The following is a 144,179-nucleotide window of genomic DNA, read 5'->3' as shown; positions in this document are numbered from 1 at the left end:
TTATCACCATTATTATTCAGTATTGTGCTATAAATTCCGGTTTTAGCAATACAAAAAGAAAAGAAAATTAAAGGAATTACAATAGGCAATGAGAGAAGAAAATTATTGCTCTTTGCAATCTTTGCAGAAGACAGGATGATATATTTAGATAATCTAGAGAATCAACTTTAAAAATTAGTTGAAGTAATTAACAATTTCAGCTAAGTTGCAGGATGTTTAAAAAACACATAAATCATTACCATTTCTATATGCTACCAGCAAAACTCAACAGCAAGAGATAAAAAGAGAAATTCCATTTAATAGAATTGCAGATAGTATTAAATATTTGGGAGTCTACTGGCCAAGATGAATCTAGGAAGTATATGAACAAAACACTTTTCACACAAATAACATCAGTTCTAAACAAATGGGAAAATAGCAATTGTCATGGATAGGCCAAGCAAATATAGTAAAACTGACAATTTTTCCTAAATCCATTGCCATATTAATCAAAATGAAAAGATACACTTTATAGCGCTAGAAAAAAATAATAAAATGACAAAAATATCAAAATAATTGATTTAAAAAATAGATGGATTAGCAGAAGCAACTCTCAAACTGTATTACAAAGTGGTAATTATCAAAACAATTGGATGCTGGCTAAGAAATAGAGTGGTGGATCTAATAGAATGGATTAGGTATACAATGAATACATAATAGTAAATGATCATAGCAATCTGCTGCTTGATTAATCTAAAAATCCAAAATTTAGAGATAATAAATCACAAATATCTTTGGGAAAACTGGAAGACAATTTGGGAGAAATTAGTTATAGACCAACATTCCCACTATCTATCAAGACATGGTCAAAATGGGCACATGATTTAGACATAAAGAATGATACAACCAAATTAGGGGAGAATGGAGCATTTTGCCATTTGGATTTATAAATAAAGGAAGAGTTTATAATCAAACAAGGGGATATTATGGGATATGAAATAGATAATTTTGATTGAATCAAATTGAAAAGTGTTTGGCAAACAAAACCAAGGCAGCCAATATTAGAAAGTAAGCAAGAAACTGAGGGGAAACATTTTTAGTAGCATCTCTGATAAAGATCTTATTTCTCATAATATAGAGAGAACTGAATCAAATTTATATTAATATAAATGAAAACTTTCCTAAACTTCTACTACCTCTATGAATCTGTGACCTCATTGTTGTGGGCATTCCTTCTATCAACTCAGACCACTACCCATTCACATTTTCTCATACTGCATAATTCTTCTCAATGCTCTCCTATAAAAGAGTATGTGCTCAATAAAATGGAGATTTTATCTAGCTTACTTTTGGCCAAGACTGTTCATCTGTCACTCAACCCTCCCACTGTGTGAATGGTTCCCTTCCTTTTCTTAATCGTATATTTCTTCAAGGAAAGTCTTACACTACTAATCATCCCCAGAAATACTTTGCAGTCTATTTCTGACCACCAAACTTTTCTATGTTGCCTTCCAGGAGCACAGTGGACAGGAAAAGGCATTGGATTTCAAAAGAGAGGTTCTGAGTTGAAATCCCAACTTTGCTGTTTCCTATGTGAGTTTGGGCAAATAAATCTCTTAACTTTTCTAGCTTTTAATTCTCACTTCTGTAAAGTGAAGGTACTGAACTAAAAGATCGCTGAGGTCTTTTTTATCTCTAGAAGTCGACGGATAGCCAGAGGCCTTTGAGTTCAATTTCTTCACTTTGTAGATGAATCTACTAAGGTCCAAAAATATTAAGCCACCTTCCCAAGATTACATGAGATTTGAACCCAGAATCTCTGACATTATAGCCATTGCTCTTTCACTGCATAAATATGATAAAGCTCCCAGATAGCATTTGTTCATTTCTATTCAATACAAATGCAATCAGCTATTAATATATGTGTCTTCTTTGGAATATGCTCATTTCTTGGGATATATTGAACCCTCTCTTCCACTTCTCCACTTCACTGAACCCACACAGTGGACCTAACTCCTTTTATCTTGGGGGGGGGGGTTGCTCCAGTTAGTATTTAGTCAAATCCAATAGCACTTTTAAGGTTTTATTCATTCAAAAAAATAAGATCATCCATTTAGAGACCATTTCTCTTCTCTGAGGTATGCTTCTGGACACTCTCAGTAGAGACATATCGGAGAATACATGTTATCTATGTATTATCTTTGCTCAGTATACTCTCTACTGATAATTCCTCTTTATTTATTTTCTTTCATAGACCTTAAAACATTTAATTTTAAATATGTTCTAATATTGAAGTCTCTAATATGTCAAAGAAGTACATATGTATATATATATATATATATATATATATATATATATATATATATATATATATATATATATATATATATATATATATATATATATACATATATACATATATATCACATTCTACCTGTATAAAATTCAGATATAACTTGCTTCAATATGTCTACTCATTTTGGGTATGCATAGACCAAGTTCGATCTTAGAGGCTAAGCAAAAAGTTCACTTTTTCTTTGGTTCATTATATTCCACTCAGAGTTTACTCTGGTATAGCTTAGAATAGAGCTCATGTGTAAATCTATACAGATATGGGCAAAAAAACTCATCTCCTGTTCTGAAGATAAATTCATTTTCTTTTAGGGAGCAATATTTGTTTCTCCCAAAAGAAAATATAGAAGAAAAAATGACTGACCAGAAAGCTTAAAGAATACCAAAAAATACATATAGAACTCTCTTCCTTTCTTCTCCCTATCTTGTCTTCCTTTCCCTTTCTCTCTTCTTGTCCCTCTCCCTCTCTTTCACCTTAATTTTCCACAGGACCCTAGAGTCTGTAGATGAGGTATTATCTCATAGTTTCAGATCCCCTCAAAAAGGAACTGAGTTTGGAGCTGCCAGAGAAGCAAATCTAATATTTGGAGTAATCCTAATTTAGCCTTGCCTAATTTAACTTAATTTAGGATTTGCCATATACTCTAAGGGTTTAGATTCTTTCCAGAAATGAAATTCATCTGGGACTGCTAGACAAATCTACCATGTATGAAAAACTCATTATAATAGCAGACTGCAAAATCCAGGTCCTTTGCTTCTCCACTTCACTTCTTTAGTCCCTTATTACTACTTCTTTAAGCAATGGAGATATGTATATGGTCTTCTCTCTTCTGGAGGCAGATTCCCATTTTCTTGACAGAAGACTGAAATCCTGCTATAAGTCTACCCTGAAGCAAATGCTGAGCCTGGCTTTATACCAGGATTTCCTAGGAAATTTCCCCTTTCTAAATAGTTTTTTAATAGAATATTGTTCAGGAACTGAACAGTCAGGCCATGTAAACAATTGTAAGCTGAACTTTCCATGTGTTTATGACAAAAATGATCAATCATTAAAAATTCTTAGCTGGGAAGAAATACTTCTTACAATCCCATCCCACATACACATATATTGATCCTGATTGATCATTTTCAGGATATCTCTGGGGAAAAAGTGGTAAAGGGAATAGGAAAATGATGAAAGCAGTCTATCAGCCACCTATTTTACCAGCCAAAGGGATGGGTCCTCTCACCAAAGTATGAGCTAATAAGTTCATCTTGGAGGCAGCCAGCACCAGTAATTCTTTATCAGAATCCTATGGGTATCCAAACCACTGAGTCTGAGACATCACTTTGGTCAACCCCCTCTACAAAGTTCTCTCTAGTAGTCCCAGTTCACTCCCAAGGATTCTAGAATCCCTCTCATCCCCATGATTCTCTTCCAGAATCTTCCAGAACCTTGTTTCAGGAACAATCGCAGCTTCCTTATTATTAAAATCTATATGGGGCTTGGCAGTTGTCACTGTCTCTCCCTGGCTTCTGATGCTCTCTGACTTCTATAGCACACAATAAATTGGAGACACATATAAGGGTGCTTTTTTTCCCATTAGTCCTAGCTCTTCTAATGTTGTCACATTCTAAATGATCTCATCTTTCTCCTTAATGAGTAAGATAATGCATCATAGAATTAAGAGCCATGAGGAAGATTAGATACCATTTAACCCAAGACCTAATTTTCCAGAAAAGAAAACTGAAAGTAGAGGAAAATAAATGACTTGCTCACAGTCCCTAATTAAAGTAGCAGAGCCAGGATTTGCCTCTAAACTTTCTCCCTCCCATTCACATTCTTCCCCCAATATTTGTATTCTAGGTATCCTAAGTCTTCTGTGGCCTGAGCTTTAAACATGGTGTGACATCTGATTTGGGATCTCCTTTTTTTATGCATAAGTTGTCCATAAAAAGTAACAATTTTGTTCTCAGTTTTTATAATATCATCTGTGGCCCAAAAAAGTCTTTAAAATTTTATCCTTAGAACAAAAAATTTGGCAATTGTCAATGCTGTAAAATTACCCATGCACATATCTAGTAAATAAAAACTATAATTTAAAAAAATGTTTATCCTTAGGTGAGGTAGCTAAGTGGTTCCATATATAGAACACCAGCCTTGGAGTCAGGATGACCAGAGTTCAAATCTGACCACTGAATACTTACTAGTTGTATGACCCTGGGCAAGTCACTTAACTCCAATATCCTTGCCAAAAAAAAAAAAAAAAAGATTTTATCTTCAGCAAAAAATGTGAATACATGCAGACAACAGAACAGCAAGCTACACATGGGAATAAAAGAAAGAAAATAACCTTAATAAGCAGCACCTTCCTTTCCCCACCATTGAAAATGTTTTAAAGGTTTATAGAAAGTAGTCCTCACAGTCATTCTACTAAAACTGGGAGGATAAGGCATCATATGCTTTCAAAGGATAATTTTCCAGCAGTGATACAAGTAAAAATGGTAAAGCTGAGCAAGCTTCCTACCCAATGACTGATGACTCAACATTTGCCTTCTGATAACAGGCTTACAAAAACCACCTTCTCTTCCAGATTCTTTCAGGACTAAAATTACATGGAATGAAAGAATAGTTTTCAGATTCACGTATTTCCTAAGTTCCTTCACAGTAGAAGAAAACCAAGTTTGGAAGCACTATTTCAAAAGATAAATTATTGCTATAGTGTATACATTTCTACACTAAACCATTATAATAGCTATAATCCTAACTCAAAGTAAACATGGACACATTAGATGGAGTGACATACTCCAAAATAGCTTCTACACAAAAGATAACAATTGAAGGAAAATAAGATGAAGGGTATATGCCATTGGAAGGATAGGAATTAAAATGTTTTCTTTTAAAACTGGTAGTCCCCAAATAAACATTAGGCTCTCCTCAGAGAGCTCTTTCTCTCTCCTTTTCCCTTGTCTCCAAAGGGAAGCTTCCCTGAGTAGGCTTAATAAAGGAGAATACCCCAGTAATTTATTTGGAAAGCCAATAAGAATTTGTCATGCATAGTTGGAAGTGGCTTTGTTACTTCAGCGAGTCTGTGATCTCACTGACATCAGAGTTCCCCCTGATGATAAAAATATATTATGATATATATTATAACATATATTATGATTAATAACATTATGTTAAGGGGTCCAGTTGTTAAGAGGTCCAAATTCAGTACCTCAAGACAAACACTTACATGCATTCCAGATTCATTTTCTCCACTTTGCTGAGTGAAAGAACTTTAACCCTTCAATTCTTTTGGAGAGAGAGATGATCCACAAGTGTATAAAAGTCATTCCTATCATGAACAAGCTCTTTGGTTTTTTTGTTTTTGTTTTTTTCTTCTCTATTATTTTTTAATTAATTTTATAATTATAACATTTTTTGACAGTACATATGCATAGGTAATTTTTTACAACATTATCCCTTGTACTTCTTCTGTTCCGAATTTTTCCCCTACTTCCCTCCACCACCTCCCCTAGATGGCAGGCATTCTCATACATGTTAAATATGTTATAGTATATCCTAAATACAATATAAATGTGCAGAACCAAATTTTGTTGTTGTTGTTCTTGTTGCAAGGGAAGAATTGAATTCGGAAGGTAAAAATAACCTGGGGAGAAAAAAAAAATGCTAACAGTTTACACTCATTTTCCAGTGTTCCTTCTCTGGGTGTAGTTGATTCTGTCCATCATTGATCGCTCTTCTCTATGTTGAAGATATCCACTTCCATCAGAATACATCCTCATACAGTATCATTGTTGATCTCCTGGTTCTGCTAATTTCACTCAGCATCAATTGATGTAAGTCTCTCCAAACCTCTCTGTATTCCTCCTGGTCATTTCTTACAGAACAATAATATTCCATAACATTCATATACCATAATTTACCCAACCATTCTCCAACTGATGGGCATCCATTCATTTTCCAGTTTGTAGCTACTACAAAAAGGGCTGCCACAAACATTTTGGACAAACAAGCTCTTTTGTAAGAATGTCATCCACTTGCGGGGGGGGGGGGGGGGGCGCGGAGGGAGGGAGGGAAGTACCACTGTGAGAGAATGTGAAGCATCCTGTAAAATGTGTTGAAAACCATGATGTTATTTATTTACAGGGCATGGAAATGGCAGCATTTGAATGTTGGATTTAACAATTATAGATGTAGTTAATAAAAGTGAAGATAAAATGATAGGCGGTCCAACTGAAGAACTACTTAAATTAATGATCATTGTGATATGAACACATCTCAACGTGCTACTCCGAATATTAACCCAGCAGCTTCTTTAGTTCAGCATAGCCATCAGTGTGAGTCAAATTCTAGCCTCCAACTTCAGCATGAAACCATTCATGAAGTAGCTACTTAAGGTTCAGTGATGTCTTCAGAGAAAGTCATTTGTAAACAAAGGCAAGGAGAACTAAAAGTTTTCACAGTCATAAAAATTTTCAAACCTTTAATTTGAACAGAAATTCAGTGGGAAAAGCTATCTCTGCATACTCTTTGATCCAGCAATATCTCTAGTGTCTGCGTCCCAAAGAGATGATAAAAAGGTAAAAGGACCCAGATGTGCAAAAATGTTTGTAGCTGCCTTTTTGGTAGTGGCAAGGAATAGGAAACTAAGTGGATGCCCATCAGTTGGGGAATGGCTGAATAAGTTATGGTGTATGAATGTTATGGAATATTATTGTTCTATCAGAAACCATCAGCAGGATGATTTTAGAGAGGCTAGAGAAACTTAGATGAACTGATGCTAAGTGAAGTAAGTAGAATCAAGGGAACTTTGTACACAGTTTCAGCAAGGTTATACAACAATCAATTCTGACAGACATGATTCTTTTCAACAGTAAAATTCATTAGGGCCAGTTTCAATGGTCTTGTGATGAAGAAAGCCAACTGCACCCAAAGAGAGGACTATAGGTCCTGAGTGTGGATCACAACATGGTGTTTTCACTTTTTTGTTATTGTTTGTTTGCATTTTATTTTCTTTCTAATTTTTTTTGGTCTGATTTTTCTTGTGCATCATGATAATTGTGAAATAAGTATAGAAAAATTGCACATGTTTAACATATATTGGATTATTTGCCATCAAAGATAGGAGGTCGGGGAAAGGGAGGGAAAATTTTGAAACACAAGGTTTTGCAAGGATGAATATTTAAAATTATCTATGTAGCATGTTTTGAAAGTTAAAAGTTTTAATTTTTAAAAAAAGTAAAAAAGAGAAAAGCTGTCCCTGAAAATAGTGCCCATATTCAGTTTGGAAATGAAGTGAGTAGCAGGAGAGTACACTATCTTGGAGGGAGGGAAAGCATGGGAAATCTCTTGGAACATAAATAAAAGGCTCAAGAATATTAGATGATGAAATCAAAATTCAGAAAATAGTTGAAGGCTTGTCAGAATCCAAGAAAAGAAACTTCAAAGTTGAAATCAAAAACAGATGAAGAAGAAAGGTATATTTGAAGAAGGGGTTCCCTTAGAAGACAATTCTCCAACTGGTATCATCACCAAGTATTTCAAATAGAGAGACTGACTCACCTCATACATCATTACCATCATCTATAAAGACCATCCCATCTCCAAAGCGTAAGAAAAATGATTCTTATGGTCATAGCTATAGCTTATGAGAAAACACCAACCAGTATGTCCTTGAATATTGAAGAAAGTTAATTTAACTGGATTTCAATCCTGTTAATTTTCACACTAAACCTTCATAATTTATGATGGATTGCATTTCAATATTTTTTAGAAGGGATTAACTGGGGGAAGGTGGTTATTAACACTCTTGTTTTTTATATTGCTTAGTAACTCTTTGGATTTAACAATACAATAAACAGGAACATTTTAAAAGCTAGAATCCAATTTTATGTTTGCATGTCATTTTGTGAAAACAAAGTCATTATTTAAGAGAGCAGTGGTGCCAGACCTAAAATTATATTACAAAGTAGCAATCATCAAAACCATTTAGTACTGGTTAAGAAACTGTAGTTGATAAGTGGAATAGATTAGGTTCACTGGACAAAATAGTCAACAACTATAGTAACTTCATCCTTGACAAACTCAAAGACCCCATTTTTGAAATAAAAACTCACTATTTAACAAAAACTGCTAAGAAAATTGGAAACTAGTATGATAGAAACTAGGCTTTGACCTATACCTAACACTGTATACCAACATAAGGTCAAAATGGGTTCGTAATTTAGACATATTATAAGCAAATATCTGTGGAGAAGAAAAGACTTTGTGGCCAAAGAAGAACTAGAATTCATTATTGGACAAAAAATAGATATTTTTGATTATATTAAGTTTAAAAGTTTTTCTACAAACAAAAATAATGCAGACAAGATTATAAGGGAAGCAATAAACTGGGAAAACATTTTTTACATTCAAAAGTTCTGATAAAGACCTCATTTCTAAAATATATAGAGAATTATAAGAATTCAAGCCATTTTCCAGTTTATAAATGGCCAAAGAATATGAACAGGCAATTTTCAGATGAAGAAATTAAAACTATTTCTAGTCATATGAAAAGTCTAAATTGTTATTGATCAGAGAAATGCAAATTAAGACAACTCTGATACATACCTCTCAGACTGGCTAAGATAATTGGTTAAGATAAAAAAAAAAAAAAAAAAAAAAAAAAAAAAAAAAGATAATGACAAATGTTGGAGGAGATGTAAGAAAACTGGGAAAAATAATACTTTGTTGGTGGAATTGTGAATGGATCTAGCCATTGTGGAGAGCAATTTAGAACTATGTCCAAAGGGCTATCAAATTGTGCTTACTTTTGATCCAGCAGTGTTTCTACTGGGCTTACAGCCCAAAGAGATCTTAAAGGAGGGAAAGGGATGCACATATGCAAAAATGTTTGTAGAGGCAAGAAATTGAAAACTGAGTGGATGCCCATCAGTTGGAGAGTGGCTGAATAAGCTATGGTATATGAATGTTATGGAATTTATTGTTCTATAATAACCAGCTGGATTATTTAAGAGAGGCCTGGAGAGACATACACGAACTTATGCTAAGTGAAATGAGCAGAATCAGGAAATCATTGTACATGGCAACAAAAAAATTATATGATGATCAATTATAATGGACATGGCTCTCTTCAACCATGAGATGATTCAGGTCAGTTCCAATGATCTTGTGATGAAGAGAGACATCTGCACCCAGAGAGAGGACTATGGGAACTAAATGTGCATCACAACATAGCATTTTCACTCTTTTTATTGTTTGCCTGCATTTTGTTTTCTTTCCCCTTTTTTTCTTTTTAATTTGATTTCTCTTCTGCAGCAAGATAATTGTACAAATATGCATGCACATATTGGATTTAAAACATATTTTTACCATGTTTAGTATATAGGATTACTTGCCATCTAAAGGAGGGGATTAGGAAAGATGGGGGGAAATTGGATACAGGGTTTTGCAAGGGTTAATGTTGAACAATTATCCATGTGTATGTTTTGAAAATTAAAAAACTTTAATTTAAAAAAAAAGAGTTCCTTAATTGTAAAGTGCTATTGTCTCCAGAAACTTAGTAAGAACCTAACACTTAATGAAAAAAATAAATAAATAAAAAAGAGAGATCAGTGGTATGTTAAAATAGCATGAGTGCTCCCATAAGGAATAGAAATTGGCAAACTTTGATCTTCCCGTCATTTTACCTAATTTATATTGAGACTTTGGGCATATCAGGGGTTTTTGGTAATCTTTGTTTCCTAATCTGTCTGATATTTGAAAAGTGCTTTGAGACCTTTACTTGAAAGGTATTATCAACATGGAAAATATTGCAGTAATATTCTAATTACAAAACACTTGTGATGTCAAGTAACACAATCCAATATTCTTTTAAAGGGATAAAGTGATGGTTCTTGTGAGACTTTTATTTTTACTACAAATAATGAATACTTGCAACCCACCTAAAGGCTCTTTAGAAATGTGTTTATGATTTACAGTGATTTGGAGTTAGTTTTAGTCAATATTTCTCCTCAGGTTTTATGAAACATGAAAACTAAATCAAGGGAAGCTTTTTGTATCTCTGTGGGAAAGCTCTCTTATTTTTCTGTTGTGTTTATAAACTCATCTACAAATCTAATAAAGCTAAGAGACTTTTTTAATGTATAACTGTTCTCCTTGTCCTCCCCACAGGTCTACCAAGTGTACAAAGTATTTGACAATCTCCCTGTTTGATAATGATATAGAAAAAATGAAAAGCAATTTAGAAGGGGGGGGAGTCTTAGAGTAGCATTTTACACCATATACCATATAGGCTCCTTATAAATGATTAATACATAAAGATCACCTCATTTTTAAAAATAGAGAAAAATAAGTAGATACCTTTAATAACTATAGGTAAGAGAGAGATCTTTTTCTAATTATATATATTTTCTAATTATATATAAAGACAATTTTTAACTTTTTTTGAGTTAAAATTTCTTTCCTCTGGTCCCTCCCCTTCTCTCTTCCTAAAATAGTAAGTAATTTTGTAAAGGTTATATATATGCAATCAAATAATACATTTCCATACAACATTTAGTCATGTTATAAAAGAAAAAACAAACCAAAGGGGGGGAAGTGAAAATAGTATATTTTGATTTGCATTCAGACTCTAGCAATTCTTTCTCTTGCTGTTTTCCATCAGAAGTCCTTTGTAATTCTTAGATTATTGCATTACTAAGGAAAGTTAAGTCATTCACAGTTGATCCTCACACAATGTTGCTGTTACTGTGTACAGTGTTCTTCTGGTTCTGGTCATTTCATTTAGCATCAATCCATAAAAGTCTTTCAAGTTTTTTCTGAAATCTGCCTGCTCATCACTTCTTATTGCACAATAGTATTCCATTACATTCATATACCACAGTTTATACAATTATTCCCCAATTTGGGGGTATCAATAAAGGAAATTATTAACTAAATAGGGGAGAAAGCAAATTTAAAAATTGTGATTTTGATGAAATTCTGAAGACAAGAAATTGAAAAATGCAAAACAATCAGTATAGTTAGGATAATAAAGGAAATGGCTAATTGGGAGAAAAGTCTGCATCAAATATCTCTGAAAAGGGTCCTATAATTAATACCGATAAGAAATTAATACAAGAATTATTCATTGTTATTTATTTTTATTTTTATTCTTTATTATATTATTATTAAATTTTATTTATTATTAAATTGTTATTATAATTTATTATTAATTATTAATAAGATCCATTCTCTCAGTGAAAATGGATAATCAGTTTAATTCAATTTAATTCAAGTCAGTTACATATGCTTTTTTTATTATCAAGAGTTTTCAAAAGAAATTTTCCAAATCACTAATAGTAAGAGAAATTAGGTTAACTGGAAAAGATGAGCAAAGATGGAAATAGCTCATGTTGAGGGAATTGTAGAAAAAGAAGCATACTAATATAATGTTAATGGATCAACTTAACCCCACTAATCTGGAAAGCAATTTGGAACCAGATGAAGAAAGTAATTAAGACAGAAGAATCCACAGCTAGGCATATCTTCCCAAAGAGGTCAAAATTAAAATATAAGGCCTCATGAAAACCAAAATGATTACAGGAGCACTTTTTGTGGTAGGAATAAACTTAGAGGAAAAGTAGTTGGAGGGAATGTCTAAACAAAATATAGTATGTGAATGTAATTTTAATCTTACTTCATTGCATGAAACAATGAAGTCAAAGAATTCAGAAGTGTGAGGGATGATTTGTATGAATTGATACAAATGAAATAAACAGAATCAAAAACATATGTAAATAGAAAAAACTATAAAACAAAAAATGAATGCTCTGAAGTTATAATAACTAATATTGTCCTAGAGAAGAATTCAAAAAAATATATCTCTTCTTCATTGTAGAGATGGGGAATAAAGTGTGTGAAATATAATGTAAACTCTCAAGCATGATCAATGTGATAATTTTGGAAACCTATTTTTTCTTTTTCCCTTTAAATCTTTATTTAAAAGGAAATTTCAGTAGGTTGGAGAGGAGTATACTTTGAAATTAACATATCCATAAAGTTGTATATTTATGTGTATGTATATGTAGATATACATCTTTGCTTCACTTATATTCATTCACATTACATTCCTCTTTCATAGAAATGAAAAACTCATTAAAATTACCCTCCTAAAATTATCCCCAGATTGGTCTAGAAAATCCAAGAATGACTCAAAGAAAATTAGTGCTAAAAATGAGAGAGGGGGAAAAAATAACATCATTTCTTATTATTTCATTTGAAGGTCAAAGAAAGCAAGATGATTATTTTCCACAATTTGTACTCATCTACTAAAAGGAAATCGTGTATTTTCAGGTTTTTATAAAAAAAAAATTTTGAAGATGATAATCTACTTTATCGTAAGTTTCTTGTAGCACTATGAGCCATGACATACTGTCTCTGTGATTCATTAATCATGGTCTCAGACTTTCAACTTGAGGTCCTAGACATGACTCTCCACCCCTTCAAACTCTCCCAAACTGAAGTCTTGAGCTATTTTATTGGAGTGCCTCACCATGTGTCATTCTCCCTCCTTTTTTCAGGAATTGCATATCTGATTCACTATCACTCTTTCCATCCCAACATCTATCCTTAATCTAGGAGGACTTCAATAAACATTGATATTCCTTTTCACTTCTTCAACCTCTCTTTATGATATCCTCCATCATTCCATATTACCACACATGTAAACAGGTACAACCCTGTGACAACACACAGCATTGTTCCACTTCCACAAATGAGAATTCTGAAGTTCCTTTATCCAATCATAATGTTCTGTTATTCCATATCACCTTATGTTTCACTCCTAGACATATTCTTTATTCTCTGCATGAACCTACCTACAATTCTCAGGACTCTCCCAAGTCAACACTCCATGATTTGATTTTACTTTCCCTCTTTCATTGTCTACAGTTAAATTTATCAGTGGTGTGTTGTCCTTTACCCTCAAATTCCTTTTCACTTGTCCTATCATCCTTCCCACCTTATCAAACTACACAAGATTATTTCCAACCTCTATCTTGAACCTATTCATATATTGGTACACAAATATGAAGAAAGAAGCATACCTAAGCTGACATTCACTACAAAATTTGGTTGTCTAATTCCAGCAGGCTTTCACTGCAGCAAGTAATTCTTTGTCCCCCCCCCCAATTGACTCCCAATAGTGATTGTTCTAAATCTTTTCTTTATTCAAGCCCCTACAATTCTTCTCCCACCATCTCAGCAAAAGATTGTATCTCATACTTTTCTGAGAAAATATAGGACACTTCCTATGAGCTCCTTCTTGATATCAACCCCTATTTTTTCCTCCTTATTACTCTCTGGTAAAGAGGCAAAATTTTCTCTTAACCAAGGTACTCTTCTCCATTTGTACCCTATATATTTTCTCTGGCAGATGGTCCCCAAAATAATTTCTCCTCTCCAATCTTCCAACTTACCCTCTTTACTGTCTCCTTCACTGCTGCCTGAAAATATACCCACAACTCCCACAGTCTTTAAAAAACTCATTAGATTCTACTATTCCTACTATCATATCTATCTCTTTCATTCTCAATAAAATTTCTTTTCAAAAAAATCATCAACACTTGCTAGAACTGCTTCCTTTGTGACATAAGTCATGACAAGTCACATAACGCTATTTGATTCAGTTTCCTCCTATAAAATGAGCTGGAAAAGGAATGACAAAACTACTGCAGTATCTTTACCAACAAAACTCCAAATGGGATAATGAAGAGTTAGATATGACTGGACTACAATTACCACCATTCATTCTTTTATGCTCTTAAAAGAAAAAGAAAAAACAAGATTTCTTAAATTTACCATGTTACAGAACCATTTTCCATAAACAAAATTCTTATAATAAAGTGACAAATTATTACAACAAAAAGAGGGAAGTAGCTACAGAAATAAATGTGATTACAAGAATAAAATTCACTAGAAGGAAGTGGGATCCTAAGGAATAAAAAAAATGTGCTCTGATAAAAGTTTGATACTCAAGATCTACTGAAAATATATAAAAACAATAAATCAATAAATCAAAATCAGTTCCCAACTGATCAAAGGATATGAACAGGAAGTTCTCAAATTAAGAAAATTAACTATCAACAACCAAATGAAAAATGTTTAATATCACTAATAATAAAGGCAATACAAATTTAAAACATCCCTGGAATTCCACCGCAGTCAACAAGCACTTACTGAAGAGTGAATATGTTCTAGGCACTGTTAAAAAAATATGATTTGAGATCTGGGAGGAGAGGGAAGAATATTTAGGAATACTATAATAATGTAAGAAGACACATCAATACAAACATTTTAAGGAGGAAAAAGGGTGGAAATGAGTCAGGTTGTGAAAGGATTTAAATTCTAAGCAGAGAACTTTATATTTTATCCTGAATAAGAAAAAATGTGGGAGTGAGGGATGGGTAGGGGATTACCAGGCTGCATCTGTGCTTCAGAAAAACCAATTTGGTTACAGATTAGAAGATGGATGGGCATGGGGAAATGCTTGAGACTAGGAACAAAATTGGAAGGCTATTGGAAAACAATTCAAGATTCCACTGAAAAATTCACTAAACTATACATCCCCTTAGCCTAACAGTATAACTATTAGGTTTATACCCTAAAGAGGCAAAACATAAAAGGAAATGACACATATGTATAAGAATATTTATAAAAATAGTATTTTATCATAGCAAAGAACTAAAAACTAAGAGTATGATGATTCCTTGTGAAATGGTTGAACAAAAAATGGTATACTTAAGAAATGATTAAAGTAGTGGAAACAGAGAAAACTAGAGAGAATTATCTGAATTAATACAAAGTAAAAGAGCAGAGCCCAGAGAACAAAAATCTATAACCTCAGTATTGTAATAAACAACTGTGAAAGATTTAAGAACAGTGATCATCATAATGAGCAATCATAAATCCAGAAGACTGATGGTAAATCAAATTTTCTACTTCTTGACTAAGATGTGATGGAACAAAAGTTCAATGTAAGATAGCCTTTGCAGACCAGCCAACAGTTAGATTTGCTTTACTTGGTTATACTGACTTGTTACAGTTTAAATCCATATTTCATCAATTGGGGAATGGCTGAATAACTTGTGGTATATGAATGTTATGGAATATTATTGTTCTATAAGAAATGAGGAACAAGTTGATTTCAGAAAAGTCTGGGAAGAATCACATAGATTGATGCTGAGCAAAGTGAGCAGAATCATGAAGATGTTGTACATGGTAAAAACAAGATTATGTAATGATTAACTGTGATCAACTTGGCTCTTTTCAACCATGAGAGGATTCAAGGAAATTCCAAAAGACTTGTGATGGAGAGATCATTCCGCATCCACAAAGAGAACATGGAGATTGAATGTGGATCAAAGGATAGTATTTCCACCTTTTCATTGTTGTGATGGTGATGGTTTGTTTGCTTTGTTTTGTTTTTCTCTCATAGTTTTTTTTTTCCCTTTTGATCTGATTTTTCTTGCACAACATGAAAAATATGGAAATATGTTTAAAAGGATTATACATATTTACTCTATATCAGATTGCTTGCTGCCTTGGGGAGCAGGAAGGGAAGTGAGTGAGAGAGAAAAATTTGGAACATGAAGATTTACAAAAATGGATGTTGAAAACTATTTTACATGTATTTGGAAAAATAAAATACTATTGGGGAAAACACAAGGAAAGTTCATTCAGTTTTCTTTTGGGGAAAACTTGAATCTAGTCAAAGTCACACTACATAAAAAGTGGAGGAAGAAAAAATAATAAATCATTAAAATACACAAAAGAGAGAAAAAAAAAGTTCAGAAGGGAACAAAGATATGTAGGGAAATGGCATCATCATGCTAATGTTGAATTATACAAAAGAAAAACAAAACAATAGTATGTACTAACAACTTCTGGTTATCTTAGTTTCCTCATATGTAAAATAAAAGAATTGGATTTGAAGACTTCTGATTTCCCATCCAGCTCTAAATCTGTGATCCCAAAGGATGAGTTTTGAAAGAATAGGATTTTCCCTTAAAATAATGCAGTAATGTTAACAGATTATAGAAAGAACTCAGGAAGACTAGACCCAAATTTTATTTCCCCCTTCTCTGGGAAAATGAATAAACTGTGAGAAAAAAAGTTAAAAGTTAAAAGTGAGAAAAGCAATACAATACAGTTAATGTGAAATTGAAGTCCAGGATATATGAGGAGATAATAAGAGAGCATTAAGATGCTTTCAAATGGACTTAGGTCCACAGGTCAAGAGAAATTTTACATGACTATTGTCAAAAGTATCTGATAAATTATTTCCATGGGAAATGTGTTCAGAGGGGCAAATGTCACAAGAGTGAAAAAACACCAGTTTAGTCTGAAGTCAATACCCAGGAAAAAATTTGAGTAGGTTAATTACAAGTAGTTATGCAAGGTGCAAGTACTATCAAAATGCAGCCAAGCACAATGAAGGTATGAACAATTCATGATAAATTAACTGCTTCAATTTTTGAAGATAATATCAGGATAATCTTGTGCTGTTTCATTAATGACAAAATAAGTCATGTCAAAATACAATTAAGTTTGAAATAAATGTTCTAAATTTTAGTTTTCTAAGGGTGTCTGAGAGATCCAAAACAGGAAACTTGTTCTGATCAAATAAAATAACTATAACTATCCCTTCAACTAGACAGCTAAGTCTGCAGAGCCCCTCTCCCTTGACAATGAATTAGTCAGCCAACAAGCATTTATAATAATAATAGTAATAATAATAATAACTAGCATTTATAAGCACTTTTTAAGATTTGCAAAGCATTTTGCATATGTTAACTCATTTGATCCTTATAACAATCCTGTGAGGTAAGGGCTAGGATTATCCCCATTTTACAGATGAGGAAACTGAGGCACAGAAGAATGAAGTGTCTTGCCCAGGATCATATCACTGATAAGTGTCCAAGACAAGATTCTAATTCTGATTCCAAATTTTGATTCCAGATCCTGTCCTTGATATAAGTAAATATACTACTTAATATAAGTATTAAATACTTTCTGTCAGGTTCTATATCAAGCATTGGGAGGAGACATCATGCAAACTATATTTTTACAAGTTATATATAGTACAGTGAAAATGGAAAGCAATTTCAGAGTCTCTTATAGAACCTTGTAGGAAGCTAAGGAAACCAAGAGGCAGAAGGAAAAAGGGAGATCATTATAGGAAAGAAGGAAAGACAGTGGGAAGATACACTGTGGTATTTGAGAAATGAAAAGTAGGCAAATGGAGTGCATGAATGAAAAGAGGTCTATCCAATGAAAGATGACCAAAAGGTAGGAAGGGGACAGGTTCTAAAGGGCATAAGAAAGGCTTACATTTTGATCCAAATAGCAAAAAGGAGCCATTGGAGCTTACTATATTTGTACTAAGAGGAATTTGTGACATGATCAGAACCATTCTCGTTACTCTCCTCATCTGTTAAATTCTCTAATTCTATCCATTTTCTAAATCTTAGTTCAAATGCTACCCCCTCAAGCCAATCTTCCCTGATCACTCCAGTTAATAACAACCCAACCCTCCTGTTCAGACCTCCATCAGGACTCGTTTTGTTACTCTCTGATACACTTCCATAAAAGGGAGAGTAGTAGGGATTGGAAACCTGTGATTTCATTGGTATACTATGCCTCCAAATGAGGAAATTCCTGCTTCCATAGAGATCAGCATCTTCTCTGTAATATATAGTTTTAAAAATCAATATGTGTATGCCAAAGGTAAGATTTGAACTCATTCTTTATAAGCCTTCCAATGCCAGTTCTATCCATCACACCATTCTGCATCATGAACCATGTAATTTTTATTTTATTTTATTTTTAATTTAAATTAATATTAAGTTAATTTAATTTATTTTTAAATTTAATTTATTTTCTTTTTAGTTTAAATTAATATTAATTATTTTTTCATTTTTTTTAATTTAATTTTATTATTTTTAAATTTTATTTTACTTATTTATTTTTAATTTTGCTGTAATTTAATTTTAATTTAATTAAATAAATAACAAAAATTTCCATAACAGAGTACTAAAAAAGATGATTGTACATGAAAACTGCAAACCTGCCATGGACAACTGGTTATTCTTTTCAAATATACAACAAAATTATCATGTAAATTTTTTTTCTTCCTTCCCCTTGTCCACAGAAGGCTACCGTTAGACACAAATAAATGTATGTATGTATGTATGTGAAATTATTCTAGACATACTTCTATTAACTAGTTCATTTTCTGGATACAGATAATGATTTTTTTCACATGTCTTTATCGTTAATTTGGGTATTTATAATATGAAATGATTTATTTTCTCAAAGTCATTGTTAAAATAATATGCCAAACTATGTAATTTTGTATATAATTGACTAAACTTTAGTTTTTGTATATACCTACAAGAGTATAAGTCTCCTGAGGGCATAAATCATGTCTTATCTAAACTTTGTATATCCTTCCCTTCAATGTTTAGCACATTGGTTGGCACACAATGAATTCTTTAAATATTTATCATTTCCTTCAGATTCGGGATCTGAAGAAAAATTCATCTCTCTATTCAAAATGACAATTATATGAATGAAATTAAATTTAACATATCATTTAGGTCAATGTTAGGAATTAGACACAAAGCAAATCCAGCTTCCTTTGTGTTTTTGTTTTGTTTTGTTTTTTCCTTTCATTAAATGCTAAATCTACATTCCCAACTTCCTTCAGAACATTCTCTTCCCCCAACCTTACTCTCCATGATGTCTGACAGTCATGGCAAACTCATCATGTTTGTTGTTACCTTGTTCTTCTAACAGTCTGAAAGTCATCATCTATATTTTACATCTCTCTCAGAATCCAAAACAGTGCTCTGCTCACAACCGGTGCTTAGTATGTCTGTTATTGAGTAATTCAGTATTTAGTGGACTAAATTTTGAAAAAGGAAAGAATAAAATGTGCCCTGCTTATGTAAATAAAACTTTTATTCTGAAGGTTTGAGTAAATTCTGCAAACCGCTTTTTAAAAGGATTATAGAATACTACTTGCCCTGGGATTCACCTTGCACTGCCCTTCCCCCAAAGAAATAATAAGATCTCCATTTTTAAAAATCTGGAAAAACTAGAGAGGTTATTCTGTGTCAAACTGGTTTAAAGACAAGTAATTGAATCACAGAATGTCAGAGCTAAAACACACATTAGAGATCTAGTTCAATGTCTTCATTCAAACAGAAGCAAAAACTGAAGAGCAGAGAAAAGGGATTTTTCCAAGGTCAGAGACTTAGACTAGAATATGAAAAAATTCAATAAAACAAAGGCCTAAAGGAATGTAGAGAAATAACACAATTTCATCAACAAAAGTGTTGAGGTGACTGAGAGGACATTAGATTTCATATAGGATCCTAAGCCTTGGAAGTGGAAGAGAAATTAGACATCATCAAAGAAAAATAGCAAGAAGAAAAAAAATAATTATAATAGAAACATGGAGGATTAAAGATCTGAAGACAAAGATTAAAGAAGAAAAAGTGAGGCAACCAGTTGGTATAGTGGGTAGAGCGTGAGCCTTGAAGTCAGGAGGATCTGAGTTCAAATTTGACCTCAGACATTTAACACTTCCTATCTGTGTGACCCTAGGCAAGTTACTTAACTCCATCCAGTTGCCACAACACAAAAAAAAAAGAAGAAGAAAAAGTAGGATAATTGACAAGACAAGGACCAGAAGTAATGACACCACCTTCTACAATTTCTAAAAATATGGACTCTTTGAAGAAGCTGTGGTTTATACATGTCTAGTTCTTAATGTCAAAGTAAGTAAAAGAAGCTAAATTATGTTTGCAATTATGAAATTTGATTTAAAAACTTGACTGTATCTCTATTTCTAATGACATTTTGTCTATTAAATTATTTCAGTTTTTATATTATTTACAGATAAAAGAACTGAGCCAGAAAGATGAAAAGACTGGCCTAAAGTCACACAAGTATATGGAAAAGAATTGTATTTGGATACAAAGTCTTCTAAATTTAAAGTCTATATATCTCAAAGCTTTAAGAACAGTTATCTAATCTGAATTTTCTTGTGCAATATGACAATTGTGGAAATATATATAAAAGAAGTACGTATGTTTAACATATATTGCTGTCTTAAGGGAAGGGGTGAAGAAAAGGGAGGGAGAAAAAAATTTGGAACACAAGGAAATACAAGGGTGAATGTTGAAAACTGTCTATGCAAATGTTTTGAAAATAAAAAAGCTTTTTAAAAAAGCCTAAGAATGGATTGTCTCAGTGCTACTTTCTCTGTGTTCTACCTTCAGTCTTTGCCCTACTATTCACATGACCTATAATATGCCTTGCCAATCTTCTCCTTGAAGATTTATCTTTTTGATGATACTTTTCTTTTTTTCTTTTCTTTTAATTTGTGAAATAAGCATTTCTACAACATATTTTTAAATAATTGCACATGGACTGCAAATCTATTATGTATAACTCACTATTCCTTTTAAATATATTATGAAGTTATCATGTAAATTTCTTTTTTTTTTTTTTTACCTCCCCACCCTGTGTCAACTGTGTCAACTGTGTCAACTCAAATCTCTCGGACAGATCCTTCTTCATGTAGAGAACCGTTGTTTCCTTGACAGTTGCCATTAACTGTCTTCCAGAGAAGTGACTTCCCTTCCTCCAGAGAGCCGCATCAAGCCTGGTCTAAAGCAGAGAGGTGGTCATCATTAGGCACAAATTCATATGTGTGTGTGTGTAACATATATCCATATATATGTAAAATAAAATCATTCTATATATGCTTCTATTTATCATTTCTTCCACTTGGGTGCATGACACTTTTCCAGACTAATTCCATCTGACTCCAGCTCTTTAGTCTCTACTGTCTCCATCTCCAACCTGCCATACCCAATTAATTGCTAAGTTCAATTAATTCTACCTTCACAATACAATTCATATTTATCCCATTCTCTCATTTATACAACTACTATTCTAGTTCAGATCTTCATTATATCTATCTTTGTGTAACCTTGAATGTGACTCGGCACAAACCTTGCCTCACGTGACACCTTCTACTTATATTTGGAATACTATAAGAGCTGTCTCTGCTTTCAGTTTTTCCCTGTACCAATCCATTCACTATAAACTCCACCCCCAAGAAAAAAGCTTTCTAAATTCTAGCTAGCACATCCTAGTTGAAAAATGTTCAGTGAACACCTCTCAGATTGTCTAAGATGACAGGAAAAGATAATGATGAATGTTGGAAAGGATGTGGGAAAACTGGGACACTGATGCATTGTTGGTGCCATTCTGAAAAGCAAATTGGAACTAGGCTCAAAAAGTTATCAAACTCCACATACTCTTTGATCCAGCAGTGCTACTACTGGGTTTATATCCCAAAGAGATATTAAAGGAGGGAAAGGGACCCGTATGTGCAAAAATGTTTGTGGCAGCCTCTTTGTAGTAGCTAGAAACTGGAAACTTGGGTGGATGCCCATCAGTTGGAGAATGGCTGAATAAGTTATGATATATGAATGTTATGGAATATTATTGTTTTTAAGAAATGACCAGCAGGATGATTTCAGAGAGGTCTGGAGAGATTTACATGAACTGATGCTAAGTGAAATGAGCAAAACCAGGAGATGATTATACATGGCACCAACAATACTATATAATGATCAATTCTGATGGACCGTGGCTCTCTTCAACAATGAGATGAAACAAATCAGTTCCAATTGTCCAGTGATGAAGAGAGCCATCTACACTCAGAGAGAAGCTTGTAGGAACTGAGGGTGGACAATATAGCATTTTCACTATTTTTGGTTGTTTGCTTGCATTTTGTTTCTTCTCAGGTTTTTTTTCTTCTTGATCAGCTTTTTCTTGTGCAGCAAGATAACTGTATAACTACATATACATATATGGATTTAACATATATTTTAACATATTTAACATGTATTAGACTACCTGCCATCTAGGGGAGAGGGGGGAAGAAGGGGAAAATTTGAAACAGAAGGTTTTGCAAGGGTCAGTGTTGAAAAATTACCCATGCATATGTTTTGTAAATGAAAAGCTTTAATCAAAAAAAAAAAAAGAAAGAAAGAAAGAAAGAATAACTTTCAGTGACTCTAGTATAAAATTGAAATTTGTTCTTTAAAATGTTGATTCTCAATCCAACCTAGTTTTTAAGACATTTCTCCCCATTCCCAGTCATATATTTTGTGTTCTAATCACTGTAGCTTCCATGCCTTTACACAGTCCTTCATATCTGAAATTTACTCCTCCTTTCATTCTTCCTCATTCTTCTTATTATTCTTTCAAGACTTATGTCCAAATCCTATGGGAAATCTTTTCTGATCCCCTTAGTTGTATTTGTTTCCTTCTCAAATTATTGTATATATACTTATCCTTTTATATAGTTTCCCCTCAATAGAATATTAAAAATTCCTTTATTACCATGTGGAAGATACTCCAAATCACTAATAGTGAGAGTAATGAAGCTTAAAACAACTCTAAAATTGATAAAGCAAAAATAAAAAATAGATAGATAAATGGATGAATGAATGAAAAATAGAATTCTCAATTCTGTTGGCTTTTGTTTGTTTTTCAGTCATATCTGATTCTTCATGATCCTATTTGGGATTTTCTTGACAAAGATACCAAAGTAGTTTACCATTTCCTTCTCCAGCTCATTTTACAGATGAGAAACTGAGGCAACCAGGGATAAATGAGCTATTCAGATCTGGCATTCTATCCACCTAACTGCCTCAGTTCTGTAGAGGCTGTTAAAAGACAATATTTTAATATGCATAATGGTGGAATTATGACTTGGTCCAGCCAATCTGGGAAGCAACTTCAAATTATGTTCAGAAAGTTATTAAAATATCCATGTCCTTTGCCCCAGATATCCCACTTCTGAGCTTCTATTCCAAGGGGATAAGGACAGAAAATTTACACCAAAATCTTCATAGCAGCATTTTTAGTGGTAGCATAAAAAGGGAAATTAAAGCAATATCCATCAATTTGGTGATCTATTAGATTTAGAAGATTGAGAGAAATATGGGAAGATAATATATATGGGGAGGAGAACCAAGAAAACTCAGATACAATGACTACCAAAATGGAAATGGAAAGCATAGATCATAATGAACAGACATATCTATAAAGAAAAGGAAAAAAATTCAACTTCCTCCCTTCTTTTCATAGATAGGAGATTATTGAATATTCTCTCAGACTTGATTCTATGTTGTTTCATTTTTAACCTATTTTTAGTCTTTGTTATAAGGGATTTTTTTCCTGGGGAAGAGAGGAGGAAATGTTATATTTAGAAATAAAGATGATATAAAAATAAAAGATAGAAATAAAAAATACCAAGAAAGAATGTAAGCTTCTTGAAGGCAAGAACTTTATCTTCATTTCTTATTTGCATCCAATCCCTAATACAATGCATTGCACTTAGTAGATGCTTAATAGATATTCATTGAATTTGGTTCTGATTGGTCTCCTCAGAAACCTTCCAACTTCTCTTATATAATTGGCAGTATGGCATAGTGGAAATTTTACTGGATTCAAATAAGTCCAGTTCTCAGTTCTATCCGTACTAGCTATTTGATGCTATACAAATTTAAACTTCTCAAGGACTCAAGGACTCACCTTTCAAAAAGAAAAATATTTAGCCTATCTTACTCAATTGCTATAAAGATCCAATAAAATAATGTATGTGAGTGATGTCCAACCCACTGACATTCATGAGTCAATTAGTGAGTGTATATAGAAGTTTCTTTATAGGCATAGTTGAATTTCATCCAAAGAGGAATTCTATTCAAATCTTTTCCAACTCTATGATCCAATAACACAAACACACAGCTTTCAGTCTAAGAAGTTTTGATCATCAGATTTTGTTGAGACATTTCTGTGGATGTAACAAAGGCTGATATTTAAAAGTCATCACAAGGGAGATGAAAAACAAGTTGTCTTTAATCATTTCAGTTGACTATAGAGGAGATATAGGATTTGTTTCTAAAAATGTGGTGACTCAATGCTGAAAAGACTCGGCTTTTTAGTATAATATGATAAATCCTGAGTAATCCTTTGGTCATACCCCAGTTCAGGAAAAGCATTGGGAGGTTGAGTTGCTATGCCAGTTAAAAGAAGGAAATTTCAGGTTTAATCACTTTGCCTGAACTCTCTCTTGGGTCAAGTAGAGAACCCCATTTCTTAACTCCTTGTGAGGAAGTGAAGGGATGAGCTGAATTCGTCCCCTCCTACCCCTAATTGCCATTCCCATGTAGAAGATGAACTCAACTAGGACAGATTATAGTACTTGGATTCAGAACTGGACACCTGTTTCTTCAGTAGATAATTAAACCTACATAATAGGTAGATTGTGTAGTCTTGGAAGCTACCCTTAAAATTATAAAAATGCAGAAGTCCTGGATCCCATTGTGTCAAAACTGATCAGTGGCCTTCAAATGTGTCCCTAATAAACTACACCAGCCCCATTTGGAGAAAACAATCATCAACCAGAGAATTGACCCAAATTCAGCCATTTTACCCACAGATTTCCTGGAACTTGTACACACAGTGAGTATTAAGTTAAAATGCAAAATGTTTAATTAACAATATTGAAAAATGCTTTATGTTCTAATGAGATTAAAGTATCAGCCTCCCAGTATATTATAACTGTAGTTATAAGCTATTAGTGAAATCCTATTTAAAGTTTGTTCTGATCAAGTAGTCACTTGTGAGTGTTCTGTGTTTAGTATTCCTATTGTATATAGGAATAGATTACCTTGCCCATGCCTGATTTGTACTGTACACTGCATAGAATATATTCCTTTTAACGTCTTTTTGGAAAAATTCGTAAGCGTGAGCTATAGTCTAAGCTATAAATAAATTTATCCCCTGGTTGCTAGGGCATGAATTTAATCATCTGAAAAATATGAGGGAAGGACGCTTAACTCTTCTCATTACAATCCAGACTGTAGCCAGTCCACATAAGATGCCTGGGTACAGAACAAAGTGTGCTGTAGTATTGTAGAGTTGGAGAGCAGTAGGGTGACTGATAGCAGTTCTTCAGGGTTTGATAATTACTTTTTAAAAGGAAGGAGGGAGAATTTATAGCCTTCTGACTTCTACTGATTTTTGTCATTTAAGCTTTCATCACATTGTACTCAGACTATAATAAATGTATTTATGATTGATGCTATAAAGCTGAAGGTTTCTGATTCAAATAAATCTGTCCTTTCAATTCATCAGCAACAAACTGACAGAACTCCTACTCAGAGAGCTGAGTCTGAGACTGAGACACTATAGTTAGCCTCGTCTGTACACCCACAAAGAACACCTCAAGCTTTTGGTAGGAGTGCTAGTTTAGGGAGGAAGCAGAGATGGGAAACAATGGTGCAGAACTCAGCACAATAGCCACTGAGGGAATGGCTTAGCTGGATTGGGTGTTTCAAAGGAAATATTAAAGTTAACACATCATAAGAGGAGAACTATATACAAGGAAGATAGGACATATGAAAATAATTGAGCCCTTATGACGTAATCAGTAGTTTAGAAGGTATCTACCTATTATGTTACCAAATCTAGTTTGCAGCTCTCCTACTTATTACTTGTATGACCTTGTAGATGCTATCTTGGGGTTCAGTTTGTTGTGCTGAACAAATAACCAGAAACTTAGGGCCCAATGATATGTACAATAGGATTCTGGTAAATATTTAATTAATAGGCTCTCCTCCCCATAATATACCCAGGACATATTTTCCAGTTGATATGAATTCAAATATTTTCTCTACCACTTTCTTAAATCTCAACAATCAATAATCAAACTCTGATTTGTGATATTTGATTATATAAATATTATATAAAAGATTATATAAGTGCTCTTACTGAAAATTTATCAAAAAAGGGGAGGGCAGTGAGATGGATAGAGCATCAACCCTACAGTCAGGAGGACCTGAGTTCAGATCCAGACTCAGACACTTGACACTTAGTGCTGGGTGGCCCTGGGCAAATCATTTAATCTCAATTGCCTGGTGAAATGAAACAACAGAAAAAAAAAGAAAAAAAAAAGCTGCCTCTACTGAGCCATTTAGAGCTGGCTCTAGCACACTCCTACATAGTTTATTTTTACCAATCCCCTTATTTTACCATTTCTATTCTGACCCAGAACCCCAAGCTGCTGTTTGCCAGCCCTTCAAGTCATATTCTTTCAGACATAATATAAACTTTGACCCCATCCCCACTTTTCCCCTCTAATTCTGGGAACAATAATTATAGTGATATTACAATTCCTGCAAAGGATATGTCAATCAGTCGAATTATGACTCTATTCACCATTACTGCAACTCCTATAAATTAAAGATCTTCCCTTGGCCATGTATTCCATGTGTAGAATGTCTTCCCCTTTTTGAAGATATGATTTTTGAAATCAGAGACTGCTTCAACTTTTCTATTTGTATCCTCTCACGTAACATGGTTCTTATACATAGTAATGGCTTCATGAGCGTCTTTTGATTCATTTATAAGGAAACAAAGGCCCAGAGTAGCTAAGCAATTTTTTTCAAATCACAAAGTGAAGTAGAACTCATATATTAACTCAGGTCCTCTAACACTGAATCCAGTCCTCTTTGGACTAGATTATCCTTAACCCTATAAAATATCATTACACCCCTTTTACAGATGAGCATACTGAGCCTCAGCAAAGTTAAGGGACTTGCCCAGAGTCACATGGCTAGTAAATGCCAGAGGCTAGGTATTCAGATCTATCAGGTTTCCTAAATCCAGATCTGTCACTATTTCTATTATTTTTCTTAAATCAATAATTGCTTCAGCTCTTTTCCAGTTAAGTTAAAGAAGAAATGTGTGGGCAGTGTATTCCTGAATAGCATGAGATAAGAGAGAAAAATTGTTTTGATTTTTTAAAAAAAATTAATCTCTGTTTTTGGAGAAGATTAGAATTTAAATTACTTTGGAGTAGAAGAAGCAGGAGAAAAGAGTAAAGCTGAGGGATAGGGAGAGGAAGAAAAAAGGGGGAAAAAGTACTTGCCTGGAGAACAAAAACCTGAGTTTGGATGCCAATCTCTTGGGCAATTCACAAACTCTGCATCTCTGATTGCTAAATGAATATAAAGATGAAGAGTTGGACTCTATAATCCCACATTGCCCCAGGCCAAACCTATGATCCTGTAACCAGATTAAAGCTGAAAAAGATCCTGAAACATCTCAAAGCTAGGTAAGAATTAATTGTTGTTTTTAAAACTAGGCTTGACGTGATGAATATGGAAATATGTTTAGAAGAATTGCACATGCTTAACCTATATCAGATTGCTTGCTGTCTAAGGAATGGGGGAGAGGGGCAGGGAAGGAGAAAAATTTGGACACAAGGTTTTGTAAAGGTGAATTTTGAAAATTATCTTTACATATATTTGGAAAAATAAAAGACTATATTTTTAAAAAATAAATAAATAAAAAATAAGTCAGTTTGAATGATGACTGAGACCACTTTTAGCCAAGAGCACCATCCTCTGGATAAAAGAAAGAATACAGCCTAGGAGTTTCAGTCAGATTTTTCTTTTTACCTAGGCTTTTGAAAATTAAGAGCTCCTTAGAGATCACCTAGTTCAAGTTTTATGAGACAGAGTAGGACATTGAAGTTTAGAATAGTGAAGCAAATTACCATAGTAAGCGACACAACAACTATGAGAGTGGAGGTAGAGTCCAGATTAGTGGTCCTGCTTCCAGCCTAGTCCTCACAACCAGGCTGCTGTGAAGAAACCAGTTATCCCCACCAAATGCCAACTAATTGCCATTTATAGGACAGGCAAGTCAATCTAGCTGAAGCAGCCTGTCAACCTGGGCAAGAACAGGAAGCAACTTATGATAGACAAGTCAAACTACCCCCTCACCAACATATCTCTCTCTAGACCTTGATGGAGACAGTCCAGGAACCTGAACCCAACAACCTTGAGAACAGCCATGCTTCCAGCCCAGAGCCCTCTGCCATCCTCCTGAGAAGCAATCCCCTGTGGAGAGGCTACCTAGCCACTGCTTCTTCAGCAGTCACAGTTACTAAAGACCCAGAAAAGAAAGTTCTTGCCAACAAAGTCCTTGGCCCTGTCAAATGGTTTAGTAACTGGTATGATTTTTATCAGTGGAAATGACACAAAAAAAAGATGTATTATCATCTGCTGGGTTGCTGCCCTAAGGACCAGGAAACTTCCTTATGATTTGCAGTTGAAAATATTGTTTTTTGCTTTATCTGAATATGAGCTCCATGGGAGCAGGGATTATCTGACTTTTCTATTTGTATCATCAGGGATTAATGCAGTGCTTTGCACATAGCAAATGCATTTATTAGGCATTCATTAATTCCTATTTCACAAGCCCAGGTCCTGAATGGCAGCTAAATGCCATGACAGCTAAAAAAGGTACTATCAACAAATGCTCACTTTGACTGATTTATATAGGCTTTAGTCATGAAAATGTAAGTACATAATCAAGAGTTTTCTTTCATATCAAAATATGATTTCCTTTTAAATTAGGGGGAAAATATTTATATGATGCTGTAAGTTTTATGAGCAGCTAGGTGGATCTATAGTGAATAAAGCACTGGGACTGATATTAGGAAGACTCATCCACCAGAATTCAAAACTAGCCTCAGACACTAGCTATGTGACACCGGGCAAGTCATTTTACCCTATTTGCCTCAGTTCTCTCATTTGTAAAACTATCTGGAGAAACAAATGACTAACCATTCTAGTATCCCTGCCAAGTAAACCTTAAATAATGTCACAAAGAATCGGACAAACTGAAACCACTGAATAATAACAACCATATAGACAAAGTATTTATGAAATGTTTACTTACTTTGTGCTAGATATTGTGCTAATAGTAGGAATTCTTGTTTAAGAACAAGATCTTTCATAAAAAGTGATACTATAAGCAAATTAGAAGAACAAAGGATAGTCTACCTCTCAGATCTGTTGGAGAAGGAAGGAATTTGTGGCCAAAGAAGAACTAGGATACATTATGGAATACAAAATGGATAATTTTGATATATTAAGTTAAAAGGTTTTTGTATAAACAAAACCAATGCAGACAAGATTAGAATGAAAGTAGTAAAATGGGGGGACATTTTTATATCCAAGGATTCTGGTAAAGGCCTTATTTCTAAAATATATATAGAATTGACTCAAATTTATAAGAATACAAGCCATTTTCCAATTGATAAATGGTCATAGAATATGAACAGATAATTTTCAAATGAAGAAATTAAAACCATTTCTATCCCATATAAAAATGCTCTAAATTATGATTGATTAGAAAAATACAAATTAAGACAACTCTTAGGTACCACTATACATGTTTCAGATTGACCGGAAAAGATAATAATGAATAATGGAGAGGGTGGGGGAAAACTGGGACATTAATACATTGTTGGTAGAATTGTGAGCTGATCCAACCATTCTGGAGACCAATTTGGAATTATGCCCAAAGGGCTATCAAACTCTGCATACTCTTTGATCCAGCAGTCTCAACAGGGCTTGTATCCCAAAGAGATCATTAAAAAGGGAAATGGACCCATATGTACAAAAATGTTTGTGGCAGCTCTTTTTGTAATAGAAAGAAATTGGAAATTGAATGGATGCCCATCAGTTGGAGAATGGCTGAAGAAATTATGGTATCTGAATGTTATAGAATATTATTGTTCTAAAAGAAACAATTGGTAGGATGATTTCAGAGAGGCCTTGGAGAGACTTACATGAACTGATGTTGAGTGAAGTGAGTAGAACCAAGAGAACATTGTACATAGCAACAAGATTACACAATGATCAATTCTGATGAACAAAGCTATTTTCAACAACAAGGTGATTCAGATGGAGAGGGCCATCTGCAGCCAGAACAAAGTCTGTGGGGACTGAGTGAAAATCACAACATAGTATTTACACTTTTTGTTGTTATTTACTTGCATTTTTGTTTTCTTTCTCATTTTTTTCCTTTTTTATCTGATTTTTCTTGTGCAGCATGATAATTGTGGAAATATATATAGAAGAAATGCACATATTGAACATATATTGGATTTCTTGCCATCTAGGGGAGAGCTGGAAGGAAGGAAAGGAGAAAAAAATTGGAACACAAAATTTTACAAGGGTGAATGTTGAAGACTATCTATGAATATGTTTTGAAAATAAATAAAAAAAACTTTATTAAAAAAAAAAGTAAAAGAACAACCAAAAATAAAAGAACAAGGTCCTTACCAAATCTGAAATTATGAATTAAGGACAATAAGGAATTAATGGTTTAAGTAACTTGATCAAATTCACACAACTAATAAGAATCTAAAATAGGATTTGAACCACAAAGCTAGCCCTCTATTTTCTTCTTCAATCAACACAGCTTACAATTCATTTATGATTTCTCATTCTATACATCAGGCTTTTCCATAAATTATACAAAATATGCACTCAACATGCCAGAAAATTTCCTTTGGGTCTCAAGCCTGGTTATATTATCTATAGTTAATTTCTAGAACCGCGGCAATGAGAGGATCCAATTAAGTTCCATTTGATCAGTGATGAAAAGAACCAGCTATACCCAGAGAAAGAACACTGGGAAATGAGTGTGGACCACAACATAGCATTTCCACTCTTTCTGTTACTGTTTGCTTGCATTTTTGTTTTTCTTCCCAGGTTATTTTTACCTTTCTAAATCACATTTTTCTTGTGCAATAAGAATATATGTATAAATATGTACACATATATTGTATTTAAAATATACTTCAACATGTTTAACACGTGTGAGATTGCCTGACATCTAGGGGAGAGGGTGGAGGGAAGGAAGGGAAAAGTTGGAACAGAAGTGATTTTAAAGGTCAGTATTGAAAAATTACATGCATATGTTCTGTCAATAAAAAGCTATAATAATAAAAATTAATAATATTTTCTAGAACTGAAATCTCCTTAACATTTGCCTATGACCAAACTGTTTTTGTATGACCACCAGGAGGAGCTTGCGAGCACATTTTGGGCTCTCCAGTCATGATCCACAGCTTTAGGACCTTGGTGGCCTTGTTGTGTTGCTATGTAATGTCTCTATGGTAACCACACATTTGTGGATGTTCTCCTCAGCCCTCCCTTCTAGGAGCTAAATTTTTCCTTCAGGTCACAACCACACAGGAAGTGGCAAGGCGGTGTGGGATTCCCCAACCCTCAGCCTGTAGTCTCTCTTGTTCTTGGCACTTCTGTCAGGGAATAGCACTGGCCCCCTCCTCCCCTTTGCATCCTTCAGCCTATGTGGCTCCAGCTTTGATCCCATCCCCAACCCTGCTAAGCCCTTTTTTATTAAAAAAAAGTGAAAATTCCTCCTCCCTTTCCTTCTCTCTGTGTGCTTCCAAAAAGACATCAAACTTCATGAAACAGCTGGCAAGAGAATTTTGTCACTCTATAAGAAGCTTAGAAATAAAAAAGTGCTTAGATAAGAAAACAGTTACCAACCAGAATGATAGTCCAGTTCCCTAGAAGGGACCACAGCAGCAGTTTCCCCACCTCATCCACTTCCCCTCCTCCACATCTATACATTATTTGAAGATGGGGAAGGAGATGAAGGTGCTGTCACTTAGGTTTTGTGACTCCCACTGGGCCTGAGTCCATCACATTTACCTGCTTATGATCTTGCTAAAACTCTATTAATAATTGATTTCTGTCAATCCATTATAGTTCCTTGGTCCCAATCGATCAACAAGTATTTTTAAGCATCTACTTTATGTAGAGTTGTTTTTAGGGGTTGGGAGGGTGGTATCCTGAATTTTCAAAATCACAAAATATCTCTGGAGGTATGCTTCCCCATACTCATCAACAAATAAAGTCTTTCCAAGTGATGCTTATTAAATTTTAAAATTAAATTAAAATTTAAAAAATCATCATTGTGATGCTCAATAAAATTTGAATGATAATTGCCTCTTTCCTATACCTTAGAAATTTTTCTGACATGACCATTCCAGCTTTCTCCCAATGTGGAATCTTGAGCATCTTTTGGGTGTTTTTCCTATAAAATTTTGTCCATAATAATGTACCTCTTTGGAATGGGTTCCTTTATTTTAGATCTGGTTTCTCTATATGGATAGAGCCTTCTTGTTCCGATATCCATGGTATTTTCCTTTGCTCCAAGTGAAAAATCATATTTTGTTTAGAAGATGGAAGCCCCAAAGAGTTACTAGAATCCTTCTGAGAAGGATCCAGGTGCTTCCCTTCCTATGAGTGAAATCCACAGTGAAAACATCACCGAATAGTGCTGATTCCTGAAGGGGCTTGGTTATGAAGAACACAATGCCATTTCTTTCTCTTTCTATGAAATAGCAGAACTCTCCAGAAAGCAGATCTATCAATCTCCTAGTCAAGGCTGAGGTTTAACAATGCTCCCAGAGGAAGCATCTCAGTTCAAAAATCACAAACCAGCTATCTGTAATGTGAACTCCATATCCCCTCCCTGCCCCAAGATCCTGGAATTGTCATGTTACTTTATACCCAACTGTACTCCAAAGATTCATTAGTACAGAACACTGGAAAGGCATTCAAACAGTATAATGAAGAATCTTCCCAAGTCACTAAAGATGATTTGGGATTTAATGCCATAACCTTATCCAAACGCACTCCAGTAGCTCTGTTAAGGACAACAAAAATTAAAACTAGAGGGAAAGCATAAGGAGGGGACTTCATGGGTTGCTCCATCCCATTGTAAAGTACAGTAGTATCTCTACACTCACCTATTTTGAAACTCATCAAATTCATTAATTTGGCATATTTCAACAAGAAAAAATAATGTTTCATAGTATTTTCACCTTTTTGTTTGCTTGCTTGTTCTTTCTCTTTTTCAGATTTTTTATCTAATTTTTCTTACACAACATGACAAATATAAAAATACATTTAAAAGGATTGGACATGTTTAACCAAAAAAAGAAAAGAAAATGCTTCAGCATTTGATGCTTGTTTTCATCCCATTTGGTTGTTGCCTTGGTTGAGCATATTGCCCAGCCCCTGCTGCCACGATTGCTATTGCTATATGGACAGCTCCTCCCCAGCAATAGCTGCAGTCCTCCAAACTGTCAAGTTGGAGCCCGGGGTCCTGAGAGTGTGTAGCTTAGCAGGTAAGTTGTGGAGCAGTTCCTGCAAGATGATGTGGTTGCAGCATATGGTTACCCAACTCCCAAAACAGCTAATGGGCTCAACAAGAGGAGAAGCAGCAGGAGCAGCAGTGGTGGTGAGAGCAGCTGCTGCAGGACCCGGGTAGAAGCAGAGGCAGCAGCAGCAGTATTAGCAGCAAGAAGACCTGGGACTTCTAGCCCAAGATCCCTGGGCAGCAGAGTATGAGATCATAGCTTTCTCCTCCACATCCAGGTCCTTCACATATACTCCAAGACGAAGCTTGAAGAAGGGTAGGGAGGAAAGAGTAATAAAATTTGTGGTTCCTCTCAGAAAGTAAGTTGGGTCAAGAAGGGAGGAGCCCAGATGGACTGGGCTATGCTGGTTGGTTTCTCTACTGCTGGAAACCTCACTCACCCTTTTGGGGAACTGGGTGGGGAGGATGGTCTAGGTTACAGACTGGAGAAGTATTCCTTATGGGAAAAATTTATTTGTACTCATCATTTTTGCCTCTCCTCATGCCTTCTGGAACCAATTAATGATAAGACTAAGGTACCACTATAATTACCTGTGGTAAGTATAAACATTTCTTGATTGACTCATTCAGTCAGAACTTAGTTTGAACAAGGTCTGTATATCTCTTAGAATAAATTCAAGCCATTCACTCAATGGCTTGTGTAGAAAGGAAGAGCTATCTCAGAACTAGAGAGAGATTCTCTGCCTGGAAGTAGAGAGGAAAGAATAGTCATTCAGAGCTGAGCTGAATCAGTAGCAATGCAAGGGTAACAGAGGAGAGAACTACATGGTCCAGGATACTGGCCTTGAATTAAAATGAATTAATTTTTGCAACAGGGTGTTATATAATGCAAAGCATATAGGAGTCATTGATATTTATTGAATCAGGTCAAAAGGTTTGCAGATTAATAATTTAGTGACTTCTGGGGATATAATTCCAAAGTATTTTCCATAACAATTGGGTTACTTCACAGTTCCACCAGCAGTTTTTAACTGTACCTGTTTTTCCCATAGCCCTTTCAACAATGTTTTTTGGTCATCTTGTCAATTTGATGAGAGTTTATAATGAATTTCAGAATTGCCTTAATTTGCTGTACTCTATGTTTACTAATTTTGGGTATCTTTTAACTTCTTATAACTTAGATTCTTTCTTTGAGAACTGCTTCTTCATATTCTTTAACTTTATCTATTAGAGAATGGTTCATATCTTTATATATTTGAATAAGTTTTTTTGCTATATATCTTGCTAGGAGACCTTTGTCACAGAAATTTACTACAAAGATTTTCCCCCTCAATTGATAGTTTTTCTTCTAATTTTATCTGAATTAATTTTGTTTATGCAAAGCCTCGTCAATTTTATGTGATTAAAATTGGGGTTTTTACTCTTCTGTGATTCTATCTGCTGTTTAGTCATGAATTCTTTCTCTTTTTACAGTTGTGGCTTTTATTAGGATGAAACATTTTATATGGAAGTTACACATTTATTTGGAATGTATCCATGTATATAATATGAGATTTTAGTCTAAAGATAATTTCTGCCAGACTGTTTTCCATGTGAGTTCATATCCACATAGTTGAGGTTTCTCAAGTGTATAGTCAATAAAGGCTTGAGCTTGGAGTCAAGAAGACTTGAGTTCAAATCCAGTCTCTGACATTTACTGTGGAATCCTGGGCAAGTCATTTACCCTCCATTGTCTTAGTTTTCCCAATTGTAAAATGAGGATATTAATACCAACTATCTCATAGTAATTTGGTGAGAACCAAATGAGATAGTATATGTACTACTTAATACAGTACCTGACACATAATAGGTATTTAATATATGTTTGTTCTTTTCCCTATAGTTAAAGTCTTTGGGTTTACTGAATCCCAAATTACAGTGTTTTTGCATAATACATACTTAGTATTTTCTGCTGATAGAATTCTTTACTCTTCTGTCTGTACAGTCATTTGGATGATGTATTCTTTACAGTACAGCATGAGATCTGGCATATATTGGTCCCCTTCCATCTCCAATCCACCCCCTTTTTCATTATTCACCCTGAAATTTTTAATATTTTTGTTCCTCCAGATAAATCATGTCATCATTTTTCTAGTTCCATAAAGTGATTGGTATGGCACTGAATATGTAAATCAACTTGGGCAATAGTGTGTCATGGACCAATCATAACAATTTGCATCTCTCCAGTTACTCGGGTCCATTTTTATTTTGAGTGTTTTGTAGTTACATGTGTACAATTCCCACATGTTCTTTCCTGGATAGACTCTAAAATTTTGTATATGCTATTTAGTTATTTTGAATAGCTTTTCAATTTCTATCTCTACGTGTTGGTACTATATCAAAAGACTAACAATTTACTAGATTTATTTTATATCTTGCTATTTTGTTGAAGTTATTGTTTTAATTATTTTTAGTTGACAATCTTGGCTTCTCTAAGTAGGAAAAAAAGATAAGGGAAAGAATGAAAAGTGTCCTAGCAGAGCCTCAAATCTCAAACTACATGACAAAGCACTCATCATCAAAATAATTTAGTACTGGTTAAAGAGTAAGATCAAATCATTTACAAACAACCATATTATCCCTTGGATTTTAAAAATGTCATAGTATTAGAAGCCACCAGAATGTCTTGATGGCTTGAGGATAGAGCTTGAACAGAGCTTTCTCCAAAAAGTCCAGTGGATCAATTGATTATAAAGGGGGAAAGTTTGGTAACTTCTACAGCCTTTTGCCCTAAGAAACTTTCCCTTTCAAAATTTTCTCCACCCTGACAAACATTACTGATTCTCAAGAAAGGATTTAGTTTTTAACTACAGGCTAACAATATACTTTAGACTTCAAATCTGACAATAATCCCTAAATTGCTTTTAAAACTTACTTGATTTGGATATTAGTCAAGCTTCCAAGGGTTATTTTAATTTTTATTGTTTATTTGTGTCTAACTCTTCATGACCCTATAGACTATATTGTCCATATACTTTTCTTGGTAAAGATACTAGAATGGTTTGCCATTTCCTCCTTCAGGACATTTTATAGAGTTAGACAAAGATAATCAAAACTAATATTTGGAAGGAAACAATTGAGAATATCCTGAGAACTAATGAAAGAAAAGTAGATACAGTGAGAGAATAGCACTTCCAGAGTTTGAATTATATTATAAAGCAGAACTCTTTTGTACTGGTTAAAAAGTAGAAAAACAGATCAATGTAAAGACCAAGAAGGATCAAAAAGAATTTACCTCAAAAACAGTGTTCAATAAATCTGAAAATATACCTAGGAAAGAACTCAAATTATCTGACAAGAATTTCTGGGGGAAACAGAAAAGCAATCTGGAAGAAATTAGAGTTAGGAAAAAAGCTCACATCATATATAGCAATGAACTCAAAATTAATTGCGACCTGAATAGGAAAAATCAAATCATTCAAAAATGAGAAGAGAACCAGATCAGGTACCTTTCATCTTTCTACACAAAGCTTTTCCTGATCTTTCAATTCCAGAGTCTTCTATCTTGACTTCTCTATATATATTTGTATTTATTTATTTAGAATTTATGCTAGATACATTTTATACATATGTGTAGTCTTCAGCTGTTACATACGTGCATACGTACATACATACTTAGACACATAGATATGTAGATATATAGACACAGATACATACATATAGCAAGCATTTGTTAAGCACTTGTTATGTTCTGGGCCCTATATTAAGTTCTGAAAATAAAGATACAATAACAAAAAATTAATAATCTAATACCCTTAAGGAGTATAAATTCTCATGTAAGCTAGCATAAAAAGGTAACACATAAAAGAGAGCTAGAAAGCTGGGAGAGAATGGAAACGATTGTCCACATGGGTGGCAAACCTGCTGGGGAGGAAGAGAAGAAATTTCAAGAGTGAGAAATAGGAAAACAACAGTTTAGTGAACATCACCTAGACATTTCATGAAATGATGGCCGGGGACTCAGCAATGAGAAAAAAAGGCAAAAGAGCAGTTATCTACAGGACACAGTGACTTCTGGGAAGGGATGACAAAGTCAAGAAAGTTAAGAGTAAAATTGACATTAAAGTAAACATGGCTTAAGCATCTCATAAAATGGCAGTAAAAGACAGGAAAATAAAGAATACTTCAACAACTCAGTGCAAGACTCTTGAGTTAATGTTGCAATTTTATGTTAATGTTTGGGTAAATGCTGCGATTTTTAATTTTGAAAATTAGAATGAGACCCTTTGATTATCTTAGAAACTAGGTTTATTCATAGTGCCTTCTCCAAAGTCATCATCAATTTCTCAATTGCTAAATCTGATGATTTTCTATCATTCTATGTCTTCTCAACTCCCTGTTGTACTTGATACTGTTAATCATCCTCTCCACTTTAAGATACCGTCTGTTCTCTAAGTTTCATGAAATTAGTCTCTCCTGATTCCCTCCTACCTGTCTAACAGTTCATTCTCAGTTTCCTTTGCTGGTTCATCAAACCACAGCATGCATCTAACTTTAGGTGTTCCCCATGGTTCTGTCCTCTATTCTCTTCTCTTCCCTTCATGCTTTCTCTCTTAGAAACTTAACTAGGTCCCCTGGATTTAGTTTATCACTTTTCTGCAGGTTAGTTCCACATCTATGTATCTGATTCCATTCTCTGCCCCAAAGTTCAGTCAGATATCACCAATTAATTACTTATGGTACATTTCAAATATATTGAAGACATCTTAAAATTCAGCATGTCTAAAACTGAATCTTTACCCCTAAATTCTCCCTTTCCCCAAACTTACCTGTTTCTGTGGAAGTCATTACGTCCTTCTAGTGTCTTGAGTTCATAATATCAGTACTAATCCAAGTTCTTCACTTATCCTCATTCCATGTATCTAGACAATTATTACCTCTCCCCATTTCTACCCCACAATATCTCTTGTATCCAAACCCTTCTAACTATTCACACATTACTTCCCACATAGATAACAGCTTCCAAATTCCAAATTCTTTGTCTCCAAGGATGTTGTTGTTATTATTCAGTCATTTCAATCATGTCCAATTCTTCATGACCCCATCATGAAGTACTATCTACCTGACCTCATATCTGGGGAGAACAAATACAAATGGACATGTTAGGTCCAGATTAGAAGAGGAGGGAAACATAAGGCTGGATTATCTTCAGGACCTTGTCAAATTCCTTTGAAAACTCATATCTTCCTCTAGAAAGAAAAGCATTTGTGTTTAATAACCAATGTTCTACCATTATTGCTATATGAATGAGGCATAGAATACCATAGTCACTGAAGAAATAAAAAATAATTATCACACAGAGTGAAAAGAAGCATGGTGAGTGTAAACAGGCTGCAGCATGTTAGGCACTTCAGAAAATAACAGATTAAAGGATGCTATCTTCCAAAGCCAGCGTTTTCCCCCCACTCTGCAAACTGTTTCTGGCTTGGTAATTAGGTTATTTTTTGAGAAACATACAGATAAAATGACTTAGCTAGATTAATTGTCAGGAGATCTGAATCTAGTCCTAGACAAATCTTCTTTCTTGGATGCCAAACAAATCACTGGAACCGGTGAGTTAAAAGAATAAATAAAAAATTTAAATTCCTCAATTCTTCAAAAATTAAAAAAATAAACAATCATCAAGCAATTGCATGATAGAAAGAGGAGATGAGTTGGTCTTGTGGCCAGGATGAGGCATGAACAACATCCTCCATTGGTACTCTCAAAATATTATGAGAAAGTGAGGAAGACTTCCAGGACGTTAGGTGGGCTTCTTATAGGAAACTTAATCAAAGAATGTGGTCTAGAATGTACAAGTGTAGGGAGCACAAATAGGCTGCTATCTACATTATTGGAAGGATCTTCCAAAACAATGAAATCACAGATTACTTTGACAATTTTGGTATTATGTTTCCTATTGTAAGGGATGACACACTGAGATTTCTTTATATCTTGATTCGGTTATATAGTATATTAATTTGCTCTTATCTGCAAAGGTGATAATCCTGCTTTAGGACTTCTCATATTATTGTTAAAGAACTGTACCAGGAATAAATAAATTTTAATTGTTCTGCATTCTATTTCTGACCTTCCTCCACACTTCAAGATTTCTCATGTTATTGTTAAAGAATTGTGCCAGATTTTTGTATTCATTCTTTACTCCCTATCAGAAGGGTTTACTGGGATTCATTCAGAGTGTCTGGTTGTGTTTGCAATGATCCATCTTCTGATGTGTAGAAAAGCATATTTGCTTTCGTATCTCCAAGTGTTATCATTCCTCTGGAGGATGCAGATGAATTTGGCTCATAGAGTCCCAGCTCTAGACATGGAAAGGAAACTCAGAGTCATCCCTTTATTTTGAAGATGAGGCAACTGAGGCTTAACTGATTTGGCCCAAGATCACACAAAGTAGTATTAGAATTGAGATTTGTACCCAAGGTTCTCCTGTATCATGTCATTGCTTATTAAAAATATATATATATGTATATGCCCACACCTTTGTCTACATAAATTATGCATATGCAATTCACACACATCTATACAGCATCCATAATTGAAGTCTTTCCCTTCATGTTAGGATCTTTGTGTATCAAAAGTTTATTCCCCATTTCCTCCCCTAAAGAATCTAAATCAGCATTCATAACTAGAATCCCAAAGAGGAAAGCCATAAGTATTTCCATCAGAAGGCCTTTGGCTCTCGTCTGAAAGAAGATATTAAATTATCCTCTTGACAATGATCAGGCAAGTTAGAGGCAGAACTCAACTCTCCCAAAAGACTCATGTCCGTATTATTAACTGTTATCTTCTATACCTCTGGACAACTGGTTGCACAGTGATTACAGTGCAAAGTCTGAAGCCAGGAAAACTCATCTTTGTGAGTTCAAATCTGGCCCCAGACTAATGTACTAGCTGTGTGACCTGGGGCAAGTTATGTCACTCTGTTTGCCTCTGTTTCCTCACCCCTAAAGTAAGCTGGAGAAGGAAAGGGCAGACTATTCCAGGATCTTGGCCAAGAAAACAGCAAGTGGAATCGCAAGAAGTCAGATACAACTGAACAAGAACAATAAATCTTATATACCTGTGTGATTTTAATCATTTCTCACTTTTTCACTCCTAAAATGTGACAGTAAGATTTTTTTCAATTTCACTTCCATAGATAAATGTCAAGTTATTACTAAATGGCCCCATGTGACACTGAGACCTTTCATGTTCCCTCTTATAAATCACCCTCCTGAAATAGATTGAGAAACATTTGAATCCAATATTCTTATCTCTCTCAAACAATTTCACGCTTACAGCTCCCAAAATATCAGGGAGCAGAGGAAGCAAGTAATCTCTTACTCCCCATCCATTCTCATACTGAAACCCCTGGAAAAGAAATAGCATCCCTAAGCTATGTCAGAAATGAGACTTTGCCTACACAAAGCAAAACACATGAGGAACCATCACATCCCCACTCTAATTTTGTCACAGAGGTAAATGCCAACAGTATCCCATCTCCATCTTTCCTGGTTGGCTATACAGAATATTCTTTAATAAATCTCTCTTGGATGCATGTTTTCTATATGGGATTTTTCACTATTCTAAATGCTTGCCTGTAACATGATCACTCATTTGCAGAAGACTTTGTCACCAAATATAAGAGCTGAAATAAAGAGATGATCTGATCTAGTCACCTTATTTCAAAACTCTTCATGATTTTCCAGGGATCTCATAGCAATGAGTAGCCCCAGTTTATTGACCTAGATTTCATTTGTTTTTAAAATCTCAGTTGTGCCTGTCCCTATTTGTCTCAGAACAGTTTCCCTTAACCCTGGGTTTTCATAGCCAAGCATTGAACAGCATTTTTTATTAGGTTTTCCTTTCCACCATTAACAAAAACATTTTATTATTGCTAGTTGGTTGAATGGAACAGTTGAAATAAAGTGCTAGTTCTGAAGAGGAATTGGGTTCAAATCCAGCTTCAGACATTTATAATTTTGTGAGGTTGGGCAAGATTTAACATTGATCTGCCTCAGTTTCTTCAATTATAACATTGGATTGACAATAGCATTTACCTTCCAGGGCTGCTGTTAAAATCGATGAGACAATATTCACAAAGTATCTATACCTGAAACATAAAAGGTGCTTAATAAATACTTCTATCCTTTTGTCTCATTTTCCCATATAACTTAAAAACCTGTAGCAAAAAAAAATCTTTATTATAAAGGAAGTTATCAAATCATGGAAGAAAATGAGATAAGATATGGTTCTGGGGAAGTCTTGTGTTTTCAGAGGCCTCGCAGCCTGTGGAGAATTCTAGGACATACCATTCACCTTGGCTTCTGCCTCTGACTTCCTTTGTGTTAAACACTGAGCAAAATTCTCTTAGTTCTTCCTGCTACCCAAGCACAGCCCCAGCTCTTAAGGAAAAATGAACTTGTTTGGAACAACCTCAGGTTTTGGAACCAATGGGACAAGCAATCCAATGAAGGACATTGAACTTACATCTTCTGATAACAGTTTTGGATGTCTTTCTTTTAGTCCACCTATAGTGCCAGGGAACTTTTATTGCAGAAACCTGGGTCAATGATATTCGATTGTTAGGAAGTTCATGCTAATGGCCAAACTATTCCAAAAGCTCAGCAGATGCACAGAGCTCATATTTGATGTCTTGTGGCAGTTTTGATGAGAATAAAATATTTACATCATCTTGTGATAAAACTGACAAAATGTGGGTCTTCAACAGCAACCAGGCTATACAGATTGCCCAGTGTGATGCCACTGTGAAAACTATGCATTGGATCAAAGCACCAGACTATAGTTGTGCAATGCCAGGAAGCTGGGATAAAATGTCAAAGTTTTGGGACACATGGTTGTCAAGTCCTGTGATATCACTGCAGCTACCTGAAAGATATTACTGTGTTGACATGGTCTATCCTATGGCAGCTGTAGTTACTGCTGAGAGAGGACCGATAGTTTGCCAATTAGAAAATCAGCCTTCTGAATTCAGGAGAATACAATCTCCTCTTAAACATCAACATCACTGTGTTGCCATTTTTAAAGACAAACAATAGAAGCCTACTGGTTTTGCTCTGGGAAGTATTAAAAGAAGAGTTACTATTCATTACATTAATCCACCAAATCCTTCCAAAGATAACTTCACCTTTAAATGTCATTGTTATAAAAAAACTAATACTTCAGCTTCTCAAGATATCTATGCTGTGAATGGGCTAGCATTTCATCCTGTTCATAGAACCCTTGCAATCACAGAATCTGATGGTAGATCCCAACAGACTTTGGACAGAAAATGCCATCTGCATCCAGAAAAAGAATTCTGGAAATTGAATGTAAATTGAATGTTCACTTCTTTTTTTCTGTTGTGTTTTTTTTCCTCTCCCATGGTTTTTCCCTTTTGCTCTGATTTTTCTCCCCCAACTTGGTTCATAAAGTCATATATATTAAAAAAAAATAAATAAACTAAGTGGAAGAAAAAAATAAGTTTTGTGTACCTAATGAACTTCAAATCCTTGAAATTTCTTATCATTTGGGACTAGTATATGATCTAAAAACCTGCTAAGTATAAAAACCTGTTACCTTTATATTGTAAGATATATTTGCCTATACAAAGCTAAACATTAAGTAAAATTCTTCTTATCATTCACTAACTCAATTTTGTTTGAGAATTGTTTTTCATTTTTGGAGATAAAAGTGGAGGGAAGCCTGTTGAAAAATTGTTTCAACACTGATACTAAGCGAAGTAAGTAGAACCAAAAGTTGATTGTACACAGCAACAAGAAGATTATATGATGATCAGTGGTGATGGATTTGGTTCTTTTCAACAATGAGGTGATTCAGGCCATTTCCAATAGACTTGGGATGGAGAGAGCCATCTGCATCAAGAAAGAGGATTATGGGGACTGAACGTGGATCACAACATAGTATTTTCACCTTTGCTATTGTTGTTATTGTGTACTTGCTTATTTTTTTCCTTTTTGATCTGATTTTTCTTGTGCAGAATGATAAATGGGGAAATATGTTTAGAAGAATTGCACATGTTTAACCTATACTGAATTACTTGCTGTTCTATGGAAGAGGGAGATGGGAAGAGGGAGTGAAAAATTTGGAACACAGGGTTTTACAAGGATGAATGTTGAAAACTATCTTTACATGTATTTTGAAAAATAAAAAGTTGTTTTAAAAAAACATTCATTATGAATTATCCCTATGCTTGGGAATTCAATCGATCTGTTGATCTGAATAATCAGTTAATAAAGCATTCCATAGCAAGGGTTTTTTTTTTAAGGAAATAGTACTAGTCTCAATTAATGTTCATTGTCATTTCAAGTAAATAAATTGTCATCAGCTTTAAAAAAAGAAAATGAGACAAGATGTAGATTTTAAGGGGACACTGAAATCTGAACGAGGTGAAGGAAGAAAGGTAGCCCACTGTGTTATAATTTTTACATATTCTTTCACTGCCTCCTGCTTCCATAAGGAAGTACAGGAGAGGAGTAAGAAGGAAGAAATGCCATCAAGTAAATAGGGAAGCATGAAAGACAGAAAACAGGAAGTTAACAAGTAATGGAAAAGAGCAGCTTAATGAATAGAGGGATTCATGGATTTGGGATTAGGGAAGATCTAAGTAACAATCCCAATTCTGACATTTGATGTATGACCACTAGAAAATTATGTTACCTTATTGAGACTTTATTTCCTTTTCTATAAATTGAAGATAATGGTCTTAATACTTCCCTCACAGGGTTATTGTAAGGCTCAATATATAAATATATAAAGTGCTTTGCAAACTATCCAGTGTGTCCTTGGGGAAGCCACTTTAATTTTCTCAGCCTCAGTTTCTGCATTTGTTAAAATGAGTAGACTGGAATTTCCAGCTCTAGAACTATAGTTTTATGAAGTGCTATATAGCCTTGTTTAAGCTACTCCCATTGGAGAGTGAAAAAAACATACAGACATACACATTCTGCTAAGCAGTAATGGGGGTTTTGAGACAGGAAATGTTTGTTTTCCTTTGTACTTCTGAATGGATCCTCCATCATGCTGCAGATTCCATTCAGAACCAAAAGAACTTGATTACTCAACTATCCAGGAGTTTCTAAGATTAAGGTGAAATTTTCATTAAGGTAACATGATTATTGATAGGATATAAATGAAGTGGTTTTTTTTTCATTTAAGGAAAAAAAAGCAGAAGCCAGTACAATTTATTTTAACACAAATTTTCTTTTTAATCATACCATAATATGATAATAATATCCCGGCGCCAGGCTCTAAACTTAGTCCCTAAGGAAGAGTTAGAGGTGTTTTTTGCCCCTGAATAGTGCTCTGTGAATTCACAGCTCATGAAGTAGGGAAACTTCCATGTGATGATCAGAAGGAAGCCCAGTAATCACTTCTGCAATATTCTTCCACTTAGGAGTTATTCATTAGCATGCTAGTATGAATAAGGCAATACAGAAAGCAATAACATACTAAAACGAGGCTAAATGGGAGGCTAGCTGGAAGGCACCGGGAGGCAGGCACAGAGAAAGCTTTCTGCTGAGAGGCCAGATCAGTCATCTTCTCCACCACAGAGGAGTAAGAGGGCTCTCTTATAGTCCCCAGAAGTGTCATCCTGCAACCCAAAACCACATCATGAGACATATGAGTCACAAGAAGAAAGGAACCACACACCCCCAAAAAAAGTGGTGGAAGAAAGGTCAGTGGTCTGTTTTTTTTTCCCCTGGACAATCATGACTATCATGTTAGGAAAATTATTTTGGGGGTTTCCTCACCAAATGAGTTATTTTTAACTTTCTGACTTTACCCCTATGTGACTAAGACAGGATTCAAACACAGATCTCTTGATCGCAGGTCCAGGATTCTATCCCACTTTGTCACACAGTCTTTCAGCTTCTTAGACAAATATTTAAATACTCTAGAATTCTAAACTTTATATAAGCTTGAGGCTGAGGGCAAAAGAATGCCTTCTTCAACTAAGTTTATGCACACAACTTTGGGTGTTTGTGATGAACTTTCTATTATTTTGAAAACAAAATTTGAAGGAAAAAATCATAGGAATGTAGCAAGTGAGTTAGACAGGACCTTAAAGGTCATCAACTCTAATCCATTAACATTTATAAATCAGGAAAGCAGGAGCCCAGAGAGAAGGGACTTGAAAGTCACGAGATTCCATTACCTTAATCATGGAATAAAGGGAAGTTGAAAAATTCTTTCTAAATTCTTTTCTGATGTTGTATAGGTCTTTTTCACTCCTGGATACTATGACTCTTATGAGAGTGTGATCATCAGTGCCAGCCCCCTTAAAAAAAAAAAAAAAAAAGACATTACATACAGATTAAAAGATGGATAGGTTTTACATATTCGAGATATAGAAGGGAGGGGAAGAAAACACTGGAAAGAATCCTTAAAGTCCTAGCTTTCAAAACTTAATGATATTATACAAATCATAAAGAAAAATACAGCTAAAATAATTTTTTTTTCTTGGTAACATTTTTATGTGATGGGAAAAGACAAATTCAATCACAAAGCATTTTATATCTAGAAAGGTCAGGTTGTGACCTGATACTGGGAAAAGTGGAACAATGATCACCTGTTCTTTCAGTCTTCTCCACCCAGCTCATTCCTGGTGATGAATAAATCAAAGGAATAGGATGGAGAGAATCTGAAAACTGTTTCCTAACCATAGTCTCAGGCAGATCATTTAAGAAGAAGAGTACTGAGAATACTGAATACAGCCAAGGTAAAGGTGCTAAGAACTAAGAATTAAAATAGGTTTATGACTATAAGTGAGTTGAGAGTTATAATTGTATATGGCATAGGATAAAATAGTTCAAAGAATAAATGTGATTTTAGTCTAGTCATCTGCTACCTTAGAGCTAGTTCACAACTGCTGATGACAGAACTACAGCACTCCTCTGTAGAAGAGAGGCTTACTAACCACAACATACTCCAGGGAATGCTGGATTAATATCTCAGTAGCTGAAGAAGAGCTATTATGAAGTGCCAGGTGGAGAGCAACAGAAAAGAGAAGTCCAAGGAGGAAAAGGTCCAATAGACAGCAATGTGATATCAGCAGTTCTGGAGCATCAAAGATAAAAGTTGCCTCTCCACACATATTATTAAGTTACACATGTTTTCCTGTATGTTTGTTTCTCAATGAAGATGCCTTGACCATTTGTGTTGCCCACAAAAGTATGATCCACATGTGATCCTATGCATTTTTATTCTTCCCACTAAAGGTATTCTTATCGGAGTTCTTATGGTAGCCTGAGCTCCAGGTTCTAGTTGGGGACAGGAGGGATTGAGATGGCAGGGAGAGAGAGGAGTTTGTCATTGGAGGGGAGAGGGAGGAAGAGAACATTTCTTAGTATGCTATTTCATTAAATGTTTTTGCTTTCAACTGTCTCCTCTGGATAATTTTAGAGGTCATCAAATCAAACACCCTCACTTTACAAATAAGGAAACTAAAGTAGAGTGAGGTTAAAGACTTCTTGCCTATGGCCACACTGCTAGTATATGTCTATAGCAGTATTTGAACTCAGGTATTCTAAATCCAGCACCCTATCCCCTACACCATGCTAGTAAGAACTTATGAACTGTGATTTGAAGAGATGCTTACCTATAAAATACTAAGACCCCAGGGTTGCTTTCTGGGAATCTACAAGTAACATGGAACGTGGGAGAAGGATAGGCACTGCATAGAATTAAACTAATATATATATATATTACATAATACATAATTATATGATATGTAATATAATACATATATATAGTAACTAAAACTATGTAGAACCTTTTCAAAATAGGAAATGGCATTTTAAAAAAACTACCCCCCCAAATTAGTAATCTATGTCTAATCACTGAAAAGCATTGATATCTACTTTGCTTCCAAATTATTATTCTATCTTGCTTTGAGATTTTAAATCTCAAAGAAAATGAAGTTAAGGGAATCCTCATCATATACAAGAATTGTGGGTTTCAGGTCAGAAGATCTGGATTTTATGTCCATGCTTTCCCACTTAAAAGTTCTATCATCTTAAGTAAATCACTCCCTAATAAGTTGAATAGAAATGGAGACTGATATTGTAACTAGAAAGAAAAATAAATCTTGGAAGATTCACCTACCTTCATGGCATAGTAGAGCGTCTCAGCAAGATAGGCAGGTACGCTTCGGACTGACTTTACTAACAAAATAAATAAAATGAGTGAGGTGCTATTAAGTCTAATTTTATTCATTCAATTAAATAATTACTAGCTTATTAATTCAATTAATTAATAAATTAATTCTTAAGTTGTTACAAAACAAAGGTCTGTGTCCACAGGTTCCCTATTACCTCCAGGATCAAATATAGAATCCTCTATTTGCCATTCAGAGTCTTTCCCACCTCATACCATCTTCCTTTTCTAGTCATCTTCCATATTATTCCCCTATAGGGGAATAGCATAGCAACACTAACCAACTGGTTATCCCTTGAATACACTTTAACTGGCATCTCCATGTTTATGTACTGCCTGACCCTCAGACTTTTCCTCCTCAATTCATTTGTTATTTTTTCAATCATATAAAACTCTCCATGACCTCATTTGGGTTTTCTTGGCAAAGATAATGGAGTAGTTTGCCATATTCTTCTCCAACTGATTTGTCAGATTAGGAAACTAAAGCCAATAGGATTATGTGACTTGCTGTCCGAGGCCAGATTGGAACTCCAAAAGATGAATCTTCCTGATTTCAGACCCATCCCTATCCACTGCACTCCCTAGCTGCCCCTCCTTATTTCTGCCACCTCTTAGTTTCCCTGGTTTTCTTCCTTCAAGCTCAAATACCACCTTCTTTTCAGAGGCCTTTCTTGGTCATCCCAGCTGCTGGAGCATTCACCCTTGAAAGCTCTTTCTAAATCTTACACATACTTAGATATTTACTTGTCTCTCCCTCTTGTGGCAAGGAGTATTGTTCCCCTTCCTCCATATCCTCAGTGCCTTTCATATAGTAAGTGCTTAATAAGTGCTTGTTGATGGTTCAATTGATTGATTCTCCTAAAGTTCCCTGAAACTTTGGGTCTTGGCAGTGAACTTATAAAATTCCTGGGAATCCTCTCTTAGAAATCTTGGCTTGGTCTTGGCTCATGACTAAGTGGAGTCAGGATCTCTCACTGGCACTTACTATGAATTCTGGCACCTAATAAAAGAGCTTGCAGAGTAGGAAAGCCAGGGAGACACTTCAGATCTCCTCAGCATTTCCTTTAGACCACCTTCAATGGAAAGGCTGCCTGGAGATTCCATAATTTTGAATAATAGGAGTCTCAGATTGAAAGGAAGAAGGAGAATACTGAAAACCAAAGGTAATCAAGAAAGGGCTCTTATGGGAGGAGTGATTGAACAGAGCCTTAAAGGATGATCACATAGCTGATCTATTTGGAGCTTAGACATTAAGTCCAACCTATCGTTTCACAGCTGAGGAAATTGAGGCTGAAAATACAGTGACTTGCCCTTTAATAAATGCCTGAGATGGAATTTAAACAATATCTTCCTGATTCCAAATCCAGAGCTCTATCTACTATGTCCCACTGAAAAGATGGAGATGAAGGTAGAGCCCGTTCCTGGAATTTTGTACTGTGGAGAGTGATGAGGCAGAGATATGCTGGAGCTGTTAAGAACCAATTGTTAAATTTTTCGGATTGAGCGTTTACACCTCAGAAATCAGAAATGAGCATATGATTTGTTGTTTTATTGATTTCTAGCTTTCTAGTGACAGAGACAAGGTTAATAATGCAAATTAAACTTTAAAATGCTGTGCATTTTTTCTCTAAAGAGTCAATTAATAAAATTTACCAGCACAGTGCTGGGCAGCTAGAGCACAGTATATAGGGCAATGGGTTTGGAATCAGGAAGATTCATCTCCATGAATTTAAATCCAGCCTCAGACACTTACTAGCTATGTGACCCTAGGCAAGTTCATTCATCCATGCTTGTCTCAGTTTCCTCATTTACAAAATTAACTAGAGAAGGAAATGGCAAACTACTCCAATATCTTTGCCAAGAAAACCCCAAATGGGGTTACAAAGGGAAAGGTGTGACTGAAATGACTAAACAACATCATATCCCTGGTTATGAAGCATATGAAAAGGTCACTAAATGAAGGAAGAAAGAAAATTTCCAGGTGATCCAAAAAGGGACCAACACAGCCTTTGAACTAAATCTTGAAGGAGAGTTCAAGTGTTAACTAAATTCCTGATCATGTTACCCGCAGCTATTCATTTCTCTGAATAAAATAACAAATGATTTTCTTCCATGATACCCTTGTTATCAGTGCCTGGCACAGAGCAAGTACTTAATAAAACTTGTTGATTGATATAAAAATATTGCATGTCAACCAACAGAAATACTGTAAGATTACCTACCAATAGCAAGGAGCAGCTGTTCCAGGTGACCCGATGTTTCCCGGTCAATGGTTTCTTCAATTTGAAATCCTGATATCGTCATGTATTTATCAAATACTGAAAAACAATGGAAATTTTTGTTTTACTGAGGTAAATATTAGAGGCTGCATTTATATAGTGCTTTGAGATTTGCAAAGTGATTTCCATAAGTTATCTCAAAAAAATGGGATGGGAAATTGTCCAGATTCCCTGCAGGAACTTTTAGTTCCAAGTAACTCCTGGATCTTCTCTCTTTTTCCAGGGGAATTTTCCATAAAGACTATGAGAGGCACAAAGTGATCCATACCAGTCAATATATTTTTAATGCTCCTCACAGCCACAACTTCAAAAGAAACTCTTAACAATACCTCTACAGTAGGGCAGCTAGGTGGTACAATGGATAGAGTACCAGCCCTGAAGTCAGGAGGACCTGAGTTCAAATCTAGCCTCAGTCACTTATACAGATATAGATAAATTATGGATTGATGAATGACATATAAAGAGATAGTTATAAAAGATAGATGGATTGATAGATGATATAGAGATAGATTAAAAAGATGATAGGTGACAGATATTAGATGATAGATTGATATATAACAGCAAGAGACAGATAAATATATAGACAAGACAGATAAATGGAAGGATGTATGAATTGAAAGACAGAGGTAGGTAGATGATACAGAGAAATAAATATGATAGATAAGATAATAAATGGCATATTGATAGATGATAGATAGTAGAATAATACATAACATACTGATGGATGAATAGATAGGTAGACACAGATAGATGATAGGTTGATAAATTATTAAGAGACAGACAGAGAGATGGAAGATTTGACAGACAGACAGAAAATAGATAAGGAATCTCAAATCAATGCATCTTATTTTTGTCAAATATGTTGAGTAAAGAATACTTAAGTACCTTATTCAACATCATATTTGCTGTGAATAATCCTGCAATGTTACACTCAAAACTGTTCTGATGCAACACAGAATAGACATAGAACTCATAGGAAACCCAAAAGCTTTCTATCCATCCATTTCTTCATTTTTCAGATGAGAAAACAGAAGCTCAAAGAAAGAGACAAAATGACTTAAAATTATAGTCATCAAACATTTAGATTTGGAAAGGACCTTAGAGACATGCAGTCCAATATACTAATTTTACAAATAAGTAAACTAAGGTACACAAGGTTAAGTGAATAGTCACACAGCTAAGTATCTAAGGCAGGATTTGAAGCTAGATTCTCTTGATTCCAAGTCTAGCATTTTATCCACCATACCATTTTGTTGTTAACATGGTGAGAATCCTTTAATCTCTGGATGCCAATTTTCTCACCTGTAAAATGGGAATACCCACCCTTCGGTGCTCATAAAGGAGTTGTGAAAATCTTTGAAAGTTATAAATTATTACCAGTATTATCAAGACTCTTTTATAGATGAAGCAGATGCTCAAAGACAGGTTAAATGATTTTTGCCTACATCACAGGGCTAATAAATGTCAGGCGTGGCAACTCAACCTAGAGAAGATGAGTTATATCATGAAAAAAGGGATGAATGTGGGATCAGAGGTGCCAGATTCAAATTTCAGCTGTGCTATTCACAAACTTGGATGCCTTAAGCAAAGTTGCTTCCCATCTGTGGGACTCAATTTCCTCATCCATGAAACAAAAGGGGGTTGGACTCCATGCACTCTGAAGTCATTTCCATCTCTAAATCCATGAGCCTGAGACCCCACAAATCTTTGTGGACATGTAACCTTCAGATTCCAAGTCCAGGACCATGTCTGTTGCCCACCTTCACCCTAATCCACCCCAACCAATCTCCATTTTCCCCACCCTGTGCATTTCCATCATATAAGAGACTCAATAAAAAGGAATAATTTGAAAATCTAAAAAGAAATTTTTATTTTAGGTTACTTTAGCAAACTCAGAAATACAGTGATATTGAGTCAATTCTTTAAAATATTTCACCTATACATTGGGTCAATACCTTTGGAAATTGTGAAAAGTCTTTAGCCTTCAACCTTTCTTGACTTACCCTTTCTTAAGTGAGGCACACTACGTGTTCCCAGAATGGTGATGAATTTTTCTTCATCTGTCCCCCATTTCAATTCCCCAGCTTGGAACAGGTCCTGTGATAATTTCAACAAACAAAAGCCCATTATTTCAGTCCTCATATTTAGGGGTCTTTTAGAACTTGGTTGCTTTAAAGATTTACAAATTATGTTTATATCAATTCATCTTTATTTCATTATGCCATAAGAAATTACAAAAAAGATTATTTCAGAGAAACCTGGGAAGAGCTGTAATGAATAATGCAAAGTGAAATGAGAAGAAATCAAATACAATAAGAACAACATCCTAAAGACAAGCACCTTGAAAAGAATTAAAAATTCTGCTCAATGAAATAACTAACCACGAGTCTAAAGAAATAATAATAATAATCAAGCAGGCTACCTACCTCCTAACAAAGGGGTGAAGGACTTCAGATAAAAACATAAAGTTTTTGGACATTGCTACTCTGGGATTTAGTTTTGCTTATTATGTATATTTATGAGGCAGCTAGGTGTCACAGTGAATAGGATGGTCTGGAGCCAGGAAGACCTGAGTTCAAATCTGGCCTCAGCCACTTACCATGTGACCCTAGGCAAGTCACTTCACCTCAGGTTGCCTCCATTTCCTCATCTGCAAAATGGGGATAATAATAGCACCTACCTCCCAAGGGTTGCTGTGAGAATCAAATAAAACAATAATTATAAAGAGCTCAGCAAGGTGGCGCATAGTAGGCATCACTTATTACTTATTATAAGAGTTTACTTTTATTGGTGGGGAGGAGAGTAGATGCAAGAGGCTTCAAAAAAGAAAAGGTCTACAACAGTCCTAATGGAGAATGGGATAGTAAATTGATTTGAGAGGAACAGAAAGATTGCCTGGCTGCAGTGAGGACCTAGTAGAGATTATACACTATAAAATTGCAGGAGCTCTAGTTAGAATAACTGCATGTCTTCCTTCACTTCTATTCAGATACTCAACAATTAGAGGCAAATGGTGGGAGTAGTCCAATACTGAGGTCTTACAAGGAATTAGCAAGGACAGAGGTAAAAGAAGACCACAAAGGGATAAAAGATATGGGAGCAGGCAACCATGAAGAGTTGAACAGTTAACTAGATAGCAGAAATTAGGGAGGAAGGAAAGTCAAACAAGTCATCAAGTCACTAAACATTTATTAAGTGACTACTGTGCTAAGTGAGGGGATACAATGGTAAATGATGGTTCTTTTCTCTGGGACCTCACAGTCTAATGAGAGAGACAGCATGCAAGCAACTGAGTAAAATAGGCTAGAGCTGGGATAAGTTAGAGATGATCAACATGGAAAAAGGCACTAGAATGGGGAAAGGCTTCCAGGAAGGAAGCGAGAAGCGGGAAGGAATATCACATATGGGGGAGGGGGGGGAAGAGAGCCAGAGAACACATCTGGAGGTGGGAAACAAGGTATCTCAATCACTAAATGACCCAGAGGTGAAAGTACTGAAGTTACAGAGGATGATTTGGCTTAGAAGGTATAAGGTACGGAGAAAGAAGGAATGATAACAAGATCAGATAAGGGAATTTGAGAGGTTTTTGTTTTGTTTGGGAGTTTTGGTTTTTTTGTTTTGTTTTATTTTAACACGAAAGTAGTTTCTATTGGATCCTAAGTGTAATAGGAGACACTGAAACTTTTTTGAGCAGAACAGTGAGTGACAAGATTGGACTGGCATTTCAGGAAAATCATTTTGGCAGCTGTGTGGTAAATGAGGGGGGGAAGGAAAAGATTTGAGGTAGACAAACCAAGAAGTAGGTTTTTGTAATCATTCATGTGAGAGGTTATTAGGTTCTGAGATGGGAAAAATCAGAAGCAGCTACATGGTGTGGTGGATAGAGCACCTGGCATGAAGTCAAGAAAATCTGAATTCAAATCCATTCTCAGATACTTATTGGGGGTGATCCTAGGCAAGTCACTCCAATTCTGTTTGCCTCAGTTTCCTCATCTGTAAAATGAGGGGTGTGGGCTTGATAGGCTTTGAGGTCCCTTCCAGTTACAAATCTATGATGCTAGGGCAACTAAGTCATACAGAGAAGAGAGTACTTGTTTTGGAGTCATAAGGACCTGATTTCTAATCTGGCCTCAGGCACTTAATCCTGATTGGTTATATGATGATATAACCAAACTGAACTATGAATACTAGGACATGTGTCTACTTAGCATCTGTGGCTAAAAAAGTCCTTGAGATCTAGACCTCTCTCACTTGCAAAGAGTGGTCTTCTGAAATCCCAGACTCTCCTTGTATCATTCTCAGTTCCCTAAAGACCCTTGAAAGGGAGTAAAGTCATTTCCTGAAATTCCATGTAAAGACTAGCTCCAGCCCTGGAGGAAGGAGGACCTGAGTTCAAATTTCACCTCACACACTTGATATTTAATAGTTATATGATCCTAAGCAAGTCACACACCAAAAAAAAAAAAAAAAAAAAAAAAAAAAAAAAAGCTCCAATACCAACTATGGCATCTTGATTTCCTGATTTCCTTCTGCTTCCCCTCAACCAATAGCAGCCTTAAAGATATTTCATATGTAATTGTATTATTATATGTTGTGTACAATTATATTATAATTTGTGTTCCATGTGTCTATGCCCTTCCACCCACCACCATCACTAAGCCCAAATAGAATGGAAGCCCTGTGAGGACAGGGATATTATGCTTTCTATCTTTATATCTTTGTCTTGGTATGTAGCAAATGCTTACAAAATATTTGTTGGTTAGAATTAAAATGAATTCCCAATAAGAGTTGACCAATCTCTTCATTTTCTAAGCTCAGGGCAATAATTGCATTCCAGCGCAGGGGAGGCAACTTATTCCCCTGGTGGATAGTGAGAGTTTCCACCCTGCTCAGCTAAGTCCTCTTTAAAAGTCAGGACTTTATAATAACACCACAGAATTGTGGTAACTGTGTAAAATAAGCTAGAAATGGGATAAGTTAGAGATGATCAACATAGAAAAAGCACCAGAACTGGGAAAGGGTTCCTACTCTGGTAGTTTAACAGGGACTTGAAGGAAGCCAAGGGAATCAGGAGAGAGTGAATATCATGTAAGAGGGAGAACTGGAAGAAACATCCAGAAGTGGGAAATGAATTGTCTCAATCACAGAATGACTGCAGGGTGACAGTACTGGAATTAGTGAGGATGATTTAGTTTGGAAGGTACAGAGAAAGAAGGAATGATATATAAGATCAGATAAATCGCTAGAGTACAGGCCTAGAGTCAGGAAGAGATGAGTTCAAAGACAGCCTTAAACTTTTAGTAACTTCAGACACTTACTAGTTGGATGACTCTCAGTATCCCTCATTGACCCTCAGTCACTTAACTCCTGCCTTAGTTTCCTCAAGTATAAAATGAGGATCATAATAAGCACCTGAGTCCCAGGATTGCCGTGAAGGTCAAATAAAATATTTGCAAAGCACTCAGTGCAGTGCCTGGGACTTGGGGGTGCTTAATAAATTCTTGTTTCCTTTCTTCCTTCCTCTGTTCAATCTCACTCCATGAATGGCCAGGATTCTAGTAAATGAAATAGGAGCACTTAAGAACAAGGGGATAGTGAATTTTTCAACCTCTGATTCCCATTGCCATCTCTCCCAAGGGCAGCTAGGTGGTGCCATAATGCTAGAATACTGGATAGAATACTGGAGTTAGGAAGACTCATCTCCCTGAATTCCAATGTGGCCTCAGCCAATTACTAGCTAAGGCAAGTCACTTAACTCCATTTGCCTCAATTTCCTCATCTGTAAAATGAGCTGGAGAAGAAAATGGCAAATCATTCTAGTATATTTGCCAAGAAAATCTCAAATAGGGTCAACCAAGAGTTGGACACAATTAAAATGACTAAACAACCCCTCTCTCCTAATTGATATAATTACAAAAACCAAGTAACAGAAATATGTAAATAGAATGTTGGACTAAATATAAAGACTCTATGCTCTGGGTACCCCTACAGCTATCCAAAACCAGAATGGTTGTATCATGGAATGACAGTTTTCAAACAGGACAAGATGGATAAGGATTGAGCTAGATACCTGAGGTCTTTTCCAACTCTAAGTTTGACTTTAGTTTTATTATAAAAATGAACTTTCTGAATATTATTCAGCTATTTTCAGTCATGTCTGAATCCTTCATTTTATGGATGAGGAAACTGAGTCTTAATGGGGAAAGGTGCCCTTGATCACACCATTAATGTCAGGTACTTTGATTCCAAAGCTATTATTGATCTTTTCCTCATATTGTACTACTCCCTAAGTAAACATGAGTAATTGGAAGAAAGTGGAAGGATGACTGAAATAATGAATGTGAAGGAAAGTACACTGAAAAAGGGAAAGCCCTAGAATAAAGTATATCCTGTAGCCAGCAAGCTAAGCTTACTCAGACCAGATTCAGTCTTGGGTGTGTTCTCCAAATAGCTCTTTGGCTCAGGCCCCATGGTTAAAATTCTCCAGGGGGAGTCTGGAAGGCAAATTTCAGATCTGCTCCTCCACCCCAGCACTGGATTCTTGTTCAGCCTTGGCCCCAACTCCTGCAGGGCCCAGGAATTCTAGGAATGCTTTTCCCTTCAGGAGGCTGGGTTCAGGAATTCCTCTGCTGGGTGGTTCTGGCTAAATGATCCTTTTCTTCCTCACTTTGTCCCAGCCACTGCCTCAAGATGGTGGCTATTTCTGGAGCCAAGTGCCTGCCTGCTGGGGTCAGGGAGATAAGCAAGGTCCTCTTCTTCCCTAACCTCTGGCCAAATATCTAAGTCCTCCCTGAGGAGAGCCCTTCTCATAGCTGCCAGCTCAGATCTGCAACACTTCTTGCTTATCTGTAAGTGTTCTGGCCAGTTGTCCCGGGCCCAGCCCAGCTGGATCGGTGTGCTCTATTGTTTAGCAACAACAATAAAACCCGGGTTGTCTTTTTTAAAACCATGTCAACCCATAGCATTAACCTATTAGTGCAGCCCTGTGTCTCCTCTGGAGGCAGCAAATCTAAATCTTTAACCTACCTGGGATTCTTACTGCCCCTGTGACTTCCTCTGTAAACAAATAAAGTCCTCTGTGTGTGGAAGTGTTCCCTCTCCCCCACTAGCCCCTGGAATTCCCAGCTTCCTCCAAAACTCAGCTTAGATGTGCTATGGCCTCTGAGAGCTCCTCCCCATCCCTCATTAGACTCACTGTCTCATAGACAAATGTCTCATTCTCTTTCATTTGCATATTTTGCTTTGTATCATACCTTAGTTTTGTCTTGGTATGTATTTTATACTTTTTAATCTATTTACATGTTGTATTCTCCCACAAGGCTATAAGCAAACTAAGGCAGCCCTTCCTCTGATTTTGTTTTTGTATCCTCGGTCCCTAAAACATTATAGACACATTATAAATGTCTGTTGAGTTAAGCTAATATAAGGTCCTTTCTGGCTCCCTTTTGACCTCTTGAGGAAAAAAAAAACTATACAAGTCCATGTTTCTAAATCAAGGACTCTTCATCTGGGCTCTATGAACTTTAAAAAAAAATTTATAATTATATTCATATCTAATTATTTTCCTTTGAAATCCTATTTTATGAATTTAAAAACATTATTCTGAAAAGTTTCTCCAGATTGTAGAAGGGGTCCATAGTACAAAAACTCTGATCTCTGAGGATTTGATTATAGAGACCTCAAACCTAGTGGGTTACCTAGGAGCTTGCTGGCTCCTTTCTTCCCTGGTTAGCTCTCACCCTCCTTAGCTGAAGAAGCTCTGGCAAGGTCTCAAAAGTAACTTGCCAAAGAAAGCGGTTGTAGACATGTCCTTGCCAGGTGACTAAGGCACACATTACCCCCATTGGGGCCCACGATAGAAAAGGCAGACTGGATTTTCAAGTGTAATTTGAGAAGAAAATTGCCCATTACTGCAACATGAGATTCCTGGGTATAGAATATGGCATTTTCAGTCTGTCTTCATCGCTTTGACTCTAGGTGAGCATCTGATAGGTCTCATTTAAAGCAGTGATGGAATTTCTGAGTCCTGAAAACTCCCTAACCTCATCCTGACTTTGCCCAGGCTCTCACTGATGGACAGATTGTATAGAACAGATGCTGTACCTTTGAACACCTTCAATGGCTCATTCAGACACTCTCAGGAAACTTCAACCAATGAAGTGTTTGCTTTTCAAGCCAAAGGGAGTGATTAGTAGCTTAAAACAAGGAATGCATTTATTTAGGAGGTGCCAACAAGGCAACTGGAATGTTCTCACTGATAGGAGTCCCAAGATTCTTTCAGTGAACATAAATTTCAGAGGCATAAAAGGATCTTTCATGAATTTGAAAAAAAAAAAAAAAAAAACTTTCCCTGTATCTGCTAAAAAGGAGTCACATTTTACTCATCTGGCAATTTGACAGAATTGATAGGATTGGAGCTTTAGCATTAGGGGGAGGGAGTAAACTGAGGCCTAGGGAGAAAGAATTTAAGACTAGATCTAGAGCTGAAAAAGACCTCAGAGACTTACCCTCCTTGTCTTACAAATGAGGGAATTTTCCAGAGAAAAGTGATTTAGCATCACTTAAGTTTTGCTGAAAGGGACCACAGAGACTATCTTTCTTCCTTCCTTCTTTCCTAATTTTTATCCTTCCATGACTCAGTTTGCTTATTTGTAAAATGACCCAGTGACTCCAAGCAGCCCTAAATCCATGATCCTATAAATCCTAAATCTATATGCCAACAATCCATAAATTGATCTGTTGCCTTCTCAATAGGCAAGTTGTACATGTTGACAAAGTCTCAAAGCTTCTCTCCATGACACTGCTATTTTATTTAATTTTCCCTATGGAGTAAATTAGATGTTTTGTTGTCACAGGTCTATGGTCTAACTTCTAAGTGGCCTGTTATTAAAACTATTTTTGTAGTCTGATATTTTACACATTGGGTCCCTTATTAACTTCTGCTTCAAACAGTAAACAAGTGGCCAGCCAACCAGTGCAGGGGAGAGAGCAGCAGGTCTGGAGTCAAGAAGATCTGAGTTCAAATCCAGTTGCAGATCCTTGTGTTACCCTGGACAAGTCATTTAACCTATCTATCTCAGTTCTTCATCTATAAAACAGGGATAGATTGGAGAAATAAATGGCAAGTCATTCCAATATTCTTACCAAGAAAAGAGTCAGACATGACTAAACAACAACAAAGTGACCAGTCTTCAAAGAGCCAGTCTTCACTTACCTTAGCATCCTGTTCCACTAGATCTTCATTGAATCCATTATCAGCATCTCGATTAGCCTACAACAGATCCAAGAACCACAAAGTTACATCTCAGGACCAGTTAGAATACTGAGATATCCCTGGAAGTAAAACAAAATACATGTTGGGGAAAGAAGAAAAAGATAATCAGTTAGAAAAAGTTAATCACTAATTTAGCCAGTGAAACACCCAGATTCATCCAAACCCAATTTGGGAGAAGGAAAAATGTATGGTTTGTAAAGATGACCGTAGAAGTCATATGAAGGTCAGAATTCAGGTCCATATGAAGACAATTAGAACTCACATACCATCTCACAGCCCTGTATAAAAGCAGACTGATAAGAGAGCTTCAGGGGAAAGAAAGATCCTAGTTTCATGGGACCTGAATTTGAAAGTCTGCTTTTGCCCTCTGCCAACAGTGGGCTGATGTCTAAACTTCTCTGGGCCTTTATTTGTTCAGTGCAATGACTAGATGGCCTGAGGTCCTTTTCATCTTTATGTCTACAACACTTTATACGTTATAGATAAAGAGACTGGGAACTTCCCTATGAGTCTTTGTGGATTGGCCATTTGAACATCCCCATGGATCCCAGGTATAAACACATGTCACCGGTACTTCTGCTGAAGGCTGTTCATGGTTTTGTAGGTAGGGATATTCCTCCTCAGAACCACATCATCCCCTCACTCTATCCCATGGTAGGTCTACATGAGGTGCCATGGCCCAGTACATCCCTAACTAACTTGAGCAATGCTCAAGCTACCCTTAGCTAGTCCCCAAAAGAGAAAGACACAGAGTTTGTCCCTGGACCAACAAGACTCTTTCTACCATGGTAACACCTTCCAAGCCTTGGTCTTCCATGACCTTCCTTAAACACTTAAGTACTCCTTCATGTCATGATAAGGCATCAGGGGAAAGTATTCAATACAAAAGATGGCCACAACTGAATATCTGATCAAATAGCTAGCCACTGGTTAAACTGATGATAATCCCAAGTACAGAAAATGAGTAGCAAGATTTCAAAGAGACATATTTTTAAATTACTCTCCATAATAGATTCAAATCAGCTTTGCTATTTGTCCAGCGCTTCTTACCTCTCCCCCCTCCATCTCTTGCCAAAACATTACCTGCAGAAGAACCACCAGCATTCTCTGGTAGTATCCAGAAGTATCCCCAATGACATCATCCTCCAGACTGGAGCCATACTCTGCAAGAAAACAAAACCACGTGATTTATCAATGTCAAACAGCTAGAGCATCTCCACTCTGGAGGAGACCAAGGTGGCATGGGGACCACAGAACCAGTGTTCATACACTGGACAGTCCATACAAGGACTGGCTGAAGACCTGGGGGCATTGAGACTGAGGAAAAGAAGACTTAAGCAAGATGGAAGTGTCTTCAAATATTTAAAGAGTTAGAAATACACTTAGGAACACACAACTAGAGACGGAAAAGACCATGGTGGACATCAAGTCATACCTCTCATTTTTCAATGGTGAAAACTAAAGCTCAAAGAAATAATTTGCCCATACTCACAGAGCTAGGAAATGTCTGAGTGAAGATCTGAATTCAGAGCTTTCCAACTACAATTCCTATATTCTAGTCACTACTACTTGGACCCCAGAGAGTAGAAATAAGATCAGTGGACAGAAACTGGACAGAGTGATGACTTAAGGCTGGTTCTGAGGCTGTGAAACTAAAAGACTATAATGATAGTGGTATCCTGGATAGAAAAAGGGGAAATCAAAAAGAGGGGAGGATTTAGGAAGAGAGAAAATGAATTCTGTCTAAGACATGTTGAATCTGAGAAGCCTAAGGGATATCCAGTTCAAGATGTCCTATAAGTAGTTGGGGAGCAGTTAGAGACAGAACTGGACCTCAGGAGACAAACTAGAACTAGATAGATATGATACAGAAATGGAACTATAACAGATAGAACACTGGGTTTGGAACAAGGAAGATTCATCGTCATGAGCTCACATCTAGTCTCAGACAACTATTAGTTGTATGATCCTGGGAATGTCACTAAATCCTTTTGCCTTAATTTCCTCATCTGTAAAATGACCAGGAGAAGAAAATAGCAAACAATTCCAGTATCTGCCAAGAAAATTCCAAGTGAGGTCAAAACTTCAGACACAACTGAAACAAAAAGCATATAGATATATATTTATACGCACACATATCTCTGTGTGTGATGTATATATACAAAAACATACATAAATATATGCATATATGTGGGCATGCATATATATACATATATATATATGGATGTGTATATATACATGTGTGACTAGAAATCTATGTATATCTCTCGATCTCTATTTTTAACTTAACTTTTCTGGAAGGTTTTTATTTTCATTAGGGTGAAAGATCTACGTTTTCTTTCACAATTTAACTTTTATGGAAATGTTTTGTATAATTTCATATGTGGTTTCTTAATTGTGTGTAGGGATAAAGGAAAGAACCTAGAACTCAAAAATCTTAAAAACAAATGTAAAAAATTGTTTTGAATGTAACTGGAGAAAAATACTATGTCAGCAGCAGAGATATCAGTTAGGAAGAGATTTAATACTAATTGAGAGATCCTTGTAACAGCTTTGAAAGGTTAAAATCTCTGTTCAATACAATGAACCATCATGATTCTAAAAGATGGAAGATAAAGAATTCTATTCATCTCCTGATAAAGTAATGATGCACCAAAGGTGTAGAAGAAGAGAGATTTCTGGACATAGCCAATTGAAGAATTCATTTTACTTGGAGGCATATTTGTTCTAATACAGAGGAAGAGTAAAGTAAGAAGATGATAAAATAAATACTTGTTAATTTAAAAAAAAAAAAAGATACCCTTGGTAACTTTGGAGAGAGTGTTTTCAACTAAGTGATAAAGTCTGCAAAAGGTTGAGGAACAACAGAAGAGGAGGCCAGAAGTATTCAGGCCCTCTGGGGTCAATGAATCTAATGTTTCTTCCACAAGATTGACCTATAACAGGATTGTCCCATAGTAGAAAACACTGATGGACTTCAGCAGGGTTCTCTAGAATTGAGTTCTCTAGAACCAGGGCTCTTAACTTAAGGTCCATGAACATATTTGTTTAAAAAAAAATAGCTTGGCTATATTATTTCAAGATACTTGGTTTCTTTTGCTAATGGTATGTATTTTATTTTATACATCTGAGAACATTATTATGAAAAGGGGTCCATAGGCTGATCAAGGAGTCCAAGACACTCACAAGAAAAGGTTAGGACCTCTAAGTCTAAAACCTGGCTAATCTTAGAACCCAAAGCAGTGTCTCCAGAACAGACTCCTAAAAACCTCCAAAGAGAATGAGTCCCTCAGTCCTTGAAAGCCCACTCTGATGGGGGAACTCACTACTTAATTACTGTCCTCCCTAATATGAAGAACCAAAAACAGAACACAATGAGATCTAACCAGGGCTTTTCCCACCCTAGACCTTAATTTAACAGTTCTTAATCATATTAAGCTTTTTTTAAGCCTACAAATAGGTATCAAAAATGGATAGAGCACTACACCTGGAGTCAGGAAAATCTGAGTTCAAATCCAGCCTCAGACACTCCTGGGCAGGCCATTTATACTCCATCTGCTTCAATTTCCTTAATTGGAAAATGTGGATAATACTTTGGAAAATGTGAATAATACTAGCACCTCTGTCCCCAGGATTGTTGTGAAGCTCCAGTGAAATAAGATTTTTAAAGGGCTTAATGCAGTGCTTTGGGATACTGACTTTATCATCTAATATGTTAGCTATTGTTCCCAGATGTAACTCTGATGAACATGCCCATCTATACTGTACTATTTTCCAAATCATTTCACTATTGAAGATAGAAAATGAAATCCCTTGATTTGGTGTAAATGGGATGGACAATAGTGACCATCAGGAAAAACTGATTTCAATAATTACCTTCTTCATAAGCTTGTTTTATGCTCATTAATTCTTCAGGGGTTCTGGACGCCAGAATTTCAGTCAACACTTTTTCATTTGTCCCAGCTCCCTGAATGGAAAAAAAATGGAAATCAAATTGCAAATCAACCCAAAGTCAACAAAAGAAAATAACAATTAGTCACATCTTAAAACAGATCAAGTCAAATATTTTATGGAATCTGGGGAAAGGGGGCATTTAATGAGGAAAAGGACAGAGAAAAGAACAAGTACTTGTTGAGTCAAGCATTATGCTAAATACTTTATATTATTGTCTCATTTAATACTCACAAAACCTCTGGTAGATAGGGGCTATTGTTATCCCTATTTTTAAAGTTGAAAACAGAAGACAAAGGGCAAGTGACTTTTTCAAAATCTTGTAGATAGCATCTGAGACAACATTTGAAATTACTAGCTGTGTGACCCTTAATCCTGTTTGCCCCAATTTTCTAACCCATAAAAGGAGCTGGGGAAGGAAATGACAAACCATTCCAGTATCTTTGACAAGAAAATCCCAAAAGGGAACACAACTAAAAAAAAACACGCAACTTCTTAACCTTAGCATTTTATTCAGTGTTCCAGCCATCTGCTTATTTACAGAAACAAAACTGGACAGGATATTATTTAAACCCCTTCATTTTATAAATAAGAAACTGAATCTCGGAAAAGGGTACATCCTGGATCAAAGTCACACTTCCTAATCTAAAGCAAAATCGCATGAGATCCCAAGCCTCCAGAATCCTAGGCCAAAGTTCTGTCCTTCACAGCCACAATGTCTCCTTTTCTTTTGCACAAATGCCTCCATTTAGATTTCCTGATTTTGTAGTTAGGATACAAAATTAGCTACTTAATAGATTAAGTTTTAACTAGACATCAATATGCTTACAGATTATACACAGCCATGACTGTGTTTCCCATTTTGATTCAGCTTAATCCACAAGCTCTTATTTTGTGCAAAGTGTCATATGTGACACTAAGAATCTCCATTCTACTTTAATAGAGGAGAGAGTAAGGACCTGGAATCAGCAAGACCTGAATTCAAATTTGAGGGAAGTCACTTAACCTCTCTGCCTCAGTTTCCTCAACTGCAAAGTAGGAATGATAATAGCAACTACCTCCCAGAATTGTTGTGAGAGTAAAATGAGATAATAATTGTAAAGTCCTTTTCAAATCTTAAAGCACTATATAAATGCTAATTATTATTATTACTGATCATAATTTATCACATAGATAAAACACTTTAGAGCAATAACTGATATTCACAAATGAATAAAGTAAATCAAATAAATGTTAAAAAACTATCTTACCTGTAACTGAAACATAAAACACTATTAAGAAAATAAAATAAAAGGTCTTGCTGTACTTTTCTTTAAATAAATAAAAAGCACCACACAACTAGCTTCCTTCAATTAAGCTTCTCATACTTCAGGCTAAAAGCCACTAATCCTCCTGTTACTTATAGCTCTGACCCACTCTGAGATGGGGTTTAGATGGATAACATCTGAGTGAAAAAGAGAGACAGCACTTTAGGGAAACTGATAATCTACTAGACCAGGAGGATTCTGAAGACTAAAATACAAGAATTCCTGTTGGAAAAATCCTTCAGAGTAATATTTAGTTGAGGAGAAGAATGATTCCTTGTGGGGGAATAAAAGCCTCAGATGAAGACAATGGATAAAGATAGTCTGCTTCAAAGCAGTTAAATGTTAAAAGTTTAAAAGTTAAATATGGATTAGATCTTTGCCCTTAAGAAGACAAAATCCTATCATTAGGAACAAATGTAAAAAGTTGTTCAGATAAACACTGAAACCAAGAGATAAGGAAAGAAAATTTGCTTTGAAGAATTGTCAACAGATATTAGGAAAGAAGAGACAGGTGAGAAAATAAAAGAAGTTCAATGAGTTACAGAATAGTAAAAAAAATAAAAAAATAAAACAAATGAACAGGCATTAAAATGACTGGGCAGAGGTTAAAGAATGATTACAAAGGGACTAAGAATTCCTTCAAAAACTATGGGCAAAGATTGTCCCATAGCAGGAACCACTGATGTACTTCAGCGGAATGAACAAGCTCTTCTTTATCATGAGAAACTTCTGAATTTGGATCATAGATGGCTTGAGAGCTGAGTTCTCTAGAACCAGGGTTCTTAACTTAGGGTCCATGAATATATTTGTTTAAAAAAAATTTAGCTTGGCTATATTATTTCAAGATATTTGGTTTCTTTTGCTAATGATATGTATTTTATTTTATACACCTGAGAACATTATTATGAAAAGGGGTCCATAGGCTGATCAAGGGGTCCAGGACACTCACAAGAAAAGACCCCTAAGCTAAAACCTGGCTGATCTTAGAACCCAAAGCAGTGTCTCCGGAACAGACTCCTAAAAGTCTCCAAGGAGAATGAGTCCCTCAGTCCTTGAAGGGCCACACTGGTGGAGGAGTTCCTGGGCACTGTCCTCTGATGGCTCCTGACAGTGGGCACAAGGAGAGAGTTAAGAAGAACCCGAGTGTGTCAAAGTTGACTTAAGTAAACAAGTCAAGGACTTGAGATGATGCCATGGACTGGGAAATATCTGAACTGTCCATTTAGAAATGTGGGCGCCAGAGAAGGAGCACTGGGAAGTGAATGTAAATTGTTAGCACTACTGTCTATCTACCCAGGTTACTTATACCTTCAGAATCCAATACTTAACGTGCAACAAGAAAATTGGATTTACACATATATATTGTATTTAGGTTATACTGTAACACATGTAAAATGTATGGGATTGCCTGTCATCAAGGGGAGGGAGTAGAGGGAGGGAGGGGAAAATTTGGAAAAATGAATACAAGGGATAATGTTATATAAAAAAATTACTCATGCATATATACTATCAAAAAAATTTATAATTATAAAATTAAAAAATAATAATAATAATAAAAAAAGAAAAAAGAAATGTGGGCGCCCCACTCACAAGGAGGAAAAAAGGGTTGATCACCAGCCCAAATCCACAGGATATTCAGGATTTAGGAGGCAAGCTAAGTTTGCCAGAAATCTAGGCAAGAATGGACAGGAAAGTCCTAGGAGACAGAGGTGATCCATATCAATGATTGGAAACTGGTTGAACCCAGATTAGGTGGTTTAAAATTTGGTCAGCCAACTATGACTAATATGAAAATAATGTTTAACATGATAGTACGTGTATAAAATATATCAAACTGCCTACCATCTTCAGAAGAGGGAAAGAAAAAAATTTGAAACTCAAAATCTTTTTTTTTAAAAATGCTAAAAATTTTCTTAATTTAGCCAGGGGAGGAAATAAAATACTATTTAAAATATGATTTACATATCATATTATAAACTATATCAAATTGCCTATCATCTTCAGAAGAGGGGAGGGGAAGGAAAAAAATTGAAACTCAAAACCTTACAAAAACTAATATTCAAAATGTTCTTGAGGGGCAGTTAGATGGCACAGTAGATAGAGCCCCAGCCCTGAAGTCAGGAGCTCATGAGTTCAAATCTAGCCTCAGACACTTAACACTTCCTGGTTGTGTGACCCTGAGCAAGTCATTTAACCCCAATTGCCTCCCCCCAAAAAAAAAAATTTCTTGAATCTAGCCGGGGAAAAAAATTAAATACTATTTTAAATAAATAAATAAAATTTGATCAGCCAGCATAAGTGTTCCAGGTGTACCTATCCGAAAAAGGACCCTTCTACAAGGTAGTGAGCCTCCCAGAATGGAAAAGGGACATTTACACAGTACTTTTCTCATCTGATTTTCAGGATAGCACAGTAAAGTAGGCAATATAATCATTCCTATTTTTTATCTTTCATTATTTATTTAAAACTTAAATGAAAAATAAGAAAAAATAGAAAAAGAAAGAACTTTATTCCCATTTTACAATGAGGTTGTGACTTGCCCTAGTAGCAAAGGCATAATTTAAAACCAGATATGATTCCAACAAAGTCTAGCCCTCTAGCCACTATGATATATTGTCTCTGTAAATGCCATTTGTTGTGCTGGCAACTGTCATCTAGGATGCTTTAGCCAGAATTATAATCAGTCACCATCTTCTACATTGTGAGCTACAACATGCTATCTTGTTCTCAGAAGGAGCCGGGGAAGAGAGGAAAAAATTCCCCATCCTGGTAATTCTATCTCATTTCCCTTCTTGAACTAAAAATGGGAAGTGTTTCCTCCTAGGACTTACCCCAGGGTCATACATATAATAGCTGTCTAATAAATGTTTGTTGATTTAAACTGCATTATCAAAGTTGTCATAGCTTTATTCATCAATAATTATTATATTTTTTATTATCCTATTAATGAATAAGATTATAGAGATAGAGTTTATGATTTTATTGGCAGAGGAAATTCCCAGATGAGGAAACTCCTTTAAAAAAAGAACTTCCAATATAGACTGGCACCTTTGGTGCCCTTTATAATAGTCTTTGAGAGTAGCCTGGAAAATTAAGCAATCAGTGAAGTAACTGGCCCAGAGTCCCACAGCCAGTACAACTAAGACATGTTTCCTTGGTTCTCTATCCACTAAACTACCCTGACTTTCTCCTACAATGATAACTTCTCAAGCTAACATCCAAATGCAGCAAATAATTAAAAGCTCTGATAGGATGATAGATTCAAGAAGAACCTAAAGGATATTATTAAATTAGGCAGAAATCAAGACTTAAATATTTTGTCTAAAAATGACATGTCGATTTCCTTCCTTCTCTTCTCTCTTCCCCTTGCTTTATCTTACTATGAGCTTCCAAGCAGCCTCACTAAAACAATTCAGAGCTATTTGTAAAAGCAGAACTAAAGAATGTGGTAAGGCATTTTTACTTTTATTGCAGAACAAAGACTGGTTCTTCAAGAAAATCTACTATTGATTGCTTTTAAGAATGGATTCTTTTTCTTCTTTTTCTTCCTCCCTTACCTTCAGAGCATGCTTCAGTTCATAGGCATCATAAAGCCTGGCAGGCTTCATAAGAGCCACAATAAGCTTCTCAAATTTCCCCGTCAGTTCTGATTTCAAGTCATCCAGAAGATCCTGCCAAAAGGAAAACACAGATGGATTGACCGGAAAAGAGTGTTAAATGAGTCCCCTCTTCCATACACAAGCTATCTCTTCACAAATAATAGATGTTCAAAAAAAATCAAAGATTTAGCAGTAGAAGAATACTTTTAAGGTCACTCCATCCAATCCCCTCATCTTACAGATTTGGAAAATGAGAATAGGTTTGGTGATTTGCCTAGGGTCACATAGCTAATAAGTGTCAGGGGGCATAATTTGAACTCGGGTCCAAGTCCAAGTCTTTTAATCACTATACCATTCACTTCTAAATGAAGTTAAGTGAATATAATTTTTAAAAGCTCTAAAGAAAAGGGATATGTGGCAATCAATTTTCAACATTCAGCATTTACTAAGTGGTAACTATATGCTAAATTAGGATTTAAAGGAAAAATGAAAATAATCCCTACTCTCAAGAAGTTTACATTCTAAAGGGGAAGACAGCATATATAAGTTACATATGGAGTAGACAGAATGGAACATTAAATGGAAAAGGCTCTTACAACAGACATCAGGAAGTTAAGGAATGCTCAGAGGTGAAAAGGAAGGCATCCCAGGGATTCGAGACAGTTAATGCAATGACGGCAAGATTGGAGATGGAGAGTGTGTGTGTGTGTGTGTGTGTGTGTATGCACACATACATACACAAAGAATGACTCAGTGACCATTATGACTGGATTACAGAGTGTGTAGAAGAGAAAAATATGTACTAAGTGAAATTGAAAGAGTAGGTAGGATCCAACTGTGAAGTAATTTATATTTAACCTTACAGATAATAATAAGAAGCTCAAAGGGAGTTTATGAAATAGGGGAGTAGAATTGTCACTCCTGCGTTATAAGAATAATATATATTTATATGTTACTTATAAAATAACATATTTACAAAGAACTTTAAGGCTTGCAAAATAATACTGAGAGGCAGGTGCTATTATGATCTCCATTTTATAAATGAAGAAACTGGCACCGATAGAGATTAAGTGGCCTGCCCAGGTCACCCACCTACTAAGCGTCTGAAGGCAGATTTGAACTCAGGAAGATGAGTCTCCCCACCACCAAGCCCACCTTTCTATGCACTAGAATATCACCTAGATGCCCAAAATTAATTTAGATGGGCCTGTTTCCAACATGCGTCATATAGCCTGGTCCTGTCATATTCTAATTCTGTCATTTAACAATGGACACTTACCCTTCCAAATAAAGTTTTAAATGCCTCTGCGATTTCTTGGCGCTGGGCGTTGCTTCGGGCTGTGAGGAGAGTCAGGATGCTTTCTTCATCAGTACCTGCAATTAATTCATAAACAATCTCAGTTCTTTTCCTAAATATCCCCACTCTTCTAGGCCCCACTATGACCCAAGAGTTCCCTAAAAAAGCCACAACACTCTAAAGGATTACCTTTCCCTCATTTTCCCATTCTCCACTCTCTCCAGTTAGCAGTTACAGCTTCTGTTCTTACTACATTTCTTGGTGAGTTCAAAAAGATCATTGACATTTTTTAAACAATACTTTTTGGGGGGATTTGGGTCCCATGGTGTCCCATTATAGAGTGTGACTGTAGTTACAGTCTGAGTTTTCTAAATCAGTGGTTGGCAAGCTCTGGCAGGTTTGAGAATTCTGGGAAGCCTTCAAGGCTTAGTAATATCCTATGTTCCTGCCAAGGCTGGCTGAAGGGATTTGGAGGGCCAGGGCTGGAAGGGCCTTGAGAGGTTAACTAATCCCACTTCCTCATTTCATAGATGAGGAAAGGGAGATCCAGGAACATTAGTTAACTTTCCAAAGGTCATATAGGCCTAAATGACAGACCTAGTATTAGAATTCAGGTCCTTTGACACCCGAGTTGAGGATTTTTCTACTATACCATGATGTTTAAGGTAGCTTTAGAGGGAAGGCAGGAGGAAAATTTTTTAAACTAATCTCTCTGTGAAGTCAAAATGTTTTAGTGACAAAAACCATCTTTTCTAAGACATTATTGCCAAGAACATTATTGTGTAAAGAAAATTGTACAAAATGCTAAAGATTTTCTTACCAAGTCCCTTCATTGCTTTTCGAAGGATTTCAGCATCAGCCCGGTCATCAAAGCCAGGGAAGGCAGTAACTGTGCCTCTGGTTGCCTAAGGAGCCAAAGGATAGACTGTCAATATAGATTCTTGATGGGATTTGTATAAACAGCAACATGGAACATATCAGTGCTTCAAACAGCAAGTATTTATTAATCATCTGCTATGTATCAGACATGACATAGCAGACAGAAGCAACCTTAAAAGCAACAAGATCTATATTCACATTTTAACTCTGAAACATATAGGCTTTATTGTCTCTCCTCAATCTGTCCTCCAGATCAGTAACAAAGGCTGAGAAAGAAAATAGTGAGTAAAAATTAGACAAAAGGAAATTCACAAATAGTAATTATAACTGAATGTGAATAGGATGTTTATAGCAGCTCTCTTTGTGGTGGCAAAGAACTAGAAATTGCAGGGGTCCCCATCAATTGGGTAATATCTGAACAAGTTTTGGTATAAGATTGTGATGGAATACTACTGTGCTATAAGAAAAATATGGAAAGACTTGCATGAAATAACAGAGAGCAAAGTGAGCAAAACCAAGAGAACAATGCATGTAGGAATAGCAATATTTTAAGCATAACTTTGAGTGACTGAGTCATTTTGACTATTATAAATACCCAAATTAAAAATAAAGGACATATGAAGAAAGAAACTATCTGCATGTATAGAAAGAACTGATAGAAGTATGGAATAATTTTATATAAATATATATATATATAAATGTATGTATGTATGTAGATATATGGGTATATCTATGAGTATATATAGATGGTATAAAGACAGAAAAAGAGAGAGAGTCACATATATATACATATATATGTATATATATATATACACACACATATACATATATATGTGTATATATATATATATATATATATATATATACACACATACACACCTATTTGTGTCTAATGGTAGCCATTTCTAGGGCAAGGGGGAGAAAAAAAAGAATTTTACATGATAACTTTGTTTATTTGGAGGGAAGAGCAAGTTGTAATGGCAGATTTGTAGTTTCATGCAATCATCTTTTTATTATACTGTGTAATGGAAATGCTTATTTTGTTTCATGAATTGAAAATAAAATATTTTTTAAAAAGAAAATAAATCAGCTACCGGCACAGTGGATAAAGCACTGACCTAGAGTCAGGAGGATATGAGTAAAAATCCAGCTTCAGACATTTAACACTTACTAGCTAAATAATCTGAGCAAGTCACTTAACCCCAACTTGCCTTGCAAAAATAATAATAAAGTAATCAAACCTAGAACATGGAGTTCAAGGTAAATATCTAAAGCTATAAATTACAGGAAAGATGCCTATTTGCACTGAGAGAGGGAGTTTCCTTATTTTGATGTTCCCTATCCTAATGAAATCACAGGATCTATCCCTATCCCTCTATCTAACCCAGAGCTGTGCTAAAACTTCTGAAAGCCAATTACTAATTTTTTTTTTTTTTAGTGTGAGCATTTATAGCTCAGAAACAAAGCTACAAATTAGGATTTTAAAAAAGCTCTACTCAAAATGAACCTACATTGTAATAAAAAATAAAAAAAACCAAGTCATATCGGTATCTGCAAAATAAATAAAAAGGAGTTTGGGTGGGAGTATTAGCAGTTGAGGGGAATGAAAAACTGGCTTTGTGAAGAAGGTAGTATCTAAACTGAAATTTTCTAACTGTGTGAGAGAATCAGATAGACCAGTTTGGCTAAATTACAGAATGAATGAGGGTATTTGGCTAAATTACAGAATGAATGAGGGTAAAGAAGTACATAAACTGAAAAAACATGGGTTGGGGACATATCATAAATAGCTTTAAAAGCTAAACAAAGGAGTTTGTGTTTATATCATATTTTTATAGAAAAAATTTCTGTGGGCTTTGTGGTTTAACATGATTCCACCAGGAGGTAAGAGGGATGTCTACCTCCCATTACTATAAGCTAAGTTAGTCAGGATGAATGGGTAGGTGGGTAGGTGGGTAGGTGGAAATGCCTAAATGCATTAGGCTCACAATTGTTCAAGCACTCCAGATTAAGTCTTCATTCTTGGGCATCCTATTCACTAGCAGAGCTCAGTTGGCGGTTTGGAAGACAGAGATATCTTCTTTGATATGATGAATTATCCTTGTGGTCATGTCCTAAATCTGTCTTTTCTTCCACTGACTGAAACTCTTCCTATTTGGTTTTGGTCAACGCATTACACTTAAGGAAAAGAAAACCAGCAACAAAGAATCATTACTTTCATTTCTAAATAAGCTTTCACTGTGACGCCACTATTCTAAAAATGGACATACTCCTGTTTACTTTTTTTTTTAATCAATTTCCTATTTCCTTTGGCAATGCTTAACTGACCCAATATAATCTAAAACAACACACAAGTCCTCAAAAACTTATATTTGTAAAGTGCCTTAGGGTTTTGCAATGCCCCATTAAACTGTCATTGCTTCTAAAGACATGTTATTGTTAGGCAGTTGTGTCCCCCTCTTTCTGACTTCATTTAGGGTTTTCTTGGCAAAGATGCTGGAATGATTGACCATTTTCTTCTCCAACTCATTTTACAGATAAGAAACTGAGGCAAACAGGATCAAATGACACACAACCAGTAAGTGTCCGAGGCCAGATCTGAACTTATGAAGATAAATCTTTCTGTTTCCAAGTGAAGTGCTCCACTTTGCCACCCTAGCTTTCTACAGGGATGGTCAATACCAAACTACCACAAAGGTAACCAGGTGTGTTACTTTGTGTCTATATTGATTCTGTTTCATATTCTGTGATTCAATACAATCTGTGCTCTCTCCAGCATCTCTCAACTCTCTTGCTGAATAAAGTATTCATGATTTTTAGGTGTGAGGCTTTTATGTAGGTTAACAGCTTTTGTTTCTTGATTCTGAGCCATATTTCCAACATACCTCCCTCCATCTTCCTCTGTGCCCAGATATGCATAAAATTCAGAGTATTCTAGTCTGTGTTCATTTAATTGGAATGATCTCATAGGTTTTCCTACCTCCTCATTGAGATCAAGAAATAACACAGTAAGGGTTTATTTAATGTTTTTTCTTTGCAATAGATGGTAGTGTACAGGCTGTATGTAATTATCTTCATGATGGTCTTTCTGGAAACGCTGAGCATAAATTCTTTGTTACAAAATGGCTCAGTAGCTTATGTCATCATATATCCTGATATTCTTGGAGGGATTTTGGAAAAGACTCTGATCTAACACAGTGAGAATTTATAAGTCCAAAAGAATAAAGATGAAATATATAATTCATCTCTCAACCGAGAAGTGATAACTTTCAAATGCAGAAAGAGGCATAAATTTTCAAACACAATTAATGGGGAAATGTATTTTGTCCTACTATCTGAACATGTATTGAAGATTTTTTTGGAGGGTTTGAAGTTTTGGGTTATTTTTTGGGGGGAGGGAGGGAGGTCATCAACTGGGGAGAATATAAAAAATAGGAGAGACTGATTTTTTAAAATACTATACTAGAAAAATAAATTTTAAAAAAACTAGAAAAATGTATTTTAAAGCAAGAATGATTAAAAGCTATATAGTTCCAGAAAAAAAGAACAGAGAAATTAAACAAAGAAAGCAGAGAGAACTCAGAAATAGAATCAAATATATATATATGACTATTCTTTGATAAGTTCATATTTGATTCATCATTAAAGACTATCAAATAGATAATTTATCAATACATTAATTTAATAAGTTCTTAAAATAAGCTAGACACTGTGCTGAGAAAACAGGTAGAAAAAATACTTAAGAAACTGATAAGTGAGATGGTCTTTTAAGAGGGATTCCTTCAGAACGAGAGTGAAAATGAATCATCTCTCCAACTGCCAAGTTTTCTCTGCTTCATAAGGCAACTTCCTGTCAACTCTGAAGTCACCATAGAAACAAACTCCATGAAACAAAGTGAAAATCACCCGGCCAGTGAATCAGCACCACAAGTTACCCTCCAAAGGGACTCTCTACTCTAGCCAAATCAGAGTGGGGCGTGCTCTACCCCATAGCCGAAGAGAAACAAGGAAATTATAACTACCATGCTTACTTTCAAGAGCTGAAGAAATATTTTCCTTACAAGCTATATTAGCAGAATCACATTCAAAATCAACTCAGGGCCATAGTAACATCTGGACACCAGATGTGACTCACAAATATGAGTCAGAGGGTGGAAGAACTCTATAGATGTGATTCTCCTCCAAAGCCCTTTTCTTTCCAGCAAAAAGCAGTTCTCTTATTTTTTCAAGAAACTCGATTTTTCTCAACTCAAGACAGCTTCTTCTGAGATTTAAATTTTATTTCATTTATACTCATACCATTCCACTTGGTTATCTCTACTTTTTATCCCCCAACTCAAAAATTTTCAATGACTCCCCATAGTCTCTAGGACAACTCAAAAGCTGGTTATTTAAGATCCTTCATAATGTATACTCTTCCCTATCTTTCTAATCTTATTTGATCTTATTGTCCTCTCACTTGTCCTATATTCCAGTTAAAGTAACTTGTTATATTTAACATGTAGTGGTCAAGCATAAGATTGGGGTGAATTTTTTTTCCAAGTAATTTATTAGTTTTCTGTACACAACTACCCCCTCCAGTAACCATGTACAAATGGTCCTCTCTGTCTGAAATGCACCTTTCTCATCTGACTTTTATGCAGCTCAGACACCAACTCCTGTAAGAGTTATTTCTCCATCCCTGGTTATTAAAACACCCTCTCTCTCCAGAAATAACTTTGGAGATTCGATAAGATGTAATTTCCCTGAGTGCAAAGAGTGTCTAATGTTTATCTTTTATGGCCAGTGCCTACTCCAAAGATGGCTTCCAGTAAGTAGTTGCTGAATTTAATTCAGCTAATATTCAATAACTCTCTTTTCCTTCAGCATTAATATTTTCTAAAGAGTTCCATTTGCTTCCTTGGGGGGGAAAAAAACTTTTGCAGAGATACACAATTCCTTGTTTAATTATCACCTTGGAAAAAGAATTCACCCCAGTCCTATTCTTTTCTGGAAGGGAAGAAAGTTCTTCTACAAAAGTACACAGTAGAAATCAGAATTTTTAAAACCACAAATTCACAGTGGAAAAAGAAAGCATATACTGATGAAATCATACCCCCATTAATGGGGTAGCCCTAGGCAGGCTGGTCAGTTCCACTTAGATGAAAGCAATCCCAGCTGGCAAACCATACCAGGAATTACTGGAAAGGAGAGTATTTCCTTCTCAAACTCCTAGGGACTTTATTTTCATAATCGATGACCTTTCTAAAAGAAGTAGAAAGCCATTTGTCTTGGACAAAAGTTCAGGTCAGTTTTCTCTAGTCTATTCACCCAAAGTACAAAGCAAAGGGTGTGTGTTAGGGATAAAGTTCACTGAAGAGTGAGGGATTGCGGGGGGAGAGGGAAACATTTAAGAAAAAGACAGAAGAGAAATACAAAAGGATAGTATCCCCATTTTGCAAAGCAGGAAACCAGAGCTCAGAGAACTACTAGATTGCACAGGATTATATAATACTATTCCATAAGCATTTATTGTACAGCTTTGTCTATTGAGTCTAAAATATTTATTGTAAAGTATCCCATTTCCAATTCAATTCAACAAACATTTGTTAAGCCTTCGCTATACTATGTACAGACAGCCAGGTGGCCTAATGAATAGAATCCTGGGTTTGGAATCACAAGTCTCATCTTCTAGACATCAAATCCAGCATTGGACATTCACTATCTGCATGACTCTGGGCAAGTCACTTAACCCTGTTTGCCTTAGTTTTCTCATCTATAAAATAAGCTGGAGAAGGAAATGTCAAACCACTCTAGTATCTTTGTCAAGAAAATCCCAAATGGAGTCATAAAGAATTGAATGCAAATGAAAGTGACCAACCAACAAAGCTTCCTCATACAAAGATGAAATCATCCCTATCCTGCAGGATCTCCCATTGTTCTCACATAGATAAGTTAATGCAAAGTATTTGGAAAGAAATAGGATGATGTAAGTTATAAAGTACTAGGCCTGGAGTCAGGAAGACTGAAGTTTGAATCTTGTCTGATACTTCCAACTGTGTGATCATTACAAGTCAATCAACCTATCTACCTTAGTTTCTTCATCTATAAAATGGAGATCATCATCCTAGTCTTATTGTAAGAATAATATGCTTTACAATTTCTGAAGCACTTCACAGACCTCAAGGTGTTATATATATGCTAGTTATTATTCCTAATGGTTACTGTAATTATAAATTATTATAATTATAAACATTCTATCATAATTATATGCTATATAATAATTATAAATATATTTTATCATAATTATATTCTATAGAACTAATTATAAGTAAATTTTATAATTATTATTATAAATAAACTATATGATAATTCTAATTATAGATATACTTTATAAAAATAGAGCAATCTCAAGAGGGAGGAATAAGATAAGCAGGACCTTAACAAGACTGAGATGGTAGCCAAGGATTCTGTGCTACAGAAACAAAAAATAAGAATATTCTAGGAGAGGAAAGTCAAGCACAAGACAACTTAACTAGAAGAGAGATTGTGGAAAGGGGAATAATAACAAACAAGATTGAAAAGCTTAAAGGTGTTAAATTAGAGAGCTCTTTAAAAAACAGACTAATGATTTTCTATTTTAGCCTAAAAACAATAAAGAGCCACTAAAGATTCTGATTAAGGGAATAACATGGACAGATATGTGTTTTATAAATCAATCTAGCAGAGGATGGATTTGAAAAGAGAGGTGCTAGAAATAGGGTGACAAATTAAGGGGTCATTGCTGTTGCTATTCTATGACCCCATTTGGGATTTTCTTAGTAAAGATACTGGAATGATTTGCCATTTCCTTCTCTAGTGAAGAGATCATTGCAATCATCCAAACATGAGGTTATGTGGGCCTTAATAAGGGCAGAGATGTAAAAGTAGAGAGAAGGGGACAAATGAGAAAGAAGGGAAGATGTTATATATTCAGTATTAATTGTTATGTTCCAAGAAGGCAAGGTATATCTAACAAGTGGTTAATAAATGTCTACTCTAGGAATCTTCTAACTCTGCTGTCAGTTCTAGGAGGATTATTTCTGCTTTCCTTCTAACTGGAAAATCTACAAACTTGTATAGTCAAAGCCCACTATCTTTTGCCTTCCTTGATATCATTTAGCAACCATGCCTAACATACACTAAGTTCTTAATAAACGTTTGTTGCCTGACTATTTGAGTGGTTGTATACAATCTTCCTCTTGTTAAGAGGAAGCACTTCTGGACATAGGCTTTAAATAAGAGTTCCTTTGGCCATAAAGAATTAGCCATCTTGAGGTCAAACTAAGAATGAACTCCTCTGGATTTATTGAAGCTAATCCTTCAGGACCACAAAGCCTTTACAAGCACAAGTCAACAACATTAATTAGGTACCTATTACAAATCCAAGCAGTATGCTAAATAATTGGATACAAAAAAAAAAAAAAGTGAAAAACAGTCCCTAACCTCAAAGAGCTCACAGTCTAATAGAAGCAAAACTTCTAGCCTATAGCAATAGCCTTCAAGAGGCAATACGGAGTAAGGGGTGGGGCATTGAGGTTTAGAGTCAGGAAGATTGGGTTTCAAATTCTGGCTCAGTTTACCCACTAGCCCTACAACATCAGTGTGCTAAGTGCAACCTCAGATTTACATAAAGACTATGAATGCATCCTTTCCCCTTTTTCCCCACAGAACAATCTAAATGAAAGCTTTCTAGAAGCAGAGAATTGGATTTGCTGGCCTTTGGAAATCCTATAACCACAAGTTTTTGAGATGCAAGTGAGGGGGGGGGGGGGTTGTTGAACTATAGGTGGGACTAAAAGGCTTCTAAGGTCCTTTTTACATTCTAAAGTTTTGTGGTAATTATATAATAGTGTACTACATAGAATGCTACACTTCAATTCTGAAGAGCTGAATTCAAATTCAACCTTAGATACTTCCTAGCTATGTGACTCAAGCAAGGCATGAACTTTGTTTGCTTCATTTCATCCATAAAACAGGATTTTTAAAAAGCACCCACCTCCCAAATTATGCTCCAAATTTCTCTCCCTCTCTCTCTCTTACTCCCCCATCCCAAGGCAGCAAGCACTGTCAGATTATTTATGTGCAATTCTTTTAAATGTTTCCATATTTGTCGTGTTATGCAAGAAAAATGAGACCAAAAAGGAGAAAAACAATGAGAAAGAAAAAAAAACAACAACCCTCCCCCAAAAAAAAAGCGAAAATACTATGCTTTGATCCACATTCAGGCTCCATAGTTCTCTCTCTGGATACAGATGGTGTTTTCCATCCCAAATCTATTTAATCAACTCTCAATGGCTAGAACTTCATCGAAGATGTCACCCACACTAGTGTCTTCATCTGGGAATGCCCTTTTAACAATGAAATCCCATATCTAGTCCTGATCTTGATTTCTCAATCCACCATGAAGTAGAAAGCATATATTCATCATTGGAATCCCCAAATGGAATCCTCTAGCATGGGAGAGAGCAGGGAAAGGTCACTGAGCATTCCAGATGGTTGCTTTTTTTATTTTTTAGAAAAAAAGCAGCTAGGAACAGGTGAGGCCCTAATACTCAAGTCAGCACATGATTCAATTTTGTTTTGCAAACCTCTAATACACTTACTATGTAGCACGGTGTACTACAGCTATCCCTGTGTGGTGCAATAATTTCATGGAGGGCAGAAACTATTTCTTATTTACATTTTGTATCTTCCCCAGTCTTGAGCTCAATGTCACTTAAGTAGTGTCCAATTCTTTGTAACTCCTTTTGGAGTTTTCTTGGCAAAAATACTGGGTGGTTTTCTATTTATTTCTCTAGGTTCATTTTACATATGAGGAAAATGAGGTAAACAAGGTTAAAAGACTTGTCCTAGGTCACAGAGATAATATGTGAATTTGAACTCAAGTTCTCCTGACTCTTCTCATTTTACTTTTTTTCTTTTGTTTTGTTTTCTTTTTGTCTATGGCTCCCAGAATCCTTGACCTTAATCTTATTAATAATAAGGTAACGAAGACAACTATTATTACATGCCATTTAAAGGTTTTCCAAAAGTCTTACATATATCTCACTTTATCTTCACAACAATACTGGTAAGTAGACATTATTATTATTATCATTATTACTCCCATTTTATAGATGAGAAAATTGAGGCAGAGGTTAGGCAACCTAAGGAGCCAGTGTCAGAATTTGAAAGCTGGCCTTGACTCCAGGACCAGCATTCGACCTCTATAGTCCCAACAAGGGGAAAGGATCACATTAAAAACACATTATTCTTTCTAAGAGTGGCTAACAGTGACTTAGTATGAAATATTTTAAACCATCATTAATGTCCAAGAAAACCCATTGAAGTTGCATCTTGCTACCATCAAGAATAAGGTAACTCCAGTCAGATATAGGAAAAAAAAACAGAAAATGAAATTATATATGCTTTTAGTAATTTCATCAGCATTCTGTAGTGAAGCCTGGCACATGACATCAGCACACTCCTCTGGCCCCTTCTCTCTCACACCAATTGCTAAACTGGGCCAAGGATGAATGTCAGTTGCTCAAGAAGTCCCAATAAGGCAGCATGGTACTATGAAAAGCACACTGACTCTGGACTCAGAGAACCTGAATTAAACTGCCTGTTGTGAGTGTCTTTGAACAAGTCACTAGACTCACTGGGCCTCAGTTTCCCCATCTGTAAAACAAAGGAGTTGGACCAGATGGTCTATGAGGTCTCTTTCAGCTCTAGGTCAATGAACCTAAGGTAGTAGATCATAATTGTTCTAGGTCAGTGACACCAGTCTTTCCACACCAGGGTGTCAACAAACTCCCAAATGTATTGATTTCCTTTATTAGCAGTGAACAGATATCAAGCAAGTCTTGTTTTCTTTTGAATCTAAATACATATTTGTGAGGTAAGTAATTCTCTCTTCTAAGAAATCAGACAAATAGATATGGCTCAGGGTCAAGAGTCCTCACACTGCCTTACTTGCTCCAGATTCATTCTTTATTTATTATTCAGTCTTAGCTTGGACCATCTCCCTGACTCAGAAGCTTCCTTCCCCCCTCTTCTCTGCCCCAGCCAAATATACTTTTTCTTTTATCTCCTTCTTTCCAGACTCTGCTCTAGAATAGTAACTAACGAATCAACATGACTAGAGCCCTCCATTTGGAATCAGGAAAACCTGATTCAAAGCCTGTCTAGGATGCTAGTTGTATGAATATGGACAAGTCATTGTATCTCTCTGTTTCCTCATCTAATGTCCTTTCCACAAAGAGTTTCTGTGTGGCTCAAAAGAAAACTTACTTATTGGCTTTGCAAATTTTAACATTAGAAGGACCAGTAGCATCAATTTATGCAAAAATATTATAATTTTACTTTGAAATGAAAATTTTCATCCTAATATACTACTCTATATTCTTTGCCTAGTGGTCAAAATAAAATGTATTGTCTCAATTGGCACATCTTGGACCTTCCAGGTACTCTTTAAGGCCATGTAAACAGTAGCAATTATTATAGTACTTAGAACAATAGCCTTCATTCATTCTGGTACCAATAAAAAGTCTCTTACAAGCATGAATGAGAAGAGCTGCCATTTACATAAACCTCTGACATTTACAAGCTTTATAAATATGACTTCATATGATCTCATAATCCAGTGAGGACTATGAGTATTCTTATTCCCATTTTACAGATGAGAAGGTTGAGGCAGAGAACCTCAGAACTTGACCATAGGCAATGTCAATGCTACTAGTAAAGAACTGTTTGGAGTTTGTACCTCCCTGATTTACACCTCCCTTGAAGCTGACAACTCAGTGAATTTTTTTTCTATGGTTAGGAATGACATTGAAGCTTGCATGACCTTAGTATACTCATGTGAGCCACCTCTCTGGGAAAAAAGCCTTTAAGAGTGAATATTCTACTGAGTCAAATGACTTTTCTGTAATCCACTAAGACCAGCTTTTGCAGGATCTTATAATTACACTATAAGTGTAGAGCTTTTAGCCAGCAGTGTGAGAGTGGAACTGAGACTTGCTATAGAAAAGTGCCTGTTACAAAGTTGGCTTGTTTCCTTCTCAAATTTCATTAAGGAGGCTCTCAGAACTGGCAGACAGGGACCATTTTCATAAAGATTTTTTTGGGATAGGGATTAAATGTATAACTTCACTGGCATCAGAAAAAAAAGGGAAAAGAAGAAACAGCAAGGGAAAGAAGAAGGGAAGGGGATAGGATAAAAGGAAAAGGAATAAGAATAAGGGGAGGGAAGAATATAGAAGGGAAGAGAAAAGGGGAAGGGAAACAGAAAAGAAAGGAGAAAAAGAAAAAGAAAGGGAAAAAGGAGAAAAGGGGAGAGAAGAGGCCAGCTATCTTCTATGTCACATTGGCTCTCAAAGATTTTATAAAGAATAATAAGTGGGCATTTGGGTTTATAATTGTGTATATCTTGTCTTCTGCCTTTCTGTCCTATAATATTATCTGTGATTCTTTAATCATCTTTAAAACCTAGTTTATTCTGTGGCTAGGAAATGTGATTAAGAAAAACTCTGTTTTTGAGGTTGTGTCCCCTTTAATAATTGCCATCCCATAATGAGAAGCAAATTATAATTGTGCAATTTTTGTTTGCATAGCACCTAAAGACTGAGTCATTTCCACAGATATCCTCCATGATCCATCAGCTTCTCAAAATCCACATATACAAATAAGGTATCAAATTTGCCTCCAAATGCTTCTCTCATATTTCCTGCCCTCCCTTTTTTCTTTGGCTGGGGCACTTGGAGTTAAGTGACTCACCCAAGGTCACACCGCTAGGAAGTGTTAAGGGTCTGAGGTCAAATTTGAACTCAGGTCCTCCTGACTTCAGGGCTGGTGCTCTATCCACTTCATCACTTAGCTGCCCATCTATTTTTACTTAAAAGCACTCCCAACCTCTCTGTCATCCAGGGAGAAAAGTTCAGGGTTAGCTCTGACTCTCCCATACCTCCCCTATACCCAATCAATTGCCTGGTCTCTTTGAGTCCATTTCCACAATCTCTCACATCTGCCCCCCTCTCCCTACCCATATTACCATCATATCCATTCTTACCCTCATCTTTCACCCAAATTACTACTGGACCTCCATATTGCCAGCATCTCCATTCCCTTATGGAACACATATTATTATAAATAATCTTCCTAAGTAAGGCACAGGTCAACCATTCTACTCTCCCAATTCAATACCATTCTTTGGGCTCTCTATTGCCACTAAAAATTAATTAATTAATTGCCACACCTTAGTCTCATCCTCTATCATCTGGTTCCAGTCTACTTTTGCAATCTTATTTTACTTTCATATCCTTCAAACTCTAGTTATTTCAACTAGATTAGCACTCAGGAACAATTCACCTGTGGCAATTTCTCTCCTTCCATTATTAAAGGATTCTAGGATCTGTTCTGAGCCATGGTGTTTCTAAAAGAAACTAATGCCCTTTGCCCTGGCTAAAGCAGGCTTAGGAAAAACTGGTACCATCTACATTTGGCAAGTAGGGGACAACTGACTGAATGAGAGAGGGGCCAGTGATAATGGCTGCCTCCAACTGAACAAGTCTGTCTGTATAGAAGGGAAATGACCAGATAAACACCCCATATAGACTACACCCCAAGTCCCTTTTTAAAATGTTCAGAAGCACTTTCAAAGTATCCTAGCCTGAAGACTGACTAATCTGAAATAGAAACCTCTTATCAGTGTTTTATTAACTATTGATTCTGAAACTAGATAGTTTTCCTCAATCAAAATCAGTCCCTAAAGAACTTGTCTCCATGCAAATAAAAAGAGACCAGTGACAGAAAAAGAGGTCCTTGACCAAATTAACTCTAATTTGGATAATGATCTACCTAAAAAAGAAAGAAGTTCTTTTAATTGCTTCTTTGGGTTATCTTTGGTCAGTTACATTCCTAGAAGCAAGTGGTCAAAGAAGGATTAACATGGTTTTAATGACAATGGGCTGAAAGTAACTACTATTCTGTTTGATAAAACTAAATGGTTAACTGAACTGTCACATAAACTGAGACTCTCGAAATACTGATTGTAAAATATTCCTCATTCAAGAACCAGGTCACTTGGGATTTCAAAATTACTTATATGGTTTTTAAACATGGCCAATACAGTCGTTACAAAGTTGTCATTTTTCTTTCTCCCTGAAGAGGGAAGTGGAAGAAGGAGAGAAATGAAGTGGGGGGGGGGGGTTAAAAAAACACATAAGGAAATTTAATTTTTTTAAAGAAGTCATTTGCATAGAGAGATGTCCAAAAGTATAATAAGAGGGACAGCTAGGTGGTGTTATTAAAGGAATTAAGAAGAACTGAGTTCAAACCCAGCTTCAGACACTTAACATTTACTAGATATGTGACCCTAGGTAAGTCACTTAACCCCAATTGCCTTTCAAAAAAAAAAAAAAAAGTAGGATAAGACTGTGAGTTTTGGACATTACTTCCTAAAGCATAAAAATGCTTAAATTCGGAATAATAAATTAATAAAAAAAATTATTTCTGGTGTGGTTACAACACAGTATAGAATTTTTTCCCTTTGAAACAACTGATATCCTCAAAGCAAAGGAAGAAACAGCAAAACCAGTTCAATTAGACATTAAGAATTCATTCCTTCTTTCATCTAACAAACATTTTTTTCAGTTACTTACTATATTTCAAATATTATGCTCAAACTTCTTGTGGGATATAGAGCTGTACAAACAGCAATCTTTGATCTCAATAATAAAGTAGTGAAAGATTAACTGGCATTACCTTGAATTGTAGGTATTGGGGTCTGTTTCTTTACTTTTAAAGACACATGGCATAGACAAAGGAGGGGAACGTGGAGATATCACTGGATTTATAGTCAGGAGCCAAAGGTTCAAAACTCACCTCAGGATGCTTACTAGCTATTTGCCTTCTCTGTGCCTCAGGTTCTCCACTTCTACAATGGAACTTTATTGCTCTGCTTACTTCAGAGGACCATCATGAAGTAAGCATCATGAAAACATGAAAGTTTTAAAATTTGATTCTTATATCTTTTTGTGTTCTGGACCTTGAGGCAATATGGAAGAGCCTATGACACTCTTCCCATTATCACATTGTCAAATGCATAAAACAAAATACACAGTTGTATTATATATATATATACATACATATATATATGTATGTATATATATATATATATATAAAATGTTGAAATCCAGTTATCAAAATATGAAAAGCTCCAACTGCATAAGACACAGGTTAAGAAGCTCTCCAGAGGTATAAGAAAGATATATACAAATGAGGCAGAGATATGTGCAATTGAGATTTCATATGATTTAGAGAGGAATCTTGGAAGTCATCCAGTTATTTCATTTTACAAGTGAAAAAAGAAGCTAAATTCAAGGGATGGGACCAACTTTCTGAGGTCTTGCAGAAAGTAAAGAATACAAGTGGAATTTATAATCAGGTCTCTATGGATCACAAGCCAACCCTTTCTCTTCCAGGCTCAATAATTAGTAAAGGAAAAGAATAGCATCAGATGTTCAGAGAAAGAAGGGACCAGCTATTCATTGAACAGATGAGAAATCTGAAACTTAAAGGACATCTAATGATTTCCCCATGAGAACCCAGCAGAATTTGAACACAGTCTTCTAACTCAAGTCAACAGCTTTCTTCTGCACACGCCAGAAAACTGTACAACACCCTAGCTAAAGGAATTTTCATGGACAGTAAGGAAGGAACTCTAGCTACAAACTCTGCTTAATTCCCAGTTAAAAAAAAAAAAAAAAAAAAAAAAACTTGGCTCAGCTTCAAGTCTAGTTTTGGGTGGAGCAGTAGTGAATTAGCGGAAAAGGTTTATTGGAAAAGATAGCAGACAATTTGGATGCAAAAGAGCCTGGGAACTATTGAGTGTAAGCATAAATAGCCCCACATACTCAAGGCAGGCTCACCTCTAAAAGCAAGAATTTACAAAATAAAAGGTGAAAAAATAAGCCTGATAATCTTAAAAGTTGTTTTAATTATATCAAAAGATCCAAAAGTAAAAAGTGTCATATCCCATGGCCCATTCATCAACCCAGCAGTCCCACTATCTATTCAGGTGAGCTGGCTTTTTTAAGGAAAACTGCTATCACCAGTGGGACCTCTCCCATCTCCCACCTCCATCCTTCCTTGCTTTCATCTGCTCAAAGGTTGGATGAGTTGGGAACAAACAATGCATGTCTGTGACATGGAAGATCACTAAGCCCCCTAAGGTCTTCAGGACCTGACCATCTTCCCAACCTCTATACCAAGAAGACTCTCATCACAGTCATCAGACTTTCTCTTACAATGCAATCACCCCAGGGCAATGCCTGATTCAGGGGACAGCTACATAAAGGTTCCCCATCTTTCTTACAGATGAACTTTCTTGAAATGTTTTCTTCCCCAATTAGGTGTATGAGGTCTTTGAGAGCAGGGCAATTTCAATTTTTTGTATGCATCTATACTGCTTATTTAGCACAGTGACTGACAAAAAAAATAAGGATAAATAAGCACAAATTCTTATTCACTCAACAGCATCTTCTAGTCAAAAGAAGATATCTCTCTCTGGCCATTAACCTTAAAGATAACAAAGTATCTTTATTTTAAAAGTCTCTTGGTACATGTCATAATTGCTATTCAATGAATATTAATTAAGCACCTATTATGTGCTTGATGTGGCTGCATGATGTGGTAGAGAGAGAATCAGCCTAATAGTCAAAAAGACAAGGGTTCAAATTTCACCTCTGACACACTATCTGGAAAAAGTCACTTAACCAAAACTGTTTCAGGTAACTCTAGGACTGAAAGTTGCAAAGAAAATGCCTATTTGCATTGGTAAAAAGAGTTTCTCTTCTGGGAGTTTCCAGTTACCAATTTAAAAAAACTCAAGTTCAATCCCTACCCCTAACCCTAAGGACCTCTGAAATTACTTGCTCTATCTCTCTTCCCTTGGCAGATGAAAAAATTGAGACAGAATTAGTCGAGTTGTCAAGGATCACAGAATCAGTTAATAAGTTAGCCAGGGTAGCATAATGTCCCAGCTTGGTAGTATGTTCAATAGGATGTTGAAACTTCATCTAGTATTTAATATGTATGGGAATGCCTGCCATCCAGGGGAGGGGGTGGAGGGAAGGAGGGGAAAAACTCGGAACAGAAGGAGTATAAGGGATAATGTTGTAAATAAAATAAAAAAAAAAATTTACCTAAAAAAAAAAAAAAAGAAAGAAAGAAACTTCATCTAGGCCCTAAAAGATAGGTTCAATTTTTAGCAGGCAGAGGGAAGGATAGAGGCAAGAAAAAATGAATGGACAAAAAAAGTAAGATTTGTGTGAGGTGTGCAGCCATAAGGCAGCCTGATTCAGTTAAAGTGTTATGGAGAAACAGTAAGATAAAGTGACTAAATAGGGTATTCCTTTGCCACAAAGGGCTTTGGACATTGGCTAGAAGAGTTTGACCTTGATTTGGTGATCTGCACGTTATGTTACTGAGCTGAACAGTTAAGTGAGAATCTGGCAGAAGGTCATAGAAGGGGTTCAAGATGGGACAACTGAAAGCTGGAAAGGATCTCTGAGATTATCAAGTTCATCCCCATCACTTTGTAAACCAGGAAACAGAGATTAAATGACTTGCTCAGAGTCACATTAGTAAACTACTATGATAATTCAAATATGAGGGGATGAAAGAGCCTGGCCTAGAGTGGTAAGGAAGAGACAGAAATGATCTAGGTCAAAAGAAGAAATAGTAGGCAACCATGATTCCTGAGGATTAATGAGGAAGAAAGATAGCATCTCCTATAAAAAAAAAAGAGACTAATTGGGGGCAGCTAGGTGGCTAAGTGGATAGAGCACCAGCCTTGAATTCAGGAGGACCCGAGTTCAAGTCTAATCTCAAGACACTTAACACTTCCTAGCTGTGTGACCCGGGGCAAGTCACTTAACTCCAGCCTCAAAAAAAAAAAAAAAAAAAAAAAAAAGAGAGAGAGAGAGAGAGACTAATTAATGATGACAAATGAGACCCAAATCTGGGGCATGATCAGTGTGGACATTTGTTTTGCTCAACTATGTTTATCTTTTTTCCCCCAGTAGGGGTGGGAGGGAAAGGAAATAAATGTATGTTACCTGAATATATTAATAGACATATATATGTATATATACAAATATTTTTAAATGAAAAAAATGATAGGACTCGCTCGGTAACATTCTACAGGGATGAAATGACAGAAAGGGCAGCACCGAACATGACTCCAGTGTTTTAAGCCTATGAATAAGCTCATGAAACTGAAAGTAAACTGGGCAAAGGAGTTAGTTTGGAAGATGGAGCAAACAGAATGAAATCAGTCTGAGATTGGAATGGTTTGAGGTAACAATGAGGTAATCAAGTAGAAATGTCCCATGGACAGTTGGAAATGTGTGTGTGTGTGTGTGTGTGTGTGTGTGTGTGTGTGTGTGTGTGTAGTGGAGGGAGAACATACAGAGCAAAACTGATAACAGAAACTCAGAAGTCTAGTCAAAAGTCCAAGTATTCTAGAAAGCAATTTGGAATTATGCTAAGAATTTAAATGTCCATGCCTTTATCCAGATATCTCATGTCTAGGCATGTGTCCCAAGGATGTTAGAGATAGGGGGGGGAGGGGGGAAAGGTCCCATAGGTAATAAAATATTTATATTGGCACTTTTTGTGGAAGCAAAGGACTAGAAATAATATGGATAGCTATCAAATGGAGAATGTCTAACAAAGTATGATATATGTATGTAACAAAAAGTTATTGGGCAGTAAGAGCTGATGTGAAGAATTCAGAAAAGCATGGGAAGACATATGAAATGATACAAAGTGAAATAAGAACCAGGAACATAGTATTTACAATAACTAATATAAATGTAAACTGTTAGGATCTTATTAAGTGCTAATGAGATAATGAGATGTTAGGTTTTTACTAAGTGCTAAGTCAGTACTTAACAATTCTCTAGTCCACACCTTTTGGTTCTGGCCTTTAAGGGGAGTTCTCCCCCTCTGAACTTCTGAGGAGGAGCTTACATGTTTAAGAGGAGCAAGTTCATTGGTTGAAGTATTTTTCCCACAAGCCCCTGAGTTATTCCACACCCATTCTCTGGGAGGATAAAAGAAGCAACATTGGGCCTGGATGGGGAGTCTACTCTAAGTCAGAGTTGGGATGGCTGGCCGGAAGATTGAGTTAAGACAGCAGATCTCCTCCCAGAGAGTGATCAGCAGTTTTGGAGACAACAGAGCATTACAGTAAACAATAACAAAATTAAAAGTAATTGCATATTTTAATGACCCCAGAGCTTATTCCAACGAAGAGATTCGAGATTATATATTCTTCCCTTTTTTTCGCCAGGATATGAAATACTTCTGATATTTTATCAGATTTAATTAGCAGATTGGTTAGTTTTTCCAATTTGTTTTTCTTTTTTTAAAGTCTTTTATTATAAAGGATGTCTATGTTAGAAATAGAGAAAAATGAAAAAAAAATCTATAACCAAAAGATATTTTGAAAATGCAAGAATTCAAATCATAGTAAATTCAATCACAGTAGAAAAGTGCCTTATTGATCATCTAAACCAAAATGGCCTCATTCCCCAGAGCAATTAATAGAAGTTCAATGACTTAATAAATGACTTAGGTAAGGTGTCACAGTTAACTAGTCAGGATCAAAGCTAGAATTAAAGCTACCTCACTCCCAGTTAATAAAGGAAAATCTCTTTCTCCATTATCCCCTTGTCATTTTCCCTTCATCCAATCTTAATTTTGTCTGTTTTAGAATTATAGAGTGAACTGATATTTAAAAGAATTGATAGTAAAACCTTAAGCATGAATCTTCCACAAGAGAAACATAAAAATGCAAAAATATCTATATACAAGTACACTGTGAAATGTTAAGATTTTTTTTTAACTTTTTGTCTTTTTTTAAAGTAATCCTCATTTTTTTCAATCTAATTTCTATTTGCTATTTGAATTAATGTATTATCTTATTAATATGGGTACTCCTTACTGAGATATTTATTGCAACCTATGCACTCCCCAACATTCTGTGCTGCTACCATCTCTGTCTTTCCTCTAAAGTTATGTCTCCACACTGCAATTAAATTCTGAAGAAAAGACTACAGATACAATTTGTATCAATACAAGGATCACTCTTAATTCAGAAAGAGTAACAATGAAACCCTCTTTCCTATTCTTTGTGGGAAAATGAGATACACTGTTAGGACATGGTCAATATGCTGGTTTCTTATGCATCATTCTGCTTCTTCCTTGTATTTCCAAGGAAAGATTCCATGAGGAAAGGTATTATTATTCAGAATTGACAATGATTTTTTTTTAAAGCTGTAATAAAACTGAGAGGAGGGAAGTAGTAACTTTTTTTAAATTTATGGACAACACTTGCACATAGGATATTTGATTCATTCATTTTTTTATGGACCATGAGCCAAAAACTAATATGAACAATTTCATTTCATAAATATAAAGCTACTTACCAATTTAAGCAACACAAGATTAGCTGTTAATTTAACCATTTTTATGGAATTCTTAGAATTCTAGAATTTCTGAATTGGAAGGACATCTCTGGATTACACATTCTTCTTCTTCTTAAACAGAGGCTACTCTGTTCATTAACTCTAATTTATTTTGGATAGACAAGTTGTTTAAATAATGCCTCCCACCATTAGACTGGGAGATCTTTAAGAAAGAAGAGGGGCTAGTTTGGAGTTTGGGTTTTTTGTTTGGTTGGTTGGTGGGTTTTGGTTTTTAGGTTATTTTACCCTTTTTTTTTCCAATCTCAGTACTTACCATAGTGTCTAACATAGAGTAGGTATTGGATCAATGTTTGTTTACTTGACTTAAATATTTTCTAAACATCAGTAGGAAATATTCTAATTTTAGAGTCTTAATAAGGCAAAATAATCGGAATATTTAAACATAATCTTAAAGTGAGTGACAAATCTGCCTTAGACTCTGACTTGTGATATTTGCTAGCTGTGTGATCCTAAGCAAGCCACAACCCGTTACTTAACAAAAATAAATCTATAAATGTGCAAGCAAACATATAAATAAATAAATAAATAAATAAATAAACAAACAAACAAATAAATAAATAAATAAATAAATAAATGAGCAAATAGATAAATAAATAAATAAGGTGAATGACACAAGTCCTTAACCATAGATTGGTGATGAGATCATAGATTTTTTCCAAAATAACAATCTTTAAAGCTATTTGGTCTACCTCTCACATTTTATAGATGAGGAAAGAAAGATATAGGTACATATTACACATGTGCACATATGTGTACATATTTCATATGTATGTGCATGTGTATAGTATTGCTGTTATGCATGTGTGTTGAAAATCTATATCACATGTATATTGTTTATATATCATTCATATTTATTGTACATGTATATATATACTGTGTGAGTATATGTAGTATTGTTAAAAGAGGATTTTTTTAAGAGCTCAAAATGGATCAATTAACAATAACAATTGATATACCTCTATTTTCTTTTATATTTGGCACTTGTTTGATAGTTTTTGCAGAACCTACAAGGCGCACAGCTTAAAGCAAAAAATCTCAATATCTCCCTTCTTCCTTATCACTTCAAGAAAACTCAAGACTTAATAGCTAAATCTTTAACTTAGCTAATAAAATACTTAGAAGCTTAATATATGCTTTGATTGCTAAGTTACTTACTGGCACTAATAAACAAGGACCCTGGAAATTCTTAAAACAAAGTACATTATAAAAATGTGTATATATATATGTGTGTGTGTGTGTTTGTGTGTGTGTCTATATATTGAGTGTGTGCATATAGGTAACATGTGTACATGTGAATATTTTCTGTGTATATAATATGTATATAATGAATGTGCATGAATTAAGTTGTGTGTTTATGTATGGTGTTTATAATATATAGTGTGTACACAATGTGAGAATGTCTATATGTATGTATATAATAAGAATTATATAGATATATTATAGATATAGTGTGAGGATATATGTAGTATATATATAATAGGAATTATATACATATTGTGCTTATATAGCTCATATATACTATATACAGTGTAAGAATATCTATATATATACATAAATGTGTTACATATCTGAGTGGTACAGAGGATAGAGCATTAGACTTGGAGTCAAGAGGTCCTGAGTTCAAATCTAATCTCAGATGCTTACTAGCTGTGTGATCTAGGACAAATCATTTAACCCTGTTCCACTCAGTTTCCTCATCTGTAAGAATGAATAAAAGAAAATAGCAAATCACTCTAGTATTCCTGCCAAGAAAATCCCATATGGGGTCATAAAGAGTCAGACAAAAATGAACACCAAAAATATATTTGTGTGGGTGTATAGTATGTAGATATGTATCTAGTGGGTATATATTTTATATATATATATATATATATATATATACATATATATGTATATATATATACACACACACGTGTGTGTACCTATTATGTGTATGTAGCATGTATGAATGTGCATATATATCGTCTTTACATTTGTGAGTATATGGCTATAGAACCCTACATGAACAAAGAGGCTGCCAAAGAAACCAGCTGCTGCAACACTGTTGCTCCCATGGGCCTGCAGTAGGAAAGGTTCCTGAGGGATGCAGAGACAATATTATCACATGAGGTGGCTACAGAAACTACTGTGAAGTTAGGAAAAAACAATGTAATGAAATGATTCTCTTTGACAGAGTCTAAAGGTGAATGAGAAAAGCTTTCCTAAGAGGGCTTTGCCTTGAGCAGCTGGAGAGCAGTTAGATCCATCACATCCATCAAACTGATGATCTTCCAGGTGTGGTCTTTTCAAGTGTATTTTCTAATACTGTTCTCTCTCCTCAGACAAGAGACTGAGAAGCACAAGTTTTCTGATGAGCCCTAAGGGTCCTTCCAAATCTAACAGCCTCATTTTGCAGATAAGGAAACTTAGGCCAAAGAAGCAGTGACTTGAAGCCTAGTAGTTATTACAATGCTATTACCATCCTTTTTCAAGAACAGGTAAAGCTCCTAAAGAACAGGAATTATTTCATTTTATCTTTGTTCTTCCAGCATCTACTCATAACTTAATCTATCCTAAGCATCAATAAATGTTTTTGGCAATAATTGCATTAAGATACTCAGAGCTATTTTCCATGAAACTGGACAATCTGTCCATTTTAAAAGTTATGCAGGATCAGTTGCCAGGTTGGGAATAAAGAACCAAAAATTAAAGGCAATTGATTGAAAAAACTTTGAACTATCCCACAAAAAAGAAGATGTAGCTGTGTGACCCAGGCTAAATCACTTAACCCTGCTCAACTCAGTTCCTCAACTGTAAGAATGAATAAAAGAAAATAGCAAATCACTCTAGTATATATATGCTACATATATCCTCACACTATATCTATAATATATCTACATAATTCTTATTACATACATACATACATATACTGTATATGGAGACATAGTGGGGAATTATTCTTCATGAGCAGTCAGCCAACTATCATGCATATTACCACCCCAGCAAATATCTCCAGAAAAAGTAGCTTATCTCCCTCAGGGAGGATTGCCAAGGTAATTTCACAGAGATCCTTCAGTGGAAAAGACAAAGAAAAACCCAAAGTTTCCACTCAGTAATAAAAGAACTGATTCACCTTTTGTGTGCATCTGAAGTGGGAATACATAAACAAGAATAATAAAAGCATTATAAATACTCTGTGGGACATCTTCATGTAGATCTTTTATCTGGCCATACAACATCAAAGAATTATCATGAAACTGATGTACACTGAACCTTTTTTTTTCTCAGTTAACCCAAAATTAATTTCGTTTTAAAATTACAACACACTGAAATAAACTTTCACGAGATGGGATATGGTTGGAACCATTACAAATCCCATTTTACAAATTTTAAAAAATCCTCCCTCCTGCACGTGAACATTTTTTTAATGGGGAATGTGCTATACTGGGAAAAGCATTAGCTCCAGAATCAGAATAGCAACTGGACTTAAGATTTCAATGGCATAAAGAACTCCCAGATAAAAAAAATCCCTCTACAATGTAGGTCAGCCTTTTTCAATAATTTATAGTCTTAAGAAGATACTTAGAACACTGAAAGGTTATGTGATTCACCAAGACATTGTGTGTCTGAGGGAAGACCTCAATCTTTTTGGCTTCAAGGACAGTTTTCTATCCACTTCTCTCTATCATAATGCTACCAAATCAAAGGAAATGAGTTCAAATCTTAGTTTAGTCATTTAGTACATATGTAACTTGGAGCAAGTGACTACTCCTGGATAGCCCCCAATTTCCTCATCAGTAAAATAAGAAGGCTGAATTTAGGAAGGAAGATAACATGTATAAGCATGTATATAAATGTAATGCTAACAGGATGAGATTTTTAAATAGTAACTCAACAATATTCTAAGACAATTCTAAAATTCTGTTGTCAATTTTGGTTATCACCCTCAGGCTGATAAAGAAAAAGTCAGAACTCGTCTCACCAGTTTCCACTAAGTGAAGCAATCCAAAAAATATAAAAAATACACAACTTGGAAGCAAACGGGAATTGTTTCTTCCCCTCCAGAGAGGATGAGACAGAAACCCTTCCTCCAGTGGAAAAAAATCAGTCCCCACCCACTATATTGAAATAGAAGAAATTTTTGTGTAAAAATTAAAGGAAGCTGAGAGGAAAATATCAGGTCACATGACCACAATGAGCTGTACTGACTCTGGTTCCAAAGTCAGTTGTTTGTGGGATGGCTCATTTTTACACACAGAAAAGGAAAAGGAAGGGAGTGTTGGGGGAGCAGGGGAACCACCCAAATCACTGCCTAAGGGCCCTAACTGTACTTCCACTCAACCAAAGTAAGGAAATTTTAAAAAAAGAAAAAAGGGGAGTAAAGAAAGGTCACCATGCCAAAAGAATCCAAAAAAAAAAGGGATTGTACTAAACTAGTTTAAAGTTCCATTCACCCTTTTTTAAAACAATTCACAGCTTATAGAAGAAAGACATAGATAGTCAGAAGACATGTGTTTAAATTCCAGCTCCATGGGAGCCCAGGTAGGGCAGTTAATATCTCCAGTTTCTTTCTCTTTCAAATGAGGGAGTGGGACAAAATTATTATTAAAACCCCTTCTTGCTTTAAATCCAAGATTATTAAAGAGATGGGCAGAGCCTGGGATTTAATAAATACAGGGAACTCCCTGGATGAGGAAACTCCTTCTGTCAATGAAAGTTGGCACCTTCTCTGCAATTTAAGAGTCTCAGTGAAAGCTGCCCAGGGACTGAGAGGTTGTGACCTGTCTAGGTGGTCTTTCTGGCTCCAAGACCCACTCTCTAAAAACAAAGCCAGACTGTCTGTTCTTAAAACGATAATACAATAATAAACATTTACTCATATTCAATAACATTCAACAGAAGACTGGGAAAGTAAAGGACATTACCATGATGGTTTCTGAGATGTAAAGAAAAGATGAACAGGACCTACAATAGAAGAGAATAATGAGACAGATTAGTAGTATCTTTCTTAATGACCCAATCACCCAACTTTCCCACTCCCATGGAGAGGTGACCCTGAAGAGTTCAAAAGCACCGGGATTAATACACATCAAAAGAAATAAGATAGCGCTGCCTTCCTCCCTACATCTCCCCCATAGGACAGGTCGGGTTGGGGAGTGGTACCTGTAACTAAAGACTCGACCCAGGCACAGGATGGGACCTTAGTCTGGAGAGAAGACAAAGTAGTGCCCCACCCCTGCTCCCAGCCCAAAGGATGCAAGCATGGGGAGAAATCTGGGGATCACCTAGTCATAGGCTTCAGAGGGAAGGCTGCGTAAAGGGCACCTAGACCGCCTGCGCCCCCCGATTTTCCAAGGAAGAAACTGAGGTGCATGGAAGTGAACGGATTTGTTCAGTTACACTGGTGTGGCAAAGGTGAGATTTGAACCCGGTCCATTGTTCTTCCCACCGGTCATTACGACGCCCTTTTTTGGGTGGACGCGAAACTCCAGGTTCAGGAGCGAATCCTCAAAGTTAGCAGGTGGCAAAGTTGGGACGTGAACCCCAAGACTCCTGGGCGCCCAGTTAGTGTTCTCTGCGTCTCTCAATCCCCGGGGAGAGCCTGGCCCGACTCGGGGCTCACTCTCTCTCCTAGAAGATTTACCTTTAGTGTCTGGTTCTCAGACGTGCCCGGAGGCTGACGGAGCGGCGCCGGCTAGCGCTGGGGTGAGTTGGGCTGCGCTGAGCTACTCTGGGCTACGCTGGACCTGGACGGGCGGCGGGCCGGGATGCAGCAGCGGAGGAAGGACGCGAGAGGAGAGACGTGGCGCAGCAAAGGCGGACCCACACTTCACTCCGCAGCCCCAACCCCGAGGCCAGCCCCACCCAGGCCTTCGGCCCCGCCCCGATCTCTGCTCCGGCCCCCCCGCCCGGCCCGCCCCGGCCCGCCCAGGCGCCTGCGCCTGCTCTGGGGCTGAGCTACTGTGTACTCTGTACACTGTGCCCTCCTCTCTGTCTAGACACTTTCCCCCATCCCCCATCCTCCATCCCACCCACCTCCGCCGCCGAAAATCCCAATCTGGCCCCTGACCCAGCTTCAAGGTCATGGCAGGAGGACAGGGACGCCCTTGACCGCCACGGTGTGGAGAGAGGGAAATTTCCCGGAAGCCTTTCTTAGCGGGAAAAAAAAAAAAAAAAAAAGTCATTGAAAAGAGCTCGCACAGGACCCTAGAGTTATATGGAGTTTGCAAACATACTCGTAGGGAACGTGGTGTACTGTGCTGGCTGGAACACTGAGCCCGAATGAAAAAGCTGTTATTTCCCAGCTAGGGGACTGCCCTTCTGAGCCTCAGTTTCCAGGTCTATGGAATGAGAGGGACAGCTGGCTGAGATGTTGTCTTGGGTTCGTTGTAGCTCCCAATCTGAGATTCTACACCTAAATTTAGACTCTAAAGCCGTTTAATACTAGCTTTTAACACTTCCACCCAGCCATTTATAACCCTATGGTTAAGGCCGGAGGGACCTAACTAAAAGGGGGCAGGGATGGGAATGCCTAGCTGTAAACCAGCCTGGGGCTGTCCAAAAGTGCAATTTGCTGGCGAGGTGGTGGCTTTCTCCCCGGAGGCTTCTTAGCAGAAGCTGGGGAATACTTGGGAAAGTGAGAATGCTCCGAACTTAGTTTGGTCTAGGTGGCTTCTGAGGACTCGTGACACAACAAGGATCTGTTTCCCTCTGTGATTCTCCTACAGTGAGCTTGCTGACTATCTGCTTCAAAACTTTATTTGGTTGATATCAATTCTTGATATTTGATGAGGAAAAAGGACAGCTAGGTGGCGCAGTGGATAGAGCACCAGCCTTGAATTCAGGAGAACGCGAGTTCAAATTTGGTCTTAGACACTTAACACTTCCTAGCTGTGTGACCCTGGGCAAGTCACTTAACCCCAGCCTCAAGAAAAAAAAAAAAGAAAAAGAAAGAAAAAAAAGATATTTGATGAGGAAAGCCCAGGGATATGAAATTACTCTTGCTCAACCAAAACACTATTAAGCGCTTACTCTATGCCAGGTGTTATACTATTCAAACAGGAATTAAATGGCATAGACTTTCCCTGGCTAGCCTGAAAAATCTTTTTGCCATCCATGATTACAGGAATATTCAAAGTTCTAATCAACTGTTTAAATCGCTCAGGAATTTCTATTTCACTCATGAATGACAGAATCCTAACTTTAAAGATCACTTTTTGCATTTTTTTTCTGATTTTAAAACTTGTTTTTAGTATGATACAATCTATGTCAAGCCAGAAATGTTTGCACAAACGACTCAAATAAAAGTTCAAAATAAAAAGAGCTCAAGGGCCATTTAATACCTTGGGATTTTTCACAGAGATCCTTCTCCCCCATTTGTCAGCACAGTCTATTGGTCACTCCAATCATGGTACTTAGTGGGGTTCCATAAGAGAAAAGTGAGAGCTGTGGAAGCAGTTATCCGAGACATTTTTATTGGGAATCCTCAACTTTTACAAGAATTCCCTTAGCACCCCACAAATGGTGAGAAGAGGAGGAGGAAGAGCAAGTGCTATTCCTCTCTTATTAAATCATTTCCTTCCCTACCACAGTAGGGTCTAGGCTAGAGGGAGGCCTAAGGCAGAGATATTACAGGACAGCTATACAAGGTCCTATCAGGTGGTAGAAGTACCAGGATACCAGTAAATTGTGCCTCCTCACTGTCCCCAGCCCTGTAATCCTACCACGGGTATTCTGACCTCTGTCATAGTAGCCCAACAATTAGAAGGGGATTCTTTCTAGTTATTGTAAAATATACCTGGATAATAAACCATGTATACTGGTTACAAGGTAGTTACAATGAAACGAGCTCTATTAATATGTGCTTTCTTGAGCATTGTTGATTTGGATCCAAGATTGGAACAGAGTGTCCTAGAGCCACAGGGGCATATAGCATATCCTCCAAGCAGTGACACTATGGGCAGTTCCTATTTTCTTATGCAAGCTACTTTTCTTCCTTCTTTTTGGACTTCTTTTGGAAGGCAGCCAAATAGTTAGAAATAAGAGGAAACTCTTGTTTCTTGGTAGGATACTTCAGGATGTGGGCTCTGAGAGGGGGGTATTTTTCATGAGTGTAGTCATACATCTAATTACAGAAGTGATTCCTGATGTCAAAGCCTCTATAATTTTAACTTCTATATTCAAAGTCAATGAGTATCAGCTTGTTTTTCCCAATTCTCCCTGCCTTTCAGCAAGAGATATCCCATTCTTGAGTCATTATGTCAAAATATCAGTAGAAATGTAGTTAATTTCATCAAAGCCCTTAGATTTTCCATTTCCAAAAGCAGATTATAACTGAGTTTGTTTGATTTTTTTAATCTGGATTCTCTGGTAAATTTAATTGGTTTAAATATTTCTTCATAGTTTCAAAAAGCTATTTGGATTCTTTATTGAAGGGCATCTTTATACCATGAAATCATTTTCTCAGTTATTTCTGCAAATACCTGGCAAACTTAACTTCTTAGAGTCCAATAGGCAGCTGAGCTAACTGCTCCAGGTTTAAAGCTTTGGGCCATGGGGACCTCTCATTAAGAATGCCCAATATCAAGAAACTGGAAACAGTGTAATCCCATCAATTGGAGAATGGCTGAATAAATTATGGTATATGAATTTTATGGAATATTATTGTACTATAAGAAATGATCAAGAGGATGAATTTAGAGAGGTTTGGAGAGAGTCACATGAATTGATTCGAAGTGAAATGAGCAGAATCAGGAGGTCATTGTACACAGCAACATCAATATTATACATGATCAATTCTGATGAATGTGACTTTCTCACAATGAGATGATTGATGCCAGTTCCAATGATCTTATGATGAAGAAAGCCATCTACACCCAGAGAGAGAACTGAGGGAACTGAGGGTGGACCATAACATAACATTCTCGCTCTTTTTGAAGTTGTTCGCTTGCATTTTGTTTTCTTACTTATTTTCTTTCTTTTTTGATTTGATTTTTTTGTGCAACAAGAAAATTGTATAAATATGTTTATGGATTTAACATATATTTTCACACCTATAATATATATTGGATTGCTTGCCATCTAGGGGAGGGGGTGGGGAGAAGGAGGAGGAAATCTGAAACACAAAGCTAAACAAGGGTCAATATTGAAAAATTATCCATGCATGTGTTTTGAAAATAAAAAGCTTAAAAAAAAAAAAAGAAAAGAAATGATGTACAAAGTATTAATAATTCTGACTAAAATTAAAAGTGTTATGTATTTATGGAAAGCCAATTATTAAACATTTATCAGTATATTATTTTTAAAAGAGAGAGAGAGAGAGAATGGCCAATATAACACTTTCTAGCATCAGGGACTGATATTTTGGCCCATATTTTCTTCCTGTTCTTATCGGGCTCCTTGGTTACAGGCCCCTACCTGTAGAATGGTGCCATCCAAGCCCAGAAGCACTTTCAGGGACTCGTGTAAGACAGACTGGACATTGTCAAGTACTGAGCATAGGAAAAGTATCTTGCTGGGGGTGGGGCTCAGACTACGCAATTGTGGATGTGCTCGGACAGCGCCCTCCAGGCTCCGGACAGGAGTTCCTAGCCCCGGAGATAGGCCTAGCCATGGCTGAGGACCTCGGAGTTCTCCTCCGGCTCCGGGGCGGCATGGGGAGCTGCGATTAACAGCAGACTCCCCTTCCCTCGCCTCTATCGCGCTCCGCGGCCTCCCATCGCTCTGCTAAGTGAGGCCCCCTGCGGCGAGTGGGCGTCCCCTCCACCTCCCATCTTCTTCCCCTGCAACTCAGCAGCTGCCCTAACAGGACTTGATCTTCATGCTGCCGGAGCCGAGGGGGCGCGCTAGCTTAGCTTGGACTGGGTCGGGGGCGCGGACTGGGGGCATAAATGGGCCATGGTGCAGGCTGGCAGGCCTGCTGGGATGGGATGGCGGCTCCTCAGCCGCAGCCTCGGGCTCCAGCTGGGAGGTCCATTGAGTGAGGGGGGAGGGTAAGGAAGGAGGGAAAAGAAGGGAGAGGAAGAGAGGGGTGGAAGGGGGGGGGGGATACTGGGGGCAGAATCGGCAGCTGAGGCTGGAGCCCGGTCCGAGACTGAAAGCTCGACTGAGAGACTTGCATAAATAAGGTCATACAGGGAGTAACACAACTAGGATTCCAGCTCTCAAAGTTCTCTCCAGTTGGTGGGATACATGGGATGATTTTGAACCACTGATTTTCCCAGTGTCCCTTCGCCCATAAGCAGAATACAGATCAACAAATCAGCACCCTACTTCCTATTCCACTGTGGTGCTGAGTTTATAAATAAAATGAATGGGAGACCTTAAGACAGAAGAGTGAATGGGTCAGATCTAATTCCCTAATCTCAGAATTTTAAAATGAGTAGTATTTGTGAGGAATTCATTTCGTTGAAGAAAAATAAAGAGAAATGTTTGTCTGTTACTAACTTATCAGAAAGATTTGTTGAATATCTAAATCCAAGGATCTCTGCTTAAAAATCCAAAGAAACAGAGATCTTGCTTTTGGAAATCTAGTAATAATAAAACAGATAAAATAGTCTAGAGAGGAAAAAGATTGAAGTTTAATAGAGCTTTTTACCAAATGTCACTACAGAAATAACGTTTTTCAGAGACGCTTTCTTCCTAGAAAACCAAGATCTAAATCAGGACATAAGCAAAATCTGGAAAGGCTTCATTTGCTTAACAAAGGAACAAGCCTTTTTAAATTTCAGAATTCCTCTTTCAATATGGTTCTCTGAGATTGAATTAAAGACATTTTTTACTTCTAGTTTAGTTATCATAAGCAATTTTCTGTTACATAAACTGTCAGGGGTCCTCAAACTTTTTAAATAGGGAACCAGTTCACTGTCCCTCAGACTGTTAGAGGCCAGACTAAAGTAAAAACAAAAACTCACACTCTGTCTCCTCCCCTCAGCCCATTTGCCATAACCTGGCCGAGCATCTGGCCCTCGGGCAGTAGTTTGACATACCCTGGATCAGATCTTTGAAAGTTATTTAACTCCCAAGACAATTCCAAAGGCATGATGGAACAAGCCATCCATATCCAGAGAAAGAACTGATGGATTCTGCAAATCAAAGCATACTATTTCCATTTTTTTCTCATTTTTCCCCTTTTGGATTGCTTTTTCTTTCACATGACTAATATGGAAATATGATTCATATTTTAAGCAATATTAATTGCTTGCCATTTTAGCAAAGGGGGATTGGAGGGAGAAAAATTAGGATCTTATAAAAATGAATGCTAAAAATCATCTTTATGTATAATTGGGAAATATAAAATACTTATTAAAAATTTTAAAAGAGAGAGAGAGAGAAGAATATAACATTTTTAGACCAGGACACTGTCCTTTTTGGAATTTGATTAAGTACAGATAAGGTTTGAAGCCAAAGATTTCAGACAAGGACATTGTACTAATATTTTCCAAAGTGGAGAAGAGTAGAGATTTAGTATGCTTCCACTGCTATGTTCAAAAACACTTGGCTAATTGAAGGGGAAAGAAAAAGAAAAGAAAAGGGAGACAGCTCCAGTCCATTAAGAGTTTATGTGCTTTTTATCTGTTTTAGATATTTTTAATAATAAAACTTATTAAACTATTGAGATCTTTTGTTTTTACATCATCACCTACAGTTTCTGCTGTTACCCTCTCTCACTACCACTATCCCAAGAGCCATCTCTTTTCATAAGGAATTTTCTAAAAAGGAAGACATAAATGTTCAGAAAATCAAAAAAATTTACATCAAAAAAGTTTGACATTATTGGCAGTGTTTCATTCTAATTGGTTCTTGCCTCTGCAAAGAAGAGAGAAGTTTCTTCTCATACTTCTTTCAGGCCTCCTTTGCTATAATTCATTTGACATGGTTCTGTTGTTGCTCTGCATGTTTACATCATTGTAATAATGTTTCTGTATATTATTTTCTTGGTTCTACTTATTTTATTTTCTATCATTTTATATAAATGCTCTCAGCATTCTTCATATTTATCTCTTCTTACAACATAGCATTCATGTACCACAATTTGTTTAGCCATTCCCCAAATGATGGACATTTAGGGTTTTTTTCCTAGCTCTTTACTACCACAAAAAAAGTACTACTCCAAATAGTTTGTTGTCTATGGGGCCTTTCTTTCTATCTTTGACCTCCTTGGGATTTTGTCCAGTAGTGAGAACTCTGGGTCAAAGAATATGGATCTTAGTCACTTTCTGGGCACTATTCCAAATTTCATTACAGAATGGAAATGAGATATTTTTTTAAAAATAGGGACATAGGAAAAAATTCCAATATTATGATGTAATTTGAAAGGAAAATCAGATTTTTATATGCAAACAAACATTTGCTCATTGAAGATTTGTCAAATCAAGAAGCATTTATTAACCATATATTATTCCAGCAACAATGCTAAGCACACATAAAAGAGACCATACCATAAAATATTTAAAACCCGTGATCTAAAAGACATGAAAAAGGGAAGAGAAATATCTAAGAAGAAAATCTTACTTCTTATTCTTAGTATGTTGTTGGCTTTTTTTCCCAGAAAAAAAATCCTAGAATTAAAATTTAGCAAAATAAAAATTACTATATGTTCCAACTGCTAGCGTGTTAGGAAGTTAGCAGTTTGCTGAAAAGGAAGCCATTTCCATGTTCTTTTTTTTAGTGAGGAATTCTAAAAAGAAGTTTAATGCTTGCCAGTCATGCCAGAGCCAAGGATGCCTTTTGATTAGCCAGCTCCTTCAGAGTTCAGATGGTTTTACAATAGCTGACTTGCAAAGAGTAGTGTGGTGCCAGCAAAGAACCAAAACTTTACTTCAGAGTTATCACACTAAGGACTATATTCTTCCATTTGCCCCAGTTTTATTTCAATGTAAATTAGCTGATTTATAGCATAATATACAAAAATATTACCTAAACATCAAGGACCACATTCTGTAAAAGCTACTGTAGCTTGCTATTTGTTTTGAAGTACTCTTGGATCTCAAAGATGAAAGGTCCTTATCAGTGTCATCCATTGATTAGCAACTCTCAGAACTAAAAGGAATTTCAAAGGTCTTAGTGATACCTGAATATGTATCTTCTCTACAAGTAGTCAAAACTTTTACTGAGGGGAAATTTATTACCTTCTGATACAATCTAATTTACTTTGTTTTTCTTGACATAAGATCTAAACCTGTTTTTTTGTTTTGTTTTGCTTTTCTGCCACAGCTTCCTATTCCTCTTATTTTTACCTCCTGAGGCAAAGCAAAATAAGTAGATTTCCTGTTACATAGCCCTTTAGATCCTTGAAGGTAACTAACGCATCGGTCTATCAAGATGTTATTATTATGTGCCACATATTTGAGTTCCTTCTAAGTCTTCTCCAAATGTAATGTTCTTACTTCCATCAGCCAATGCTTTTGTTGTGACATGAACCTGAGGTCATTCACCAGCCTCTTTACCCCCTTCCTGATATTTATCTAGTTTGTCAATATGCTTGGTAAACTGTGGCCCCAGAATTGACTGGGGAAGTCATCTGACCAGAGAAAAGTAGATTGTGGTTTTTATTTCCCTTATTTTAAACACTTTGCTTCTCTTAATACAATTATATGTAATAGACATAACATATGTTAAATATAATGAAAACAGTTTTTTTTCTTCTCTCTCTCCTTTTCTTTCCCTCTTCTTTTCCCTCCCTTTTTCCCTCTCCTTCTCCCTTCTTCTCTTCTCCCTCCCTTTCTCTCTCTGTCTCTATCTTTTTCTCTGATGTTTTCTCTATCTCTATAGCTGTCTCTGTCTTTCTCTATGACTCTGTGAGTTTCTCTCTGTATGTCTCTCTGTCTCTTTCTATCTCTCTCCTCTTTCTCTTTCTCTCTCTCTCTCTCTCTCTCTCTCTATCTATCTATCTATCTATCTATCTTTTCATCTGCTAGGATAAATAATTGGTTCACATTGATATTACACTCCTCAAAAGTTCAGGGTTATTTTTTGAGTTATTGTGTACTTTTTCATAGTCTTTGAGTCTAAAAATATAGGGGATAGGATCATAGTGTCAGGGGATGGTTGATTTAGAACTGGAAGCAACTTTAGAAACCATCAAATACAATCCCAAAATTTTCAAGTGGGAAACTAAGGCACAGAGAGATTAGATGATTTGCCCAGGTGTTTCTAGCCTTTCTGATTATCTGCACTGAGAATAAATACTTTTGTTTATTGGGGGACACATTTGTCCACAGATTCACCTAAAAGCTGAGAAAACATTCGGAATATATCTTAAAATCCTCTTGAGTTCAAGGAAGCCTTGGGGCAGTAGGGGGAAGAGAATTTCTTTTATGATCCAGTCCTATGTTTCTAGTAGTACAAAAAAACTGTCCTGGAAAGAACTGATAAAGTCTGAATGCAATTTGAAGATATTTATTCTTTATTTTATTTTTCTTGGTTTTCTTTCTGTTTTTTCTTTTACAACATGATTTACATGGAAATGTGTTTTGCATGACCCACACATGTTACCTATATCAAATTACTTGCCTTTCTAATGGGGAGGAGGAGAAGAGGGAAAGAGAGGATTTAATTTTTTTGTTATATTTTTGTTTTATTTTATTATTTATTATTATTTATTTTGTTATTTATTATTTGTTGATTTCTCATGAAGTTTGTTTTAATATTTCTTTTTTACTATTTTCTTTTCCTGGTTATACAATCTTATTAATTTTAATGCACATTTTTCTTTTTTTAAATAATAGCTTTTTATTTTTAAAATATATGCAAAGACAGTTTTCAACATTCACCCTTGCAAAACTTTGTGTTTCTAGTTTTTTTTTTCCTCTCCCTTTCCCTCATTCCTTCCCTTGACAGCAAGTAATCCAATATATATTAAACATGCGCCATTTTTCTATATCTATTTCCACATTTATCATGCTGCACATGGAAAATCAGATTAAAAAAATTAGAAAAAGAAAGAAAAAGAGAGAGGAAAGAACCACCTCCATTAGAGTTGATCATCACATAATCTTTGTTGTTTCTGTATACAGTGTTCTCTTGGTACTACTCACTTCACTTAGCATTAATTCATGTAAGTCTCTCTTGGCTTTTCTGAAATATTTATTGTTTCTTATAGAACAATGATATTCCATAACATTCATATACCATAGCTTATTTGGCCATTCCCTAACTGATGGGCATCCATTCAGTAAAACTCAATATTTGGAAAAAAAATTAAATTGTTTTTATATATAATTGGGAAAAAATATTTTTTAAAAAATGAACTCTCCTAGTGGGGAAATTCCCTATGCTGATATAGATTGACAGCTCTTCTTTAGCATATAGTCTTAGAGAAATGTCTTGTCCTGGAGCATATAGCTAAGATTATAGGATCACAAAGAAACAGACATATATTGAAAGTGGTGACCCTGGGCAAGCCACCTAACCTCTTAATGCTCTAGCCAGGTCTCTAAGACTCCAAGCTGCAAAGAAAGTGCCACTTTGAATTGTTAGAATAAGTTCCCAGAATTCTTCACCATTGACATCTCAGGTCCAATTCCCTACTTCTTTGAATGATTCCTTTAGTGTTAGAAAGGATCTTAGAGGTCTTCTCATCCTCTGCCCTCATTTTACAGCTATTTTAATTTCCCCCTTTTATACAAATTTCTAATAATTCATTCAACAATATTTATTAATACTGGCTATATCCATTCTCTGTGCTAAGACCTGATCAGACAAAAGTGCCACAGTGTCTGATCTCAAGAAGTTTACAACATCAGACTGAACCACCTCTGCCAATCCACAAATGAAACAAAGTGCCACAAGTAAAGGGACTGAACCTGTGGTTTTCATTAGTGAGGAAGGTCCCTCTACCAGTAAAGATTAGCCCCTCTTCTACAAGTTAGTCTTCATTGCCTAGGCTTCTCTAAGAGCAGAAGTGACTTGCACAGGCCCACTCAGTGAATATGTGTCAAACATTGGACTTGAGTTCAAGTCTTCTGATGTTTAAAGTCAATTCTCTATCTACTACAACCTGGAAACTAAAACATTCAATTAAAAAAATTTGCCTTCTTGAGAAAATTTGATTTTATCCAAAAGTCATCTACCTGCTCATTTCCCCACTCCCTTCTCTGTTCTCCCATTTAAAGATAGAAGAGGAAGCCAAGAGACAGTTAGCAAGCTCTCTTCCCACCGAAACCTGGCTCAATTTAATCACCTCCCATGGAGATGAATCAATAAGGCTGGCCTTAGGTGGTGCCCTCTGGGAGCCAAATTCCACTGGGGCTGATTGTGCTCAAGGCCCTTCTCATGACTCATAGTCCAGAAATCCCAAGGGGAGAGAATTTTTTTTTTTACTATAAAGAAGGGAAGAGGGAAGAAACACATGAACCCAGATATGTATGTGTGTGAACTTACAGTCATTTCCCAGCTGTGTGAAAGTGAAGGGACTGCATTGCTTCAGGGATGATAATGCAGCTTATGTCTATATATAATGAAGACTTGGGAAAATCATCTCACCTGTGATGAAAGATGAAAGAAAATGAGCCACTAATGAGAGCTTTCTCTAGTTTGGGGACCTAGGGGACAGAAGCCTGGATCACACCTTTACAGGAAGAGATGGACAGGAAGCAACACTGAGTCAGAAGGGGATTTTTGCACCTAGGAAGCACAAAACACAGTCAGTCAATAAATATTTATTAATCACCTACTATGTAGCAAGTACACTAAATCACTAAACTAAAACACTAAATTACACTAAATGTTGAGCAAGGTGGATAAAGTGTTTGACTTGGAGTCAAGAGAGAGTAGGTTTATATTCCATCTTGTGATCACTGGCAAATCATTTGACCTCTCTGACCTTCAGTTTCTCTAAGTGTCAAAAATGAGGGGGCTAGACTAATCAGAGCCTAATTATTACTGACTAGAGGATAAGCTCTGCTGTATTTATGTGCCCCAAGGGACTTAAAAAACTTATCATGCTCAAATCGTTGGCCTTCTAAGATAAGCCCCAGTTGTTTCTAGTTATGTTTCAAATATAAGTTATTTAGGTTACTAACATTTCACAGGGCAATTAACCCAATCTATAAGTCAAAGGTTTTTAACACGGAGTTATGAACTTGAACTTGAACTTGGGGGGGTTGTTTGTTTTTTTTAATATTCTGGTAACTGAATCTTAATTTTTTAAAAAACTCATAAACATTACAATATCACTAGGTTCCCATCAGAATTTTTCTTCTCAATAAATAGGTAACAATAATGATACATAAGTAACATGAACTTAAAATTCATATATCTAACATATATCTATGTTTTTACAAATTAATAGCATAAATATAGATTCATCTATACATATGTGTGTATATATGCACATATTACATATAATATATATGCACCTATTAATTAATGCACATTAATATGTGATATAAAAAATAAAAGTAAAATTTTCAATAAGCCTGTAAAAGGAAACTAGTTACTCACTTATCAGGTTAAAAACAATCAAAATAATTGTATCCTCCTAAAATAGGGGTGAGGGAGAGAAAAAGACAGAAAGAAACAGAGAGATAGAGAGAACTATTACCCTTCATTTATATTCATTTTGTAAATTGTCTCATAGCAGTAACATGCTAAATACACACACACACAGAGACATATATATAATCCACTTGACTGAACCCTGTACTATTAGTTTTTCTAATGAGATTGCCTCACCTATTCATCATTTCCAATGTGGATAATATAGTCATCTCAGAATTCCCATGATCACTGTGTAACCATAAATGTCATATCTTATCTGAGTCAGATAGTATAACATTATTTGATGTTTTGCAATATTTCTAGCTCTAAGAAGGCTGGGTATCTGTTTTCAAAATCAATCAGTCAACATTTATTAACTGCCTACTATGTGTCAGGTACAATGCTTAGCACAGAGATATCAGTAAGGAAACCAATAAGGTTCTTGAAGTAGATTAATTATCATGTCTGATCAAAGTTTCTTTTCTAAACTTACAGTGGTCAGATTGTTTGGAGTTTTGATGAGCCTCTGGCACTCTGACTTTCACTGATCTATTTAGGATAACATCATGATTTTTGTTGTTCAATCATTCTGAGTTGTGCTCAACTCTCCATGATCCCCATTTGAAATTTTCTTGGCAGAGATTCTGGAGTGGTTTGCCATTTTCTTCTCCAGCTCATTTCATAGGTGAGACAACTGAGGCAAACAAGGTTAAATGACTTGTCCAGAGTCACACAGCTAATAAGTGTCTGAGGCCAGATTTGAATTTGGGAAGATGAGTATTCCTGACTCCAGGATCAGCACTCTATCCACCGGGCAAGCTAGCTGCTCCAGAATTATTATGGCCTTATTCCTATGCTGAGGGTTGTGTCTAAGGACATGGGGGTATCATTTCTTTCAGTGTCCCTTACGTTGCCAAACTCCCCCTTAATAAAACTATTCAAATAAAAAGCACAATCTTCCAGCTGGAGGTCATGCTTAATTCAATTCTTCACTAAATCATTAATGTTGAGAAAGTAAATCTAGGTCCACTATGATCAGCCTATGAACCACCCATCCAATATCCACCATTACATCCAGTAGCAACAAACTCATTTCCGACTCCCCAGGCCCTATTTTTTACTGAAAATACAGAGCATTGATTTTGAGTCTTTTCAAAAGACATAGCTATTTCTTGCCTTTCTTTTTAGTTGTTCTATCAAGAGGATGAGGGTGCTTTTAGAGACCACACAATTCTCAAAATAAAAATAGGGTAAGATTCTAAGCTGCAAAAAAGGTGCCACCTTGAGCTAATTGAATAAATTCCCAGAACTGTCTTCACAACTGACACCCTAGGTCCAATCCTTACTCCTAAAGGTCATAGCTTTAGAGCTAGAAAGGACCTTAGAGGTCTTCTCATACTATTTGAAATAGGAGTAAAATATGAAAACGGGATAAGATAAAAATATCTATTGGGTCTAATTTCTTTCAGAGTGTCAGATTTGATTTGTCTAGTAGGTCCAAAACAGATGTCTTTTGATATAGCATCATTTGGAACTCCAAAGAAATTCTGAAATAAAAGGCAAGGAATCTCCTCTGACATGATGGAAAAATTTTGGTTTTAAACCTAAATTGAGAGAGAATTACCCTCTCTTATTGGCCATCAGTAAATAAGAAGAACCATTCTGTCTCATTTAAATGTAATACTGCCCTCATAACAATCTCACTCATGTTGTCCAGGACATGACAAAAAGTCTGAAATGTCAGTCACTGTGGCTTAATCACCTGTTTGCTCAGACATTCATTTTCCCATGATACAGTTCATATCTCAAACTTGCCCTCATCACAGCAAGGACCACCAGTTCCAGAGTTCAATTAAAAACCCATTGGTCCTAAAAAAAAATACTTTGCTTCAGCCCTGCACTGATGTGTATGTTCAAAGGAAAGAAATCCTTAGAACGGTATTATTACCCCCAATAGGATCTCTGTGTGATACTAGTTTCCTTAATCATACAAGGCAGACCATTTTAATGCCTATGAGATGTAGCCCTGAGCCAAATGCATTTGTTAGATCCAGCAGATGTCTCAATGTCTAGCAGTAATGACAAACTTCCCACAAAAATTTGTGCCCACAGCAACCATTAAATGGCATGAAGGTCTTTGGTACCTGCTGATACATTCATTTCTAGTACTGTAGCTCCCTAATCATTTTGCTAAAATAGGCATAGACCTTAGCCTTGGATGTAAGTCTCTAATTGGAAAGCATATTCTTTTCATCTTTGTTGTAGATTAAATTGGTATTAAGGAAGAAGGGAATGGAATAAACATTTACTAAGCACTTACTATATGCCAGGCCTGTGCTAAGTGCTTTACAAATATTATCTCATTTGATCTTCCCAACAACCCTGGGAGACAGATGCTGTTTTTATCTGTAGTTTCCAGTTCAGGAAATGATAAAACGAGAACAAGGATACCATCTTTTGTTTCTCTTTGTGTCTCTTAATGAACAAGGAAGCAATGTGGAGCCACTATCAAATTTCCCAGGAACTTCAATTCAACCTCTCCAAGACTGCCTTCTAAGGATGTAGAGGAACGAGGATACCCATCAGCTGCCCTGATGAAATTACAAAGTATTAAAATATTAAAGTCTGACCTGCCAGACAAGATTTACTTGAAAGCACATGAGATTTGATGAAAAATGTCTTGCATTTATAAATCATTCTATAATCAAATTATATTAATTATCATAAATGATAATTAGCAGTTCCAGGAGCAGGGGGGTGGGGTAGACATTTAGATCAAAACTTCCATCAATCAACAAATCTTATATTAAGCAGCTGCAGTGTGCCAGGTACTTTGCTAAATGCTATTGAGTAAATAAAGGCAAAAACTTAATTTCCAACAGGAAGAAAATTGGCGAATAACTGTGCTCCTACAAAATATATTGGTTGCTGTCCTTCATACTCAAAGATGACCAAACGATATTGCTATGTTGGGGTCAATATATAACGTACCTGACTGTGGCTGATTAGAGCAATACTAGCCTGGAAGGCGTTACCACACACCAGACACAAATAGTCCATATGAACATTTGGGGTGGAGTTGTCCCTAAATTTGTGCCTTTCACATTTCTTTTGAGCTACTGCAATTCTGCTTTGCTGACAGAGCACAGTGCCTTCTTTGATGAAAATATGCCATGCTGGGCTGTCCTCTGTCAACATCTCTCATGTTTCACAATCAATTCCAAAGATTTTCAGAGAGCTCTAGAGAGTGTCCTACAAAATATATATATAGTGTCAATAGAAAGTAATCTCAGAGGAAAGGCACAGGAATAGATTAGGAATGGGGGGAGAGGAGGAGAGACCCAGAAAGATCTCTTTCACAAAGTAAGATTTAAGCAGGCAGTAAAAAAATAAATAAATAAATGAAGTGGATAGATTGTCCTGTTCTAGGAATACCGAGGACATGGAATAAGGGATAAAAAGAGTAGAAATGTAGAAAGTGGCCAGATTACAAAAGGCTTTAAATACCAAGCAAAGAATTTTTTTTATTTGATCCTAAATATAATAGAGAGAACTTGAGTTAACTGAGAAGGATGGGAGGGATTTTGGCAGCTGAGTGGATGAGGGATTAGAGTGTGGAGAGATTTGAGGAAGAGACAGTTGGAAGGCTATTGCAGTAGCCTTGGCATGAGGTCTTGAGAACCTGAGTACCAGAATCCTGGTAGTTATATGAGTGGGCAGAGGAATGCTTTAGAACAGATTTGACAATGTAAGTGAATGCATGTAAGGAATCAAGGATGATGGGATGACCCTGAGATTGGGAGACTAGGTAAACTGGATGAATGTAGATACCCTCAACCATAATAGAGAAGTATGGGAAAAGGAAGGGGGTTTAGGGGAAAGATGGTTTCTGGTTTGGATATATTATATTTAAAATGTCTAATGGCCATCCAGTTCCAAGTGTCCAAAAGGCATCTGGTAATGTATGACAGGAGCTCAAAACTAAGATTAGGGCTGAATATAAAATCTGCATATCAAATAAGAACTGGGAATTGAGGAGGTCACCAAGTGAGATAATATAGAAGGAAAAGAGAAGAAGGCCCAGAAGCTCCAGAAGTTTAGGGGACATCCACTATTAGATGAAGATTCAGCAAAAGATAATAAGAAAAAATGGTCAGACAAGAAGGAGAAGAACCAGACAGACACAATGTCTTATAAAGGAGCGTTTAGAGAAAAGAGACTGTCCAGAAAAGGGTAACCAACAGTACTAAAGGGTATAGAGAGCTCAAGAAAAATGAGGAGTAAGCCATTATTCAGGTATTTTTCAATTGAGTCCTAGACTTTGTGATGGCAATTTGGGGTTTTCTTGGCAGAGATACTAGAGTGGTTTGCTGTTTCCTTTCCTAGTTCATTTGACAGATGAGGAAACTAAGACAAACAGGGTTAAGTGACTTGCCATGGATCACACAGTTGGTAAGTGTCTGAGTCAGATTTGAACTCAGAAATATTGAGTCTTCCTGCACTCTATTGCTCCAGTTAAGCCATTAGATCTGACAATTAAAAAGACAAAAAAAAAAAAACAACTTTGAAGAGAGCAGTTTCAGTGGATTGCTAAAGATTACTGAAGGTTTAGAAGTGAGAGGAAAGGAAGTAATGGTACCGAACATAAAAAACGTCTTCTTAGGGAGTTTGTTTAAATGAGAAGGAGAAAAGAGATATAAGATAATAGCTGGGAGGATAATAGAATCAAGGGTAAATTGGTTTTTATTGTTGTCTTTTGGATAGGTGAAACATGACTGGCATTAGAGAGTCAGTCTTAAAGGAAAGGGGGAAGATTAGAGAGAGAATAGAAATGATAAATGAAGCAATCTGCTGGAAAATACAGGAGGAACTGAATGAAGGCTCCTCAAGAAGGTAATACAGGTGATTTCTATTCAGGAATAATCAGATTATCTCTGAAGTCCTTTCCAGAAATGATGCTATAGTTCTGTGGCTAAGTACAGGGCACTCAGTAACACACACTTTAACATGAGCACTTTAAGCTGTTAAGTTTGGGAGCTGGAAAAAAACTTTAAGATCTATCTCACTGAGACTGCTCATTTTACAGATTAGAAACCTCAGAAGCCAAGAAACCTCAAAAAAGGTTCTGAGTGCTCAGAGTCCTAATCCAAGACTTCTAGATTCTTACTATGATGTAATGTTTGACTCTAGGCCAATTAAACCATCCCTTATGAAGTCTTGCTTCAGTATCTCCATGAGGCATGGAAGTGGTTCCAGACTCTCAAAGTTAAAGGGAAAGTAGTTTCAGATCCTATAAATCTAAAAAAGGAATTTGTGAGCCAAATGATTGATTTTTTTGTGAAGTGAGTGAAGAAGGACTCAACCAAACTCAGAGAGACCCATGGCCAGAGGAGCAAAAGTGTCTTTTGGACACAACCACTCTTTTTTAAAAATTTATTTTATTTTTAATTTATGGAATAAAATAAGCATTTCTGTAACAAATTATAATTATAAAAAGATGACTGTACATGAAATTGCAAATCTCTTATGTACAATTTGCTATTCCTTTAAAATTTCTAACAAAGTTATCATGTTTATTTCTTTTTTTTCTTCCCTCCTTCTACCCTGTCCCCACACCAGCAATGGTTACCATTAGACACAAAATAAACACCTTTGAACACAGCCACTCTCAAAGACAGCCTGGAAAGAATGCAGTAGGGGTAGGAGGTGTGCAATCCACACTGATCAAGCTACAGTACTATGAACCATGCAAGAGGGCTCCTACACCAGAAGTGCTTGGAGTACATGAGTAAATGAAATGGAATGTCTCCCTATTATAAGAATCAAAGAATATGGTCCAAAAGAAAATAAGAGCACTGAACTTTCACCTCAGTAGCCCTAAGCATCCATACTTAAGAAACTTCTAAATCAAAGCTTCTTAAGCTTTTTCTACTTGCAACTCTTTTTTGATCAACATTTTTATTCAACCCTGGGATATATAGTTATATAAAATAGCTGTACAAATCAAACATTTACTGATAGTAAATAATAATTTCATGACATATTCAGTTATAAGACCCTATATGGGGTTGTGAACCACAGTTTAAGAAGCTGGACTCAACACACCAAGAACATTATACACAATAACAGCAAGATTAAGTGATGATCAACTATGATAGACATGGCTTTTCTCAGCAATAGAGTGATCAAAGACAATTCCAATAGACTTGGGATAGAAAATGCCATTGTAATCAGAGAGAGAATTAAGGAGACTGACTATGGATTAAAGCATAGTATTTTCACCTTTTCTTATTTGTTTACTTTTTCTTTCTCATGGTTTTTTTTTCCTTTTAGTCTCATTTTTCTTGCACAACATGACAAATATAGAAATATGTTCAAAAGGATTATATTTCTATATTAGATTGCTTGCTGTTTTGGGAAGAGGGAGGTAAAAACGGAAGGAGGAAAAATTAGAACTTAAATCTTACAAAAATGAATCCTGAAGACTATATTTATATATATTTGAAAATATAAAATGCTATTGAGAAAAAATTTTAAATTAGAAAAAAATTTTAAAACATGGTTCTATGGAACTTTTGCTTGGCCACATCCTAATTCTAACTTATTCCACTTTATACCTTTTAGCTAAGAGCAGTCTGTACATTTCTCTCTTTTTCCATCTCCTGCAGCTTGGTTTGACAGATGTTCAATTTCTCCTTTCCTCATCATTCCTCCCTACATAAGCACATTCCTCATTCCATGGCACACACGTCTCTTGCCCAAAGACACAAATATTTGTTCCACATATAGCTCTCAGAACTTTGAATTAATAAGAAACCAGAAACAGTTTTGCGATGTACAATGCTAGTTTTATTCATTGGCCTAGACCAAGAGAAGATGCTGGCCTAGCTAAAGAGTAAACACATTTCTCCAACCCAAACCTCTCCCTTACCTGACAGCTACACAGATTGAAAACTTACCCTCTGGGTACTGAGGAATAATGATGCCTCTCTTAAAAAAAAAAAAAAACATAGTAGAAAGAAAAGAGCATTATAGAAGCATGTTTTAATACAAAAAAAAAAAGAACAGAAGGGAGGTCAGAAAAAGAAACTGACAAGCAGGGCAGCTTCAAAACTAATCTGTTGAATTTATTTTGTGCTTTTTAAAAAACAAGTTGTATGTCATAGAGACTTGTAGTTTGATATACAAGACTATTTTTCTGTTCTTTGTGTGAAACTATATTCATAGTTGTTGATTTTTGTCAAGTTCAGAATCACAGAAAATAATGTTTTGAAATAAAAAGAATGCTGATATGCTGAGATTAGATTCTTTGGGTTCCTTTTCAAGCTTCTCTTTTTAAATAATTATATACCCAAGAAAAAGTAACAAATTAAGGGATTATTTATCATATTTTATACCATCATGTAAATTGGTATACTAGTTCCCTTTCCTAGACAGTTAGCTGAGATTGAGAAGGTAATGGTAGTACTTTAGATTTTGTAAACTAAGTGAGAAACATCAAATAGAATAAATATTTCCATATACATAGTAGACAAGATTAGACATGAGATTATAAATCCCTAGTATATACAACTTACCTTTTTTTAAGTACACAACAAACTCCACAAATCACTTTTTTTCCCCCCTGAGGCTGGGGTTAAGAGACTTGCCCAGGGTCTCACAGCTAGGAAGTGTTAAGTGTCTGAGACCACATTTGAACTCTGGTCCTCCTGAATTCAGGGCTGGTGCTCTATCCACTGCGCTTCCTAGCTGCCCCCACACAAATCACTTTTAAAGCTGTCCTATTTGTCTATGATTCCTTCTGGACTTATTTCTGTCCTCTTCTATGTCTTTTTGAAAAAAAGTACTTTCCAAGATTCTCTTTTTCTTTCTTTTCTTTTTTCCTTTTTTTTTTTGAGCCAATACTTTCTCTACCTCTTCCATCCCTCTTCCCAAATAAAAAAGCAAAACAAATTCTCACATAGGCCATGTCCAAAAATGTACAGTCTATGACTTCTCTATCAGTAAGTGTGGGTAACATGCTTCATCAAAGGCCCTCTGAAATCATGGATAGTCATTGCATTCTTCATCATTGTTGTAACTGTTTTCCTAGTTCTGCATCCTTTCTTCTGCATCAGTTCATACAAGTCCTCTTCAGTTTCTCTGATTATTTCTTTTGATCATTTCTTATGATGTAGACATAGTGAATAGTAAAGGCTGGAAAGTAGAGACAAAGGAAAGACGGAAAATAGGCCAAAAAGATTATTTTGAAGCAGAAGGCACTGTCTAGAGAGGGTAAAAAGGAGAGAAGTATCAAAATGGAAAGCATTTTGAGGATGGGAAATGTAAAGACACACACAGAAAAGGGAGTGAGGGAGATATAAAAATGTTTCATCCATAAATATTTCTGCCTCAGTGTTCATTTAGGATGCTAGAATCAATGTTAATATTATAAAATACCTTAAAGTTCATCTGATCTGTTTTACAGATGAGAAGGGGCTGAGAAAAGTGAGATTTATCCAAGTCCTGTTGCTGATGGGCTGATTTATTTTAACTATTAATCTGTTTCCTGATATCTAGGACCATGTCCCATCTCCTACCCCACAATGTAACATTCATCTATACTTGCCCTACCACCAAAGTCTTGTTTTGGTGCCTGATGTCTAATGGTGTGTCGGACTCCACTTTCCCTGGTAATTGAACCAAAAGTCAGAGGAGGGGGCCTGAACTCTGGCTCTGTATTACCACCGACTTCATCTGTAAAATGAGTCTTAGAACAGATGACCTCAAAGGTCCTTCCCTTTAGATTCTATGATCCTAGGAAAGTACACCAGACTGGAAAAGCTATAAATACTGGTTTAATGATGATGGTCTGTAATTTGAGGATAATTTAGAGAGGATCATTATCAGCCTGGCTGTAAAGTAATAAATACCACAATGTTGGTTAAGTCTAAAAGGGGCCATAATTTGAGTCAGTGTAGGGAATAGCTACACCAAAGAAATCACAGGGCACTGAAGTTAAAAAGCTACTAATCCTTTCCAGTGTTTCACTCTAGACAAAAGGCATCAACTGTCAAACAGCATCTACTATAAGGAAGGAAAGAAATAGAAATTCCTTACTGATTATGGGCTAGACACTATGATAAATACTTTACAATATTATCTCTTCTGGGACTCTAACAAACCCACTTCAACTGAAGAAACAGAGATTAATGTGGCTTGACAAAGTCACACAGTTAAAGCCAAATTTGAACCCAGGACTTTCTGACTCCAGGTCTCTATGTACTGCACTACCAACTGCCTCATATTGTGGCTTTCAGTACTAGTGATTTGCTATTATATCCTGAACAGGCCATCTGACTGCAGTGGCCTTCAGCTTTCTAGCCATTTTTATATTTTTGTCATCTTTTTCCAGAGAAATTCTAACAATAAAATTAAAGTTAATTTTATTTGACATTTGGGTAGGTTTTAGTATGAACAAAAGCTAATTAAATTTGAAATGTTTTTGGAAGTCATCCATGGAGTTATTAGTCTTAATTGTTCCTCTAATTAGGTAAAGTAAATCCTAATTTATTCCACCTGCTAGCCCAAGGGGGCAATGGTAAGTAATGAAAGAATTCTGATATCTTATCTTTGTTAAACACTTGTAGATTATTAACATAAAAGGATGTACTGCTTTCTGGACTGGAAGGAGGTACTGAAAGATGATAAGAGGTCAAAGTTTGATTTTCCAGACTTCCATGCTACAATTTCCCATAAAACAATTAATCATGCTCTTGAGAAAAAACAAAAAGGAACTTATGGATCCATAATTTTACATCTAACAACAAAAATGAAGAAGAAGAAGAAGAAGAATTACAATTAGCATTTATATAGTATCTTAAGAATTACATGGCATTTTTCATATATTAATTCATAATAACTCTGTAAGATCGATGCTATTATTATTTCCATTTTATAGATGGGCAAACTGAGACACAAAGGTTAAATGATTTACCCAGAGTCCCACAATATCTGATGTAAAATTTTAATACAGGTCTTCCTGAATTCCAGTCTATCCACTAAGCTGTCTAGCTGCTCTACTCAGTCTATATTGAAACTCTAGACACAGAAAGGGGGCTTCACACTCATGGGATCATAGGATTTGAGAGCTGAAAGAAATTTCAAAGATCATTCTCTTATTCATTCAACTATCATTTAAAAATCACCTATTTTATGAGCCAGAAATTGTAATAGGTGCTGGGGAAGAAATACAAAACTAAAATGATCTCAACTCTCAAAAAGCTTACATACTTTTGGAGCAAAACAACAATTCACACATAAATAAATACAAAGCTGTTTTGATTGGGTCATGGGAAAAACTGAGTACAGCTCTCTGTCCTGGCTCTCCTACGCCTCTGAATTCTTCTCTATCTCCTCTGCTGAATCTTACTCCATAATGTCTTCTAATTATAAGTGATCCTTGGGGTTCTATCCTGGACCCTCTTCCTTTCTTGATGATTTTATCAGTTACCATGAATTTCATTATCATTTCTATGCTGCTATTCATAAATCTCCCTATCCTGTGCCAATCTCTCTGCTGGCCTCTCTAATCTTGCATTTCCAACTGCCATTCACACATCAAGATTTGGATTTCCAGCAAACATCTTAAACTTAACGTGCCCCAAACAGAACTCATCGTCTTTCCCTCTTAACCCTCATCTATCATTATTACAGAGGGTATCACTATCCTCTCAGATCCTCAATTAATAATCTAATTAATACTGAGAGAAATACAAATGGAACCAACTGTGAGGTTTCACATTCCACTCATCTTGCTAATAACAAATAACAATAAAGAAAAAGGACAATTGATGAAGGGATTTTCCCCAGTCCCCTATAACCCAAAAGGATCTCAGAAGAAACAAAAAGGATAAGCACATACAAAAATATTTTGGTAGAGGCAACAAAGTGGAAACTAAGAAAGGAGGGGAAAGTGCCCATCCATTGAAAATGAATGGACAAATTATTGTACATAAATATAATGAGATATCATTGTACCAACTCTGCCTGTAAACCTGGAAGTTTTACCTCTGACCATCCAATAGAAAACTTAATTGCCCAATACATTTTTAAAAATGTGCTATTATGGAAAAGAGACTCAGTGAAGAAAAAGAAGAGAGAAACTAGAATTAGCACATTTGAAACATAATTTGGAAGCAGAGAAGTATAAAGTTAAGAATTAATAGTATTAGAAAGAGAAAAATTGAATCAATATAGAGTAGAATGCAATTTTGTAATTTGCAACAATCACTATGGAGTCAGAGTCTAGAAAAAAGGACTAAAAGAAATTTAAAGGTATTTTACATTAGCACAACGTAGTCTTGAAGCTAAAATGAAATACAATAATAAATAGATGCTATTGATGGTAGAAAAAAACAATAAAAATTAAAAAGGTGAATTAGGGGAAATTAGTTTTAAACTGATTAACTTATATTAGCTGATAAATTGGTTAACAGTCATCTGGGCTCCAACTTGACTTGGGCCAAACCAAAGAATTGAGTGTTTGACCCCCCCACCCCAACATTATCCTGGGTGGTCCACTCCCTCTACCCACTCCCTCTCTTAGTGATATCATTGACTCATACATGTTTAATGATTATCTTTATTAGAGTGATTCCAAATCTCTATCTCTAGTCCTGGGGTCTCTCTGCTGAGCTCCTTCTTCTCTGATATATCCAGGGGCCTACTAGATGTTTCAAATTCGGTGACTTATAGCTTCCCCAACCCATCATATGCAAATTTGAATTCATCATCTTTCCCTTCTCCCTAACTCACCCCGCTTCACAACTTCCCTGTTTGTGGGAGATTGGTGGGGAGGGGGGAATAGCATGAGGGGGTACATCCTTTTAATCACATTCAAGGAGTTGATGCTGTCTTCCACTCCTCATTTTCACTTACCTCTCACAAATACTTCAAGGTTCAATTCACATACTACCTTTTACATAAGGCCTTTCCTGATCCCCTATATTTAGTGCCAACTCAGCCCCCCAAATCCCTTTGTATCTATTTTGTCTGTTTCTATTCTGGACCAGGCCAAGGGATTTCTTTTCTCTATTTTGACTTTCTATTCTGTTTAGATTAGAAGGCAAAATACAATAAAAACAAATTTACTTGTGATAAGATTTTTAAAGATATAATTCCTAATTACTTTCCCCCATTTCTTCTTTCACTTCAGCAAATGGCTACATTTAATGAGGAAGGCATCCCAGCAGGCAAATGAAAATTTTTCTTAAGATTCCTGAACATCAAATTAATTCCCCATAAGTTAGGCCTTTTATATCTGAGGAGAAGTGGGAAAGAGAAGATCATGAGCCCTACTTTTAAGTTCTGTATTCATTTTGACTATCAAGGTCAAACAATTTTTACCCTTTACACCAACAGAAGATTTCTATTCTTTCTGAGATCATCTTAAAACCTTTTCCTTTGGTTTTGGCCAGAAATCAAGGAAATACTTCAATCCTCAGTACCCCAGAGACAACCAAATCTAAGATTGGCCTTTCTATTCCCTAAACTTAGGAATTTATATAAAAGAGGTATCTTCTCTGTTGTGTTCTCTGGCTAGATTGTAAGCTCCTTGAGGATAAGAAATGTTTATACTCTTGTCTTTGTATACCCTGATATAGTGCCTGATACATTGCGCCCACATAATATATCTTTGTTAAATAATGGACACTATATGCGTGTGTCTGATCCTATTAATAGAATTTAAGTTCCATGATCAATCAATCAACAAACATTTATTTACTACCTACACAATGTTCCAGGGACTATGCTAGTCCCTAGAGATGCAAATGACAGCCCCTATCTTCAAGGAGCTAACAATCTAATGACAGAGAAATAATAGGAAAATAAATATAGACAAAGCAAGTTATATTTAGGATAGAAGTGACCCAAACTTCAGCACCTAGTACAGAACTCTACTGCAAGGAAGTCTTTAATAAATGTAATTTAATTCAACAAATATTTATTCAGCATCATTTGTGTCTACACTAGATAGGGGGGATACAAAGACAAATAATATAACTGCTACCCTCAGAAGCTTATACTCAATGGGGATGGGTAAAAAAAAAAACTATAGCCCATGATGGGAAGTGATAGGAACAAAAGTGCTTTAGGAAAATTTCAGAAGAGAGGGAATACTCCTATGTGGGAGATATAATAAGGTTTTCAGGCATGTGAGCTTAGCCTTGAAGGGGAAATATGGATTCTGTAAGGCAGAAGTGAGAAGGGTGTGCTTTGGAGAGCTGGGGTGACCTATACAAATGCATGGAGGGGATAGACTACATCATATTCATAGTCAATAGTTCAACTAGGTTAGAATGTAGAGCAAATTTCACAGGACTCACAAATTGGATATCTGAAGGGACTGGGCTCCTGAGGGCCTTCCCTAAGAGGTCATCAATCAAAACCACACAAAACAAATATGGAGAGATTGACCTTAAGATAACCACAACCTAACTGAAGCAAGATTCTCAGAGCCTTGTCTAGCCATTCATATGTGAATGTTTCACAAGTTTCAGGGAGAACATGTCAAAAGGACTGTACACTGGCACTGGATGGAATCAGAACTTGGCTCTAAAAGTTCATCCTCCCTAACACAGGTATAAGGGGGTATAAGGGAAATGCCCCTCTCTGTCACATGGCTTCAGCTAGTTCCTTTCACCTCTGCACCTATCATGATGTCCAATAATATGGGTATTTTGAAACTAGAATGAGTCCAATAAATATTTGTTGAAAGAAATAATGTGAAATGCCTTGTGGAATAGGTAAGATTTGGGCTAAGCCTTGGAAAAAAGGTAGATTTAAACAGAGAAAGGGAAAGGGAAAATTCAAGGCTGTTCAAAAGCTTGGTATCGATGATCCAGTGAGATATTTGTAAATCACTTTGCATAGTGCCTGGTATAGGTGCTTAGTAAATGATTGCTCACTTCCATCAGGAATGATTATAAAGTGTTGAAGGGGCAATAAAACCAACTTGGTTAGTATTGGTGAATAGCTAAAGAAAATATCAGTTGGTTACTTAGAGGAGATTCAGATTATGGAGAGCCCAGAATTCCAGACTGAGTAATTTGGACTTTATTCTACAAGTAATGGAAATTGTTTCAGCTGAAGGTCGGCATAATGAAATAGGCATTTATTAAGGAAAACATCTGACAGGCATGTGCAATGAAGATTGAAGTGGAAAAAGAGCCTGGAGATAAGCAATTCAGCAAGGTAACTATTGTGAGGACCGAGTTAGCACCCTGGATACCTTAGAATCAGCCTGAGTCAGAATAAGCAAAAGTCCTTGGTCTTTATTTTTTGTCTTTAGGGGTAGAAGTGAAGAGAATGAACACAGGATCTCTGTGACCTTCCTTTTCCTCTTCTACCTCCAAAGTGACTCTGGCTTATCTCACTCCACCTCCTAATCCTTCCCACAATTCTCTGTATACACCAAAAGATTGAACCAGCACAGAGTAGTGGGAAGGGCCATTTTCCAAGCATATTCTTATAGAGTATTGTCCAATCAGTAATTAGCTTTAAGTGTTCAGCCCTTTACAACTATGACATCGACCATTGCATATAGTGCTGGGAAATTAGGAAAACAACAATGTATAAGGAGGGGAAAGAACAGAAACAAGGAACGTGTCCAAGGAAGACTAGACAGTGAAGAGGGAACCCCAAAACTGAAACTCCTTAAAGGAGAAAACCTCCTTCGACTCTGCCTCAGTGAGGGGACTCCACCCCAAGCACAAACAGTTTCATCTTTTGGGGTTCCCTCTTCAACAGGACTTGGTGAATGACTAGTTACAGAATCAGAAAATATCAGAACTCAAAGACAACATTTTACAAGTAAGATTCAAAGAGAAGTAACTTGCTCAAAGTCACCAGTTACTGACCTAAAGTCCAAATTACTCAGCCTGGTATTCAAGGCTCTCCAAGGGATATTTTCTTCTATTCACCAACACTAACCAACCTACTTTCATTTCCCCCTCACCACTTTACACTCATTTCTGATAAAAGTGATTATTTATTAAGTACCTACTTTGTACCAGGCACTATGCTAAGCAATTTACAAACAATTTATTTGATCATTGATGCCAAGTTTTTGAACAATTCAAACATATTTACTTCCCAGTGCTTAGAAAAGTGACATCATTTGATCCCTTACCCTTCACAAAGCAAACATATCACCTGAGGCCATCAGCACAGCCCTCATTTCCTGATTTGCTAATCACCTTCCAATGGTTCACAGACAGATTCACTTCCAATGCTATTTCCACATCATAGCTCTAGGTTCAATGTGTATGTAGCCAGGTATTTCTGAGGATTATTTGTATAAGGTGAAAACACTCACCTTCTAGTCTAATACAAAGGATGTATACTCACTCATCCTGGACTGTATCCTTGAAATATGGACATACATAGCTTTGTCTAGTTTTTGTTGTTGTTGTTGTTGTTGTTGTTTTTAATTTTCCTAAGGCAATTGAGGTTAAGTGACTTGCCCAGGGTCACACAGCTAGAGATATCTGAGACCATATTTGAACTCAGATCCATCTGACTTCAAGGCCAGCATTCTATTCAACTCACCATTTAGCTAAACTTTGTCTGGTTATTTCCACCAATACAGAATGATTTCTTTATCAGGGTGCATTGAGAAAACAATGGTGTAATCCAGGGGTCAAGTCTGGGCCTTTGAATAAGACTTTTCTCACTGGTGGAGAGAATGAACAATATGACTGAATGAAGGGGATAACTAGCCTGAATGAACTTCTTCCCTTGGTGTTCACCAAAGGATGCTCCTGGAAATAATCTCTCCTCTCCTATATTTTCCTCAACTTCCTCCCTCACATAAGCACACAGCATTGAATATTTTTCTCTCCACCAAAGAAGAATATCTTATGCAAATACTCAGGCTTGAACTCTATTACAATGGGGAAGTCAACATGACCACAGCAATACTCAACTGTCTCTCCTTCCCCTACATAGAGCAATCAACTATTATTTTTAACTTCAAAAGAAGACCAATATCTCTGCTAGTCTTATTTTTTAAATTTAATTCATTATTAATAAGATTCTTTCCTTTTTTAGCTCTTGAACCCTCCAGAGAAAATTAGTCCCCTCCCCTATAATTCAAAAAGTCCTTACTCTCTAACCATTCACTTTGGTCTGTATCCTGTGCCATTCCTGCCCTCCTCCTTGGTTTTCCCTTCACAACAATGAAGCACACCAATCAGACACAGCAATGATCCTGAATAAGCTGGCATTCATACTAATTAAAGAAGAAATAGAATAGAAATAAAATAGAAACATAACTTTAAAGAACAGGAAAGCTTTTTGGATTTGCCCTTTCCCTTTAAGACAGTGGAGGATATAAAGGGGAAAGGAGAAGAGACACGAAGCATGTCCTCATTTTTTATCAGATCCCCAGAGAGAAAAGTTGCATAAGCCTTAAGTTTGCTCTAGCTACACCCTTCCTGGGGTGGTGGCAGCAGTGGCAGCTACTCAAATGTCAACCATTCCTGTTTCTCTCCTTCTCTCCAATCTGACTCTGTTGAATCACCAGATCAAACTCATTTTCCCACTCCCACAGTGAGCCTCTTCGATCACCCCTCCCCATAGTTCCATAGTTTCTCCTTCAGCTGACAGGAAATAATGATGTTTCTTTAGAACTACATCTCTCAGGGGTCCATGTAACTAAGCTTAGATGACATTCTGTCCTCAGAGAACTGGTATCTCAATATACATGCATCATAGAAAGCAGGGAGGGGAGAGAAAAGGAGGAGAAAAAGAAAAGGGAGAAGGAAATAGAGGGGGAAAAAGAAGGGATGATGAAAGAGTGAGAAGCAGAGATAGAGAGATAAGGGAGAAGAGAGAAAGAGAAAAAGGAAGACACAAAGATGGAGAGAAGAAAGTAAGAGAAAAAGAAAGTGAAGGAAAGAAAGAAAGAGTGTTTAAAATGGTATCTTGTTCTGGTCTCTGTGGCCATGCCCCCCTTCTAGTCATTATAGTAAGTAGGTTGCAACAGGAAATAAGATTGTAAAGGGGAATCTGGAAGTCATGTACAAACTGTCCCAAAGATTAAAGAAGCATAATTTACAAATTGTTATCATGAATTAACTAAAATTCACATCCTGGTAAAATGTGCCAAATTAGGAGAAACCATTTAAGCACTGCTTGTCAAGATTTCTGCCCTACAATATAAAATTTTCAGACAAATTCCTCCATTTCAGACCAACAGAACATCAAAAAAGTGATGACAATTTTGGGACTACGACTTTGAAGTTTTACCAATAACTTTGAGATGATATGGACATGTTAATAAATTCATTCCAAGGTGGCATAGATAAAAGAATTAATCTGTTCCCCCCAAAACTCTATACAATTGAGACTCCAAATTCCTGCCTCCTCCCAGCCCTCTTTCATCCCCATCAGGTCTATGTTGCTGAGTGCTTCCAACTCTAATCTATGGCTATATAAGTGATACTCTCTGTGTGTGTCTCTCTCTGTGTGTCTCTCTCTGTGTCTCTCTCTCTCTCTCTCTCTCTCTCTCTCTCTCTCTCTCTCTCTCTCTGTGTCTCTCTCTCTGTCTCTCTCTGTCTCTCTGTTTCTCTCTCTGTCTCTCTGTCTCTCTCTCTCTCTCTGTCTCTCTCTCTCTGTCTCTCTGTCTCTGTCTCTCTCTCTCTCCTCTCTCTCTGTCTCTCTGTCTCTCTGTCTCTCTCTCTCTCTCTCTCTGTCTCTCTCTCTGTCTCTCTCTCTCTGTCTCTGTCTCTCTCTCTGTCTCTCTCTCTGTCTCTGTCTCTCTCTCTCTCTCTCTCTCTGTCTCTCTCTCTGTTTCTCTGTCTCTCTCTCTGTCTCTCTCTCTGTCTCTGTCTCTCTCTCTGTCTCTCTCTCTGTCTCTCTCTCTCTCTCTCTCTCTCTCTCTCTCTCTCTCTCTCTCTCTCTCTCTCTGTCTCTCTCTCTGTCTCTCTCTCTCTTTCTCTCTCTCCTCTCTCTCTGTCTCTCTCTCCCCCCTTTTTTCTTCCCCAAGCCGCCTGTCTTTACCATCCCATTTCCTTTCCCCACATCACCATGAAATTTGTTCCTTGTTGAACTATGATTGCCATTCTGTTTCCCCCATTGCCAATCACAATACTTTCCTAGTAAGCACCCTAACAATAGGCCATGGTTGCTCCTATTTCATAATTTCATAAATCAATGATGAGTTAAAGAGATAAAGGAAAAAGAGGAAAATGAAAGGGTGGGAGACAAAGAAAGAAGATAAAGGAAAATGAGAGGAGAAGAGAAGAGTAGAAAAAGTAAGAGAGACTCAAATTCTTCAGTTATTTGGACAGTTTTTCAGTGTTGTGACTCAACAAAGAGAATTCCATTTCCTCTCTTTTTAAACATGCTAAATATAAACTGCACTCAACCTCCAAATGGCCCCAGAACCATTTGTCTCTTGCAAATACAAGGGATATGTTGACTATTAACTATTAACTATGACTAATTAAGAAGGTCTGGTACCCATTGAGATATCTAGGAACAAACCCTGAAGGATTCTTTTTCCACCCAATAGCTCCACCTGGTGGTCATGAGTGTCTGATTTCCTTGAAAGACCCGGCAGCTTTGAATTAGACAACCTGGAAAAGCACTTTTAAATTGCCTAACCCAGTCTTTATTTCTCTAATGAATCAAATGGGGTCACACTGTTTAGATGAACCCTGTGTCTAGAAGGGGAGTTTGCAGAAAGGGCCCTTATCCTTAGGGGAATTTAATGGTGCTCCTCATGCTTGTGTTAATGGGAATGCTAACAGTTCTGAATGGTATCAATTAGAGCGGAGATGAGAAAGAAGGAAGGATGTGAGCAAGGGAAGGAGCAGCACAGAGCAGAAGCTTTTATCTATTATTAACACCTGGGGAAATAATGCAAAGGTTCCAAAGATGTATTCCTGAGGCAGAGCCGTGACAAGGCTTCTGGAGCACGATTTCTTCCTACAGCAATTCTTCCTAATTCAATCCTATTCCAATCCCTGCCATCACTCTAGAGTCTCACTATTGTGGTTCTCAAGGCCTGTCTTTCCCTGCTGCCATGTTCTCCTGTTTCCCCCAGGCCACCTGGGATTTTCCATAAGGGATTGCTATCTTCTTTTCCTTCCTTACCCTACACCCATTTCCCAAAAGAAATTGCTCTGCTCAAACATGGCAGCCAACACAGATCAGGCTCTCTGCCTTATGCTAGTATCACTCCACCAACAGAGGGTTATCATTACCCCCCACCAATAAATTTGCCCAGGGTAGGTAGAATTTTCCTAGTTCCTCTGATTCTTTCTTAGGGCTGCAGTGTTTGGAGCAAACTGTGACTATGAGAGCAGATTAGGGAGGCTGAGTGGAAACCCTGAAGGGGCCAATCAGAGAAAGTTTCTGTTTCTCAGAAAGAGGTTTCAGGTGAGTGACCCCACCAATAAGGAAACCCCAACTGGGAAAGAGACCAAAAACTAATGAATTTAGAAAGATGCCTCGGCATGAGTTCAAACCTTTTCACATATTAGAAGGTTCCCACAGAGGAAAGGCCCCATTAAATTCTACGTATATGGGAAAAGTCCCGGACAAAAGCCAAACCTAATCAAGCAGCAGAAAGAGGAAGGATAATGGATGGGGGTGGGGCGGGGTGAGAGTGGTGGGGGGGAAGGGAGAGCCTGTTTTTAATGCACATCTCTTATTCCAGAGCAGAACAGAAAGATCCTGTTAGAATAAATGTGGAATAAAGTCAGGACTCAAATCTTATCTAAAATGAAAGAATTCACATTGGAAGGAGTCCTTAGAATGCAATCAGCCAACCAACAAGAATTTATTAAGTGCTTATTATAAGACAAATAATGTACTAATTATTGAGAGGGCCAGTCTTTAACGGAAACCCAGGGTCCCTTCCAGACCACCCACTCACAGTACTGTCTGCCCCCAGGCTTCCTTCTGTTGAAACTTATTAATTCCTCAGTCTCAGCTCTCATTGACTTATATACGTCAGGATTGGCCTTTTTATGTCCCTTAAACCTCAGAGGGTGTCATGTAGATCTCTCCTAATTCTACAGCAGGGACTTTGGAAATTATCCAATTCAACATTTTTATTTTACAGTGGAGTAAACTGAGGCCCAGTGAGGGGAAGGGACTTGGCAGATGCCAGAGATCAGGTCTTCTGATCATGAAGAAACATTGAAACAGAGTCAATAACATGGCCATAGTCACCATCAAGAATGAAAGGAAAAAGGGGCAGCTAGATGGTGACGTGGATAGAGCAGTGGCCCTCAAGTCAGCCTGAGTTCAAAGCTAACCTCAGACACTTAACACTTACTAGCTGGGTAACCATGGGCAAGATATTTAACCCCAAATTGCCTCAGAAAAAAAAAAATAATATATATATATATAAAAAGAAAGAAGGTGGCCCAGAGTCATCAAGATGAGAGAATTAGAGCTAAAAGTGATGAGAATTAGATAAGGAGTATCTAAATGAAATTAAGTTTAATTGAGGTCTAGTGGCAGGTTCGGGGTACAGGGAGTCAAATAGAGCTCCCCTGCAACCCCTTTGGATTCGGCGCAAGGATACAGAGTTAAATGAGGTCTAGTAGTAGCGCAAGAGTCCCCTGTAAAGGAATTTACAGGCCCGAAAACCTAGATTGATAAAAAGACATTTATTGTGGGGTTTGGAAATAAAGTTAAAAGGTAGAAAGACAACAGAGCCAAGGCTGGCACACTGGGCAGAAATCCTTGACATGGCCAGTGTAAGGATGCCATGGGACTTCTGCAAATAGTGGACTCCAGTTTTGCCCCTTTTATAATAGGGGGGCTTTTGGTAATCTGAAGGGGCTCGTGGGTGCAGTCCCAGGTTGGCTTCTGGCTTGAGCTTCAGCCAGGGCTAGAATTTGAATAGAATTCAATGCGTTTTTAGATAAGGAGGAAGCTGTTTGTGCTTGGGGTGGGGGTTGGGAAACCTGAGCAGAATGGGGACTGGGACAGCCCAAATTGGCTCAGATCCGATGGGGGCTGGGAGAGCCTGGATATCTCCCATTGGAATTCAAAAGGGTGCTTTTGATCAGGATTTGTGAATCAAAGATCAGCTATGGGGGTTGGAAATCAGAAAGGAATCTTAACCCACATCAGAAGCACTGAATCCATACCACTTTGTTAGGAAGCTGAGGTATAAAAAGATTAAGGGCTTTCCAGGGTTACATAGACAACTAAGTAGTTGAGGTAAGATTTGAGGTAAGACCTATCTGGCTTCAAGTTCATCATATCATCTTTGATAGGATTGTAGTATCATTCAAGGGCCTCATTTCTAAAATACATTGAGAATTGACTCAAATTTATAAGAATTCAAGCCATTGTCCAATTGATAAATGGTCAAAGGATATGAACAAAATTTAAATGAAGAAGTTGAAACCATTTCTACTCATATGAAAAGGTGCTCTAATTTTTTTTTTACTTTTTTTTTTTCCTGTAGCTGAGGTTAAGTGACTTGCCCAGGATCATACAGCCAGGAAGTGTTAATTGTCTGAGACCAGATTTGAACTAGGGTCCTCCTGAATTCAAGGCTGGTGCTCTATCCACTGCGCCACCTAGCTGCCCCCTAAATTATTATTGATCAGAGAAATACAAATGAAGACAACTCTGAGATACCACTACATGTACCTGTCAAATTGGCTAAGATGACAGGAAAAGATAATGCAGAATGTTGGAGGGGATATGGGAAAACTGGGTCACTAATTATTGGTGGAGTTGTGAACTGATCCAGCCATACTGGAGAGCAATTTGGAACTATCCTTAAAGGGCTATCAAACTGTGCATACCCTTTGATCCAGCAGTGTTTCTATTGGGCTTATATCCCAGAGAGATCTTAAAAAGGGAAAGGGACTCACATGTGCAAAAGTGTTTGTGGCAACCCTCTTTGTAGTGGCTAGAAACTGGAAACTGAGTGGATGACCTCATCAATTGGGGAATGATTGAATAAGTTATGGTATATGAATGTTATGGGATATTATTGTTCTGTAAAAAATGACCAGCAGGATGCTTTTAGAGAGGCCTGGAGAGACTTAAATGAACTGATGCTGAGTGAAATGAGCAGAACCAGGAGATCATTATACACAGCAAAAACAAGATTATATGATGATCAATTCTGTTGGACGTGGCCCTTTTCAACAATGAGATGATTCAGGCCAGTTCTAATGATCTTGTGATGAAGAAAGCCATCTATACCCAGAGAGAGAACCATAGGAACTGAGTGTGTATGACAACATAGCATTTTCACTCTTTTTGTTGTTGTTTGCTTGCATTTTATTTTCTTTCTCATTTTTTTCCTTTTTGATCTGATTTTTCTTGTGCAGCAAGATAATTATACAAATATGTATGCCTCTATTGGATTTACATATGTTTTTACCATGTTTAACATAAATTGGACTACTTGCCATCTAAGGAAGGGAGTAAGGGAAAGGAAGGGGAAATTGGGACACAAGGTTTTGCAAGGGTTAATGTCGAAGAATTATCCATGCATAGTTTTGAAAAATAAAAAGCTTTAATTAAAAAAAAGTATTGTAGTATCATACATTTAGAGCTCAAAGAGAGCTTAGAGGTCATCTAGTGAAACCCTTCATTTTATAGAGAAGGAACTGAGACAGGTGTCTTGCCCAAGCTCACACAGCTAATTATTTTTAGAAACCCAGTTTTTATACATTTTATCAGAAAGCCAATTGTTATACATCTATCAGAAAGCCAGTTGTTATACATTTATCCACATAATCTTAGAAACAGCAAAAGCAGCAGGCAGAGATACAAGGCCCAGGCACTTATGCTGGCTGCCATATTTGAGCAGATCAATGTCTTCTGGAAAACAAATGTAGGACAAGGAAAGAAAAGGTACCTCCCCCTCATAGGAAATACCAGACAGCAACTTGCCACAAGTTCCAGAGAAAGGGAGAAAGAAAGCGCTAAAGGGTCAATGCACTCCTTTTAAAATCCATTAAATGGGCAGTTTTTCCTGCTCTTATGCCCTGTCCTTTCTGCTAAGATTTTGGCATTTCCCCTGAGTCCTGCAGCTTTGGGGGAAGGGGTTTTCAGTCTAAGGACTTGCTCCCTCTACTCTGGCACCCCCTCTATCCTGACTCCTACTGCCCCCTCACATTCACTCCCAAGATTTGTAGCACCATCCCAAAATACCAAGCTCTTCATTACCGAGCCACAATGGGCCCTGGAAGTCATCAGGAAGCCCTGCTTTTATAACCTAAACTGCACTGGACACAAAAAGAACAAGGAGTTATAAAACAATAACCACCAAGTCTGGTAACGCAGATTATATAATAAATACAAAAATATTTGTTAAGAAATAGCACTTGCCCCAGTCCCATAAATAAATTTTAAAAGAGATCCACCACTTGGAGGTGACAACTAGGATGCAGACAAAATTAATATGTACATGGCATAAAGCTGTCCACAGCTGCAGAAAAGTGTTTACTAAAGTAACTCATGCATTCGTATGGAAAATAAGCACCTTCCAATGATTATGTATTTCATTTGCTTGCAAGGGGGAATATAAAGAATGATTATCACAATGATGATAATAGCAAGACCTGGATTTACAGAACATTGGCACCTCTTTAAAAAACACTTTCACCACTCTGCCCCGGGGATTCTGATTCAAAGTAGAATGCAGAATTATAGATGGGGAGCTAGAAGGGAACTTGGAGGCCATCTAGAGCAACCCCTTTTTAATTTCACAGATGAGGAAACTAAGACCCAGAAAGAAGAGACTGGTCTAGGGTCACCAAGGTAATAAAAGGTAGATCCAAGATTCAAACCCATATCTCCTGGCCACCAACCCAATGCTCTTTTTAATGCCATACAACCTTCTCATCAATTAAAACAATGCACATAGTAAAAAATTATGTTAGTTGCAAATAAAACAATGTATTTAAAAGCCAATCTTAAAATGCTATGAGAAAAAAAAATTCAAAGGATGATCTCAAAGGACATGAGAATATTATACCTAAACATCAGGCATCCAAAAGCATTTACCAAATGAATGTTTAATTCTTTATAGTTCTAGGGTTATAACCAAATGATGGAGATCCATCGTTGATTGATTTCCAAGAAAGGATTGATTCAGCTGTCTCCCAGTTCTGTGCATCTATTCTAATCCTCTCTCTAGAACTTCAGTCCCAAATCCCATGGCCCCCATTCAACTTTTCTCACCCATCCTCTTAGAATCCTTAGCTTCCTTCAAGGATCAGCTCAAGGGCCACTCTTACAGAAAACCTTTTCTGATACCCCATCTTGCTGGTGCTCTCTTCTTCTTCCATTAATTATTTGTACTCTGTACACTTTGAGCTAAAAAACAAACAAACAAAAAAAAAAACAACTTTGTATTTGTAGTACATGGCAAGTTCTTTTTTTGTACTCCCAGTGTAATACAAGAAACTGAGGCAAGATAGAGATTAGAGAGTTTTTAATATTTTATTTGAAAGGGAGAGATTTTTTGCGACCAAATGGATCCATAGTTTGGTCCCAGAGCTGAATGAGACTATCGTCTCCAAGAATCCAGCATCCAGCAGTGAATGTTAGTTCTCAATGACACATGGCTCCAAACTACCATCAGGTAGACCGAGGCAGGGGTGGAGTCAGAGCACTGAGATCAGGAACCAGACTATCAATCCTGTTCTGACAGGGTGGGGGGAGGCACCAGACATTCTGATAAGTAAGGAAAGTCTGGGCTCAGATGTCTAAGATAGAAGGTCTTTTTTCCTTATATGATCATTATGATTAAGAGGGAGGGGTGGTGTTGCAGGATTGAGCAGAATAATTAGGAACTGAGGCCGAACAATTCAGGGAAACTAAGGCAGGACAATTTAGGGAAACTGAGGCAGGACAATAAAAGGGAACTATGGTACAATACCAATATCTATTACAGTGTTATATACATACAGTAGGTGCTGAATCACTGGTTGTTGAATATAATGAACTTTTGTAATGTGACAAATTCCCTAAAACATTTAACTACCAATTATGATCACATTCAGTACTGGGTAGTTTATGAATAATATAATCAGGTAAAGTACTTAGAAAGGATAATGTGCATGATTTAGTATAGATCTTGTCAACTCTGATCAGTGCTGATGGGCAATTATGGAGAGTTGATGCAGAAAAGCAATTTATCTTGAATTTTTAATTCATATTTCCTGGATATCAGAATTATAATAAATCAAAGATTAGCCCACATTTGACTCCTATTAGTATTCACATTGATTGCAAACTCCTCATTTCAAAAATCTTTGAATAAGAGGCAATCAAAACCATTAATACCTTGTCTAGATTCAAAGAGAATAAGCATGTTGAACCAACCAAGCCTTTATTTATTTCCTAGTAAATTAACAATGGATAGATTTCATCTGGCATATTAATATAACTTCACATTAATACGAATATTAATATGTGCAGAATTTGATCCATCAAGCATTGTTAAGCACCTTTGGTATGTTCGGGGTACTTTTCTGTTAACTAGGGGTACAAATAAAACCAAAAGACAATGTCCTCTGCCCTCAGATAGTTTACAATCTAATGATAGTAGATACTATACAAACAGCTATGTACAATGGATATATACATAGGATAAATCAGAGATAATCCCAGAAGTCAAGTACTTGTATTAAGAGGGAATGAAAGAATATGAAAACAAGGTTAATTGAGGAAAAGCAACTAATAATGGGGGCAGCTAGATGGCACAGTGGATAGAATGTCCTCAAACACTTACTAGCTCTGTGACCTTGAATGTCACTTAGCTTATTTGCCTCAATTTCCTGATCTGTGAAACGAACTAGAGTATTTCTGCCAAGAAAACCCTAAATGGAAGTCACAAAGAATTGGACAGGACGGGAAATGAGGAAACAACAATAACATCGACAATTAATGAGGGAAGAGAAAAGACGGGAAGGGAGATGACATCTGAGCTTCTTTAGGGTTTAGGAAATCCATTTAGGGATTTCCACAGAGCTAGGGAGCTCTGGATGAGGAATCCTCCACCCTTTGCAATTTATATTCTTGGAAGAATGCCACCTTTTTCCCCACAAGGAACAGAATCTGGAATGCAACTCTGGTCTTGCTTCTCTATTTCAACAAATAGTGATAGAAGCTTATTTCCTCAATAAATGATTCATCTCCTCCAATTATCATGTATATGGATGCTATATGGTACAGTGGATGGAGCCCTGGGTCTGAAGTCATGAATGTTGTTTTTCAGTTGTTTCAGTCATGTCAATCCCCTTTGGGATTTTCTGGATAAAGATACTGGAGTGATTTGCTGTCTCCTTCTCCAGCTCATTTTACAGATTAAGGAAACTGAGGCAAACAGGCTTAAGGGATTTATCCAGGTCACCCAATTAATAAGTATCTGAATCCAGATTTGAACCCAAGAATATGTCTTGCTTACTCCAGACCAGGCCATTACAACACCTAAATGCCCCAGACACTCATAAGTCTTGTGATCCAGGCAAACTATTTAACCTTTGTTTACCTCAGTTTGCTCAAATGTGAAATGGAGATAATAATAGTACCTATCTCCCAGGGTTGGTGTGAGGATCACATGAAAGAATATTTGTAAAGTGCTTTGTACAGTGACTGCACATAGTATGTGCTTCATAAATGATTCGTTCCTTTTCCTTCTTCTTGTATATTCTTATTTGGGAACATATTGCATGTATTCTCTCCAAAGAGTATCAATTCCTTGAGTACAGAGACAAAAAAGCCTTTGTATGTTATGCACACACACACACACACACACACACACACACACACACACACACACAATGCTTGTTGGTTAGATTGGATTCACATTTATCTCCATCATTTCTATATTAGTGTAGCTAAGGTCCACCTGAGGAATGGAATCTTCCCCTTCATGCTATGTACTAAGGAAGAAAACCATTGTGAATAACAATACAACAACAATACCATGTAATGAGTACAAGGATACAAATACAAATGCAAAGAAAATCCCTACCCTCAATGAGGTTACATCAAATAGGGAAAGACAACATTCAAAGGAGACTGTTTCCACAGAGCGCTTTGGTCTAGCATGAGAGGGACCATAGGGAAGTAAAATGACTCATAGCTTGGAGCAATCAACCAGTAGGATACAAAGGAAATATGAAGAAATCCCTGCCTTTGAGGAGATTATATTCTTGTCACAAAGGCTTAATTTAATCAGATTGTTGCTTAATTGTGTCCTTCAACTTCATGCCATTAAAGGAAGAAAGAAAGGAAGGAAGGAAGGAAGGAAGGAAGGAAGGAAGGAAGGAAGGAAGGAAGGAAGGAAGGAAGAAAGAAAGAAAGAAAGAAAGAAAGAAAGAAAGAAAGAAAGAAAGAAAGAAAGAAAGAAAGAAAGAAAGAAAGAAAGAAAGAAAGAAAGAAAGAAAGAAAGAAAGAAAGAAAGAAAGAAAGAAAGAAAGAAAGAAAGAAAGAAAGAAAGAAAGAAAGAAAGAAAAAGGAAGGAAGGAAGGAAGAGAAAGAAAGAGGAAGGAAGGAAGGAAGGAAGGAGAGGAAGGAAGGAAGGAAGGAAGGAAGGAAGGAAGGAAGGAAGGAAGGAAGGAAGGAAGGAAGGAAGGAAGGAAGGAAGGAAGGAAGGAAGGAAGGAAGGAAGGAAGGAAGGAAGGGAGGGAGGGAGGGAGGGAGGGAAGAAAGAAAAGGAAGGAAGGAAGGAAGGAAGGAAGGAAGGAAGGAAGGAAGGAAGGAAGGAAGGAAGGAAGGAAGGAAGGAAGGAAGGAAGGAAGGAAGGAAGGAAGGAAGGAGAGAGAGAGGGAAGAAAAGGAGGGAGGAGGGAGAGAGGGAAGGAGGGAAGAAGAGAGGAAGAAAGATGGATAGAAAGGAAGATGGATCGGATAGGAAGAAAGAAAGACAGGTGATAAATGGATGGATGGATGGATGGATGGATGGATGGATGGATGGATGGATGGATGGATGGATGGAAAAATTAGAAAGAACAAAAGAAAGAAGAAAGAGAGATAGAAGGAAGGAAAAAGAAAAAGCATTTATTATACACTTACTATGTACTAAGTGCTTGGTATACAAAACCAAGAAAACAAGGTGGTCCTTTCATCTACAAGTAGTTTATATCCTAATAGGTAAAGACAAAACATAAAAAGGAGTTGGAAAGTTGGTGAGAGAGTACTCAAACCGTGCAAGGCTGCTGAGCATCAAAATAAAGAAAATAGCCCCTATCCTTTGGGGAGCTTATATTTTATGATTCAAAAGGTACACTATTGAAGTCGTTCTCGTTCACCAGTTTCTATCAGTTTCTGGTTAAGAATTGCTTTCATCTGTGCCTCTGTGTTCATTTTGTTATTCTTGGTTTCATCAGAGCTATCCCCAGGAGAACAGGCAGGTGATGCAGTCCCAAAATGTCTATTGTCTCCTCCCCAGTGTGTTTCCTTGCCTGGAGATCCTGTGGCATGGGTCTTGCTTTCTGTGGAGGAAGGAGGAGGAGGACCTCCAGGGTCTCTTTCTTGAAACCTGTCTCTGTGCAAGAGTTTGTACTTCAGCTTTCAGTCCTCTGTCTTCCCAGAGTCTGTTCCATTCCTGGTCCTGGGCCTGGGCCCCCTTTGTGAAGGGCCTCTGCAATGGGTCTTGGTTTCTGTGGAGGAAGTAGGAGGATGACCTCCACAGTCTCTTTCTTGAAGTATGTCTCAGTCCCAGAGCTTCTTCTCCAGCTTCCTGTCCTCTGTCTTCCCCGAGGCTGTTCCAGTCCTGGGTCTGGGCCCCTTTTCTGGAGGGCCTCTGGCATGGGTCTTATTTATTATTATTATTATTATCTATAATTTTATATTATAATTTTATTATTAAAATTATTATTGTTTTATCATTTTAATAATTATTAAATTTTCTATTTTTAAATTTTTATTATTTTTCATTATTAAAATGACCTCCAAGAAAAAAATGGATCCAACATAGGTTATTTATTAACAAAGTTTGGAAAATTCATCATACCAAAAAAGGACTAATTTAGAAGTTAAGGCAGAGATGAGTGTGTGTTTTTTCACAGTGCTTCCTTCAAAAGCCATAAATTGTTTCGAAAATATTATCCAGGAGTGTAATACAGACATGACGTAGAGAAATTATGAACTCATACTTGTGGTCTTTATCTGAATTTTTTAAAGTTGCATTTGGATTATGAAAATAGAAAATAAAGTTTTGAAACCAGTTATGTGTTTTTACAAAAGAGGAATCACTTGTAATGACTGGAGGAGAACACTATTCTCTGAGATGGGTGGAGATTGGAGTAACAATTTAAGGTACAATCTCTGACTTAGCCACCAGATGGTGCCCTGAGTTCAGGGTGCCCAAGCTCCCTTCTTGTCCCAGAAAACATTTAGGGTCTTTCCCATCTAGGTGCTGCATTTCTCTGTATACATAAATCCAATCTGAATTTTTCTTCTCAGTGTTTCAGTCTGAATTCTATTAAATTCAAAGCTATGAGTCCATTCCCAACATTAATCCATACCTTTCTGGTCACGAATCATTCCCATCTATCCCACTAATATTTTTCCCAATTTCCCTTCACTTCAGTGGATTATAATTATCTAGTCATATAAATGTGCATGTGTGCATAAATGTGTGTGTATAGATCTACACACATATGTAAAAATAAATGTATGCACATATGTGCAGTTATAACAGATACATGTCTATATTTACTATCTAGCATAACAAATGTGATATTTGCATGTGCACGTGTGCATATGCACATATATTTAAATGTACATGTATGTGTACACATACATATATTACATTTAGAAAACAAAATGGAAATATAGCATTCAAACTCTTCTTCTATGACTGAATTCAACCATTCTTAAAAAAAATCTGTGTTCATATTTCTTCTTTATCTGTTATTCTTGTGATCAAAGAGCAATGCTTAAAAATTTAACTTACTTCTAAAAGAAATTATTTTTGCTCCCATATCCTATTCCCTTATCTGAACAACAATAAAATAAAAATAAAGTCCTGCAGACAAATACACATAGTCTAGCCAAACAAATGGCCACATTGGCAATGTCCATAAATGCATGTCTCATTTCTGCTTTTTGTGAGAGAAGTGTAGTGTCCCCTAATAAAGCCTCGTGAGAAAAGGAGGAAAACCATTTCCCTGTTATCCTGCTTTTGGTGGACAAGTCAAAAGAAAGTTCCTTACTCCCAGACCTTGCAGCAGCTCTAGGCTCCTAGCTGCCAGATGGCTGAGTCTGCCCCAGCCTACTTAGGCCAGCTAAGTGGTCTTACTTCTGATATGGGTCTTCTCTAGCATCCCTGTCATGCAGGATGTTGCTACCACATTGGTAGCTTGAATACTGCCCTCTTGAACCCACAGATGTCTGAGGATCAACCGGGATCCACAGTTGGGGGTGGAGGTAAGGCAGGGAACAGAGAGACAGAGAAAGACAGAGAGATATAGTGAGATAGATAACAAAACTTGAGAGACAGAGCTAGACAAAAATGGACAAAGACAAAGAGACAGAGAAAGAAAGAGATGGACAGACAGAGACAAAAAGAGAAAAATCAAGAGAGATAGAGACATAGAATAAGAGCCATGTGAAGAGAGAAAGAGAGAAAGGAGAGAGAAGGAAAGAGAGAGGAGAGAGAGAGAGAGAGGGGAGAGAGATTAAAGAAAGGAGAAAAAGGGAGGAGAGAGAGAAGGAGAGAGAAAAATAGAGAGGAAAAGAGAGAGAAAGAGAGACAGACAGACAGAATCAGATAGAGACAGGAAGAAAATTTTAAATTCCCACTGGAATTTGGGAACCTAGCAAACCTGCCAGGTTTCCTTTAAGACAGCTAAATATTGAAGAGCTCAGAGTAGCTTGGGAGCAGCAGCCACATTCATATTTAACAGAAAGAATCAATTGCTGGGGCATCCAACACTAAGTGCTGCCTGTTTGAGTGACCTCCCGCCTGGGATGAGCAGCTGGACTAGTTGGGCCGAGTTCTCTCACTGCCCAGATGCTGTTGTTTGGGGTCCCATTATCAGAGGATCTTTGTGTTCAGGTAATTCAGCTCTGTTATGGAATAGAGGAGGGAGCTGAGGAGGAGAAGAGAAATTTGTTCAAGGTCAAACACATTGTTTGTGGATCCTCAACAAGAGTGTGAGATATAACGGTCTCACCCGTCGGACGTTCCACGTATTTCCGTAGTGATCCTGGGGCCTGCCCAAGCTCTCCACACTTTCCTTTATGTTGTCCGCACTTAGATAAATAAAAATCCAGATGTGTGTTTATAAAAGCACAACGAAAGGCTAGGGCCCATCTGAGACTGTGTCTGCACCAGTGGGGTCTACGATCACCAGCTTCTGCTTGTTGAGGCACTGTGGGACAGCATCAGGAGGGCAAGGGCATTTCAGACTGGCACAGGCTGGCAACGATGGGACCTCCAGCCCAGGGGTAAATTGGAGCATTTGGCTTTAGAAGGTGAGACCTGGGATGAAGAGCAAGAACTGATGGGGGGATCCCCTCAGGCTGCTTCCATTACATCCCATTCAATCATTCAATTCTTTCATTCACTCAACATTTGTGGAGCAGCCCCTGAGTATATTAGGCACCAGGAGTAGAGAAAAATAAGCTAGCCCTTTCCTAGGGCACAAGCCAATGGCACTCATTCACAGTCCAGTAAGAGGAGATCAACTCCATCAGAGATGTAGAGATTTCCACGCGTCATACTGATAGGGGTTCCCTTTAAGATTCCTCTCTGACTGCCCAACCCCCATGGCTGACCTTGATTCACACATCCTGGTCAAAAGCACCCTTTTGAATATCCGGGCGCAGCCCCCACTATCAGCTCAGCTTCCCCCAGCCCCCACCAGATCTGAGCTATCTGAAAAGCCCGCCAAGAACTTGGAGGGTACCGCCCACCATCTTCTAGGTATAAAAGATCCCAGCTGGAGCGCTCTCTTTGCAGGAGCCCTCCCCCCCAACACATGGTATCCTTCTGGCCATATAAGGGTTCCTGCCCACCCAGTGGTCACCTTTGGCCCTGGCATCTTTCTAACTGAACTTTACTTCCAAATTTCTACAATAAACCTTTTATTTATCAATCTAGGTTTTTGGGCCTGTAAATTCATTTACAGAGGACACTGCGCCTCATGGGATTATCTTACTATCTTTGCGCCGGCAAACGGGGTTCCCCCTTTCCTTTCTCTCATCATAAGAAAAGGAAGAAAAACATATATAGAATAGAGAAAGCCCTCAGACATCACTCTAAATTCTTGGTTACCCAATAATCAGTTATTAAACATTTACATTGAATGATATACTTTTGGATCTAGGACTAGTTTTCCTGCCATCCCAAGGATAGCAATATTCATGCTTTTTTTTATATATATATATGCTCAGGATACCCAGGGAAGACTCATTGATTGTCAATAGATCTCCTAATGTTGTTCATCCTAGAGAAGACAATAGTTCTTTGACTGACTCTCCAGGGTAATGAGATTTGATCTTTTGATTCATCCCCAAGGTTACTCAAGATTCCAAGCAAGAGAGTGCTATGTAAAACATTGAGGATACCAAGAAAGATGAAAACACCTTTTTATCCCCCCAAAAGCCCCATTTACTAAGGAGAACTATATGTAAATAAGTACAATCACACACACACACACACACACACACACACACACACACACGCGGTATATAGAAAAATCTCTATATTTGTCCTCACCCTAATTTCTGGGTCACAGATGTAGGTACCTTAGCCCCATGTTGGGCAGCAAAAATGTAAAGTTCTTGTTTGGTTTTCTGGAAGTCCTGGAGCAGTTTTCCTTTCTGTTTGGTAATCACCACAAGAATAGCCAGGTGGCCAAGTGCAAATCCTTTCTGATTTCCTTCACAGTCTAGTTTCTTTGCCTGGGGCCCTCTTAGCTTTCCAGAGAGCCTTTCAGACCCCCCTTGTTCTCAGTGGGGGGGAGCGGGAGGACAGGCAGGCACCCCGAGGCTCTACACTGAGTATATAACTCATCATTATATCACTAGGAAACCATTTTTTTGTTGTAAGATTAAATCAATCCTACTGAACTTAGAGAAGTCTTAATGACCATGCTAAACTAGATAAGCATTTCTCATCAATTCCACTGAGTTAGCACCTTGTAAGAATCCTCATTTCATGTTCGGAGTTCTGGCCCATAACACTTTCTCTAGTCTATATATGTTGTTTTATTTCTTTTCTCAGTTATATACGAACATTTTAACTTTCAATTTTTTAAATGTGGAGTTCTAAATTTTCTCTATGCCTAATTGCCCTCTCCCTTGGGAAGATTTTTCTATATACCTTCTGTGTGTGTACTTATTTACATATAGTCTTCCTTATTAAATGGGAGTTTTGGGGGGACAGGGACAGTGGGAGAGGGGAACAGTGCTTCACACAATGCCCTCTTGTAATGGGCCAGAACACTTGGAGAAAGATGATAATATTTAAAATCAATGTTAAACATTGAAAATTCAAAACATAGAATGAAACAGTAGAAATATGTAATTTTCAAACATTTAAACTTTATTTTTATTATCACAGTACTCTTCCAGAAAAAAAAAATCAATACAACAAACAGGTTATTACCAAAACTTGGCAATTTCATCATACAAAACGGGACCAATTTAGAAAATGCACCCCAAACATATGGCATGTCTGGCCTTAATGGATCTCAGAAATCAAAGCACATGGTGGTAATGTTTAGCCCAACTTAAAGGCTGGCATGCTGACCAAGGAAAGTTCTTATTCTTTGTACAAGTTCCTCCTTCACACTGTGGGGTACAAGCCCTCTGCCTTTGGGAGCGATTTCTGCTGCCAAGTGGGCAACAATAATGTGTCCTACCCCTTTTTCTTTAATCACATCTTGACAAAGAGCTTTTATTTGATCTTTCCAACCACATTCGATTAATTTAGCTCTTAGCCACTCTTGAAGTGGTTCTCCTTCACCAGTTTTTATCAGTTTCTGGCTAATAATTGCTCTCAAAGGGGCATCTATGTCCATTTTGTTAATCTTCCTTTGAGCACAGCAATTCCCAGGAGAATAGCCAGGTGATGAAATTCCCAAATCTTGATTGTCTCCTTCACAGTGCATTTCCTTGCCTGGGGCCCAGGCCAGCTTTTTGTAGGTCTTCAAGACTGGTTTTTGCTTTCTGTGGAGGAAATAGGAAGATGACCTCCACGGTGTCGTTCTTGAAGTCAGTCTCAATTGAAGAAATTGTGCTACAGCCTCCAGTCCTCTGTTTTTCCCTAGTCTGTTCATTTCCTGGGCCAGGAACTGCATTCTGGAGGGCCTCTGAAATGGGTCTTGGTTTCTGTTGAGGAAGTAGGAGAATGACCACCACAGTCTCTTTCTTATAGGCCGGAGAACTTGTGCTCCAGGCTCCAGCCTCCAGCCACCACAATGGTGAGGGATGGAATGAATCTATCTCTCTGAGTCCAAGGGCTTGTGTTCCAGCCTCCAGCCACCACAAAGGTGAGAGATGGAATGAATGTCTCTGGCTGAGTTTGTCCCATTTTATATACTCTATTCAAAATATATCATTAAGGTGTGTATCTTGTAGAACTGTATTAAGTACTAAGGACATGTAAACTAGAGAATTATTACCTTAATTCCACTGAGTTAACACCTTGTTGTAAGATTAAAGGAATCCTTGCTAACCTAGATCATCTTTGTGAACAATTATTAATTCCTCCCAGTTATCACCTTATTTCCTAGTGTTCCTTCTCTGGGTATAGCTGATTCTGTCCATCATATCAATTGGATCTGAGTTAGATCTTCTCTTTGTTGAAGATTTCCACTTCCATCAGAATACATCCTCATAGAGTATTGTTGAAGTGTACAATGATCTCCTGGTTCTGCTCATTTCACTCAGCATCTGTTGATGTAAATCTCTCCAAGCCTCTCTGTATTCCTCCTGCTGGTCATTTCTTACAGAGCAATAATCCATAACATTCATATACCATAATTTACCCAACCATTCTCCAGTTGGTGGGCATCCATTCATTTTCCAGTTTCTAGCCACTACAAAAAGGGCTGCCACAAACATTTTGACATACAGATCCCTTTCTGTTCTTTAGTATTTCTTTGGGATATAAGCCCAATAGTTTTTTTTTTTCCTGTCATCTTAGCCAATCTGACAGTTGTGTAGTGATATCTCAGAGTTGTCTTAATTTGCATTTCTCTGATCAGTAGTGATTTGGAACAGTCTTTCATATGAGTGGAAATAGTTTTAATTTCATCTGAAATTTGTCTGTTCATATCCTTTGACCATTTATCAATTGGAGAATGGCTTGATTTCTTATAAATTAGTCAATTCTCTGTATATTTTGGAGATGAGGCCTTTATCAGAACCTTTAACTGTAAAAATGTTTTCCCAATTTGTTACTTCCCTTCTAATCTTGTTTGTATTAGTTTTGTTTGTGCAAAAACTTTTTAATTGATGTAATCAAAATTTTCTATTTTGTGATCAATAATGACCTCTAGTTCTCCTTTGGACACAAATTCTTTCCTCCTCCACAAGTCTGAGAGGTAAACTATCCTATGTTCCTCTAATTTATTTATGATCTCGTTCTTTATGACTAAATCTTGGACCCATTTTGATCTTATCTTAGTATGTGGTGTTAAATGTGGGTCCATGCCTAGTTTCTGCCATACTAATTTCCAGTTTTCCCAGCAGTTTTTGTCAAATAATGAATTCTTATCCCAAAAGTTGGGATCTTTGGGTTTGTCAAACACTAGATTGCTATTTTTATTCACTATCTTGCCCTGTGAACCTAACCTATTCCACTTATCAACTAAACTATTTCTTAGCCAATACCAAATGGTTTTGGTGACTGCTACTTTATAATATAGGTACAGCTAGGCCACCTTCATTTGATTTTTTTTTCATTAATTCCCTTGAAATTTTCCACCTTTTGTTCTTCCATATGAATTTTGTTATTTTTTCCTAGATCATTAAAATAGTTTCTTGGGAGTCTGATTGGTATAGCACTAAATAAATAGATTAGTTTAGGGAGTATTGTCATCTTTATTATATTCGCTCGGCTTATCCAAGAGCACTTAATGTCTTTCCAATTATTTAAATCTGACTTTATTTTTATGGCAAGTGTTTTGTAATTTTGCTCATATAATTCCTGACTTTCCTTTGGTAAAGAGTAATAAGGGGAGGGTACAAGAAAAGGATTTAAAGGGGGGGGAGGGGTACTAAAAAGGGAGTCCTGTGTGATGTAAGTGGGGCCCATAAGTTTAATACTGGGATAGAGGTTCAGGGGGGCAAGGGAAAAAATTATTCTTTCCACATCCAAGGAGTTAAGAGCATGGTGTCCCTGAGATCTGGAACATCTGTGTAAAATTTTTTCACCTTCCTTTTGTACCAGAGGAGAAGTCTGAATTTTTCCTTTTTATTTTATGGTACCTTAATGATAAATAGTACCTTATGGTAAAATTTGGGCTAAGTATTTGATCATAAGTTTTATGTCATCTTCAATTTCCACAAAACTCCCAAAAAATTCCCATTTAATTTCTTATGCTGACCCATAATATATCAAAACCTCAAAGGGGAAAGTCACGACGTGGAAGGAATAACTGGACTCTAGATGTGGAATGAGCAGAGCAAAAAAAAAAAAAAACAAACAAACAAACAAAAAAAAAAAACAGAGGGAGTCTCATCTTCTTCATGGAACTATGCCTCCCAATGAAGCCCAAGATCCTGTCAGCTTTTTTAGATTCCATGTTAATTTGTAGAATTCTACAGAAAACTTTCCAAAATCCAGATCTTTTCCAGAGAAACTGCTCCCCAATGATGGGCTTATCAAGCTGATTTCTGGAATACAGTGTTAGATTGTGTACTTTCCCTATTAAAATTCACCTTGTCCCATCCAGCCCAATATTCTCACCTGCCAATATGCTTT

The 144,179-nt window shown here is 36.6% G+C and overlaps 2 protein-coding genes and 2 pseudogenes across 4 annotated transcripts; 1 reads left to right on the top strand and 3 right to left on the bottom strand.

The window, feature by feature from the left end:
- Positions 1-41,885: 41,885 nt before the first annotated feature.
- Positions 41,886-42,810, top strand: LOC141547315 (mRNA export factor-like; annotated as a pseudogene).
- A 1,862-nt stretch (positions 42,811-44,672) lies between these two features.
- On the bottom strand, positions 44,673-95,664 carry ANXA5 (annexin A5). Of its 3 annotated transcripts, none has more exons than XM_074275053.1 (13): positions 95,413-95,664; positions 94,694-94,733; positions 70,175-70,259; positions 69,337-69,431; positions 68,016-68,129; positions 63,077-63,167; positions 60,284-60,363; positions 59,141-59,197; positions 51,930-52,023; positions 49,870-49,965; positions 47,597-47,655; positions 45,648-45,770; positions 44,673-45,083 (listed from the first exon to the last, which is right to left on the bottom strand). In XM_074275053.1, the coding sequence occupies exons 2-13, from the start codon at positions 94,694-94,696 to the stop codon at positions 45,021-45,023; spliced, it is 960 nt and encodes a 319-aa protein (XP_074131154.1). In that variant the 5' UTR covers positions 94,697-94,733; positions 95,413-95,664; the 3' UTR covers positions 44,673-45,020. The 3 variants fall into 3 exon arrangements, with proteins under 3 accessions (XP_074131154.1, XP_074131155.1, XP_074131156.1); XM_074275054.1 differs by having other exon boundaries at positions 94,694-94,823; positions 95,392-95,618; XM_074275055.1 differs by lacking the exon at positions 94,694-94,733 and having other exon boundaries at positions 70,175-70,279; positions 95,392-95,598.
- A 2,088-nt stretch (positions 95,665-97,752) lies between these two features.
- Positions 97,753-99,900, bottom strand: LOC141547314 (choline kinase alpha-like; annotated as a pseudogene).
- A 40,924-nt stretch (positions 99,901-140,824) lies between these two features.
- LOC141546889 (transcription and mRNA export factor ENY2-like) lies at positions 140,825-142,009 on the bottom strand. Its single transcript, XM_074275045.1, has one exon. The coding sequence runs from the start codon at positions 141,547-141,549 to the stop codon at positions 140,980-140,982; it is 570 nt and encodes a 189-aa protein (XP_074131146.1). The 5' UTR covers positions 141,550-142,009; the 3' UTR covers positions 140,825-140,979.
- Between the last annotated feature and the right edge of the window lie 2,170 nt (positions 142,010-144,179).

Source organism: Sminthopsis crassicaudata, chromosome 6 (genome assembly GCF_048593235.1).
Source record: "Sminthopsis crassicaudata isolate SCR6 chromosome 6, ASM4859323v1, whole genome shotgun sequence".
NCBI classification, from domain to species: Eukaryota; Metazoa; Chordata; class Mammalia; order Dasyuromorphia; family Dasyuridae; genus Sminthopsis; species Sminthopsis crassicaudata.
The sequence above is the reverse complement of the archived record's forward strand: the minus strand, read 5'-3'. Positions and strand labels throughout refer to the sequence as shown.

What these genes read in the sequence shown, in the direction of transcription:
- LOC141546889 (XM_074275045.1), bottom strand. Translation starts at nt 141,549, where the DNA reads ATGCAGTTCCTGGCCCAGGAAATGAACAGACTAGGGAAAAACAGAGGA.
- ANXA5 (XM_074275053.1), bottom strand. An exon ending in TTAAAACTTTATTTGGAAGG is followed by an intron (nt 68,130 to 69,336) that starts GTAAGTGTCCAT and finishes TCCTTTTGGCAG; the next exon opens with GATCTTCTGGATGACTTGAA. An exon ending in AAAACAAGCTTATGAAGAAG is followed by an intron (nt 60,364 to 63,076) that starts GTAATTATTGAA and finishes GTTTTCTTGCAG; the next exon opens with AGTATGGCTCCAGTCTGGAG.